The sequence below is a fragment of the Enhydra lutris genome, unplaced genomic scaffold (assembly GCF_002288905.1).
Source record: "Enhydra lutris kenyoni isolate GAN:26980312 unplaced genomic scaffold, ASM228890v2 scaffoldscaffold10, whole genome shotgun sequence".
In the NCBI taxonomy this organism is placed as follows: Eukaryota; Metazoa; Chordata; class Mammalia; order Carnivora; family Mustelidae; genus Enhydra; species Enhydra lutris.
The window spans coordinates 42,947,153-43,091,331 of NW_019154094.1; the positions used below are offsets into that span (position 1 = coordinate 42,947,153).

General features: G+C 39.9%; 1 protein-coding gene across 1 annotated transcript; it reads left to right on the plus strand.

The window, feature by feature from the left end:
* Positions 1 to 47,339: 47,339 nt before the first annotated feature.
* On the plus strand, positions 47,340 to 117,649 carry LOC111144031 (peroxisome proliferator activated receptor gamma). Its single transcript, XM_022498101.1, has 7 exons — positions 47,340 to 47,514; positions 69,286 to 69,513; positions 70,930 to 71,099; positions 80,585 to 80,723; positions 90,870 to 91,069; positions 100,251 to 100,701; positions 117,200 to 117,649. The coding sequence occupies exons 1-7, from the start codon at positions 47,433 to 47,435 to the stop codon at positions 117,445 to 117,447; spliced, it is 1,518 nt and encodes a 505-aa protein (XP_022353809.1). The 5' UTR covers positions 47,340 to 47,432; the 3' UTR covers positions 117,448 to 117,649.
* Positions 117,650 to 144,179: the final 26,530 nt, after the last annotated feature.

A 144,179-nucleotide genomic window follows, 5' to 3' on the forward strand; every position in this document is an offset into this window, starting at 1 on the left:
CTCTCTCTCTGCCTGCCTCTTTGCCTACTTATGATCTCTGTTTGTCAAATAAATAAATAAAATCTTGAAAAAAAAAAAAAAGAAAAGAAAGTCTTAAAAAGATAAAATAAAATGTTAATTTGTATTTTATTTAACATTTTTAATGATACATAATGATTTGAAATTAATGCCAGAAGAGATTTCCATTTTACTATTCTAAAGCAGGCAAAATGGGATATGAAAAGGGGGAAAAATGTTAATTATAGACTTCAGCATTCTATGTTGGATCTTTTAGTTGTTCTGGTCAGAAAAACAGGTTTTAAATGGCCTAAGGGCCAGAGCACTGTTTTACATTCCTGTTTGGAGGCTTCCAATGGCAACTGTAACAGATTGTATTTAGTACTACAACTGGAGAAAAGCTCATAATAATGTACAATAGAAAATGTCATTTAGACTTATTACTCAGGCATAAAATAAGCAGGTTCCTTTCCAGATATTTTGTGAAGTATTAGATTAAGCACCATCAAGTTTTGGCCTATTAATTTGTTTATAATATACAAAATAATTTAATCACTATTTCCTATATGAATCACAAGTACTATTGTCATCACTATTTAACAGTTAATCTCCTTTCACAAGGCAGATAGGGGTTTATGAGCAACTTTAAATCAAAATGCCAAAGAAACTGATTTACATATAAAAGAAAAGCAAATAGAGGAACCTTTTCTTATATGGCTTTGTGACATCTCTGCCCACCCCCTCTTCTCCGCAGTCCTTCATCTGTGGATGTAGAAGGAAGATAGGAGTCTCATAGCCAAAGATCAATGCAGGGAATTTGCACCCAATCCAGCTTTGGGCAGCCTGCCATTATCCTTCTGCAACCACACCTCTTCACCTCCCACTAGGGCAAAGAAGGGCCCTACAGACACAATACCAGAGAGAAGCAAAATGGTAGGGAGGGTAGAGCCTGATAAAATGAAAGATGAAGAACTGAAATGGGTTTGAAGCTTTCTCTCATTAACGACCCAAATTCAGTTTCCTCATTTTGTTATTCATTTGTATATGGCTGGACACAGAGGATTGCACACATGTTCAACTATGTTCTAGGCACAAAGGGAGACAGGAAGAAGGAGATTATAATCTACATGAATCAAAATTGGGTAAAATTCAAACATAGAATTTATATGATTAAGAGCTAGAAAATAAAATAAGTAAGACAGAAAACAAATGCAACAAAAATTCACAGAATGGTGGATCAGTGTGGAGTGGACGGTATACCCTGAAAAAACCATGTAGAGAAGGGAGGGTTTAAACTAGACTGGAGAAGTTAGGAGATTGAGAGTGTAACCTCATGGGGGGGAATAAACCTAAAAAATATACAGAAAAAGAAACAAGGGAACTAAAGTACGATTCCTTTAATATGAAATATCCAGAATAGGCAAATCCATAGAGAAAGAAAGCAGATTAGTGGTTGCCAGGGCCTGGGGGGAAGGGGGAAAGGGGAGGGACTGCTTAATGGGTACAGGATTTCCTTTTGAGGTGATTAAAATGTTTTGGAACTAGATAGAGGTGCTGGTTGCACAGCTTGAAGAATGTGCTTAATACCACTGAGTTGTGCACTTTAAAATAGTTAATTTTGTGTTCTGTGAATTTTGCCCCATAAAACAACAACAACAAAACAAAACGTTTAGGGTTTGAGGCAGCCTGAAAGGAGGGGAAAGGAATTTCCAGTGTAAGAAAACAAAGCCTGGAATAGTGCGTAAGCATGGATTGAGGGAAACTCTGCCGAGATCGACGCATTTGAAGTGAATGTAGCACGTGTATGTGAGTAGGAGAAATATGGCTGGAGACAGAGATTTTAGGTCAGATGAGAAAGGGTCTGGAATGCAGGCAAAGGAGTGTGGGTTTTATCTTATAAGGAGTGGTGAGATTCCAGGTCTTGAGAAAAAGAGTGAGATGATTTAATCAGGAGATTAATTTGGCAGTAGTGTGCAGGGAAAACAGGAGGCTATCGCAACATCTGGACATAAAATGAGGAGGGCCTGTAGGAACGAAGAGGTAGGGAAAATGAGACTGATCTGCTAAGAAACCCTCCGTTTCTGGCTTGGTACAAGGTAAGTGCAAATTGAAGGATACATATTAAAAATTTTATATTGTCATAACATGCAAACCCATCATTTTGCATTCTACTGAAGTAGCCACAATGGATTGAAAAGTTCCTTCACCTCCAAGTTACAGCACCACTGCCCTAAAGAACAAATGGACTGGACTTTGTGACTGAGTCCTATGAGGCAGTCCTCAGCCACGGACTCATTTTTATGGCATGTTTACTATGTGTCACACACTGTGCTAGCCACTGGGACTGTTGCAGTAAGCAAGACAGACAGGTCCCTTCCCTTATGGAGCTTCCTGCATCATAGACAGCTCTTTGTCACAGGATTGCTAGAAATTAAAGGGAGGCATGCTTCCGCTCAGCGTGAGGAAAGGATTCCAGTTGCTGCAGTTGGGAAGGCTGCCTTGTGAGGAAGCGGATACTTTGTCAGTAGAGACATTCATGTGGAATTTGAATGGCCGTCAGTCAAGGAGTCTTGTCTGATAGGACAAATGAACTAGATGTTTTATAGGAATACCATAGCAATTCCCTAGTTTGTAATATTAACTTCATAGACTTATTTCTTTTGCTATTGACCATATTGGAAAACCAGTGTCTGCTAAGTGTCTGGACATTTTCGTCAAGACCCGTAATTACATTTCCCTAAATTTGAATGCGCGTTCAATTTTAAGCATATCCATACGGTTAGTTCCATTGTTCTTTTTTTTTTTAAGATTTTATTTTTATTTATTTGACAGAGAGAGACACAGTGAGAGAGGGAACACAAGTAGGGGGAGTGGGAGAGGGAGAAGCAGGCTTCCGGATGAGCAGGGAGCCCAATGCAGGACTCCATTCTAGAACCCTGGGATCATGACCTGAGCTGAAGGCAGACACTTAACGACTGAGCAACCCAGGCACCCCCCCATAGTTCTTTTTAAAGAAAATATGGTTCTGATGGGTTCTCAGCCATCATTTAATTCCACCTGTAATATTTGTGGTAAGTTCCTCTTCCAAGTGATGTTTTTTACAAGTTAATGCAGTATCTACAGAAGCGAGTTATCTAAATCACAGTCACACTGCTGATCTTAAAATCATTTGTTCTTCCTCCTGTGATGTATTGCTGTGGTTGAACAAGACCAGCCCTGACTACCCATTTTGGTAATGTCTTCAGTATTCCATTTTGCTGTGGGTGAAAGTTCAAATAACTTTTATTATTCAATGTTTTTACTTAGTTATTACAGTCTTCCAACTGTTATTGTTAACATTTAGCAGCTGGAATTTTCACAGATTAATTGCACTTTGGAGGATCCAGAGGACTGACTCCCACAGGAGTGATAATTCTCACTGGATTTTGGGGAAAATTCTGGAGTGCTTTTAAGTAAGGGACGTTATAGTCATAAGGATTTTTTTAGTGGTTATGGTATTAGATGAAGAAAAAGTTTAGCTGCAGAAGAAGAAAAATCGTTTTTCTTCAAGTCTATTAGAATATTTTGTTAAAATAGCCCATTTTCACTAAAATATGTATAAAAATTTAAATTGTGTCTAGAACAGTATCTAATATGTTGTGGGTACTCAGTAAATATTTATTGAGTATTGTTCATTGAATGTGCAGTTATGGAGGACAAAACACTTCGAGTAGAAAAATTATATGAGCATAGGCACCAAAGTAGGGAAAATATGAGTTTAGATTAAAGCAGAGATAGTCTCCTTAAGGTAGAATTTTTATGTAATTATCAATGTAAAAACTTTGGTGGTTTCTTAATTTCTGTACAGTATGTAAAATACCAATGATGATGACTTCTGATGCTTATATCTAAAATGAATAGCTGAGCTTAAATGTAAAAAGTTATTACCCATGACTAATCTGGATTTTCGAGGTCTCCTGGCTGTACCCTCAGTTCCTGCTCTAGCTCTTCTTCTAACTTCCTCTTTCCCATTGCCCCTCTCCTCACCTCCCTCATTTTTGGTGTTTCTTACATTCTGTCTCTTTTTTTCTTCTTTTTTTTCTGTCTCTGTTTCTCTCCCTCGATGGCTGTTTTCTGTTTTTCTTTCTGTTTCCCAGTTCCTAGTATCTCTCTCTTTGGTTGGGTCTCTAATATGGAAATTAAATGTACTTTTATCTACTAGTCAAATGATGAAGTAGGGATGTTCTCTGAATTTAACATGAACAAAATGTTCATGTTTATGAACATGTTTATGTTGCTCTTTCTGAGGTGAAATGAAATTTGTTATCACTTATACATGGACTCCAATGGATTTTATAAAAGATTTTTGAATCACTAATCTTCACACTGGGAGAAGGGGTTCAATGGACCTTGATTTGTAAATCTAGTAAAACATAGTAGCTTGTTGAGGTAACTCCTATTTGTCTCTAACAACCTTAGTTTCATCTCTTTTTTCCAAATGGTAGATATACCAGATATATCACATGATCCTTCAGGATCTAGTTTATTTTAAGTTATTTTTATTAACATATAATGTATTATTAGCCCCAGGGGTACAGGTCTGTTAATATTCAGGCTTACACACTTCCCAGCACTCACCATAGCGCATACCCTCCCCAATGTCCATAACACAACCTCCTTCTCCCTACCTCCCAACCCCCCAGCAACACTCAGTTTGTTTCATGAGATTAAGAGTCTCTTATGGTTCATCTCCCTCCTGATCCCATCCTGTTTCATTTCTTCCCTCCCTGCCCCCCCACAGCCCCCTGCCCTGTCTCTCAGATTCCTCATATCAGAGAGATCATATGATTATTGTCTTTCTCTGATTGACTTATTTCACTCAGCGTAATACTCTCTAGTTCATCCACATTTGTTATGTCTTCATATATGCCATTACACAAGAGCTGGAACTTTTGTCTGTTTTGTTCATTCTTTATGCTTGGTGCCCAGAACACTGCTAACAAGTATCAGATGCTCAATGAATGATTGTCGTTTTTTTATTTCAAATCTACTGTCTCATTCTACTTCTAATCCTAAATAGCTATCATGACTTTTTGGAGTAATATTGCCACTAGGATAATTTAGTTTATATTTGATTTATGAATGTAACTATATGATTTCACGTTTAGAGAATGCTTTCTCTCTGTTCAGTATACCCTTTACTCCACAGCTTAAATCTTTCGCCAAAATGTCATTTAACTATCCTTCTAAAGGACTGTTCTTTAATTATCTCAAGCACCAAAAAAGTAATCTAGCTATTGATAATAATATTTAATATTTGTTGAGTACTTATTAGGCTCTATTTTAAGCATCGCCTACATTATCTCATTTTATTCTTCAAACAACCATAGAAAGTACACACTATTATCTCTCTTTTGCAGCACAGAGAGGCAAAAATAACCTTCCAGGTGATAAAATGAGGATTTGAACTCAGGCAGTTCGAATACAGCCACCCTGTCTTACACTCTTTAACAAAAGCCTAATTTTGCAGTATTTAACTTGCCAGAGAAAGAGATGTCTATACTCTACCAACACCGCTATCACCATTCCACACATAACAGTTAGATCTACAGAAGTATAACCATATTCAGGTGTAACCATGGATTAGATTTACACCTTAAGTTGTTCAGGTCCACTGCATCGGTTTATGTGTTTTGTAAGTGCTAAGAAACTGGAAGTACTTATTCTTGTTACTTGTGACAAGGTAAATCATGTCACCAAATCTTTAACTTACATTCAGTAATTCCACCATCACTTAAAACCACCACTGTTAAGAGATTGTTCAGTTCCATTTTTCTTTCCCTCTTAGATTCCTCTTAATCAAAATCAAGGCTCTTTTTTTTTTCTTTTTTTTTTTTTTTTTTTTTTTTTTTGGTCATCCCAGGATAGAGAGGTAAATTCAATAGCAAATTTTGTATGGCTAGTGTAAAAATCTAGGGAAGGATACAATTGGCCCTTCTTGAGACTGGCCTCTCATGGAATCCATCAGCTGTTTAGGGGGGAGGATAGTGAGAAATTTAGTTTAATGGGATTAAAAATTAGTCATTTGAGTGTGTTCATATACTTTCACTTTCCCCCAATCCACCAAAGAGAATCTTCTTTTGATAATACAACACCCTCTTCCCTTACCCTTAGAAAAGTTGATCTTACAAGGTCATTTCCTAGTTTTTGTGAGGAAGTGCTGGAGAATAAGCAGAAAGGGACTGAATGTGAAAAGCTGGAGGACATGATAAAGTGCTGAAAAGAGGAGGCAGAGGGAGAGATTATAAATTTATTGGGCTGGGAATAGAGAAAACGTTTAGTGAGGGGTTTGGGTGAAGGAGACATTTTGGAGATTGTGGTATATGAAAAAAATTGAAGGGATGTAGGGAAAAGGGATATGAGAAGGGTTGCTTGTTACTATGAACTGACTGTTCTATAACATGTTTTGAGGGACCTGAGTGGAGAATAGAATTCCTTTTGATCTTGCAAGGAATGAGGAGCAGCCCAATTATGTGTTGAGTTGTGTTTCTTTCCTTCTTTAGTTGGGGAAGATGGGTAGTCAGCTTGGGTGGTGTTGAGCTTGAGGTTCCCGAAGAACCTCAGGTAGGGGTGTCCGAAAAAAAGTTGGAAATGCAGAATTAGAACACTTGCGAGAATAGTTGTAGTTGCTGATAAAGATTTGTGAGCTATAAGCAAGCAGATTTTATGGGTAAGAGTGAACCAGGAAAGAACTTTCAGGACACATAAGAAAGAAGAGCTCAGAAAGAAGAGGTACCAAGAAGAGGCGCTGAAATCGTAGTCATGTGACAGGATAAGAACTAGGAGAAACTGGTCTCCAGGCAAATAAAGAAGGAGATCATTTCAGTGGTAAAGGATGGACAAAATACCAAACACTGCAGAAGACCAATGTGCTGAAGCCAGCTCAGACTGGCTTCTGAAAGTGAGCTGTTAAAATTTTCAGGGTTTCGGGGCACCTGGGTGGCTCAGTGGGTTAAGCCTCTGCCTTCGGCTCAGGTCACGATCCCAGGGTCCTGGGATCGAGCCCTGCATCGGGCTCTCTGCTCAGCAGGGAGCCTCCTTCCTCCTCTCTCTCTGCCAGCCTCTCTGCCTACTTGTGATCTCTGTCAAATAAATAAATAAAATCTTTAAAAAAAAAAATTTTCAGGGTTTCTGAGAGCCCATTATTACCCACAGCCATTATTTAAAATACAATGGTTAAAAAAATAATAAATAAATAAATAAAATAAAAAATAAAGTAAAATACAATGGTGTATACTTGCAATTAAACAAGTTATGTTTAAAAAAAAAAACAAAGGCAATAAACACACCTCAGACATCACTTCCTAATTGTTTTACATTGTTGTGTTCCTTTCGATTGTGTCTGAATGGTAGAAACGCAATGTGGCCTGAGCCCCTGCTCCAGCGCTGCCCACCCCAGCACTCTGTGACTTCACATCAGTAGCCTCTGCTCAATCCCCGGGGGGAATATTGACACCACAGAAAATGGCAAACACTGCAAATCGGGGCATTTTCACCTGTAAGGAGAACCACTTGTTAAACATTTATCAGCATAGCTTTGGATAAATAGAGTGAAAATCAAGAAAAGTCTAAAGAATTTAGCAAGAAGGAAACAGTGTATAAATTTTGCCTTAGTGTCAGTGGAAAGGTGGGCAAAAACCACAGTAAAGTGGGTTGAGGAGTGAAATAATAGGAAGTGAAGACACATTTTCAAATTGAGTTAAGGCAGATTTTTTTTTATTAGTTACCCTACAGTACATCGTTAGGTTTTGATGTAGTGTTCCACAATTCATTGTTTGCGTATAACACCCAGTGTTATTGTTGATTTTTGTTTTAGGTGTTGGGCCCACAGAGTATATACAATGTTTATGTACCTTATTAATCTCCAAAAAAGGAATAATGTGAGCAAATTTGCTTTATGGTGGAAACCTCTCTGTTGGAAAGTCTTAAGGAACTAGGTATCTACAAAACACATTTTGGGAAATGCTGCTGTAGTATTTAGCAAATAAGATGATATTGGTTGTAAGTTTGAGTGAGATAAATATTTCTGTTATTAAAGTTTCTTAGTGTTCTAAAGGAACAATGTCAAGAAGGGCTGTTGCATTTTGTTGAGTCTTTTTTTGCATTGTTTGCGATAATCATCTGGTTTCTTTTAAAACTTGACCTAGTACTCTGACACGTTATTTAATAAATATTCTGGAGGTAAATCTTTGCCTGAAGTAAATCCAACCTGATTGTGGTGGTTTGTTCTTTCAGTATATGATTGAATTTGTTCACTAGAATTTTATTTATAACTTTAAATCAATATTACTAAGTAGAACTGGTATTTTTCTCTTCATTTTCTGTTAGGTTTTAACATCAATATCATGCTACTTCTGAAAAAATTGGTCGCTGTATTTTTTTCTATTCATAAACAATTTTAACAAGAAAATTATCTCTTCCTTGAAAGTTAGAAAAAAATAATCGAGAAAATTATCTAGGCCCAGAGCTTTTTGGGGAAGTAATTCTTTGATAAGTTTTCAGTGGCTTTCATTGCTAATTATTTTTCTATTTCTTAAGGCAACTTTTGCCATTTCTACCATTTCAGACAAATTAGTTTGAGTAAATTGCCCCTTGGTCTGCATTATTATCTACTTAGATCTGAGAGACGATTTTTAGCAGAACGTAAAAAGTTGGATGAGTAGGTATGAACGGCCCCTGTCTCATGTGGGTTGTGTTGAAATGTCAGGGGTTCAGATTTGAAAGAAGCCAATTGGCGAATGGGAATGAGTAGAAGGATTCATAATCTAATGAATATAAACCAAGCTGTGTTTTACTGACCGGATGGAGAATGTGAAAGAATCCTTGGTATACATTACCCCCAGAACCGCTCTTGTTTCTTCTCTACTGTAGCTAATGTTTGGAAACTGCTCCTTCTATGTGTGGTACAGTGCAATTCTGAGCGGGTACAAAAAGGAGATTACTTATCTTAGTTATAGGAAGGGTTTGGGGAAAGATTATAGAATCCCGTCTGAAATAGAATCCCTCTGAAAGCTGCAGGAGCCAGCCCAGTTTTCTGTTCGATCTAACTCTTAGGACCACGAGCTAAGAATACTTATCTTTACTTTTTTCTTGTTTTTAATGAATGCATATGTATTTCAAAGGGAAATTGGGACCAGTGTCAAGGAAAGCTAGTATGATTTACTCTTAACTTGGAGTCAGCATTCTTTAATTTTTTTCAGATAGAGATTTTGTTCCCATTTTTCTTTATTAATATTCTTTCCTTTTTCCTCCCATATACTTAAGCCCTTTTTAGTTTAATTAAATGTAAAAAAAAAAACCCAAACCTCAAAGTGATAATTCATTAGAGATAAAAGTTGTTCCTCATGTGTTATACATATTATATGCAATGAATAGTTTTGGTGTGGATATTCCTTTCATTTTTGACTAACAAATGAAAGAGCATTTATGTAAATTGGTCTGATCAGGTTGGTAATCAGTCAGAAAACAAAACGTACCGGTCTAAAATACTGATGGGTCAGAGTTTTCTGTAGAAAAATATCCCGTTCTGAAAACAGATAATTACTTTATTATTAGTGTTCAGTCTGTGTTAAGAGAAGTACTAAATAATGCTAGAGAAACAACAAAAAAAAATTCATTGGCTATAGTTTATATTCTTTCATGTTAGAAATAACAAAATGGGAAAACATTTTTTTTTTTAAGATTTTATTTATTTGACAGAGAGAGATCACAAGTAGGCAGAGAGGCAGGCAGAGAGAGAGAGGAGGAAGCAGGCTCCCCACCAAGGAGAGAGCCCGAAGCGGGGCTCGATCCCAGGACCCTGAAGGCAGAGACTTTAACCCTCTGAGCCACCCAGGCGCCCCAATGGGAAAACATTTTATGCTCATAATCCACTAGTTTGACGTTATATATCAGGTAATAGGATAGTTTTTGCAAGTTCCAAGTTTGCAAAGCTGTAGAATTAAAAAAGAAAAAAATTGGAATTTTGTAGGTTAGATTGTGTAGTTCATTGGGTCTGGAAGTTAGGGCTATTAAGGCCCTGATGATAAGGCTTTTGGCACTAGATGCTGTTTTGTCTTTATGGAATGTACAGCTATTCTCAGATCCCTGAGACCTTCGTAAGAGCCAAGGATATGAATCCTGAGACCTTTGGCACATTTGCTTGAATACTTTGCTCTCTGGGTCTTCCTTTTAAAAATCTCCACATGGAATATGCTACGTCTACTGTCCCTAAATGGTTGTGATACATGACTATACTTTTACTGTAGGCTTAATAGCCATGTGCCATCTAGAATGAGGTTCTGTATTTTAATAATAGCATATTTGCTATGTATAACTTTTAGCAAACACCTGTCTTTTGAGATTATTAATCTTTTTAAGATCTAGTTTTTCTGAAGTCTGTCCAGTAATGTAGGTGTCATTATTAATTTGATGTAAAAGATGGATGAGATAAAGAACCTTAACTCATGATCAGTGACAGAGTAGGAAAGTAGGTAAAGTAAACCTAATACATGTCTCTTTAAGAAGATTCTGCAGCCCTGTGTGATTTACAGTTGGTAGTCTGTTGGTTACTTCTAGAGAATATTAAAATAAAGGAAAAACATTCCAAATGAAATCTAATAGAAAAAATAAATTTATTTCTTCCTTACATTTTGGCAGCCTAGTTGTCTAAAAATTTTGAGTATCTGTATATCAAATGTTTTGTTTTTAATTTTTTTTTTTTAATTGTTCAGATTTGAAAGAGGCCAACTCTAAGCCAGTATATAAGAAGGCCATTTTCTCAAACAAGAGTCGCCCTTTCACGGTAGGTAAATGCAGAATTTATTTACTAAATTGGTATTTTAAGGCATAGTTTTAAAAGAACATGCAAATTCTTCATAGTATTTTGTTGTAAAATTTCTTAGAGAGCTTATTTTGGCTATCATAATACTTTCTGCTGTGTAATTTACCAGTCAGTTGAAGGAGAACATAATAATGTATTTGTGTAAGACAAAACAAAGATAAGAGAGTGACCTAGAAGTTGAAAAACAACTTAGATCCTTAGAATTAAGTCTCAAGTACAAGTATATTATTTTAGGTTCCTGTGATACTTACAATTAAATTGAGATAAAAATAAAAATACCTTGCCTGGTTCCCTCTAAGCCATGCAGCCATGATCCTTGCTCACAAAGGAGAAAGTAGTTTCAATATCCAATACTAATACACATATTTTTTTTAATTTGGGGAGTTAAAATATGATACTACAGTTATTTATTTTATTGCTCACATTTTTCCTCTCCCAGTGGCCAAAGCTGAAAGAATTTGACAATAATATAAATGACTATAGTATTGGATTATAACTCCCCAAATAAAATATATATGCATTATTCCACACTGATATAGATAAATTACTGAATCAATAAATAAATGTGCAGTTAAATATATGCAGTTTTTGTATATTAATTACACCTCAGTAAAGCTGTTAAAAAAGAAAAAGACTGAGGAACTACCCTAGATTTGGAGGAGAATAAGAAGACATGGCAGCTAAACGCAATGTGGGATCCTGGATTGGATCCCAGAACTGAGAAAGGGCATTAGTGGAAAAACTGATGAAGTCCAAAGAAAGTAGTTTATAATATTGTGCCGATGTTAATTTATTAGTTTTGATCATTGTACTGTGGTTGTAATAGGTCAACAGCCAGAGAAGCCAAGTGAGGGGTACATGGGAGTGTTCTGTCTTTGCAACTTTTCTGTAACCCTCATATTATTTTGAAATAAAAAGTTCTTTAAAAGTCCCAGTGGAGTCCCTAAATAATCATTTTCATTAGATTTTCATTGATTTATAGGGCAAGTTTCTATTTGTCTGCACATCTTAAAACAGAGAGAAGCAGGGGCATTCTTTTCATCAAGGGTACTCTTTGAGTTGTGTTTTTTAATCCTAGCCATATACACTGCAGTCCCTACCTCCACAAGTTCAGTCTCCACTTAATATTTCAGACAGTTACTTCCAGTCCCCTAGAATACCTGTGTGTGGGAAATGCCATGAGGCTCTGCCTCCTCGGGAACCATCTCTTAGCAAGTTTTTAGTTGATGATGATCAGGGTCTGATTTGAATTTTCAAACCCAAACTGTGAGACTGTTCAGATCTCATTAATAATCTCTTGGCCCACCAATCTTCATTACCCAAGGCAACATCTGAACTTAGAATTAGGAGAAGTAGAAGTCTTACAGTTGAATGGTGAAAATGAGGGAAGATCATACTGTTTTTAGGTAAAATGTCTGGGAATTCAGTGAGTACAAGTACTACTAAGGGAACTTTGATTCTTAAAGAAAATCAACAGCAGCATTAAGTTTGCTTAGAAAATCAGTGTAACTTTAGAAAAACCCGAAGCCATTTCAAATCGAAAGACCAACTTCTTGATAGGCAAAGTAAGGGGCCGGTATATACTTTGGCATCCAAAAGTGAGTGTTTGGTCTGAATCCAAGCATTTGGGCATAAAAATGAAATGCTAAGTATTAGGAATTCCTCTATGAAGTTTTTTATTTTTTGCGGGCAACTCTGTGTGTTCAACCAGTTTCATGAACTACACTGTTTTACACAGTACAAGGGAAACAAGAAAAAACAAGTTTGTACCTAGAGCAGTGAAATTCCTAGAGACAGCAGGCAGCATGGTGGCTGGCAGGGGCTGGGAGGAGGGACAGGTGGGGAGCTAGTTTTTCATGGAGACTGGGTTTTACTTTGGAAAGATGAAAAAGTTCTGGAGATGGTGGATGGTGGTGCTAGTTGAACAATGTGTGAATGTAGTCAGTGCCACTGAACTGTACATTTAAAGGTGGTTAACATGGTAAATTTTTATGTTGTATATATTTTACCACAATTTTTCTGAAAAGCAAAAAAGAAATAATGGAAGTTTCCAGCAGTTAGCCTTCCACCTCTTTGCCAGGGTGTCCAGCTGTGAGGAGAATCTCTGCTCAAGAGCTTTTATCCTGAGGAATTTTTTATTTTGTTATTAATCTAGAGATGATTCCCTGGGCATCATTTAGCAACAGGCTGTTTAAATGGCCCCTCTCTCATCAATTGTGCATGTAAAAAGAAGTCTGGTACACAGGACACGGTAGAGCTGGGTCGTAGAGAGAGTTGGTTGTGGGGTTAATTTATAACTAAGACAAATGAATCTATAAAAAGAAGAAAAGCCCCATAAGAAATATGTTAACTGATGGTAAGGGGGAAAAAAAGGGCTTAGATAAAAGATATCTGAACTTGTTTGGTCCCCGTGATTTTATGGCTGAGGAATTCAATTAGAGGTGTACTGGGTGGAGCAAATCACAATTCTGTAAATTACTAATAGGACACAGCGATCTTTATCGTTTTCTGTATGTGCTCACATGCAAAGTTCAGTCCTGCCCTCTGTGAATGAACTCTCTGCCAAGCTATACTGCTGTGTACAAATGCAGGGCTTCAGGATTGGAACATAGATAATGTTTGGTTGTAAAACCTAAAAGGCGGTAGGTGGCCCATTTAGAAATAAAATGAGGAATGAGGACACATTACTTTTGCTTTGGGGGAGTTTTGGATATTGGGTTTGTTTCACTTTGCATGAAATTCTTTTAAGTCATTTGTGGTTTGAATATTTGAAGGGAAGGGTCGTTTTAGAATAACGATATAGAGAAAATTTTAAGAAACAAAATTACATGTTTAAAATGTATTACAGTGAACAGGAAAAAGATTAGGGGTGATTGTCTTTTCTTTCCTTTTTTTAAAGACTTTATTCATTTACTTGCCAGAGAGAGAGAACAAGTAGGCATAGTGGCAGGTGGGGAGAGGAAGAAGCAGGCTCTCCCCTGAGCAGGCAGCCCGATGCGCAGCTTGATGTGGGGCTTGATGCGGGGCTTGATCCCAGGACCCTGGAATCGTGACCTGAGCCAAAGGCAGATGCTTAACTGACTGAGCCACACAGGTGCCCCTTGTCTTCGCTTTTCATTCTAAACCTTCATTTGAGGGTTAAATGTCATAGTAACTGACATGAAGTAGAGATTGTAGGTTTTAACTGCAATACAGTTTACTGTATTTTTTATATCAAATAAGCAATGTAATAATAATGATACAGATCATTGAAAGAAAAAAATTGGGGCGCCTGGGTGGCTCAGTGGGTTAAGCCTCTGCCTTCGGCTCAGGTCATGATCCCGGGGTCCTGGGATCGAGCCCCACATCGGGCTCTCTGCTTGGCAGGGAGCCTGCTTCCCTTCCTCTCTCTCTGCCTGCCTCTCTGCCTACTTGTGATCTCTCTCTGTCAAATAAATAAATAAAAATCTTAAAAAAAAAAAAAAAAGAAAGGTTTAAAAAAAAAAGAAACAAAAAATTATCTATAATCTTAATATCATTTTTCAAACTATTCTACAAATTGTCTTCCAGTTCTTGATAAGCATACACACATATTTTTATATGTCTATGTAAAATTTGATACATTGTTATCCCTTGACCCTCAATGTCTATGCAATTAAGCGATTGTATTAAATGATTTCTAAATTCTGTTTCATTCAAAACAATGTTTTAGAACCTAGCTTTGTCCGAATTATACAATATTTTGTGAAAAAAGCATATGTCAACCACAGTGGGTACTATCTTTACTTAAAAATGTTAGGCACAGCTGTAAAATGTTGAGAGTTAAATTCTTAAAAATTAAGCCTGAAAGTAAAGCTTCTGTGGTATAGAGACTCTAAATTAAACTTAAGAATGCATCGTAGGTTTGATTATTTGAGATTCTTGAGTAATAAATCAAATGAAGCCCTGTTCTCAAGTAATTTTAATAAAACCTACTGCACAAATAGGTCTGATAACAGTATACAAAAGATTACTTTTGACAGTTACTTAATTCTCATTTATATCCTGCACTTTCATTCTCAAAAAATACTTTTTTTTTTAAGATTTTATTTATTTGGCAGAGATCACACGTAGGCAGAGAGGCAGGCAGAGAGAGAGAGATGGGAAGCAGGCTCCCTGCTGAGCAGGGAGCCCGATGCGGGGGCTCGATCCCAGGACCCTGGGATCATGACCTGAGCCAAAGGCAGAGGCTTTAACCCACTGAGCCACCCTCAAAAAATATTTTTAATCTTTTCATAGTTTCTTTATTTTAATATTTCCATCAACTAAGACCATATAAAATCATTGATTTTGGCACCTAGTTAGGAAAAAAAATACATGTCTTCATCATCTCCCCTTCCACAGTGTTTTTGCCTTTAAAAAAAAATTCTTGATTATCTGGATACTTTCAACAACTCATATGTTACAAATAATGTATATAAATTTTACCACAATATCATGTAAGAGTTCAGTAATTAGAAGCCATTATTATTCCATGAAACATAAAGTGAAGCAACTCGGTTACTCAAATTTTTTTCTTTATACTGATGAACTCCTTGTCCTTCAATCCAGATCCTGTGATATGAAATCATTTAAATTACTAAAAGTTTGATATTTTTAACCTTTTATACTCTCAGACAGGACATAGGAAATTTAGTGACGTAAACATCTTTAATAATCTTTAAAAGTCATAAGACTTGGTAGCTGGGACAAAAAACAATTAAGTATAAATTTCAGGGAAATACCATAATGACATGACTTTTGTTTTCTTTTGTCAGCAAGCCACATGGCTTTCCTCTCAAACTCAAGGAATACGCCGTGCAGGCTCCTTTTATGATTTTGGTTTCTTCTGCATCACAGAAATATATGTTTTCCTAAGTTTACTCACTATAATTTGTGATTGCTATTTTTCTTATCTGCGAAGGAAGTACAACAGCTCCCACTGGGGAAATACAATGTTAAGTCAATCCTAAAATAAGAAATCTAAGGGAAAGGTCACATCCTAATAACTTGTGCAAATCTAAATTCCCATGGAGCTTTAAAATTATTTTGTAGGAGTAGAGTATTAACAATGTGTTGTTGAACTTCTTCCAGATAGTGTCGTAAAATTGAGAGTACTTTTGTGTCCAGAAGTGACTATTGACGTATAAATATAATTGAGAAGAACTGATGTTTTTTAGCAATCTATTTTGAGTATCCAGAGAAATCTAGCGTAACTACGAGATCATGAAACTTTTTTTTTGTTGCTTTCACTGGAAATATAAGGTGTATCATTCAGCAAGTATTTTAATAATTACGTACATACAATGAAGATGATTTTTCCTACTGCTATAGAGAAGTTTAATACTCAACTTTTTACCAACACTGATCTCTGGTTATACTTTAGAAGAACCCTAACTGTGTCATTCCAGAGAATATCATTGTTTTGAGAGTCGGGACACCTGGGTTGTAATCTTTCCTCTTCTGTTAATTGGCAATTTCTTAAAAACTTGGGACCTCAATTTCCTTATCTATTAAGTGGGAGATGTTTATTGTGAGGATCAAGTAAGATCAGATATATAAAGGGCTTAGAAAATTCTTACAGAATTATATGTCTTTAAGGGATGACTATAATTCTTGCCTTTAATTTTTATCTTTTCCAAATGAAATCAAAATAGGCAGAGGACAGGTAACTTATTCCATCCCACTCAACCTAAGAGCTACCAGGACACCCTAATCAGCACCCCACTCACTGACCAAATCCAGATCATTTTTTTAAAAGGGTGGGATTTGAGTGCAAGTCACTCCCTTACTCTGTAATACTACACAAGAATTACATTTTGCCACCAGGATGATTGTTTCCTAGCACATACTAATTTTTTTTTTTTTTTTTGAAGATGTGTGGTTGGCGCACATCTTCATTCCTTAATCTGTACTTTCTTATTACCAGTTAAAAGTGGAACAGAATGTGGTTTTTGCCTTTTGACCTGCTGCTATTTCTTTCCTTAATGGTGATTATGTGTTTTCTGTAATTTAAGGATTTATAGGAACATACTTGGTTGTCCTCCCTGCTGGGGCCCATTCAGTAGCAGGAGCTATTTGTTGAAATTATTGAGATGTTTCTGCATTTAGTTATTTCAATTTCAGACCCCACAATAATATATTGCCACATAATAAGAAATAATAAAATAACTTTATTTTAAAGAGTAAATGCTTCTCTGTGTGATAGGAGTTTAAATAATTTCTGCAACTATTCAATATATTTTTAAAATACCTTTGTTCAAGAAAAACTTTAAGCCCCTTCATTGTTTTAGTTTGTTTTTTAAATTTTATTTTTAAGCACCAATATGAAAAGGGTGACACATAACAGATCTGTATTCTACCACATTTTACCAGAAAAAGTGCTTGCTAGAAGCAATCACACTTCTAAAAATGTAGTGCCTCTGTGTCTGACAAAATAGACTAACTGCCTTTAAGTTTACATCCTTTTAAAGAACAACTGACCTGGGATGTGTTGGTGGCGGGAGTGTGTTGGAGGGACTTGACTTTCAACCGTAAGCAAAACATGAAAGTTATAAAAAATGCTGCCAAGTTGTGTTCTCAATATATGTACTAACTATTTTTATCCAACCGAATTTGAAATAAAAGTAATAACAACAGCAAGTAAGTATCTAAGAAGAATGCTTTTTTTGTACACTTCTGCTCCCCAGTTGCAAATGTGGTGGGGGAAAAAATCTTCCTTTGTATAGATCTACTGATTGCTGCTACTCTAGTTTTGCTTTTCCAACCTTTTAATTTCCATTGATGTTGATTTAGTTCAGATTATCCTAATTTCTCACCTGAGTAATGGCAAGTTATCTGACTCAACATTTTACTGTTTGCATTTCACCCTCCCAAGTTGACAGTTATCTTTCTAATGCTGTTTGTTTACATTTCACCCTCTTTTCAAAGAGCATTAGAATCTTTGTGTTCAGCCTCAGCCTGCCCCCTTAGCATATCCTCTCCATTGGCTGCCGCAAGTATTAGAGTTCAGCCACACCAGACTGCTCAATGTTCTGGTTTGGTTCATGGCTGGAATATACCAATTACTGTATCATACTGTAATAGATTTTATAGTCCGTTTTAGGAGTGAGCTTCCTGAGAGCAGAGACCATCTTTGGGCTATCCCTAGTGCTTAATAAAATTCTTAGCAAATATTATGCAAGTAATGAAACGATAATGTAATTGAAATTAAATAATGCACATATACTTTTATTTCTGCTAATTAGACATAGTATTATTAGCAGTCTTGCCTAAATGTTATTTTAAAATTTACCAAATAGAGATGCAAAGCATGTACAAAACTGAATTACTTTAAAAGAATTTCTGTGACATGGACACCTGGGTGGCTCAGTGAGTTAAGCCTCTGCCTTCTGCTCAGGTCATGATCCCAGGGTCCTGGGATAGAGCCCCGAGCATCAGACTCTCTGCTCAGCGGGGAGCCTGTTTCCCCCTCTCTCTCTCTGCCTGCCTCTCTGCCTGCTTGTGATTTCTGTCAAATAAATAAATAAAAAGAATTTCTGTGACATGTATATGCATTTATGATTTTATAGATTTAACATTTACACAGCATTTTTCTTTTTGCACATGTTGTAAACCCATGCATAAAAGTGCATAAGTACCTCATCAGCTACCTTTTACCTGTATAATTCAATTCACAGACTAGTGATGGACTTTCAGTGTTCAGTTGCATCTGAAGCAGGGCTTCCAAGTCAGGTAAAGGGCTGGGACAGGTTTTTTGTTTGTTTGTTTGTTTTTTAGTAACATATAATGTATTTTTGTTTCAGGGGTGCAGGTCTGTGATCCAGCAGTCTTACATAATTCACAGCACTCACAATAGCATATGCCCTCCCCAGTGTAGGACAGTTATTTATCATGAGATTTATGTATGTATGCATTTTTTCTTAAGATTTTATTTATTTATTTGACAGAGGGAGACACTGCAAGAGAGGGAACAAAAGCAGGGGCAGAGGGAGAGGGAGAAGCAGGCTCCCTGCTGAGCAGGGAGCCCGATGTGGGGCTCTATCCCAGGACCCTGGGATCATGACCTGAGCCGAAGGCAGACGCTCAATGACTGAGCCACCCAGGGACCCCTTATTTATTTAGTTTTTGGAAGATTGTATTTACCTGTTTAAGAGAGAGAACACACACACAGGGGGAGGGGCAGAAGCAGAGAGAGAAGCAAACTCTCTGCTGAGCACGGAGCCCGACTCAGGGCTTGATCCCTAGACTCCAGGATCATGACTTGAGCTGAAAGCAGACACTTAACTGAGCCACCCAAGTGCCCTTATATGTATTATTTATTTAAACAAGTTATTTATTGAACTACTTTTATATACGCAGCACTCTTCTAGACAAAACAGAGATGAAATAGTCCTTGCTTACAGTCTTGTTTCAAAGACATTACCTACACATACCACATGAAAAAATTAAATAACAGAACCAGGCAATGTGTGATTGAGGAAAAACATGGAGTAAAAATCTGTGGAATAAAATATACATGCAAAGCTGGAATAGTGCATTGTTTTTTCCTAACAACTTACTTCCGCCTGGAAGTAAGAATATGGATACGTGAGAAGGAAGAAGCTAGAAATTGTAAACATGAGGAGCCTCATGGGGTAGGAAAGTCAAGATATTGGTGGGCATGCTGTACTGGAGAATCAGTGGGAAGTACACATCCGGAGCAAAGGGGCTATATTTGGCAGGGCACAAATGTTGGACTGAGGAAACTGGGCTTTGTCTAGGAGGCATTGGGAACTTGAAGATTTAGAAATAGGGAAGAAGTAAGACAGAAGTTCTCTGTGGAAGGGACAAGTGAAAGATATTTTGATAACTTCTAAGATTTGGTGACTAAATAAGAAATGAAGATGATGAAAGACAAAAGGGTCAAAGATGAACTTTTGGCTGATACACAGAGAGATAAAATTTTAAAAGAAATAGAGAAGAGGGACTCCTCTGGGGGAAGAAAGATGCACCTGCTTTTAGACTTGTTCAATTTGAAGTGAAGGTGGGATATCTAAGAAATGTCCCAGAGAGATGTGTGAAGATAGGGGATGAGCCTCGTTTTAGGCAGTGGAAGTAGTCTGTTGATTTGAGTGTCTTTGTCATAGAGGGAAGCTGAGGTCTGCAGAACCAACACAGAGGTTAAGTTTGAAAGATGAGAGAGGACAGACTGGGATCATCGATGCTAAATGAAGAGAGTTTCATGAAAAGGAAAGGAAAACAGCACTTAGTATCCCTTAGGTACCTGGCATTACTGTAATAAGTTGACATATATAATCTTACTTAGTCCTCAAAATTACTCAATAAAGTAGGAATTAGGATTATCCCTTTTTACAGGCATATAAAGTAAAGTTTAGCTGGCTCCATGACTTGGCTGAGAGCCAGCACAGGGTGAAATCTGTATTGAAATGGAGATCTTTCTGACTCCCAAGCTCACATTTTTTTTTTTTAACTGAAATAAAATGTAAAATGACAATGAAAAGTCAAGAAGAATGTAGAAAGGAATAATGCCATTAACAGTTACAAGGAGGAGACTGTCATTTAAGATTAGGGTTTAAGTCTAGCAGTAGGAAGGGGTATTTCAGTGAGCTGTGTGGGTTAGCAGGTGGTGTGTGAATGAAGGGAGTGATTTCAGACCCCTGGGAATTTGGCCAGCAAGTAGGACAGGTCTTCTGGAGCAGCTGAGTCAAGTAAAGTTAAGAAGAGAGCACACCAGCGGAGAAGAAGAGAAAAGTGCAGGGGTGAGGTCTCAAGATAGCCATTAAAGGGAAACAGACCCTGAGAGAAAAGACTGCTTCCACTAAATTTGGAAGAAAGGAGAATGAGCTTAAATGTGATCACTCACCCAGTAGGTAAAGAGAGGTATCAGTAAGCATAGGTTTATCAAAGCACTAGCTATGAAGATATTTCTGACATTATAGCTTACTTGGAAGAAAAGCTCGTTAAAATAAAGACATAGGAGCCAAGTGACCTCTTCCACCATCATATGTTAGACAAATTAGGTTAAGTTAGATCAGTTGATCTTTATAGGCCCTTCTAGTACTTAATTTTCTATGCATGTAGAATGGGGCAGCCTTGATCTATGCACAGATACAGCAGTCATATAGCTTTATAACAAAAAGAATTTGCAGGAACAACAAAAATAAAACAAAAGAAATTTTTAGAATTTTAGGTCTACAAGTCAAAATTTCTGGAAGTATCTTCCCCTCCCCTATTAAAAAGTATTAAAATGTCTGAGTGTATTGCTAACTGTAAACTCTTGAAGACAAGGAATGCATCCTGTTCTCTGATGTGTCCTTAGAGCACAAGGCCTGCAACACTCATAAGTATTGCTCAACCAATAGTTATTAAATGAATGAAAGCTGAATTACAAAATACAGTACAGGCTTCCTATAATACTCTTTCCATGTTTTTTCTTTTTGATTCTTATCAGTCACCCCCATGACAATTCGGAAACATAATATGTAAGACAGTCATGTACCTGCATTGTTTCTGTGTCATTTTATTTGTTTTTTTTTAATTGTCATTTAATTGTTTTTCTTTTGGTTACTCAGTTGATTTCTTGTTAAAAAGGAACTGTACTTGGGGAATTGACTGACAGTTAATGGAAATCTCAGGATTTTTCACAATTATCTTTTGTAGTAACTTAAAAATTAATTAGTATCCTAGTTTCCCATCTTTTGTTAACTTAAATTTTACCAAGAATGTTTCTTTTCTGAAAAAGGAAATTGTGTTTTATGTTATGAAGGAAAAGTGATTTAGGAAAAAACCAGAAATCCGTTTCTGAAAAATTTAGTGATGTTACTGTAATAAAAAGAAAGCCACAAGAAGTCATCCCAAATTAGTAATGCTTCCCGTCTTAAACACGTGATTTCAGTTGTCCCCAGGCTTGCTAAAGGTTATAAAATGTCACCAGAATACATTACTTCCTTATGAGTTCTTACTACCTCCTCACCATAGATAGAGCTGTATAAACCCCGAAGTATGACAATATAGTTATTACACTTTTAGTTATAAGTATTCTGCCAAAAGAAGCTAAGAAATAGGGGAAATGGATTTAAATTTACAGTAGTTCAGCAAAACAGCATATACTTTTTCCAGACCACTAGAACAGCAAACCCATTTGTAACTTTAATGCCTGGTATGGTGGAAAAGTTAACAGCTGTAACAAAATCAACAGAGACATCTTTGGTTAGTGTTCTTAAGTGAGAAAATTGACTGCAGGAATTTTTCCCCAAGTACATGTTTTTTACATATTTTATACTACTTTCTAGAATATCATCAATTTTACTTAGGCTATTTTGGGAGTCAGTGATTTGTCTTATCTTTCTGATGAAGAATTAGAGCCGGAATTGACATTTCCCTGTTAGTCAACTTCACTTCAGTGATCTGGTGATCTGGAGATGTACTTTTATCCCTTTCCTTACTTAGCAAGCTTCAAGTTTGTAGATTGCCCTTGGGCCTTCCTTACTCTGAGTTGGAGATTTATAGTATTTGTTTACATGGGTTGCATAAAAATGCAGACTTCAATAAATGACTTTTTGGTTCTTGGATAGAAACTGAAATGTTGGACAAGACAGCCAAGTATCCAAAAACTGAATGCTCAGCTGAAGCTGTAGTTAGTTATCCTGGGTTTGAGTCAAGATAGTAGTATAGCTTGTAGAATCAGCCATCCTGTGAAAATATGAACTTAAAGGAAAAGGATAATGGATTTTTAAAATTTCTTCCTTACATGTTTGTTCAGGGACCCCTGGGTGGCTCAGTCAGTTAAGTGTCTGCATTCAGCTCAGGTCATGATCCTGGGGTCCTGGGATTGAGCCCTGCATCGGGATCCCTGCTTAATGGGGAATCTGTTTCTCCCTCTCCCTCTTCCCTCCACCCTGCTTGTGCTCCCTCTCTCAAACTGTCTCAAATAAATAAACTTTTTAAAAATTTTTTTCAATTTTAAATATTTTTTTTTAAATTTTCTCAGTGTTCCAAGATTCATTGCCCATGCACCACACCCAGTGCTCCATGCAATACGTGCCCCCCTTATTACCCACCACCAGGCTCACCCCTCCCTCCACCCCTCTCCTCCCCTCCAAAATCCTTAGCTGTATTAATTTTTTTCAAAATACACAGTATTATTTTAAAAGAATCCAGTTTACTATGACACACATGTAAGTTACATCGAAAAGGTTACCATGTAATTTAGAATACAAGAGGTAGAGTGAAAAGTACTAGTGGTTAAAAAAAAAAAAAAAAGAAGGAAACTGGATGTTTTACCCCAATTTGTTTCTTCCTCTTTGGAGTGCTGTGGGTTTTATTTTAGCTGTTCTGCTTCCCTGACCACGGGCAGTGTCACCACGTCTATTAGAGTCTTCTGTACTTAAGAAAGTTAGAGCCACCTATAAATCAGCAGTCTGAGTGGAATCTTGGCAGATGAGTTCTCAGTCAGGAAACAAGCATTTTGTTTATATTTAGATAATTTGAGAGCCTGGCCTCTGGGCATTCTGTAAGAAGTCCAGAAAAGGGAAGCCTAAAGAACAGAATATTTATTGTGAATAGATGTTACCTTTCTCACTCAGGGGTTTAATTCCAAGCAGCTTGAGTAAAATGAAGGATGTTGTCTCTTTTGACTTACCTGGCAAGATTTTTCAAAGAGAGTGAGGTGTCCAAATCGGCAGAGCATGAAGACCATAGCAGAGAATGTAGGATGACAGCTGGCACAAAGGCCTTTTTGGCACTGTTGAGAAAAGCCTCTGACTTATAATCTGAAGAGGTAGCAAGGGTGATCATTTTGTTCCATAGTACAGCTGATACATTTGGGAAAGTCCTTTGAAACCTAGTCATGTCACAAAAGAGGTCCTAAAATACCAGGGTGTTTCAACTAAGAAGAGCAATTCTTTTAGAATCCCTTGTCAAGTTGTAAAATAAAGCAAACAAATTGAACAAATAAAATTAATTCTTTAGTATCTGAATGGCACTGGAGTTTGGTTTTCCCTTGCAAAGCATGTGTTGTATAAGGTAAAAATTGGGAGAAATAGGGGCTCCTGGTTGGCTCAGTCGTTCAGCGTCTGCCTTCGGCTCAGGTCATGATCCCAGGGTCCTGGGATCAAGCTCCGCATCAGGCTCCCTGCTCAGCGGGAAGCCTACTTCTCCCTCTCCCACTCTCCCTGCTTGTGTTTCCTCTCTCGCTGTCTCTCTCTGTCAAATAAATAAATAAAATCTTTAAAAAGAAATGATAAGAAATAGCATTTGGTTCTGCTCTCAGAACCTGCGTGCACAATGATTGTGATTTAACTTTTCTCTCCTGGATTCTGATAGTCATTTAATCACTACTAGTGATTGCTAGTAGGGAATACAAAGAGATCAGTGTACTTAGATTTTCAGTTTAGCTGTTCTTCAGTTACTCTTGAGTCTTCTTACATTCATCACTAAGGTTGATTAGTAATTAACTTGAGCCATAGAATTAGAATTTGTACTGCTTGATAGGTGTAAACTAGTTATGGGGACCTCCATAATTCTGAAATATGAGTAAGTGATGAGTCATACACTTACTACTGCTAATTCTTTTTTTTAATGATTTTATTTATTTATTTGAGAAAGAGCGCATGTGAGTAGGTACAAGCCTGGGGGGAGGGGTAGAGGGAAAGGGAGAAGCAGGCTTCACACTTAACAGGGAGCCCAGTGTGGGGCTCCATCTTGGAACCCTGAGATCATGCCCTGAGCTGAAAGCAGCTACTTAACCGACGGAGCCACCCAGGCACCTGAGTACTACTAATTCTTGAGCTCCTTGATAGTAGAACAAGTTTTTCTATTAAAACAATGTATTGCATATTTTATATCTCTATTAGATCATTAACCTTTTAGTTGTCCACCCAGTAAATAACAAGCTCTTCTTTCACTGTTTTTTATTGTGGTAAAATATATTAACATAAAATCTGCCATGTTCCATTAGTTTCAGGGGGTATAACATAGCAGTTCGACATCTCTATATGTTCTGCTGTGTTCACCACAACTCTGGCTACCATGTGTCACCATACAATGCTATTATGATGTCATTGACTATATTCTGTATGCTGTAACTTTTATTTCCATGACTGGAAGCTTGTATCTCCCACTCGTCTTCATCCATTTTTGCCCTTCCCTCTCCCTCTGTTCTTTGTGTTTATAGGTCTCATTCTATTTTTGTTTATTTTGTTTCATTTTTTAGATTTAACCTGAGTGAAATCATATGGTATTTGTCTTTGTCTGAATTATTTCACTTAACATAGTACTAGGTCCATCCATGTTGTCAGAAATGGCAAGATCTCATCCTTTTCTATGGCCATTGTGTGTGTGTGTGCACGTGTGTATGTATCACATATCTTCTTTATCCGTTCATTTAGTTGCTCCCATATCTTGGCTGTCATAAATAATGCTGCAATAAACATAGAGGGCATCTTTTTGAACTCATGTTTTCATTCTCTTTGAGTAAATACTAGTAGGATTATTGGGTCATATGGTATTTTTTTAAAAATTTTTGAGTAATCTCCATACTGTTTTCTGCAGTGGCTATACCAGTTTACATTCCCACCAACAATGCGCAAGTGTTCCTTTTTCTCTACATCCTTAACACTACTTGTAATTTCTTATGTTTTTTATTTTAGCCATTCTGACAGGTATAAGGTAATCTCATTGTGGTTTTGATTTGTATTTCCCTGATGATCATGATGTTGAGCATCTTGTCATATGTCTGTTGGCCCCATTTCAACCATTTTAAATATACAGTTCAATGACATTAGTTACATTCACAACATTGTGCAAATATCTGCCCTGTCTATATTCAAAACTTCTCATCATCCCAAACAGAAACTCTGTACCCATTAAACTATAACTCCCCATCACCTACCCACCCCTAGCTCAGGGTTATTTCTATCCTATTTTTTTCTCTATGAATTTGCCTATTCAGTTATTTCATATAAGTGGGCTCATACAATATTTGTCCTTTGGTGTATTGTTTATTTCACTTAGCATAATGTTTTCAAAGTTCATCCATGTTGTAGCATGTACCCAAACTCCCATTTCTTTTTTAGCAGAATAATACTCCATTGTATTATGTATGTATTGTACATACGACACTTTGCTTATCCATTCATTTGTTGTGGAACACTTGGGTTGATTCCACCTTTTAACTTGTATGAATAATGTTGCAATGAACCTTCAAGTGTTCAATTGTCTGTTTGAGTCCCTATTTTCAATTCTTTTAGGTAGATCCCTAGGAATAGAGTGGCTGGCTCCTATGATTATTCTGGGTTTACCTTTTTGAGGAGTCGCCAAACTGTTTTCCATAGCTACTGCACTATTTTACATTACCATCAGCAATGTGTGAGGGTCCCCGTTTTCACATCCTCCTGAACTCTTGTTTTCCTTATTTTTGATTAGAGCCATTCTTATAGGTGTAGGCTGTTATCTTATTGTGGTTTTGATTTGCATATCCCTAATGACTAATTCTGTTGAGTATCTGTTCATGTGCTTTTTTGGACATCTGTATGTCCTTGATCAAATGTCTATTCATGTCCTTTCCTCTTTTTTAAAATGGGGCTGATTGCCTTTTGCCTTTCTATTGTTCTCTCTCACTTTTTAACTCATGTTCTCACATACTTCTCTGTATAATCAAAAAGATAGTATAACTTGAGCTCAGGGAAATGCTTTTTTTTTTTTTTAAGATTTTATTTATTTATTTGATAGAAAGAGATCACAAGGAGGCAGAGAGGCAGGCAGAGAGAAAGGGGGAAGCAGGCTCCCTGCTAAGGAAAGAGCCTGATGCGGGGCTTGATCCCAGGACCCTGAGATCATGACCTGAGCCGAAGGCAGAGGCTTAACCCACTGAGCCACCTAGGTGCCCCGGAAATGCTTTCTTTTAGTCATTCATTGCCACACACATTTTTTAAAAAGATTTTATTTATTTATTTATTTATTTGAGAGAGAAAGAGAGAGAGAGAGAGGACATGAGAGGGGAGAAGGTCAGAGGGAGAAGCAGACTCCCCATGGACCTGGGAGCCCAATGCAGGACTTGATCCCGGGACTCCGGGATCATGACCTGAGCCGAAGGCAGTTGCCCAACCAACTGAGCCATGCAGGCACCCCATTGCCATGTACATTGACTTAAGGTCACATGCTTTTCATCCTGTTACCAAATCAGTACCCAAGAATCTCTTTTCAAATGAGACATTTTTTTTGCCTTGATGCTATGAAATTCCTTGTATTCTTTCCCAGATCTCCGTGTATTGAGCTCATGTGTGGAGGGGTTGGGGGATAAGCCCATGTGTAGAGTATGATTCATTATGAAGTACTCTAGAAAATAAACATCCATTTTCATTTCCTTCGAATGATGAAATTTTAAACCTGGAGGAGACCATCTGTGTCTCAAACTGGGATCTACAGATTCTTGGGGATCCACCAATATATTCTTGGGATCTGAAAGTTTTAGAATTTAAAAATATTATGTTTTTATATTAATAATCTAAAAAGTCATTATAAAGCCCAAATTTCACAATCCAAGGACATTTTAATAGTTTCATGTATTACATTTCTCACCTGGGGGTTACAGAACTTCTGGGGAATTTGAGGACACAATCTTGGCAGGTGTCTAAGATTTTTTTCTTCCTTTGAAAGGGACCCATACATTGAAGCTTAAGAAACTCTGATCAAAGCCAACACCTTTCCTTTTATGAAGTAGGCTTAGAGATGTTAAGTGACTTGCTAGAATACCACAGCAAGTTAATAAAACCAACCCGCACTAAAACCCAAGTCTTCTAAAGCTTTCTTCAGAGTTCTTTGTGTCACTGTGGGGATACTGCAGGGATCCTGTCATCACTGAGTTTAAAATGTAGGAAAGCAGATGAACAATTAATAACTAAAATGACAAGTGTGCGAAGGAGAAGGGTAATAGGAGTTGTATTGAGTGATAGAAGAGTAGTTTAACCTAGTCTGAGGGTTCAGACAAGAGATTTTTACTCTGACAGTCGAGAGAGCAGGAGTTAGCTGACGGGAGCTCTGAGAAGAGCACTGTTACAGAGGAAATAACTTGTGTGGGGGCTCTGAGGTGGGAAAAGGAGTGAAAAGAGGCTCCCAAGATAAACAGGGACCAGATTATTCCAGTATAGATTTTTTTTCTGTTTTTAGTTTCTTCTTCTTCTTCTTCTTTTTTAGATTTTATTTATTTATTAGAGAGAAAGAGAACATAAGCAGGGGGAGTGGCAGAGGGAAAGGGAGAAGTAGGGTCCCTGCTGAGCAGGAAGCCTGATGCAAGGCCTGATCCCAGGACTCTGGGACCATGACCTGAGCCGAGGCAGACACCCAACAGACTGAGCCACCCAGGCACCCCTCCAGCATAAATTTAAGACAATTAGAATTCAGTATAGAGTTTCAATAGGGACATGATGTAATCTGAGTTGCATCTTTAAAGGGGCACTCCAGCTGCAGATGCATAATTGATTGGAAAGGAGAGAAGGGCCAATAAAGATGTAGGGAGACCACGTAGGAAGCTACAGGAAAGATAGGGTTGAAAGAGAGGATTTAGTGTTGAAAGAGAGGACTGAGAGAAGTATTTAATGTATTTAATATGTAGAATCAAAAGGAAGTGGTGATTGATTAAATGCAGGTATTGTAGCAGTCAGTTATGACTCCCTTTTGGGGGGCCATGATCAGTTGGGAGATTGTTGGAGCTGTTTACTAAAGATAGGGCTCACTGAAGGAGATAAGTTTGGGGGAATAGATGATGAATGCCATTTTGGACCATTTGCAGTTGACTTGCCTATGAGCTGTTTCAATAGACAGCTCGAATAGATGTCCCTCTATAGAACTGGGGCACGGAAGAGGTGGCCAGTGCAGAGACACAGAGTTGGTTTCAACTTATCCATGATATTTGAAATGTTCTCTAATGGGCTTGCTTAGGGAAGAGCATATGGAATTAGAAGGGTTAAAGAGCCTAACACAAAGCCTTGAGGAAGGAGCAACACAACTGGTTAGGGTAATTGGTATCTCAGGAGCCAGGAAGAAGACAGAGTATTGGAAGAAAGGCCAGAATCCAGGGGTCTGCTCTCCAATAGGAAAGTCCAATGATTGGTTCCATAAAATGTCTGTGTACCTTACATACAGAGACAGATAGTTTTATGCTACTGATCATCAAATTAAACATTTTCCAATCCTTTTGCCAAAATCTAGTCGTGAGTTGTTGATAAACTGGGATGTACAATGTGTACATTGTTCTTGGTGAACTGAATTTCTGGTTAACTCAGCCAACTAAAAAACCCTTTCCATTTCTGGTCATATAAAATCTTTCTTAAACACAATAAGCCATTTTTCCATCTTGGTAGATATTCTGGGGTGAAATAAAATTTAAATTCAATTTAGATAACTGAATCGATGATTTGAGAACGTTTAATGTCTTAGTTTCATTTTGAATAGCAAAGACAGTTTTCTGAAGATACAGAAAATATTGAAGATGATCTCAGGAAATGCTCTGGAAGCTACTTTCAAAAACAAATCACTTTTTAACTGCCTTCCCCCTCCCTTAGCAATTGTCCATTTTTTCTAAAGGTATAGGAACAACTTTCAGTACATTAAGTGTGTTTAATAGTTAATGAGAGTTATATTGCAGTTTTTATTTAATATCTGGGTTTTTCTATAATTCTGTAGAATTTTCTATAATTCTCAGTAAAACCCAGTGTATCAGTATATTCCTCAGTACTGTTAATTTCATCAAAATGTGTACTCTTTGATCACTAACCTTATATATAATGCAGGAATTTTGGGGCGCCTGGGTGGCTCAGTGGGTTAAAGCCTCTGCCTTCAGCTCGGGTCATGATCCCAGGGTCCTGGGATCGAGCCCCACGTCGGGCTCTCTGCTCGACAGGGAGCCTGCTTCCTCCTCTTTCTGCCTGCCTCTCTGCCTACTTGTGATCTCTGTCTGTCCAATAAATAAATAAAATCTTTAAAAAAAAATAATGCAGGAATTTCAAATTATTTTACTGACATGACAGATACATATATGTGTGCAGTAAAGAGCCATCTGAAAAGTTACATCTAAATTAGTTTTGAGTAAATTAAGTCATGAGGCATCCGCCCAGGAGGTATTTCCAATGCTCGCAGTACCAAAGTGAATATTTTAATAAGGTAAATTACCCTTTAAAATGGGGCCTGGGGAGAAGGAAACTAACGTTTATATTTAATTCTGTGCCAAGCACTTTAGGTGTTTTACATACATGATTTCTGAGTTTTGAAGTGGTTCAATGGCTTGCCCTAAGTTATAGCCCAGGTACAGGGTGGCACTGGGATTCTAGCTTAAGTCTAATTTTAAAACTGGTATTCTTCCCATTTATGCCTCTTTCCTCACTGGAAGTCAGGAGACCTACATACTAGCTACTATTCTGTTCTTCCTAACACCTCTAACCTTGGATAAGCACAATAATTTTTTTGCGTTCACTAATCCCCCAGGCATATTTTACCCCTTCTCCGTCTAGAATGCTCCATATGTCTTATCCATGTATGTATTCATCCAGTTCTTAACCAGTTCATCAATCAACCAGACAATGGTCTTTAGTCATGCAGTAAGGTATTGAAGTTCTGTGACACACATATGAAAGTGGCATAGATACACGGTCTTTGTCTCTAAGGAGGTCATTCTCTTTTAGTACATACTGTGCTCACTATACAAGTCCTCGCTGAATCCCATTTCTTCCATGGAGCCTTTTCTATGAACCATCCCATTTTGACATGCTTTTCAGGAGTCCCTGTGAAACTTAGTCATTTTTCAATTATTTGGCAATTAACTAGGTGCTACCTTGTGACATCTCTTCTATCATTGGCTAGAATCTTACTCAAATCATGAATCATTATTACTTAACTTTTTACCTCTTTGCAGCTTGTTTTGCCAAGATATAAATTCCTTGAGGGCAGGCTTACCCTTCTCTGTATTTCCCACACTGTCTTGTAAATAGCAAAGTTTTTTTTGACTGAATTCATTCAGCAAATGTTTGTTAATTTGTGTTAAATTTTTGGGTTCAGAGTTACTTTCTGGTCTAATGATCTGGGTCATCACTTAGCTTCCCTGAGCCTCAGTTTTCAATAAAATGGAAATAATTCCTACTTCTTGAGGCTAAATAAATAATGTAATGTAAAAATGTTTTGTACACTTTAAAACTTTAGATTATACGAGTGTTATTGATCATTTTATATTTTGTGGTATAAGTAGCCATATCCTGAATTCTTCCAGTAGATACTTTGTGTCTCAACATTTACTTAACCTGTTCACTTGACCTATTTTCATCTCTATTATCCTACCGTATAGCTCTTTGCGGTTTAACTTATCTGCTCTAAGTTTATTTCTAATTCTCCCCTTTATTTTGCATATTTCCCAAGTCTTAGTCTCATTTATGTTTATGGACATGAATAGTATGAACTGTTACCAGAATAGCCTAATCTGATGGATCATAAGGTCCATCTAGTAATGGACCCATCACACTACAAACCTGAGAATACTAGAAATTATTGTTAATTTTCTTTCAAGGTAGCTAAATCCATTCACTTGTAGTTTCAGACTGATATAGTGGGTTTGTCCTTAGGAATGTTGAAATAAATGCCTTTTACTCTGTATTAGTGTTCTGTATACTCTCCAAAGAATGTATTAGGACTGGTACCATCAAAGCCTGTATTGTCTTAGGTCATCTGTATGGGATGAAATACAGTAATTTCAATAGCTCAGTCTTGTGATCGAGACTTCCTAGGTATTAAATTTGGGTCTTTGCTACTTTTGGGGGGGGGTCTTTGCTACTTTTGATGTTTTCGTTAATTTTATGCTTTTGGGGGGCACCTGGGTGGCTGCCAGTTAAGTGTCTGCCTTTGGCTCAGATCATGATCCCAGGTCCTGGGATTGAGCCCCGTATCAGCTCCCTGCTCAGCAAGGAGTCTCCTTCTCTCTGCCTCTGCCCCCCCCACCCCCGCTTGCGCACACATTCTCTCACTCAAATAAATAAAATCTTTAAAAAAAACTTTAAAAAATGTTACAGATATGATGCTTTGATTAGCCATCAAATAAAGTTTATTTTACTGTCATCATTGAAATAAGCTACTTTGGTCATTTAAAAATATTTGTAATAAGGTCTTTTTTTCCCTGATGTTTCTAGAGTATAATTCTTGTGTGGTTAAGGTCTCTCACTTCTTAGAATCCTTAAAATAAATATATTGACTATTACTGTTATTTATGTTGAAAGATATTAAAATGAGATTTGTAATCCAAATGGGCATTACTTACTTCACATCTGGTTGCTTGAAAAGTGGCCAGATGCAACAATTCTTAATGCAAGACAGCCTAGGGCAAAACCTTTGCAATTCACACCCTCCTTTACAAAACAGCTGCCCTGTGTGAACCTTTCACATTAAGAAAAGAAGAAGAAAAGAAAAGCAAACAAAGAAAATTTGCTTCACCACATTTAATTATAAATTTCCAATGAGAGTGTTCATAGGGGATTCCTCCATTCAAGAGCAAACAACCATTAGAATGGAAGGCAGTGTTCAATGAACAGTGGCAGACTTGACCTAGTTTCAAGGCCAGGACCAAAGACATCATGAAACTTCTTCTCTCTTTCATCTCCTCACTTTGCTGAAATTTTTTTTAAAGTAGGCTCCATGTCCAACATGGGTCTTGAATTCATGACCTCAAGATCAAGAGTGGCATGCTGAGCTGGCCAGGAGCCCCCCTCTGTGGAATTTTAGGGTGATTATATTCCTGGTTGCCTATGATAGCCTCAGTTGATGCCTGTTCCTTGAGTGTTGTTTTTAACATTGCCCCCTTTCACCTCTGAAAGTGTCCCAAGTTGGGTAAAAAAGTGTATGGTCATCTTACTTCATCCCTCAGGGGCACTAATCAGGAGAAGAACTCTGGGAATGATGAGAACATACTAAAGGGGAAGTGATATTGGGGTTGGGACGGTGCTGGAACCAAAAGGCTACTGATAAGAATTCTCAGTAAATAAGATGTGAGCTGAGCTGGAAAGTGATTTGTGAATGCATTCTGAGCATTGTAAGATCCATCAGATTAATGCTGGTTGCTCATGGGTAGTGGAGAGAGGCGGAGGACAAGAACCATGTCAGGAGTTTGTGGTATCTTTTATGCAATACTAACGTTAAGCTTCCTGTCTGAGGTTTTCCATGTTGTGAGTCTCTCACCTCTTGATACTCTTTGAGGACTGGTGATGCTGATATCTAGCAGAAACATTTCACAGAATAAAAAAAAAAAAAAAAGATGGAAGATAATAGTTCTTTAGAAAAATGGAAACATATTATTCTTGATAACCTTCCTCTTTGAAAAGCTTAGCTGAATCTCTCTGCCATTTACCTTAATAACCTACTCAGAAACTTAATGTTATTAACTATAAAAGACTTGCTTGATATTTTCTTTTAAAGAGTCCTCCAGATTTGACAGCTGTTATTTTTCATACTCATTTTTGTACAGAGTCTTTATTTTACTTAAAATAACTTTTTAAATTCTCAGAGTGATAGCTACTATTGAAAAATATGCCGAAAAATATAAAGCAAGAAACAATCATTCATGATCCCATCACCCAGAAATAACTAACAATAGCATAGCTCCTTTCAACCTTCTTACGTGTATGTATTTTTTAATGTGTATTCAATGGAGCCCTTAATTATAACCGTAAGGAAAATGCTTTTAGTGTTCAGGCAACAATAGGGAAATAATAGTATCTTATGTTTGCATAGAGCTTTAAAACATGTAAAATTTTTTCAGGCAGTAAAATATTTAATCCTCATACTATCCCATAAGGGAGGGTAGATGTCATTTTCCATTTTATATACACGGGGAAATTGAAGCCCAGACGTGCTCGGTGACTTGCCGAAAGGCATTTGTAAGCAGTAGAGTCTTGATTAGAACCCAGATTCTTTATGTGTACAACTCAAAGAATTAATTATGCTAGAATTTTCAAGCACCAAAACCTGAATCTGTTTTTGAAAAACAGATTCTTTAGATGGGAAAAGAAGGTAAGGAAGAGGAATGTTGTTTTGAATAATGGTCTTTAGATTTGTACAGGGGCAGTCTTTAAAGAAGAGTAACCATCTTTCTTAGACCCTCTTCTGAAAGTAAAACAAGAGGGCTGAGTTTCCTGTGGACATTTAAATCTGGAGTAGGATACTTTCCTGAAGGCCTTTGAAAAGACAGCATATTATTTGTTTGGAATTAACAGTCAGTTAAATCTTGAACATCTAGTGCTATTCTAAAAAGCGTAAGTAAAGTAAAGATCAGACCCTCTCATATTTCCAAAGGACTTGACAGTATACCTGGAGGAATAAAACAAACATCATGAAACAACTTAGCTGTAAATTGTGTGGTATTGACTCTAACGTAAATGAATTATTAGGAGTTAGAAATAATAAATTGAGGGGCCCCTGGGTGGCTCAGTGGGTTAAGCCTCTGCCTTCGGCTCAGGTCATGATCTCAGGGTCCTGGGATTGAGCCCCTGCTCAGCGGGAAGCCTGCTTCCCCTGCCTCTCTGCCTACCTGTGATCTCTGTCTGTCAAATAAATAAATAAAATCTTAAAAAAAAAAGAAATAATAAATTGATACCCAAAGAGTGTTTATTTTGTGCTAATCAAGAAAATATCCCTAAATGTTATAAATAAGATCAAGAAGCCAGAAACAAGTCCTGGTGGATGGCCGAAAATAAAAAGAGACCCATTCATTCACACATTAATTCATCCACTCCCCATTTGTTGAACATCTGCCGTCTGCCACAGGTACATAGGAGTGACTAGATATCTCCTTTTGAATATAACTTAAGTTACATGTTAGGAAATAGTGAGCAATAAGGTGGATGAGTGGGTGGCTGTGTAGGCAGATTATAACAATGTTATTAACCTATGCAGAGGTTAGGTGTGATTCTAACTAGGGACAAGAGTTTATAATAGATGTGACCTAAACACTTATAATTCACTGAATGGGAGAGCTAAAGGGAAATGTTAGAAGTCATCTACTCTATCCACCTTTCCTTATTCCCACTTCAAAAGTTGGGAATTAACGATTAGAGCCATTGTGACTTGCCTGAGTTTGTAAACAGAGTTAGTGGCAGAACTGAAGGTTGAACCCTGGTCTTTCACTTTCCAATTACATATGCCATTCTGCCTCTTGACTCTTGAGTTTAGCTAAAACATCTTTTCTTATTCCCCATGCCAGCTATGTGAATCCCAGACGTTAGACCCTCAATTAAAGGTTTGGATTACAATCATTATTTAGCCATTGGTAGAAAAATACGGTTTAGAAAATGAATCTGTTTCATGTCTCAATCTTAGTGAATATCTTATTTATAAAATGACTAAAGGCTTGATGAGATTAACAATATACAACTTAGAGCAAAGGTTTTATAGCAATGGCAGGGAAGAGTCTGTATTTTAGACCTAGCTCAATCACTGACTAGCTGTATCATTTTGTTAGGGTCATGCCATTTCTTTTTTCTTTATCTGTAAAATGAGAGGTTAGAAACACTTTAAAAGTCTTGTTCAGTTATTATAGCTACATCTTCTTAGTATTTGAGTAAAAGCACTGACTTAAATTTTTTTTGTGATTCTCAGCATTGACATAATTTTTATTATAACATAACTTCAGTATGTACAAAACTAGCTATAAACTTTTGATGCATATAGCTCTACATACAACCAACATGAATCAAATAACAAGTTATAAAATTCTTCACATTCCAGTTAATAATTCAAAATGGAAATGGCTGCTGGAACACCTGTTTTTGAGGTTTTACACCCTCTGCTATTCAGTGCCGTGTATCTGATTAAATTCTCCCTCAGCTTTCCTCTGGCCGAACTCTTCTGTGAAAGAGTCTTCCTGATGATATTACTGGGCTTCGTTGGGTTTTCACTTAACTCGAATGAATCATTGACATGTTAAAAGTTTCCGTGTGTCCTTCTGTCATGAATCCTGGAAAACTAAAGTAGTAATCCTGGGCACCATATTTGAGTTTATGAAATCATAAATACAAACTGGGGCATGGAACCTGCGTGTATTTGCTTACAACATCATCCAGGTATTACAGAGAGCCAGAGAATCTGAAATGCAACTTATTTCAGTCTTCTATCATTTAGAGTGAAAGGAAAATTGAAAATACAGAATTAAAAACTTTTTAGCAAAAATTGGAAGCAATTTCAATGTCCACCAATTAAATGGATAGCCAGAATATGGTATCCTCATATACTGCCTGACCTAGATGCATTGATAAAAAGGAACTCACTCCTGATAGATGCTACAACATGGATGAACCTCAAAACAATAATCCTAGGTGAAAAAAGCAAGAAGGGCTCCTGGCTGGCTTAGTCAATAGAGCATTTAATTGATTCTTGATCTCAAGGTTGTGAGTTCAAGCCCCACACTGGGCATGGAGCCTACTTAATTTGAAAAACAGAAACAAAACCAAAAACAAAAGCCAGACACAAGACCATATATTGCATTTATACGAAATGTCCAGTAAAAGCAAACCTAAAAGGCAGAAAAGTAGATATGTGGTTGCCTAGGATTGATTGTAGATCAGCATGAAAGTTCTTACTGGGTGATGAAAATATTCTAAGACTGATTTATGATGATGGTTGCAAAAATTGGTAAATTTACCAAATTTCATGGAATTGTACCCTTGAAATGAATTTTATGGTATATAAAATATACCTCAAAATAAAGCTTTTTATAAAGTTGTTTTTTTTTTTAAGGTAGAACTTCCTACAAGTATATATCTATAAATATCCCTCCCCCATGGTAAGGAGACCTTGTTAAAAAACACTATTTTAGTGGAACTGGAGTGAGCATTCAGTACTTAGGAGATCATGGATTCTATTCCAGCTTTGACTTTGGCATTAACTCTGTATTATCCAGGGCAAGGCCCCTAGGTGGTTTCCCCATCTGCAAATGAAGGGGTTAGATTATATGTTCTGTAAGACTTCCTGTGGATACGACAACCTCATCTTCACATTTCTGTTATCCTTTCTTAATCTCCTATTTATTGCCCCTCTCCCCAGTTGTTCTTTCCAAGGTCCTTTTAATCAGCTTGGCATATTGCTTGTCTCATTAACTCTTGTTCACTAAAACTTCCTGACCTTAATGCATAGGTCTTTTGAGTACACAGTCCCCCAGAATGTTTATCTGAAAGTTCCATACTAGACTGAATGCCGTATCATTCATTAATCTCCCAGAGGCTATGTTCTCATCCTCTATAACTCTTATGGATGCTATTCCACAGATAACAATACACTTCCCCTTCAGGCAGTACATGAAAGAAACAATGGACGATACAATGGAATCATCCTATAAAATTATACAGAATGAAAATCTGACCCATTGTTTTCTCCTGATGCCTAAGGAAGAAGTTGTACTCTTTGGATCCCCATAAAGATTTTGGCTTGTCTACCTCCTCGGATTCTCAAGTAACAATTAAGCAATCTGGCCTTCTTCCCACTTCTCATTTCAATGTGTAGGATCCTTGTCAACTTGCCCAGAATGACTTTAGGCCTTTTGAGCTATTCATCTGACTGTGTGCAATAAATAAAAACATAATTAGAAGGAGGATTGACTTAAGACTCAGTTTTGTTTTTATTTCTATTGAGGGGTGTGTGCTTGTTTTAGAATTGAAAAAGTCATTTCTTGTCTGTCTTCACCTTCTTTTTGTGTTCAGTAAGATGTTTTTAGATGTTTAAAATGAAAAATTTAAAAAAATTTTATTGCAATGGAGTTCATGTTTGTAAATACAGAAACACAGCATCTTACTTCCTAGAGCTTAGTGTATCTGAAGAAAAGCAAACTTGGGGTCTAAAGAACAAGCTTTGGTGGTTGGAATGTGGTTCACTTAGTCCATAAACCTGTCAGGAATCTCTGACTCTCTTTCTAAAGCTTTGCTGACACACAGTATAATTTTGGAAGAACCAGTGAAGTTTGTATTCTACTTATTCCCTGTAATTTAGGAGTAAACATTTGATAAAAACTAAAAGTGCCTTTTGATGGAAACTGTTAGGTAAAACTGAAGCATTACTTATTTCATTAGGGACTGATAAGTGGTTTTCTATATGCCATGAAAAGAAAAAGAGCCCGTAGATGGGTGTCCTGGTTGTAACTGTCAGGACCAGGGATAACAGAGAAAATTGAAGTTGAAATAAAATTCTTTAGAAATGATTGAAAAAAGAGAAACTTGGGTATATGAATGTTTTATGATAGGAACATTCAGTGAACAGAAGATACAGCTATGCCCAACCAAGAAAGTTTGGTGTTGAAGATATCTACCTTTCTAATGACAGAGAACAGATGAGCTGTTTATTCTTCCTTTGTAGGAGGAACTGTTTCAGGGTATCCACAGAGTTGTACTTCCCAAAGGAAAGCTCTGCCTCATCTAAAAAAAAAAGCAGCTAACAAATGCAGGAGTGATAGAATTAGAAAAGCTTCATTTTATAAACTCAAAATATTGAGTCAGGAGAAGATTATGAAATGTGTTAAAAACTTTAAATGAGCGATTGGTGATAAACTGAACTCCTTATATGCCAAAGTCACAGCACTACAGATTACTTTCTAGTTTCAAGGAGAAAAAAGGAACCTTACAATGGAAAGACCTGACTGTCATCATTCTAAATTAGTAGTTGATCTTAGCATCATCAATGGTCAGTCATATGCTGTCTCCTGATGTAACCGAATAGGAAGTCTAGAACATTACATGTGTTACATTCAAGTAAAAACTGTTTGACTTGAATTCATAGATCTTTAAATGTAACACCCAGTTTAAAAGTAACACAGGGATAGAGAAGCAAGCTAAACGATACCACAAGAAAGCAACCACACAAATCCAGAGGGTGAAACATTCTCCATGATAACTGGCCTGATCTCTTCAACTGGTCAGTGGCCTAAAAATTAAGAATAGTCTTTTAAAAAGACTTACGGGACATATAACCAGATACATTTCATCATCCTGGATTAGATTCAGGTTTGGAACAAACCAGCTGTAAAGGAACATTTTGGGTTAGCTGGGGAATTTTGAATATGGACTGGATATCATTGGAAATGAACATTTACAAAGTGAAAAGATGATTATTGACTTGAAGAAGCACATTGCCACTACAAAGTACCATATCTTATTTTTATTTTAAAAATACAAATACTGTATGTATGTACTTAAGAATTGTATAGATTGAGGATCATTCATGTGCTCAGGAAAAGAACCAGTGCGAGAAACACAGTTTAACATCGATGATCTCTGAGTAGTAGAAATCATGTAGTTTTTAAATTTTCAACAGTGAACATAGACTGGTTCTGTAATAATAAAAAGCTATTATACAACAACATGCAGAAAAGCAACAGTGTACTTTGTCCTTTAAGGAAAATAAATATATTTCCTTTGAGGAAAGAAGGTACAAAGACAAGAAGACAGTTTCTTATCTTTCAAAAACATCTGGTGAGAGTTTGTGGCTGTGAAGCTTTGCCTATTTGTCTTTACTCAGTGTGGTATTAAGAGTCCAACGGACCTGGCTTTGAGTTCAAACTCTGTCGATTACAAGCATTTTTACTTTTGACAAGTCACCTTATTTCTCTAAACCTCTCTTTTCGCATCTAAAAGAATAATTGTGAGAACTAAACACAATTGAAATCAGTCAGTGCCTGGAACAGAATAGGCTCCCCAAATTATAATTTTATGAATTCTTGCCATCAAAAATTTAAATCTTACCCATGACAACTTGATTAATAAAGTAATAAAAGGCAGTCACAAGCTGACATTGCTATTGCTTTTATTTTTTTTTAAAGTTTTTATTTTGGGATTATTTTAGATTTCCCATATAACCCTCACCCAATTTCTCCTATTGTTAGCATTTTATATTACCTGCTATTGCTTCTAAATATGTTCCATGAACATAAATATGTTTCATGAAGAAATGATACACAAGTAGAGTTTGGAATCTTCAAAAACAGGTATGAATTTTACAAGTTCACTTAGTAGTAGACCATTTTATTCATGATAGCATTTACAGAGTTGATAGAAAATAAAGTATAACTTTATAAATAAAAACTATTTATGTATCTATAAAGTATAGCTTTATAAGTAAAAAATAAAAATTTATGACCCAAACCCATTACCGGGTTCCATATTAAAGCCCTATTCGGTACTTGTTATTATTTTCTTGTTTTGCTTGGAATGACCGCCCAGTGGCATTGTGAATTTCAAATGAGATTAAAAACACCATACAGTTCTAATGTACCTTTTTAAAAAATTAAGCAACTGGTGTTATATGCAAACAATGAATCATGGAACACTACATCAAAAACTAATGATGTACTGTATGGTGACTAACATAATAAAAAAATGAGAATATTATTAGTGCAAAGTGGAAGCTTTCAAATAGCAATTTTATTATTTTCGAAAGAACAAGGAACTATGTCAGTAGAAAAGACAACTGTTTCTCCCTGAAGAACTCCAGCATGCAAGGATGACTCTTAAAAAAATATGAATGAGGCAAAAGGACATTTGTCAGCAAAATGAATTCCGGAATTGATTGCTCAAATGTTACTGAATTTTATTTACCAGGTTGTTATTGAGTACTTTGTAGAAAGCAAAGTCTTTAAACTCTGTGATGAACTATGGTATTCTCATTGGTGATTCATGCACATTAAGTGAATCATATCATTTTACAAATGCTTTCATGCTGATAGACTTCTAACATAATTGTTGGCATTAAGGATAATGGATCGGAACAGTTTATTTGAACATTTTATTGCATCATTTTCATGACAGAGTACAGTTTGGTGCTTTGGACTGGGAATGAAGAAACCTGATGTTTAGTTCAAACTCTGCTCCTGATTATCTGGGTATTACCTTTGGCAAAATCATTTCATTTTTCTAGAACTCATTTTCCTTATGTGAAAAATTAAGAGTTTGAATATATTAATCTCCCTGGTACTAAGTTTTATAATATATACTAATCTCCCTGGTACTAAGTTTGAATATATTAATCTCTCTAATACTATTGATCTCAATAATCCATATATTTCCTTTGGTACAGTTGCAGAACTGATAAATTATTTTACATAAACTGAACTTGTATATAGTGCTGTGGCTCTGAGCTTGCTTTAGGATGTTTGTGGAATTCTAGTGTAGTTCACCAGTGATAAAATAGGTTACCTAGGGAATCTCCATATAACTGATCTTGAAAAATTGTTAAGCTCTGAGCAGTGGGGGCGCTGGGTGGCTCAGTGGTTTAAAGCCTCTGCCTTCGGCTCAGGTCAGGATCTCAGAGTCCTGGGATCCAGTCCCACATTAGGCTCTCTGCTCAGCGGGGAGCCTGCTTTCCCCCTCTCTCTATGCCTGCCTCTCTGCCTACTTGTGATCTCTCTCTCTGTCAAATAAATAAAGTCTTTTTAAAAATTATTTTAAAAAAAATCTGAGCAGTGAAGGAGATATGTTTTAGAGGTTTGGGATTGTACACAGCATAAATCTGGGTCAGTTGGTAATACAACCCATGGTATTTTATCATGCTAGAAACCACATTACTGGAGAACTTCAGATATTATAAGCAAAGACAAGATAGTTTAGTTGATATGTCTTTGGTTCAAAGGTACAGTAATTTGAAAAGTGTTTATTTGATCCCTAGAAAGTAGTTAGACAGGTTAGGCTCTTTTTCAGGTATTACTAGCAAGTTAACTTTTGAAGGGGGAAAAGAAAAAGAAATTTTCAGTTGGTTTTTCTTTAAATCAAAATAGTATATTAGTTTGAAATATTAATCCTATATAGAAAATGTTAGTTTTTGAATATCTGAACCCAATTATGGTTTTTGATGAAAGAAAAGTAGACTTCACCTTAAAAAAAAAAAAAAGGAAAAAAGCACTGTTCAACAGCAGTTTCCCTTTGTCTCTTTACATGGGAGTACCGGGCTTGCTGTTAAGGGTCGCAGTGGAATTTACATTTTAGGATACAGGATTATTTGTTCCTCTATTTAGGCATGTGTCCCATTGGAACATCATTTCTTCCATGTTGTGTCCCCTGTGACTATGAAGAAATCCTGAATTGATGCAATCACAGCTTAGAAGATAGAGTTCCGAGCCAACTTTAACTGCAGTAGGAAAAGGCACCAGTTCTGGGTAGGGGGAGCAGTGAGCTTAGGTAGACATTCTGCTTGTTCTTTGGAGTACCATGGGGAAATGTCTTGTTGGAACAAGAAGAAAATTGATGTTTTTGTCAGTTCATTTGGTCTCTAAACTCTTCCTTGAATGGTCCATGTGAGACAGATGTGCAAGCAGCTGTTCTTTCATGATTCTCAACATCAACAAAAATAATAAACATGTGTGCCAACTAGAGACGCTGCTAGGCTCTAGAGATAAAAAGAGGTGTTCGATCTTGTTCTGCCAAAGATCTCCTAACCTTTAGGAGCCAGCATAAGTATTCATAGAGCTTGAAGCATTAAATGAAGCAGCTTTTGGGGCGCCTGGGTGGCTCAGTGGGTTGGGCCGCTGCCTTCGGCTCGGGTCATGATCTCGGGGTCCTGGGATCGAGCCCTGCATCGGGCTCTCTGCTCAGCAGGGAGCCTGCTTCCTCCTCTCTCTCTGCCTGCCTCTCTGCCTGCTTGTGATCTCTCTCTGTCAAATAAATAAATAAAATCTTTAAAAAAATAAAAAAAAATTAAAAAAAAATAAATGAAGCAGCTTTTAAAATGGAGTTATAACAAAAGAAAAAAATACTGTAAACACTTTTATACCAATACTAACATAGCCTCTTTTACATAAAAGAAAAAGAAAACAAAGCAGTTTTAAAAATTCAATTTTACTCTAGAGGCTAAAATCCAAATTTAACCTACAGCCAAAAAAAGCAAGGTTTTAATTAGCTTCCAAGAGTAACATAACACAAAAAATATTTAATATTCTATTTTATGGATATATTTTATATAAATTATTCCAAACACTGAATAATATTTTAAAAACCTTATATATATATATAATACTATGATTTTATTAACTATGGATTTTTAGACATTCTCTTTGTTACTGAATCACACACAGCTGTTATTAGTCCAGTTGCCTTCTCCTAATTGTACTAAAATTTTGGGAGTTTTTTGGCTGAATAATGTTCAGATTCTTTTGGCTAAAGACAGAAATCATAAATAATATTGAAGACAAAATACTGAAGCATAGCCTTCTCAAATACCAAACTACATTTTTTTTCAAGTGTCATAAACTAGGGCAGAATTAGTTTTTCAGCCTCCTCACTATATGACCATTCCAAATTATCTTCATTCTTATTCTTGCTCTTTATGTGTACTCTACCCACAGTCACATCCATACCCCATATGTCTCTAAAGTCCAAGAGGAGATGACCTTCTCAACTTCAACATCACACAAAGCACTGCATCCCTCAGTAGAAGCAACTGAGCTAGCTTTTGTGCAAGTACGTAAGGAAGGTGGTCTTCTACTATTCCTCCTCACTCTGCTGGATTAGCAAGGACTAGCCTTTGAAGGTTCTCCATGGGGTGGAAGGGAAACCATCCCATGGATACTTCTTCGTAGAAGTACCCTGCAGATTCAAAGTACTGCTATGCAGTTGGTATGCAAAAACATCTGGACATGTCTACAGCTCCAACATCTTATATTATAGTCCTATTTACCAGCATCCTCTTTTACACATCTTATAATATCCTCTCGATTTTGATATTATGAAGAATAGGACACTGGGGAATCTTAAGGCCTTGAAGATAGAAATATTCACATGCATGTCAAAACTCTCATAAATTTTCTGGTGATCATATACTGTCCAGTGATAGGAATGACTTTATTTAAGCAAATATACTTATTCTGGCATCAGTGCATGCTAATTGACTTTCAAAGTTAAGTGAGGTAAAAGATCACTCTTTTAGGTATATTCAGATAATTTAAATAAATATAGTTAAATATGAACTTATTGAGGATAGGAACTTGGATTATTAATGAATTTATCTCCTATACTTAGAATAATATCTGGCACTCAGAAGGTGTTTGATAAATATTTGAGGAATACACGGATGGATCACTGTGAAATAAGTCTCTTCAGTATCTCAAGGCAAAGCACATTCCTAATTAGATACAAATGGGATTGGCTCCGTTTACTTTTGTCCATTTTAATATACACATGAACAAGTTATTTCTCAAGTGACCTGGTGCTACAGCGTGATGCAAAATATTAAAATATTGTTAGTGGGGTACCTGGGTGGCTCAGTCAATGGAGCATTGGACTCTTGGTTTCAGCTCAGGTCATGATTTCAGGGTCCTGGGATTAAGCCCTGTGTGACTCTGCGCTCAACAGGGAGTCTGCTTGAGATTCTCCCCTTCTCCCTTTGCCCCCCCCCACTCACATATACTCTCTCTCTCAAATAAATAAATAAATCTTAAAAAATCAATAAATATTGTTACTAACATAAAAATGATGATTAATTGGGGCACCTGGGTGGCTCAGTGGGTCTTAATCCTCTGCCTTAGGCTCAGGTAATGATCCCAGGGTCCTGGGATTGAGCCCCTCATCGGGCTCTCTGCTCAGCAGAGAGCCTACTTCCCCCTCCCCCTCTGCCTGCCTCTCTGCCTACTTGTGATCTCTCTTTCTCTCTGCCAAATAAATAAATAAAATCTTTTTTAAAAAATGATGATTAAAAGTCCACATTGTATAAGCATTTTGTTAGTAACTTGGGGTGTTCTCTGTATTGCTTGATATGCTGTCAAGAGTTTAAGTGACATCTACTGAGCCTACAGTCCCCACGTTGATAAAAATTGTTGATAAAATTGTAGTTTTTGCTTATTGACTAGCTTTGAAATCCACAAGATAAGAATACATCCATCTTGTTCAGTAAGCCAGCCCCTAACTCAAGGCCTGCCAGTGTATTCTCATTTTTTGCCAATAAACATCTGTTGAACAAATAAAGGAGTGAAATACAGTGAATAGGACAGGTTGTTGCTCTCAAATAATATAGTGCAAGGGGAATAGATGCCATTAGATTCAGATGTTAAGGAATAATTAGCTGTTATAAATAATTCTATATTTGAATATCTAAAGTACAGTGTGAGTGAGAACAGTTAGGGGCTTGGAAGGGATAGCTACAATGGTAGACGGACAAGTTGAATGGTATCTGAGGGGAGAAAAAAAGAGAATAGAAGTAATAGTAGGTGAAGAATCCAGAAATTAGTCCCATTGATGATAGTTGGAAAGAATGGACCTGTGTATTGTCCAAAATAGCAGAAGAGACCACTAACCAACTGGAAGACCAGCTTAATTCTGTTGGCCTCAGAAGCTGAAAGTGATCTCCCCAGATAGAATTATGTGGCATGAATGACCTACATCATCATTGAAGAAATGTAAGAATAAGAGAGAAAAAGGCATTGAGAAGCTCCCCACACCAACTCCATATCCATGGGTATTGAAAAATTAATGACACAGTTATTGACTGAAATTCTGTGAAAGAGTTAACATATTATCCCCATAACACCCTATACTCTGTCCCTTTGGTGACTGATTTATTAAAAGACGTAATTTAGATGCTTGTGGGAGTGGAAGTTGGGGAAGACCGGTAGTTGGCTGGCCTGGGAATTAGACACCTAAAAAACCTAGATTCTAGTTCCACATCTGTCACTACCTACCTGTTTAACCTGGAGAATGTACTTGTCATTTGGGGGCCTTGTTTTCTCATCTTCTTAACAGAGTGTTAGACTTTTTTATAAAGAGCTTCACTCTAAGAATGGTATCCTTCTGCCTGTTTGTCCTTCTTATACTCTGGCATAATTTTTAACATTTTAATAAACTTGTTCATTTTCTTTTAAGTTGGGAAGACATTGGAATCTGAGACCTAGAATGAAGAGAGGATAGGGAATTGAGGGAGAAACTGCCATTTCATAAGAAGAAAGCTGAAATTTGCCTTCCAGATGCAAGCACATCTTGGGACATTATCTGTAAGCAGAATGGGCTTAAATTTTTGTTCTGTTTTATTAACAAGAAGAAAACTGTCCTTGACTTCTAGAATTGATTTTGTTCCATCCTTATATTTAACCAAAAATCTTAGACTAATCATACTTTTAACTATTATCATCGTGTCTGTAATAGGAGGAAATTTCCCAGCATTGAGAGGGAAGGAGAAACTCCTTTATTGATAGTTCAAGTTGAATATAGACAAAACTAATCCTACACACCTGTAATTACCTCTGAATTTTGGATTGCCAAGAAGTTTGCTTTAACTCAAACTACCTTAGTAAATGCTTTTTGGTTTTTAAGCAATACAAACACCCAACTCTCCACTTTATTCTGTGCTGTGAAGGCCCAAGTATGCATTTTCCCCACCAAATTGTTGCTCCATGATTAACAGGGAAACTTTTGCTAGTCCCCTTGCAGAATGACCAGTTACTCAATGTAGATGGAACAGATAGATACTTATGCCACTTGGGGGAACATTAGGATAAGTCTAAGGGAATTATTGCCATCTGATCCATCGCCCTATGTGGGGGCATCTTGATTAAATCCACAAGTCGCTGCAATTCTATCAGGGCACTTATGGGACAAGTGGAAACCTGCTTCCACACTGAAGTTTGGCACTGCTTGTGTTTCTCCTTGCCAAAAAGGGCAAAGGCCTTGAGCAAGAAGCCAGCTTTTTCCTGATTACAAAACTGACCACAGTTCCTTGTCAACCTATCAGTGTGAGCCTATTTTTTCTTTCTGCTAATGCATTATTCTTCTCAGAGAGAACTCCACTTTTGCTGTTATGACATGGCATTTATCATTGAAACATCAGCTATGCTCAGACCTTAGTGCAGTGTTACTGCCTCTGCTAGCGATGGCTAAACTTCATTATCGAGTTTTTAAAAAAGCAAACCCTGATAGATCAAATCTAAACTATATCTCTCAACTATTTAATCTTCTAGGATTTGTCAGTGTCACTTTGGCCTTTGTCAAGGGCTGGAACCAGTGCCTCAGAAAATAACATTTCAGTGGCATGCTGATGCCAGATTTTAAAATACAAGTACTTGTTTGAATTAAATAGTTTCCTTCAGGTAATAAGATTAGAGATTCAACCAGGGATGGGCAGCTAGAAAAAAACTTTGTCCTAGTAAGTTTATCTGGTATTTCATAACCCAGAGATGTAAAGTTTCCCATTTAGGGAGCAGTCGAACACTGAACAATCTCTTTGCTCTGATAGCTCTAAATACTGTACAACTCACGCCCCTCACAAGACAAAGAACATGTGGGTCACTGGCGAGACAGTGTGGCAATGTTTTCCTTGTAATGTACCAAGTCTTGCCAAAGCAGTGAGCAACATTATGACACCACATTTGTCACAGCTGGCTCTCTAACAGGACAGTGCCAGCCAATTCAGGCCTGGTCCTTTGTGGATTAATTCCCACCTCTCCGAAATATTTGGAAACTGATGTCTTAACTCATTGGTTATGCTCACAAGTTCTACTACTGCAAGTCCTTTTCTTTTAGTGGATTGGTCTTTTGCAAGAAATAGACAAAATATCAGTGTGAATTACAGCAAAGCCCTCTTCCATGCTATTATGGGTGAAACTCTGGGAGATTCTCTTATTGGCCCAGAAAGCGATTCCTTTGCTGATACACTGTCTGCAAGCACTTCACAAGGTAAAGTCAATTCCAGATATGGCTGTTGGGTTACTTTGGGTATTTATGGAATGATGAAATTGCTCTTGTAGATTGTTTTCCAGGTTATATTCTAGTATGAGATGTGTGTGGTCCAGTCTTTTAATGCCTAGTTTGCTGTTTTAGTGTTCAGTTGTAAGCATCAGAACTTTGAAGAAGAAACCTAAACTAATCCATGTATGTCTCCGTGTATGGCTCCTAGTTCCTGAATAGTAGGCATTAAAGGTATATTTATATTTTTTAAAATCCTATTCATTTTTATTTCCTTGGTTTATATGTGCTTCCCAAATATACTTGAGGATTTTTTTTAGAATACCCGAGGGGATCCCTTTTTCCCGTTTCGTAGTCTTATATGGTATGTATCTCTCAGGCAGTTTTTATTCCACCTATAGCATTTTTATTCCTCTTAAAGCTCTCTCAGCATGCTTAGTTCTATTTTGAAATCTAGATATTTGTACATTTTATCTCTCCCAAAGAATTGTATGCTTCCAGAGTGTAGGACCAACTTATATTCTTCTCTGTATTTCTAGCATGGTGCCTAATGCATTGTAGAATAGATTGTGGGGCCTTGGAGAATGTCTATTCCAAGCATTTCATTTTACACATAAAGGAAGCAATGTCCCTAAATGCCTATTGCATACCAAGTAACTGATTAGCTATTGCTTGTACTCAGATATATAAGATTCAAGCAGATACCTCATTTTTCAAAATTCCTTTCTTGGCCATTGCAAAATGTAAGTTCTTCATTTCTACAGCTCCTTCTACTGGAGTTTCTTAGCACAGCTTCTTCTGTTTTGTACTGTTTCATATTTATTTCTCTATTTCTACGTATTTTTTTCTCATAGATACTGCATAAAAATAGAACCTGTTAACTAGTGTGATTGGTGTTTTAGAATACAAGTGCTAAAGAGTTACAGTTAAGACACTTTGTTGTTAAAATGAATGGCTTTACATTTTAATGTTTTAATTTTTCTGGAAGTCTGAAGTTTGAACATATTAGTCACAGTTTTTTTTTGTTAAAACATCAGGCTGTTTAAAAAATAAGAAAAAATATTTCCTGAAATACTGTTTCATTCTATTACGGTGATTTGATTCAATATATTTATCTGTCATCTGTGCCTCTTAAATAGGAGTTTTGTTTCATTATATTATATAAAATCTGCTTTCTATTTTTTTAAAAGCCATAAAAATTATTGCTGTCTTTCTCCAGTTACTAACTTAGCTTGCGTCAGGGCAGAAGGTCCTAGCTATAGTGTGAAATAGTTCTTGAGTCAAAAGTTGGTAGTTAAGTCTGTTTGCAAGGAATATGTCCAGAATTTAGTACAACAAATATTTTAGGTTAACTGAGGAAAAATTCTTTGTATGGTAAGAGATAGTTTTGTGATTCAAGTTAGTTTCTATTCTATACTAATCTCTATATGTTTATGATTTGTATTTGCCAGAGTTTAATTGTCTTGAGTCTCAAATCCCCTCCAAGACTAATACAGTACTTTACTTCTTAATTAACATGGTACAGAATTATTAGCAGTTTAAAAATTATATATTGTACAAATAATTTAACTTTTGTTTATATGGTATCTGATTACTTCTTATTTCTAAGTGGTGTTCTGCTGAAAATATTATTCCTAAAGGCCAAAGACCTATGGTTGTTAACTTCAGTTGCATTGTGTAGATGACCACTATTTACTCCACCCTTGCCAAAACAAACAAACAAACAAACTTGAAATTGAGGCCATCAGAGATGAAACACGGTAGAGTTTAGGATTTGGCTTTAATATGGTAATTAACTTTGGTGCTCCTTCCTGCTCACTGTAGGCAAGGTGGTCTTGGGGGTTGTTGCAAGTAGCTTGGTGCTACTTTGAAGAAAAAGTGTCTTGATGAATGTGAATGTCCAAGCTATATTGGTCATATCATGAGATTAAAAAATGTATGTAGCCACTCTACCCAAATAGGAGTTCTGTGCTTTTTCCTGGGCTCCATTATCACTGTTGAGCCCCCCTTTATCTTATTTCCCCGTTTTCATCATGAGCTCCTCAAGTAACCCCAAGTAACCCTATGCTGGCTCTGAAACCATCTCTCCTAGTAAAAATTGGCAAGATTGAAGGGAAGCTTCCACAAATTCAAGCTGAATATGCCTCCTACTTTTCATGCCAGACTTAGTCCTGTGTGAATTCTATAATTTTAAAGTGTTGCACCAGAGCATTGAAAGATGATGACACGCTTGTCCTTTGGAGCTGATTGAGCAATGGAAATATGCCTTGGAGGCATGATAAATGCTGCAATAGACAATCCTTTGAAACAAGCGCCTCTCCTGAGATAGGAGTGAGTGATTGCCCGCCATTTTTATGGGGGGGGGGTACTTAAACTGTGCCTCTGCAAGACTCCAGGCAACTGTATATTTGGAAGCATTAAATAATTGACCAAAGTTTTCACCTTTCTAGAGGTTTAAAGGGACCCAGGTAGTATCAGGGAATGCAACTACAAGTCTTGTCCTGGCCATGTATGTTCCGTGTGAATTTGAGTAAGCCATTTATCCTCTCTTCCCTCCGTTTCCACATATAACAATAGAAATACAGAGTTATTACAAGGATTAAATGACACAATATTTGCAAAAGCCCATCTGAAGTCCTATATAGAGTTTATTGTTTTGGTCTTCTAGTATTAATCACTTATGGATGGAACAGAAAACATACAATATCTTAATTTAGAAGCATTTTAGGGAATATGTGGGGGAAAACTGCAGAATTCTTTGTGTATCAAAATAATGGCAGTTTGGGGCGCCTGGGTGGCTCAGTGGGTTAAAGCCTCTGCCTTCAGCTCAGGTCATGATCCCAGGGTCCTGGGATAGAGCCCCACATTGGGCTCTCTGCTCCGCAGGGAACCTGCTTCCCCCTCTCTCTCTGCCTGCCTCTCTGCCTACTTGTGATCTCTGTCAAATAAATAAATAAAATCTTTAAAAAAAAAATAATGGCAGTTTTTTACTGAGATGAGGCTTCTCCCATGACCTCACCTGAATATTTTGATAAGGAAATAATCATACTTAGAGAGTGTCTTTCTGTCAGACTTTTTTTTTTTTTTTAATGGGGCAGTTACCTCCCACTTTTGTTAATGTTTGTTTCAGAAAAGATTGGATTTCCAAAAACTGAAATCATTCTTGGGCCATAAATGAAAATAGTGATTAAACGTTTTCTTCTCCGAGACACTGAAAAACTATCTTAGATTATAATATTCTTTATGATGAAGATTTAGGTAATTGACACAGCTGTAAATTTCATAATCTCACATTAATAATGATTCAGGGCCTTTTTCTAGAATGTTACTATTGTTCATATTAATTTTTTTTTAGTGTGGCTCTATTTTATCATTTATTTCTCTGATTTAGCTGTTCATATCTCTTTTCTGATCACCAGGACATAGTAGATTTGGTAGATTTCAAGACTCTCAGAATCTCCTTACTGTGTTTCCAAAAACTGTCATTTCTCTTGTACTTCCCCCCAAATTATGAGTTATAGGAAACACCAGAAACAAATGTCATGTATATTAGAGTCTTGCAAGAAAACAGCATTTAAAAATTTTTAAAATTTATTTTCCCCTGGCATCCCTAAGGAGTACAACTTGTTTTGAAAGTTACCTGACAGCAGTTAGTTATCCATTTAAACTCTTCATTGCTGTATAAAAGAGGTTGTCAAATGGAAAATAATTTTTATAGCTCTGATAGTTTGTCATAGGTTACTATCTTTGTCAACATTCTCACCTGTAACTTGAATAAGGTAACCCATAGGAAATTCTAAAATCATCATAGCTCCTTATACAGCATATATTCTTTGCATCAGTGGAAATCTGAGCCAAGTAAATGTCTTCATTGTATTAGAGCAACAGAACTGACATGGGTTCTGTTATTTTAGCTTCCTTTGGACAGCCTTAAATTAGGCATAAGAAAGTTGTCCCAGCAAATGCCTCATGTCCATCTACTAGTGTTGAATATTTGCAAAAATAAATGTGATATGAATGAATGATTCAGACTCATTTAGATGGAACTAAGTTTCTGTAAACCTCTACTAGATTACCTTTTTTTTGGTAGATACAGTTTTGTACCTGTAACTAATTTAGAGACACAGTAATTACATTTACATCTGATAGCAACTGCTGTCCAACTCCAGTAACCTCAGAATTAAGATCGTATGGCTAGCTGAGCACACAGTGTTTAGACCCATGTAATTTTTATCAGGTAAGAGATTTGCCAACACAAGATTGAAGTTCCTACAAGTGGTGAATGGTTTGCATTATAAAGTAAATTTAAAACAGTCAACTGTCAGTTACCATAAGGAATATCATTTCTTATGACCACACACTGGGATTCATGTACAGCCTTTTAGCTGACTTTCTAAATGAGAGACGTTCAGCCATCCAGTCTAATCTGCAAGATAAGTGGTCCTCAAAGCCTATCAGACTTCCAGTATGTATTGAGCACTTACTGTATACAAGTAGTGCCCCATAGTGAATTTTGTGAAGTCTAAACACTTCCACCTAGCTTTGAAAGCTTTGTATAATCCATTTCCACTTTGTGTATTTTATTTCCCTCCACACCCCAGAGAATGATCTGCCTTTTTCTACTTGGACTAATCACATTGTCCCAAGAATAAGCCAGACTCACCCTTGCCTCTAAGCCCACCACATCCTGGAATGCCTTTCCTAATTCTTCTACTTTTCAAATCCCCCGTCCTTCAACATCGGGTTCAAGTAACCACCACGACACAAGACCTCCTGTTAATACGTTACTGTTAATTGTTCCTCTAAACTGAAAATATGTTTAGAATATATTACCTCTCCCCACTTCACTGTCAGTACTCTCATCCAAGCCATTGTCTCTTGCCTGGATTGCTATCCCACTCTTTGACGAGTTGTCCTGCCTCTGTCCTCACCTCCTGACTGCTTAGTGTCAGCCTTCATGCAGAGGGATCACGTTAAAATGTAAGTCAGCTCTGTTACTCAGCTCACAACCCTACAGCAGCAGCTCCTCACTTCACTTAAGTCACTTTCCCTCCTCCTGCTCCATGGTTTCATTTCTAAGTATTCACCATCTTCTAACATACTGTATAATTTACTCATCTGTTGTACTTATTGTCCACTTTTTCACACTAGCATATCAACCCCATAAAGGCAGGGATCTTTGTCTAGTTTGCTCATTCACGTATATCCCAAATGCCTGGGACATTGGTAAATGGCCAGTTGATTAATACTTGTTAAAATAAAATAATAAAATCCCCTCTTCTGCGTTGGTCTGTATCACACTGTTTAGTCCTTAATTGGAGACTGCCTGATAATATTTTCTGTTTTATATATTCCCTTAATCCAAGTTATATAGTTGTTGAGGACAAGACCCATGTTTTATTCTCTTCTTTATTCCACAAGTATCTAACATATAATAGGTACATAATAAGCTCTTATCGTTGTCTTATTAATTCCAAGCTGACCTGCTGCTGTACCTCACCACCTCCTGAGGTCAGGCACTAGAATATGTTCGATAAGTAAAAACAAAAGTTTAGTGTACATGCTATTGTATTGTTCTAAAACCCATGCTGGTATAAAAACAAACCAACAACATGATCTATCTTAAAAACCAGATACAAATCTATTTTGAATTGCCTATTATACAGTTATTTGAATCATATCCCTCCATTGGTTTGGATTATCATTATTTGAGTATTATTTGAATATTAATTTGAATATCACAGTTTTTGACTTATCCAAATGCCTGGCTTCTTTTGCAAATCTGCCTACCTTTTTTTTTTTTTTTTAAGATTTTATTTATTTATTCAACATAGAGAGACATCACAAGTAGGGGGAGAGGCAGGCAGAGAAAGAGGGGGAAACAGGCTCTCTGCTGAGCAGAGAGCCAAATGCGGGGCTTGATCCCAGGACCCTGAGATCATGACCTGAGCTGAAGGCAGAGGCTTAACTCACTGAGTCACTCAGGCACCCCTCTGCCTACCTTTTGATACTTCCAGTATTCATTTGAAATTTTAGGGGACTTATTTGCTAGCAGTGCTAAGGAAACAACTTACTTGATTAACCAATACCGAATCTGTGAAGAAGCACTTAGCACAGGACCTGATATGTAACAGGTGTCCAGCAAATGTTAGTTTTGTCTTGTCTTCCATGAAATGGAAGTTACAACTTTGGGATAATACAGATTTTCAGTGTCCATGCTATCAAAGTTTTCTGTTACTATAGTTAATTAAGTCACACTTAGTTCTTACTTGCTTACAATCTTTTCCTTAGCATTTTTTTCCCAGAATATTTAGATATTATCTGATAGATACATATTATTAATCACAGTTCCAGAAGAAAGAAACCTCGGTTCAATTTCTTGTTTTGGCAAAGAACCAGTGACAAAACTCAGAGACAGAATAGCAGTTCTAATATTCTTTGTTGGTGCTAGACATGTGAGCACCATGGTTCACTTTACTTCATTGAATTAAGTCACCTCTTTTGGAAAAAGTAAAACATTCATTAGTTGGCATTATCAATTGAATATTTTAAATGTGAGATGGTAGGATATTACTTTACTGTTGTCTTCCACTTCACCTAAAATCCTGCCATTAGTTTTAAAAATTTAGACCTATTATGTAGACTGTCTGGGCAAGTTTGCTTAATTGGCAAAATATGATGCTGAAAAGAACTAAATGTGTCTGTCTGATATAAGAATAGCCAGATATACATAGAAATCTCTGCCATTTACAAAGAAATCTCTTTACTACTGATACAACCACATCTCTAGCCAATTACAAGATACAAACAAATGACCCAAACAGATGACCCAATTGGCCAAGAAATCGGTCCAGTTTGCAAGTAATGTCCTTTTTTTTAACCCCAAATTTAATCATTTTGATACCATATTCATTTCAGTCTCAGGAAACTCAGGTAATATAAGGGTCATGCTGGATAGTAGAGACAAATATCTTTTACTTGGAATACGTTTATCAACAATAATCCAAATCCTAATCATCCCACATGATCCTCACAATTCAAAACCCATTTCTACCATGTAGTTATCCTGGATTATTTCAGTACATGTTGGTCTTTTTCTCCTCTACACTTCTAGAGCACTCATTGTCTCTCTCACTAGTTTGGTCTGTATTCTGCCTGCTATTATTAAACATCTTTCACCTTGGTAAGCTTCTCAAGGTCAAGAACTATGTTATAATGTATTTCTTGTGAGGCCTGAAAAATACCTTGCACATAGTATTAGGTAATTGGTTATCTTGATTTGAGATTGTTTGGGTTTTATATTACTGATCAAGCTTGTACTGAGATTAAGATACTGAGAAAGTAAAATACCAAAGAAAAGTAAAACAAGGAGAGGCTTCGGGAAGAGAAATACTGTAGTAAAATATGATGATAACTCTTCTAAAACAAAAAGTTGATGAAATAGATTGTTGATACAAACAAATTAAATATTCATCATGAAATTGGTAGTTTGCACTAAGCCACAGACTTCATTTCATTTAAATGGAATGTTTTAAAAGACAACTGATCCAAACATGTTAACTTCACAAACACAGGACTCCTGTTGTAGGTATTAGTATTTGGGAAAAGATTTTAAAAGAAATATAGGGTTCTTGTAAAGCAGAAGAGGCGGTACATATAAGTCAAGCATACCTAAAGCAAAAATGTAACTTTTAATACTCCTTAGGATAAAAAGTTGCACCCTTTGAATTTTTTCCTGCCCTGTTGATGCTGACTTGACCATCTTAATCGAAGATGTATTTAGCCTTTATTATACAATGAAGGCAGTTAGAAATATAGGTAGTTTATTGAGACTGATTTTAATACCACTTGGTAACTTCTGAATAGAAAAATTCTTAAATAAATACATTAGAAATTCTGTAACAAATCTTTTTAACAGAAATAAAAGAGTTTTTGTTGGCTTATATGTTTGGTTTGCATGTTTTCTCCTTCTATCAACTCCCACTCCGACCCATCCCTCCTGTTGAAGTTTTTTATTGAAACATAAAATACCTAGGGAGAATTATGTAAATCATTTTCACAAATGAGTGAAATGTGTAATTCACATTCAGATAAGGAAACAGAACAATACCAGCCCTCTGGAATCCCGCTGACTCTTCTAATTTCTAACCCATGGTTTAGTTTGCCCATTTTGGAATTTTATATGAATAGAACTTAACATTGTTTACTCTTTTGTATATGAATTCTTTTGCTCAGCATTTGTTTGTTAATCACATTGAGTATAATTGTACTTCATTCTTATTACTTTATTTCATTTTGTGAATATATCACAATATATCTGTCTTACTGTTGATGGGCATTCAGGTATTTTTCATTACTGCAAATAGTACAACTAGGAACATTCTCATATAGGTCTTTCAGCGAACAAGGGTACACATTTCTGTTAGCCATATACATGGTCCATAGGGTGTGGTCAGCTTTAAGAGACCCTACCAGATGGTTTTGATCATGGCTGTACCATTTATACCCAGCAGTGTTGGAGTGTTCCACTTGGTCCACATCTTTACATATTTTCTTTTTCTTTTTCATTTTAGCCATGCTAATGGGTTTATGGTAGTATCACATTGTAATTTTGTTTTTCTTTCTCTAATATAAAAAGTTAAGCACTTTAAAAAACATTTATTACCTTTTTGGCTCTTCTTTATTGTGAAGTGCCTGTTCAAGTGTTTTGCCCATTTTTATACTGGGTACTTTAGATATGAGTTTAAAGCATACTTTGTTAAATAAATAAAAATAAAGCATACTTTGTCAAATGTATATATTGCAGATATCTTCTCCCACACTGTGTATTGCTTTTTCATTTACTTACTAATCAGTTTTAATCTTAAATATTGTCCAGGTTATCTAATCAGTGCTTTTTATTAAGTGTTTATGAAGAAATCTTGGCCAACTCCAAGGTTGATGTAGTGTTCTTTTTTTTTTTTTTTTAAGATTTACTTATTTATTTGTCAGAGAGAAAGAGAGAGGAAAAAGAGAGAGCACACAAGCAGGTAGAGTGGCAGGCAGAGGCAGAGAGAGAAACGGGCTCCCTGCTGAGCAAGGAGCCTGATGTGGGACTCAATCCCTGGACCCTGGGATCATGACCTGAGCCGAAGGCAGCAGCTTAACTGACTGATCCACTCAGGTGTCCCTGATGAAGTGTTACCTTAATTTTTATTTTAAAAACTCTTCTGTTTCATATTTCACATTTAGATCTTTAGTCCACATGGAACTGATTTTTGTGTATGTTTTAATGTAGAGGTTGATTCACTTTTTTCCATGTGGATGTGTAATTGACCTACTTCATTTATTGACAAAGTGATCCTTTCCCCACTATACTATGGGGACATTTTGGTCATAAACCAGGTGACCATATTCTTGTGGGGTTGATTCTGGACTTGCTCTCCTGTTGCATTGGTCTGTTTTTCTTCTTGCACTGATTGACTTATTAATTACTGTAGTTTTATAATTGGGTTTAATATCTGGTAGTAAAAATCCTCCAGTGCTGTTCTTCTCTTCAAGATTGTCTTGGTTATTCTTGGCTCTTTGAATTTCCATATAAATTTTAGACTCATCATGTCTCTTTACACACAAAAATGCTGGTATTTTGATTATAATTTTCCTGAATCTATAGATAAATATGGAGAGAATTGACAGTTTTAAATATTGAGTATTCCAGTTCATGAACACAGTGTATCCCTTCATCTATTTAAATACTTTTTAAAAAATAATATTTTTGAATTTTCAGTATAGCAGTCTTACACATATTTTGCTAGGATTTTTTCCCCCTAGGTATTTATTTGATGTTTTTGACACTACGGTAAAAATCATTTTAAGATGTTATTTTCTGTTTGTTGCTGGCTTATAAAAATATAGTTCATTTTTTGAATATTGATTGATCTTATATCCAGCAACTTTGCTAAATTCTTTTGTTAATTGTAATGGGTTTTAAAGATTTTATTTATTTATTTGACAGAGACAGAGATCACAAGTAGTCAGAGAAGCAGGCAGAGAAAGAGGGGGAAGCAGGCTCCCTGCTGAGCAGAGAGCCCAATGTGGGGCTCGATTCCAGGACCCTGAGATCATGACCTGAGCTGAAGGCAGAGGCTTAACCCACTGAGCCACCCAGGTGCCCATGGGTTTTATTTCTATATATATATATATACATACACACACACACACACACACACACACACACATATATTCATGTCATCTGTGAGTAATGTTAGTTTTATTTTTTCTTTTCTAATCATTTCTTTCTTCTTATTTCACTGGATAGGATTTCTAGTACACTTTTGACTAGAAGCAGTGATAGCTAGTATGCTTATCTCATTCCTGATCTCAAAGGAAAGCTTTAAATATTTCACCATCAAGTATGATGGCTCCTTTAGGTTTTTGTTTGTTTGTTTTTTTATGGATATGCTTTATCAGATTATTGAAGTTCCCTTTTCTTCCTAGTTAAGAGATTTTTTTTTTTAATAATAAATGTTTTGAATTGTGTCAAATGTCTTTATACAGAATATTTTGATAATGCTATAATAGCTCAGGAAGAGTATTTAAACATGAAAAATGTTTACTATGAATATTTTAAATACTACATTGTAGTATTTAATTGTAATATTTTTGAGATAATATATGGGATAGCTAGTGAAAATATGCAAATCAGCCCATAACCACTGGCAATCTGGCTACAGCTGTTTTGACACTTTTGTTCTCATATTTGTTTAGCTTAAGACCATTGTCTTCTCATTAAGAGTGTTTGGCACAGTAAATTAAAAACAAGAGTACATAGGACCATAGTGTATCACATCATTTTGCCAGAACTATTCTGAGTAAGACAATCGCTTTCCACTCTGTGATAGTTTCAAGCTATTCAAGGTGCTTCAGTAATAAAGCATTACTTAAAACCACTACCACTCTTATGTTTTCCTGGTTGCAAGGATGTCAAGCCCTTGACAATGTTTGAGAGGTGGACAAAGCAAAGAGAAACAGTACTCTCGCATCTCTTTGGTGGTCCCTCCTTCTGAATAGTTACAAAGTCCTGGACCATACCCTTTATTTTTTTCCTTTCCACTCAGTCTTCTGTCTCCCATTTTCATTAGCCTCTTACTGCAAAGCCAAAACCAAAATGTGCAGAAAGAGCTAGCTGGAGAGGACACCCCAGTTTCTTTTTTCTGACTTCCACACCATTCTTCGCTTGCTGCCAGTATATGCTCAGTAAAGTAGGAATTTCAATCAAACCAGAGTAACTAGCCGTTCCACAGACTTAGGTTTAGTGTTGATTCAATTACTAGTACGTCTCCCTTTAGAAACACATGACGGTAGTTTTAGCAAAAAAACCAAGCTTGAGCGGGTTTGACCATGGTGAAACTGCTTCTCAGGAAACAGCAGAAATGATGACTGTGGATGAGGGCATGATCCTGTAATCTTTCCTGTCTCCTGATACTAGACTGGATTAAGCAAGCTATCTAAACAAGATGTGACCCATATAAGAGAAAATGAACTTTTGAAAAACATAAGTGTACATGGCCTTCTCCAAAACCAGATGATAGGCCCTTTGTTGATCTGAATTTGAGAATTTGTTATGAGATCTTCTGACTCATTATAAGGAGAAGTGTATATACAGTTACATATTGGAATCCTTCAGCCTCTGCCAGAGTTATCAGTGGGAGTATCAGTGGGGAACCAAACCACAGAAGCATTGGATTTGAGTTTTAATATAGTCTAAGTAGACGGCAGAATGAAAATGTATTTTTTTCACATTGAAGAAACAAATGACACAGCAAAGAATCCTTTTCTAATCCTTTTCTTAATTCATGGTGTCCAAAATAAGAGGTTCTCTATTTTGAGAAATCACACAAGATTCAAATCCAACCTATTACCTATGTGACATCAGGCAAGGCACTTAACCTTTTTTTTTTTTTTAAGATTTTATTTATTTGAGAAAGTATGAGCAAAAGGGGAGAAAGAAGGTTAAACAGACTATGGGCTGAGTACAGAGCTCAAGGTGGGGCTTAATCCCAAGACCCTAAAATCAGGACCTGGGCTGAAACCAGGAGTCAGATGCTTAACCAAACGAGCCACCCAGGCTCCCTGCACTTAACCTCTTTATGTCTAATGTTTTCAGTCCACTGGGGGTAATAACAATTGTATATAAACCATAGGACTATTCATAGATGTGAATTATATGTATGTATACATTTATAAATTACACATATATACATTAATTAATTATAAATTACATGTTTAATAATTTTAAGGTACAATGTCTGTCATGTAAGTACTTCAAAATTGTTACCTATTATTAAGTTATACTTCTGCTAATGGGATCCAGAGTCTTTTTCCCACTTTTCTGACCATAATCCATGATACCAGGAAAGGAAAAGAAAAGGATGGATAGATTTTTTTTAAATGTTTGAGCCAAAAGAACTGCCAACTGTTGATCAAGCATTAAAAATATTTTCTTATTTTCCTTTATTTTACTTGAAACTGCATTAAAATTTTCCCTACTTTTCCAGGGTTTTTTTGCATGGTAATTCCTTTTAAGAGGACTGAGAAACATGCAAGGAATATATTTATTCCCTTTTTTCAGTGAAATCATGGGAAGACATTATAATGAAAAGATATTTAGCTTAATTTTTACTTCTACGAAAGTAAGACTTGTACCTAGTTTTTAAAGTCAGGATAAAGCTTTTCATGAAGAACAGCAACCCTCAGTCCCCAGTTCCTATTCCTTAGAAACAGTCATTTTTAATTATTTTAAACATTTCTCCTGGAATTTACCTCTATGTCTTTAAAATAACATCTGGTATGCTGCTATTTCAAAAGCTGTATCCATTCCCCCATGGACTTCCTAGAGTGGAAGATAGAAGTTAGCTCTTCCCCACCACACCCCTTTTCCCAAAACACATACTTGTCCTTCCCGACATCTTCACGATGTATTTATAATTTGCAATGTTTATGTCCTATCAGCTCTGAAAGTCCTGCTCCAGTTGCACTAGGCAGTATACTACAGTTCTGTTTCCCATCCTGAAGACCTGTTCTTTTTTCTGGAGTTATTATTTTTTTTTTAAACTGACAAATTGTTCATTTTTATTTAGAAAGGATTATCACTAGTTCTTTCTCCAACTCTCTGACCATAATAAAAACTGTCTCTAAGAGGTCATATATATCAGGCACTTTGATTTCTTGGGTAATCTCCTACGGCCTTCTTCACCTTCCTGTTCCGTTCTATCCAGGCTGCATGGGATCTGTCGTCCTCGATCTTCCTTTTACCCTCCTCTTTTCCAGTTCTTTGTTTCCGGATCCCATGTTTTTCTTTTGTTCTGGTGTGGAAATCTCAGAAATAGTACCTGTGGGGTGACTTTTTTTTTTTTTTTTTTTGAGGTTCTCTATTTCTGAAAATGTATTTCTGCTTGTACAGTTGAGTGAAGGTTTGTTTGGCTGAGTCTGAAATGCCAAGTTGGAAATAACAACTTTTTCTTTGAATTTTGAAGACCTTGCTGTATTGATTTTCTGGCTTCCAGGTTTGCTGTTGAGCCATTCACAGTCATTCTGGTTCTGATCCTTTATGTGGACTTTCCTTTTTTTTTTTTCCCCTCCCTGTGTCTGGAGGCTTTTCAGATCGTCTCTATAAAAACAGCGTTAGTCTTTATAGTGATTCTTTTCTACATGGTTTAAGAAATCCTTTCCCTCTTGGGTCTTGTTGTTTTAAGAGTCACTCTAAAATTAAAGAAAACCTGAGGGACAGCTTAATAACACTTTTCACGTACAAGCGGTAATGGGCAAATGTGCAGAAGATGGTAGCTATGTATGTTTAGAAAAATGGGGGAGAAGTTGTAAACTCCAGTATAGGATAGACCATCACTTCCCCAACTATTCCGTCAAATGTGAAACTCTGTAAATGTTGCACACTGTGCCTTCCCTCTCCTTTGTACGTTCTCATGAATTATTAGCATATGAGCCTTAAGAAGTTCTGCATAAACCTATTTAACCTTGCTTGACCTAGCATTTCCGAAATTTATTTGCTCACCGGATTTTTTTCTTTTTAATTATTTTAAAAGGAACATCATTAACATATGTATAACTCAGTTGGAGACAAGCCAGATAAGACCTAGACTTTCCTGGCTACAGAAGAGCCATTAAACATTGGAATGAGTAACCAGGAGAAGCTGTGGACTCCTTTTCCAGAGGTCTTTAAAACAGGACATCTGTTGAAGGCGTAGTCCTGTTTGAACAATAGGACTTTGCTGGTGTTTCTTCCTCTTCCTGTCCCCTAGTGGTAGCACTGGAGGCTGTTAGCCCACCTTTTACACGATTCTAATAGTCTGGTTAAGTATAAGAATTACTGCTGCTGCCAATAATTGTATTTATTGAGAACTTACTAAGTGTCTGGACCTGTTAGGTGTTTTGGATATATTATCTAATTTAATCTTCACAACACCTTTGTGAGGTAGGCAATATTATTTTACAGATGGGCTAGTTAGGTATAAAAAGATCACAAAACTGGCAAGCAGTAGGTCAGTATTCAAACCCAGGGTATCTGACATGGTAACTGGCTCATGTACCTTCACTGTGAATGTTCAGAACAGCAACCCACAAAAAATAAGCAAATAAAATATGTATGCCTGTATTTATTATGTAAAAACTGGGACTGATCTGTGCTCATTTTATTAGACTATTCCCCAAACCTTTTGATGAATTCAGATTTTATTAATTTTTGTTAGAAACAAATTCTGTTACGGGGAATCATATACTAATTTAGCATCCAGTAAATGAGTACTTGCATGAGATTTCTTTCCTTCATAAATTTGATGTCATTCCTATATATCAAGACCCCCAAAAATCTGGATCTATGAAAATTGGCATAGGTTAAAAGTCCCATTTTCAACATATTTACATACAGTAATGTCTTCATGATGGGGTGTAGAGAATGCTAGGATAGGAGACAGGAAACCTGGATTCTCATTTGGTAAGCCCCTGACTATGTGTTCAGGGGCAAATCATTTCTCTCATTTCCTTCATCTGTCAAATAAGGGACTTAGAGTATCTCAAAAAGACCTTTGCCACTCTACTATTTCAGGATGATTTTTGTCTCTGTATATCAGCTGTCCTCATGGGAGAGGACTTCAGTTAGAAAATACCCAAGTCAATTTACACTGCAAAATGATTTGATGAATCAGTAGGAGGGGCTGGTTAAATAAGCTTGAACCGTATTGATGAGTACTGTGATGTTAAACTGAAACAAATTAGAAGAGATTGAAAAAAATCAGTGATTAAGTGTCTCTTTAAGGCCACTTCAACGAAGCTACTAAGTTTTAGAGAATCCATGAAAGGCTTTTTTCTGGCACCTCCTCCTGTTGCCCAGCTTAACATCTTTCTAATGAAGCTTTTATGTGATAATTACCCAGTCTTCATAGTATATTCCCAACTCCTGGACCTGGTACATCCTCTTGTTCACTGAAGGCTTGTTGAAATTAATTGTTCTTGAGGATAGAAGTGGAAGATCAGGAAGAGATTTGTCTTTTCTAACCAGCTTAGAAAGTTAAGTGTGCTGGCTATGCAGTTTTCAACCACCTGGGTTCACAACCCAGCTCTAGTCCTTAGTAGCTGTGTGTTCTTAGGCAAGTTACCTACTTCCATGTTTGTGCCTCAGTTTCCTCTTCTCTAAGAATACTTATGAATACACCGACCTCATAGTATTGTTGTGAGGTTTAAATGAAATGGTCTAAGTGTTGTTTTTGGCACAATACTTAGTAAAGATTTAGGGTTCTATTAATATTAGTTAATGTAACTAGATAATAATGTAGTGAGGAAATGCAGCATTTCCTCAGAAATTCTAGTAGAAGTTTCCTTTTCTTAAGGAGCAGCAGTTATATTGGACCAATATATCAGACCCCAAAGGTAAACAATGTAGTTCTGGGACATTACATTACATTACCATCTTTTCTGGCCCACTTCCATATTCCCAAATAATGATGCATTTCCAGTTAGAGAGGTTACTTTATTTTGGCATGGTACTGCTTATATTTTTATTTGAAATACATTATACTTTGGAGTATTATTCAGAGTCTGCTCATTGAAAATAATACAGTGTAAAGCCATATTTGAAGGTCTAAGATAAATGGCACAAATTCACCTCCTTGTTCAGTGTCTGCCCAAAGACTTTTGCTTGGAACCTTAAGGTTGTGAAATTGATGGATAAATCCTGATGCAACCCACTCCTGTCACCCAGCTGGAAAGTTAAGACACTGTTACTTATCCCTCAGAAGGACTGTTGTTCATGCAAATATTTTGTTCACTTGTTCTTTCATGGGTAATTACATGGAGTAAAAAAAACACCTACTCGACTTACAGCTTGGCAGAAACAGTAGCTTATGTTTTCTAGAGACGAAATTAGAAACAGGCTCCCTGGACCCATCTCTAAGTCAAAATAAAATAAAATGTTTAGGGAGCCACTGTGCCTCCCAGTAACTATGGTCCATGGAGTAATATTGTTTAGGTCAAGATGTCCCAGAATAAAAAGGACAGGGAGAAGGGAAAAGAAAATGTGTATTTGAGTAATATGTTTTCTTAGAGATGAATAGGCAAGTTGTTTTTCTTTCTCACATTGTCTTTTCTATGTAGGGAGAAACTTCATAGGACCCTAATCTTGCTTCTCAAATTATCAAAAGAAAAACTGAATATACTTTGTTGAAGGGAGAAGTTACGGTTTAAATTGTGTTTTATTTGTAATACTGACGATCATCATCTTTTCTAAGGGAAGATAAGTCTTAGCAAAACTAAACTATTAAGGGGCGCCTGGGTGACTCAGTGGGTTAAAGCCTCTGCCTTCGGCTCAGGTCAGGGTTCCAGGGTCCTGGAATGGAGCCCCGCATCAGGTTCCCTGCTCAGCAGGGAGCCTGCTTCCCTTCCTCCCTCTCTGCCTGCCTCTTTGCCTACTTGTGATCTCTGTCAAATAAACAAATAAAATATAAAAAAAAAAAAACTAAACTAAACTATTGAGAAAGTATCTTCATTTTTTTTCCTTTTATTTTTATAAATGTTTTTCTGCATGTTTCTTTTCTTATTTAATTTTTTAAAAAGACTTATTTATTTATTTTAGAAAGTGAGCATGAGTGGGGAAGGGCAGAGAGAGAGGGAAGGAGAAGAGAGAGATTCTTGAGCAGACTCCACGCCCAGCACAGATCTCAACTCTGGAGTCTATCCCATGACCCCGAGATCATGACCTGAGCTGAGACCAAGAGTCAGACACTTAACCAGCTGAGCCACCAGGCACCCCTGTTTTAATTTTTATTTACTTTTAAAGTAATCTCTACACCCAATGTGGATCTTGAACCCACAATCCTGAAATCAAGAGTCACACACTCCACCAACTGAGCCAGCCAGGCGCCCCTATTTTTTTTTTTTTATATTTTCACATAAAAATGAATGATCATTCAGTTGATAAACATTTAGTAAATGACCAGCTGTGCATGAGGACTAAAGGGAAAACAGAATACTAAGTCACCATCCATTTAGAGCTTGAAATCTGATAACAGAGATATTTATCCAAATAATTCTATCAGAGTTAAAAGAGAGGTACAAAGAGCTGTGGGGATATCCCGCAAAGAATGGGGAGAGTATTTTTAAGTTGGAGACTTCACAGAAGGTTTCCTGGAGAAAGTAGCATTTGGAAACAGTGGGATTTCCCACTGTGGGAAAGACAGAGGGATTGTGACATATAGTGATGCGGGAGGTGGGAAGAGGGAGGAGATAGAGCAGCCTTGGCATGAATAAAGATAAGCAGACTAGAAAATGCAGAGCATGTTTAACCTGGGCAAATAGTATGATATGCCTAACCACAGGGCATGCTAAGAATGAGATTGGGGTCTGCGATCACTAGTGGAAAATAAGACTGAGAAAGTAAGTTAGGACTGTGTCAGGGAGGGCCCTGAAAGCCAAGGTAAGACATTTCATGTGTGTGTGTGTGTGTGTGTGTGTGTGTGTGTGTGTAATATATAAAGGTCAAGGTTTCTCCTGCTTTTCTTTTTTTTTAAAAGATTTTATTTATTTATTTGACAGAGATCACAAGGAGGCAGAGAGGCAGGCAGAGAGAGAGGGGGGAAGCAGACTCCCTGCTGAGTAGAGAGCCTAATGCGGGGCTTGAGCCCAGGACCCTGAGATCATGACCTGAGCGGAAGGCAGAGGATCAACCCACTGAGCCACCCAGGCGCCCCTCCTGCTTTTCAACTAATATGCCCTTAATAGAAGAGGACGGCATTCTGGGGCCGGGGGCGGGGGTTGGGATGGGGAAGAGGGAGGGATGAATAGGTAGAGCACAGGGGATGTTTAGAGCAGTGAAGTTTTTCTGCATGATTTTGTAATGGTGGATACATGACATTATGCATTTGTCAATACCATAGAATGTACAACACAGAGAATGAACTGGAATGCAAATTATGGATAATAATTATGTATCAATATTGGTTCACAATTTTGTAACAAGCATAACAGGCTAATGCAAGTGTTAATAATAGGAGAAATGCAAGTTAATAATAGGGGAAATTGTGTGTGTTTCAGGGGTCAGGGAAAGGAAGGAGAGGAAAAGGATAAATGGGAACTCTGTACTTCTGCTCAATTTTTATGTAAACCTAAAACTGCTTTTAGAAATAAAGTCTAGGGGGCGCCTGGGTAGCTCAGTTGGTTAAGCATTGACTCTTGATCTCAGCTCCCATCTTGATCTCACTGTTGTGAATTCAAGTTCCATGCTGGGCTCCATGCTGGGTGTGGAGCCTACTTTTAAAAAGTAAAATAAAAATGAGGTATAGGGATACCTAGCTGTCTCAGTCAGTAGAGCTGGAAAGAACTCTTGATCTCAGAGTTATAAGTTTGATCCCCACACTGGTGTACAGATTACTTTAAAAACATAAAATCTTTAAAAACAAATAAATGAAAATAAATTATTTTTTTAAATAGCATTCTTTTAGCTATGAAATGTACCACAGGTACCAATTTTTTAGGGAGTTCCATATTATATCTTTAAAATCACATGATTTTTTATTCTGTTCATTTACACACAGATGGCTATTTTAACACTAAAATTTTCTTCCAAAACTTTGTAGTCAAGTAGATGACCCCTCGGGGTGATTCCTGTAAGAAGCATGGGCTTTGGTCGACAGGGAGTCATTGAAGTCGTATATTAAAAGTGAAACAAAACAAAATTAAAACAGCAAAATGATGAGCAACCAGTTTTTCTTGCAACACAGATATTTTTTTGCATTCTCATTTTCATTTCCCAGTATTCATTCGGTGGCTTGTCCACTACCTTTAACTCAGACAAGCTTTATTTTGCTTACAGATGAACTTTGCAACAGGAATAATGAGAAATAGTTGATAAGCCCAGTTTTGTGGAAATTGCAGTCAAGACAAAAGAGATTATTTTGATACGCTGGTAATTTATACCGAGCAGAGTAGATAAAGAAATGTAAAATAAGCATGCTGAGGAGGTGGGCAGAGTAAGTGGAGGGACCTGGGTGAGTTAGGTTTAGAAGAATTGTGAAGCGAAGGGCATAGTTTGATGGGTTCCCCATCACTAAAGGCACAGATGTTTTTCTGGGTGTCATTGAGACCCAGCATGATCTTTAAGCTATCACCAGTACACATTCCTCTTCTTGTGTGTTGTGTTTATACTGTGACTCAGATAACTTAAGTTTGTTTGGGTACTTATTCGTGTAGATATTCAGACATGTGAACCCAAACGGTGCCTTAATGAGTCCCCTCGGAACCCCTGAAGCACATTCATAGGACAGTCTCCTTATTTGTGTTTTCACTTTGTTTTCCTTATGAAGACCACAACTGGAATTTTTAACCTCATGCCTTTGAGAATAAATTCCTTAGCTCTCTGCTTGCTGGGAAAAAACAAGAGGCCCACTGACAGATACCCCTAGGAGAGTAGCCCTTTCTCCATAAAACAGTTTCATCAGCGAGAATAAAGAGAATATATGCACAATGAATAGGGTCCTGGGTCAATCTTGAGTTTGAATTCTCTGTTTACCAGCTATTGGACACTGGGCAAGTCACTTAACCTCTCTGGTCCTGGCTTATCTATAAAGTGGAGATAAGATCTTGGGTTCTATGGAATAAGAGAATGTGTCTTGTGTTGGGGGGTACTTCAGTAAATACTAATTTGCTTCCCCTCTTCCTGCCTGTTCTGCTAAACTTTCAGAGCTGCCTCATCAACTCATTCGGTATTTCATATGAGCACCTACTGTGAGCCAAGCCCATTGCTAGGTGATAGCGAAATAACTAGGAATAAGATAAATCAGCCTATGATTTCAGGAGCTTCTGGAGTTTTATGAGTGTTTCATTTCTTTGTCTCCAATATTAGCAGTCCTGAATTCACACAGCCCTTTGCTCATGTTTTTGACCCAAGAGTTACCACTTAAAATACTCAGTGACTGCTCTTTTCATACCACTTTGAAGAATGAATTGGTTTCAGGAGAACCAGGGACCCGTGAGGCACCGTGTGTGTTCACATGTCTGAATATCTACATCAGTAAGTACCCATGTAGGTTCCTGGGGCACGAAGGTTTAATGTCCACAGCCTCTGGTGGCTCACACATCCACATTAAATAGTTAGAACTAAAATTCCTCAGGGTTCTATTTCACTTACTGTGACCACAAATCATATACTGAAAAACACACATGGCATGTGTCATCCTAAGCAGGCAATGCATGAAACAAGTTATTTTGTGGCCTTAGAATCCATGTGTTTTTACCTTTGTCTTTTTTTTTTTCATTTTATTTTATTTTATTTCTTTTCAGTGCTCCAAAATTCATTGTTTATGCACTACACCCAGTGCTCCATGCTCTATGTGCCCTCCATAATATCCATCACCAGGCTCACCCAACCCCCTAACCCCCTCCCCTTGTCTTTTATACGTTTTCTTGTTTCCATTTTTGTTTCATTGTGGTCTTGGTGTGAGGGTGGTTTAATTAATGCTGTGCGGATTGTCATTTTGACTTTCTCTCATTCATGATCAGATATGTTTCCACTATCTCTAACCTTTCTGTTCTCAAGATGGAGAACACATTCTCCTTTTTAAGGAAAACTGTATGCAGAGAAAAGGTATATATTTGAGCAAGTTTTCATAGAGGGATCGTCCCTTCTTAAAAAAGATTCATTTTTGTGTTACTTTAAGAATAAAATTATCCTTATAATGCAGTTAAAGAATACATTTTTACCTAAATTTAATATGCCAAATTTTCTGTCCCATAAAACCATTATAAATACAAATAGGGGAGCAAAATTTTTATCCTAAAGAGAAAAATATTTAGCATCTCTAATTCCAAGGAAGCAAAATTGTCCCAGAACTTTATGCTCTTTAAAAATTATCTAACTAAAGAAATTAGTTAATTGGTTAATTGATTAATTTTAAAAACCGTTAACAGACCTGATATAATGATCTTCTTTAGGAGATCATGAGAACAGGGCTGTTTGCAGGACATTCCCTTGGGTACACTGACCACATGGATACTATTACAAGGTTCTCTGCCATGCTATCCAGGTAAGGGGTGGCTTCCTTCCTTTAGTAAAATAGCCTGGGCAGCACTCAGGAGGTGGTTGTGTTTTTCTCTCTCATTGTGATAATCCAGATGAGAGCACAGCACCAAAGACCCTTTCAGTTCCCTCCTTGTGTATTGTTAGAAGATCGTTCTCTTTCCAGAATGAACTCCACAGCTTTTCTTTTTTTTCCATTTCAGAAATTACCATGGTTGACACCGAGATGCCATTTTGGCCCACCAACTTTGGAATCAGCTCCGTGGATCTCTCTGTTATGGATGACCACTCCCATTCTTTTGACATCAAACCTTTCACCACTGTGGATTTCTCCAGCATTTCCACTCCACACTACGAAGACATTCCATTTGCAAGAGCAGACCCAATGGTTGCTGATTATAAGTATGACCTGAAGCTCCAAGAGTACCAAAGTACGATAGTTATTTTCATTTGTCACACTGCTAAGACTAGAATCGGACTAACCTCTCGATAGCACTGGAATAATGCTCCAGAGACTAAAACTCTATAAAAAAGATACTTACCATTCATTTACTCATCCATTTACCTATGAAACATTGTGTATTTATGATATACCAAAAAGGATATTAGTGTATAAATACCCCAAATCATTCTTTCTTTTTTTCTCCCTCATTTTCTTTCCTCTTCCTTTTCCTATTTCTTGTTTCTTTCCTTCTTAGGAGCATTTCCCAGCATGGCTGCATTGCCAGGTTTATCGTGTGTGTGTGTGTGTGTGTGTGTGTGTGTGTGTGTGTGTGTGTGTATAAACTCTTATTCTTTTGGTCACTTTTAAGTTAATAAGTAATAATTTGCTACCTTACATAACTTCTCATCACCAAATTGCAAATTTGGTTCATTTTCCCTAATTCTGCTATTTGAGCAGCTTATACTGAAACCTATTCTTCTGCACAAATTTAAATTTTACCATTGTAGTCTATTGATAAATCTTCCTGCCATTAAGTAAATTCACATCAAAACATCAAAGTCAAGATAAACCAAAACGGTACTTTTCAAGATAAAATAAATTTCTATGATGCTATTTCCTTGATTTTTATCTTTGTGTGCTGATATGCTGGTTTTCCAAAGCCACCACCATGTAATTGGCAACCATTACTTGACAATAAGTAAGAACTTCCTGTATTTCTAGTTTTTGTTTTTTTTTTTTTGAGATAAATAATATACTTGGTTATATTTGTGTGGTTTTCAGTTAGAGCCTAATATGGAAATTTAATAGGCCTGATCCTAACCAGCAGAAGGGGAGTACTTACTCTCCATGGGTTCTCTCACTCTCTCTCTCAAAGATTATTTTACAAACCACCTTTTCTGCCTCAACACTGCTGAAAACCTGGTCTCTTGTTTCTCATGTACCTTCAAGCTGGGCATGACATTACCTTTTCATAGTGGTGTTCCTTCTGTGTTTCTTTTCCAAGAGTGGTTTAAGAATACTTCTAAAATGCGATATTTAAATATAAATATATAAGCTAATATTGTGATGAATGCCAAATACAGCACGTTGTGTAGCAAAATAACCTTAATTGTCTCAGATACTGTGGGGTGTCATTCTGAGCTTTGGTTCTGAAGGGTCACAGACCACAGACTTAATTCCCTTCCCCCTTTCATTTTTACAGGTGAGGCTCAGAGGTGTTGTGACTTGCCTGTAGTTACAAAGCCTACTTTCTCCTGTGTTGTTGTTGTTTTTCATGTTCCATAATGCTTCTACACTTACATAATAAATCTATGGCAGTAAGGTGTACTATGGCGACTTGCCATAGAGCTTTTTCAGCAGTTTTTCATGTGATAATTATCTGCTCACATTTCTCTGCACACAGGTGCAATCAAAGTGGAGCCTGCATCCCCACCTTATTATTCTGAAAAGACTCAGCTGTACAATAAGCCTCATGAAGAGCCTTCCAATTCCCTCATGGCAATTGAATGCCGAGTCTGTGGAGATAAAGCTTCTGGGTTCCACTATGGAGTTCATGCTTGTGAAGGATGCAAGGTAAAAAAAAAAAAAAAAAAGAAGAAGAAGAAAAACTGAGAGAGAGATTTTTTTCAAAAAATCTGCTGAAAATTTACCTGTTCTTTCATTTCTTGTTGTGAACACATAGCAAGGAATTGAGATAAAACTTTTTTGTTTTGTTTTAGTAAAATCCATTCAAATGATTTCTTTGAAAACCTAAGAAAATCGGTAAAAAGAGAGTTGTTTTGCTTCACTTCCCTTTCTCCAGATTGGTCCTTGAGCCACTGATCTAGTTCATTGCTTGCATTTTGCAGGTAAAAAAGAAAAAAGAAAGAAAAAAAAAGTGACTTGAATACAAGTGTGTCATAGCAAGACAGTGATGATCTGGCCCAGAACCCATATTTTCGGAATCCTCCAGTTTTGTTTCTGTTTGTTTGGGTTTTTTTTCCCCTCCCTATTCCATGTGTTGTTTTGTTTTTATAAGGCTTGACAGATGAGATAAATAGATACTTTCATTTGAGGCCTGTAACAGCCCTGTGAGGTGGTGAAAAGCTTCTTGTAACCATGGTCATTCATTAATAAGTGGCAGAACTAGGACCAGAACATGTATCTTATGATTCCCAACCCAGTGCTCTGTCTTTTCTTACTTCAGCATCAGTTTGAGACATGTATTATGGACAGGCAAAGTGATAGAACAATTTTGGAGGGGAGATACTATTTTTCCTCCATTCTTTGTGAAAAGTGTATTTTGGAAAGCTCAAACATTCAGTAATATTCTGCCCAATTATTAAGAATTTTCTAATCCACTCATATTTTAGTAAGTAGTCTTTTAAAATAATTAACTTTAATATACTTAGTGAATCAGTTGTATTTATTATATACTCCAGGGCTCAGAATAAATTGTTCATAAATACTTACCTTATAAAATAAGCACTACTGGTGTGCCTGGGTGGCTCAGTGGGTTAAAGCCTCTGCCTTTGGCTCAGGTCATGATCTCGGGGTCCTGGGATTGAGCACCATGTCAGACTTTCTGCATAGCGGAAAGCCTGCTTCCTCCTCTCTCTCTGTCTGCCTCTCTGCCTACTTGTGATCTCTTTCTCTCTCTCTCTCTGTCGAATAAATAAATAAAATCTTTAAAATAAAATAAAATAAAATAAGCACTGCTTATATAAGATCAGATTTGATCCTCAGTTGGGCTTTTTATTCCAAATAGATATACAACACCAGGTAGGTAGGTGTTGGAACATCTAGGGTCTGAAATTTATAGTTATTGAATTTCTACTGTGTACCATATATTGTGCAAGATGCTTTAGCATATATCATTTTTAAACTATATCCCGCCTAAGTTTTTGCATCTATAAAATGATGGGGTTGAATTCGATCATCTCTAGAATCTCTTCAATTCAAATAGTTTATTACTAAAGGCAATCTCCTAAAGTGAAGGAGACAAGCTAGTAGTCACCTAGCCACTTGCCCAGAGTTACTAGCCAGTCACATAAACAATTCAGCTCTCTGTCACCTCATTCGTAAAACAACTTGGTTGGATTAGCAGCTATCCAAGGTCTTACTTATTTTTAAGGTCTAAAATTCCAAAATGAGTTTTCGAAATACCATTGGCAAGAGACACTTTCATTTAAAACACTAAAACCTATTCAATGTGTGATTAAAACCGACCTAAAATACCTGTGATCTCTGAAATCATTACGTGTAATCAGTTATTTAAGATTCCAATAAGTAGTGAAAACATGTTGTTTTATTGTGTTAGATTTATATAATTTTTTAGTAAGTTGTTGCTAAATTCTGAGAAATACCTGAAGAAACCATTCTGTTTGGTCATCTTGGCAATTTATGTTGATAAGCAAAGCAGTGCGATGGTTAAATTTCCACAATACATTATTGTTTTTTTATAGGCTGGTCAAACACTTAGAAAACTAGAACATTTAAGCAAATAGTTCTACCATGATTCTTTTAGTCAGATATTTGTGGGGAGTTAACATTACTGATAACAGTTAAAAATTGAAAAGATAGTAGCTGATTATAGTAATAAAAGCTAAGTTCTGAGGGCACAAAAACTTGGAAAATCAAACCGAGCAAAGAAGAAAAATAGCAAGAAGGAGAAGAGAAGAGGAAGGACAAAATCCAAATGCCATCAACTGAGAAACAGATAGGGTCCTGAGGCAGAGATGGAGAGTGAATATTTAATCAGATCTGAAGAATACCCTGGATTACAGACTCCCAGGCCTAAAAAGCAAGGAAGGTTATACTAACCTTAAAAGGTAAAATAGACATCTACTCATTTTAAAGATAAAGAGAAATGTTAGTGGAATAATATAATTTGGCTTCTCTAAGTATAAGTCAGCAGTTCTCAAAATGTGGTCTAGAAGCCTCTAGGGGTCCCTAAGACCTTTCCAAGGCCCCCGTGATGTTGAAACTATTTTTATAATAATATTTGGTTCTTATTTACCATTTTCACTCTCATTCTCTCAGAAGTGTATGTGGATTGTTCCAGAAACTACATGACAAAGAATGGTAACATAGCTCTGGTGGCTAATGGAATGTTCGCCTGTTAGGTCCTTATACATAACAAATTTTCAGTTTTTATTTCTAGTCTGATATGTATCAGTAGATACAGCTCACATAAACCAAAGCTCATGGGGTTCTCAGTAATCCTTAAAAAGGGTCCTGAGACCAGAAAGTTTGAGAACTGCTGTTAAAAAAGATTAAGGGATGGCTACTTTGGAAATAAACCAAATTGTCTCCGCAGTCTGAATGCAGCTAATTTAGACCAGTGGCTACCAGCAATCAAAGATACCCTCTTAGCTTATCGACAGTACTCAATAAAAAGCCAGGAAAGTGAAATTAACAAGTGTTTGATTCATATGTATTTCCTAAAGGGTACTTTGGACCTTTAACGTTTGCCATTTCAGAAGAATGTAGGATATGCCCATAATTAAAATACAGGTAACCAGGGGCGCCTGGGTGGCTCAGTGGGTTAAAGCCTCTGCCTTCGGCTCAGGTCATGATCCCAGAGTCCTGGGATCGAGCCCCGCATCGGGCTGTCTGCTCAGCAGAGAGCCTGCTTCCCTTCCTCTCTCTCTGTCTGTCTCTCTGCCTACTTGTGATCTCTGTCAAATAAATAAATAAATAAATAAAATTAAAAAAAAAAATACAGGTAACCATCAACCTGCAGACTAATTGATGGATTGAAAAGAATAGTTACAGTATTGCTTATCATAGCTGTTAGTAGGTCTTCTGAAATGGTTTTACAGTGCCTATGGAACAGGTTTATGTTAGCGATCCTTGCCAAAATTCAAACAGGAATAAAAAGATCAGGCTTGGATTAAAGTGGAATAGTGACAGATTCTTGGGTTATTAATATCGTAGACTTAGGTAAAACATAACATTTCGCTACTGAATAATACATACACCTTAGAGCTTGCAAAGCTGTCACTTACCACTTACAAATTAGACACTCATTTTCTAGTGGGTTTCATCATGTTTTTGTGTTTTTAGTAAAAGATCATTTTAGAACCATAGACTTACCTAAAGATATAAGTAAGTACAATCTACTATATATAATAATACAATGTAATCTGTTTTTCTATTTTAATGCAGGGCCCTAAATCAGGAAGGATTTTTAGTATATTCTTACCTGCCATGGGAGCCCATGGGTTGAGCTTCTCTGGGCCACACAGCTTCACAGGAAAGCCAAACACAGGGCTTTTTTTTTTTTTTTAAAGATTTTATTTATTTATTTGACAGACAGAGATCACAAGTAGGCAGAGAGGCAGGCAAAGAGAGAGAGGGGGAAGCAGGCTGTCTGATGAGCAGCGAGCCCGATGCGGGGCTTGATCCCAGGACCGAGATCATGACCCGAGCCGAAGGCAGAGGTTCAACCCACTGAGCCACCCAAGCGCCCCAGCACAGGGCTTTTAATCTCACAGTAAAATTAACTTAGGTCTCATTGTATCTAAGTTAAAATTTTTGTTAAAAGCAGTTAAGGAGAAGTTGGAGAAAAGGTTTTATAAGGCAAAAGAAAAAAGCCATCACCTTCTCACAGACAAGTATGAAGACTTTGGAATAAATCTATATCACAAAAAAAAACCAAAACGATTTTCTGCAGTGGGGATTCGTGCATTTCTATCATACCAGTTCACAGACTTTGTGGTAATCAGAAGAGAAAACTGTTGAAGTTGCACACAGTACAGTAATAAGAGTGTTGTTAAAGAGTGTTTTCTTTTTCTTTCTTTTTTTTTTTTTTAAGATTTATTTATTTATTTGACAGAGAGAGATCACAAGTAGGCAGAGAGGCAGGCAGAGAGAGGGGGAAGCAGGCTCCCCGCTGAGCAGAGAGCCCGATGTGGGGCTTGATCCCAGGACCCTGAGACTATGACCTGAGCTGAAGGCAGAGGCTTAACCCACTGAGCCACCCAGGTGCCCCTAAAGAGTGTTTTCTTGATCGGCAATATGAAGAAACCTCAGGGAAGCCTGTTTCGTTCTTCAGATCAATAATTATCTGTACAGAAAAGCACTCCAGTGCTTTTCTTCCTCACTAGGTTACTTGAAATAATCAAAGGATAAGAATACAGTTGACTATCATAAACTAGGTGTTTTGAAAAAGAAAAGTAAAAGCAACTTCTAAGCTGTGTGCCCAAGTGTGTATATATTCAGTTTATGATTTTATGTACATACACAGTACATAAATAATATCCAGAATTATTTTCCTTTAACATTGAAAGACCCTGAATCACCATAAAAAATAATGTGAAACACTTTGAAAGATACTCTATGAGTCAAAAAACAACTTTGCATTATAAGGGTTAAATTTAAATAACATAATTCTGTCATCAAAAAATCTTCCAGCCATGCCAAATAACACTACTCTGGGACCTGCCCCATTCTCAGCTAGCCAAGCAGCATTTTCCACCATGGAGATCAGTTTTTAGAAGGGAAAATTTTAAAACACAGTTAAGGAATATCATAAAGCACATATGATCACAATGGCAAAAATCCAAACAAAATTTCCCACCAATATTTATCAGTTAGACTAGTTCTGTACATTAACCTTCTATTAGTAAGTGAAAAAAAAATACCTTTTTAATATTGAGGTCCTCAGAACACTTTGAGAATTAAGGAGGCTTCAACTTCCAGCAAGTCCTCTGTAGGACCTAATCTTTGAGATACTGCTGATCTCACAAGGGTAGGGAAAACTTCTACCAAACAACCAACAATAGCAACACAAACGAACAAAAGCTCTAGGTCTTGACCTGTGGGCTGCAGACACACTGAGGCGCAGGGTTTCTCATGGTAGATGCCCATCGTAGTATGGAGGTGTGGCATTTCCCCCGAGAAAGATGCCTACAACAGAATCCAGAGCCATCAGTGAGGGGGAGCTGAGTCTAGGGCTTTTGAATGGAGCCAGCTTTCTTAAGGGAATTTGAAATAGTCACAAGTCAGTGGCACATCTGTCTTCCAACAGAAGCATCTGCAAATTCTTTTTGGAGGCACGAATTCCCAGTTTAGACCCTGTAGGATTCCCACAATTTAAGGTCAATATACGAGTTTAAAATAAAATATCAGTCAATAAGCACATTAAGAAGTCAGTCACTTGAGGGGTACCTTGGTGGCTCAGTGGGTTAAAGCCTCTGCCTTTGGCTCAGGTCGTGATCCCAGGGTCCTGGAATCGAGCCCCGCATCGGGCTCTCTGCTCAACAGGGAACCTGCTTCCTCCTCTCTCTGCCTGTCTCTCTGCCTACTTGTGATCTTTGTCTGTCAAATAAGTAAATAAAATCTTAAAAAAAAAAAAAAAATCAGTCACTTGAATGACATTTATCAAAAATAAATGAAAACAGGGAGCCTGGGTGGCTCAGTGGGTTAAGCCTCTGCCTTCGGCTCAGGTCATGATCTCAGGGTCCTGGGATCAAGCCCCACATCAGGCTCTCTGCTCAACAGGGAGCCTGCTTCCCCTCCTCTCTCTGCCTGCCTCTCTGCCTCCTTGTGATCTCTCTCTGTCAAATAAATAAATAAAAATCTTTTAAAAAAATAAAAAATAAACAAAAACAGATTTAGACCCCCCTACCCCATCCCATACAAGGAGAACAGATAATTGGGATTGCCTGATAGAGAATATAGAATAGCTGTGTATGAACTGTTTCAAGAAAGAGGGCAGAATCACAGCTGTGAACAAGCAACAATAGACTATCAGGAAAGACCAGGCATATTGTAAAATAAATCAATTTATTTAAGAAAGTGAAACTTAAACAGTGAAATATATAATTATTGAAATAAAAATTCAGTGAAAGGGTTAGTTACCAGACATAGCAGAAGAAAGGACTACTGAACTGGAAGGTAAATGTCAAGAAATTACTGAGATCGAGAATCACAGTGCCTTAAGAATATGTCCATCCAGAATCTGCTAGGATTTGAAGCCTCTCGGTTCTTGAAGGATTCATAGGGTGTTTGAATATTAGAAAAGTTTGTCTTCTTCACTAATCAGTAGAAGAATAATGTACAGAACTGTTCTTACTGATGAACTTTGGTGAGGAATGTTTCCTTTTTTTCTCATTGTAATGATGTGTCTTTTGGGATCTTATTTAACTCTTGTTCCAATGTTTACTTTTGTATTCAATGTTATTGAGTAATTGGTGACAAAAAGATGGAAAATGTAAAGGAGAAGTTTAGAAATATTGAAGGCTAGAATAAGGTCTAACACTTCTCTAATTCGTGTCCGAACTGATAAACAAGTGAGACCATGATGCAGAAAACACGCCCAAGAGAATAAATGATAAATCCATTCCAAGGCACACTGCAGTGAAACTGCAGGATACTGAAAACTAAGAGAGTGTATAAAAGCAACCAAAGAGAAAAGAAAAAAAAAAAAACACTTCAAAGTCAATTGACAGTAGCCTCTCCACAGCAACAGTGGAAGCACAAAGATCATGGGATCTGAAGCGAGATGGAAGATAACGAAGTTCTCTGTAATCTTTCAGCAGTGAGAGAGAGAAATGAAACTGTTTACAGGTTCAAAAAAAAACTGAGAAACTAAAGTAATAAATTTCAAGGATAGTGAACCATAGAGAGCAGAAGATGTTTGCAATACCTGGAACAGACAGCAGATTAGTATCTAGAGTATATAAAGAATTTCTAAAATTCAGTTTTAAGGAAGAGCCTGGTGGAAATTAGGGAATGAAAAATCAGGAAAATACAAATTAAGATCACACTTAGATTCTGTTTGACACATACTACATTGTCAAGAATTAAGAAGTCTGACAATACCAATTGTTAGAGGGAATGGAAATTGATTAAAAATCACTCTGAAAACAGTTTGGTGTGATCTTGTAAAATTTCACATTCACTTATTGCACAATCCAAAAAACCCCGCTCCTAGGTAACTCTTGTACACGTGCATCATAAAACATTTACAAAAATATTTATCAAAGCACTGTTTGTAATAACAGAATACTGGCAACAATTTTAACATCCATCAACATGAGAAGATATCAATAAATTGTGGGATAGTCATACAATAGAATATTACGAAATTGTGAAAATGAATAAATCCTAGCTTTTCACAGAAAAGTTTTAGTTTTAGTTTTAGAAACCTAATACTAAATTTAAAAAAATGAAAATCCCAAAGTACTATATGAAGCATCATACCATTTAATAAAGCCCCCAATAAGCATAACTGATCAATCTATTACTCAATTTTTACATATGGTGTGACAAAACTGTATTTTCTTTAAGGTCAAGAAAACAATAAACACAAAATTGAGAATAATGATTACTTTGTCGAGAGGACACGAAGGGCAGGAGTTGAATAGGGCAAGAATTTCCGGTCATGATTTTAAATCTCAGCAGTGGGCTCATGTGTGATAATATCTTGTTATGTTTTATAATTACATGTATTTTCTACATGTTTGTAATTCATACTACATTTAATAAGGTAACAAAAAAGGAATTGCCTTGTGATATCTCAGTCATGGCTTAGGATAGAGAAATATCAGAGATGGCCCAGAAAGGAACTTAAGGGACATACATCTTCAAAGAGTCAACAGATTTTAATTGAAAACTACTGTTGGCATTTGGGTCATCTCCATTGGCTCCTCATGGAGCTCACAATTTTAATTGGGCTTTGAGGTAGGGACAGAAAATAAACACTTAGATATAATAAGTAAATTATATGGTATGTTAGAAAGTCCTAAGTGCTATTAGGGAAAAAAAAAAAAAAGAAATACAAACCTAGAGTAGAGTGAAAGAGACCAGGAGCTCCAGACAAGAGGCAGGGGCAAGGACAGGCCACAGTATTAAATAGGGTGTGTAAGCCTCATTGAGAAGTTGAGATGTTGGCAAGACTTGAAGGCAGTGAAGAGAATAGGCAGGTGTATATTTAGAGGAAGAGCTTTCCACGTGAGAGAGAGAAGTTAGGAGTGACTTCAAAGAGGTTGGCTTGGGAAAAAAAAGAGTTTGGCTTGAGAGATTCAGAGGGTGATTGTACCACCGGAGACTGTGAAAGCTGCTGGTAAAGTGAGCTCACAGGGAACGGTCCAGAGTTTCAATGTTGGACGTGCTGGGTTTGCTAGCTGTTGGACTTCCAAGTGACATGTCAAGTCAGCAGTAGAAATAATTGTCTAGAATTCAAGACACAAATCTGGAGAAAGTGAAAATGCATGTCAGTGGCGGGCCAATACCAGTTCAGGGATTTTGTACCAAACAGGGCCAGATACGTTTGAAAAAGTTAAGAATTGAGTTTCATGGAGATGAGCACAGTGGAAATGAATAAGAACACTGTGAGAACAACAACAAAAAAATGGAGTTAGCAAACATTTCCAATTAAAATTTCTTTCAGGTCTGTCAATAAAGTACAAATACAACAGAATTCAATTAGCCCAAATCAATCTATTTGCTGTTTTGAGATGGCAGTCCATTGTCTGAGGATCTGCATATTACTTCTCCTGTTCTTTCCTATTATTATTTTTTTTGTAGGCTATGACAGTTATGAAGCACTCTTTCAACTACATAAGTAAATGAAACCAATTCTGTAGGAAATTATGCAACATAGAGAATTCTAAAAAATTATCCACATGTGGATTTTTATTGGCCCTGATCATGTTTTAGAATGAAGTGATTATAACTTGGCCAAATGGCTTAGCACAATAATAAAGGCTGGGGCATGCTGCTGGAATGATTTGCAGAGAGACTGAACTGATTACATGGTGTTTTATTTGCATTACATTAAATCCAGAGCACTTCTTAGAGCATGCTGAGGTCCGCATGTAGAGCCAAGATACATTGAATGACATCAGTTGGATGTGGTCACTGTTTCAGAGCTAAAGAAGGACACTGTGATCTTCTGGTTCTGTATCTTATAGGAAAGAAAACCGGCAGTTAAGTGACTTGTCTGAAGTCACCAGTGACAGAGCCTGCCTTTTCTGATACCTAGGCCAGTGTGCCTTTTGCCAGATGTTGCTGCTTCCATGTGTTATAAAGACCTAAGATTTGCTTCTTTTCTCCATATCCTTTTGCAGGGTTTCTTCCGGAGGACAATCAGATTGAAGCTCATTTACGATAGGTGTGACCTTAACTGTCGGATCCACAAAAAAAGTAGAAATAAATGTCAGTACTGTCGGTTTCAGAAATGCCTCGCTGTGGGGATGTCTCACAATGGTAAGTGAACACTTAGCACGAATGCTTTACTGTTCTCATTATGGCTGCCAGAGCAGGAGCCTCTAGGGCCATTGCTGAAAATGTATACAGTTTCCCACAAAATGCCAGATTACAGAACAGTATATGCTGATAAAGCATTTCTCATTTCCGTCAAAGTCTAGGCTTTTAGTGTAGAATCCTTCTCTCTGTGGTGGGGCATCCGCCATGATGGGAAAGAAGACATGAAAATATGAGAAATGGAAGAAATAACTAGTATTTTAAAATGAATGTAATGATTGTGATTAGTTTTTTATGTTGCTTTAATAGCATTAAAAACAGAATTATGCTTGTATGTCTCAGTAGTTTCTTTCCACTTTAAATGTAAGAAAATTCTGCAGGTTTCTGGATATGGAACTTTAAGTGGCATATCAGAATTTAGAACATATTCCTTTTTTCGCCTCTTTACTGTGCAAAGATGATTGTAGGCACAGCAGTATCCTCATCTTCAAGGAGCATGCAGACTTGTGGATAAAGGAAAGAATTTTAAGGTTCCACAAAACTTCACTGTCCATAGAAACATAATAAAACTTTGTTTTTCAAACCCATATCGAAAATCAAAGCATGTCAACTTAAGAGAAAGAATGCAGACGACCTGAGAAGACCCTTGTTTTCATGAATTATAGAACTAACTCAGTAAAATCATGGAACATAGGCCTGTTTGAAGAAATAGTTCTTGATTTCCATTTAGCTCGGATTGGTGTTAACAAAGTCACAAAACAAATTGGATAGTAACCTGATAATATTGTATTTGTCAAATATTAGTTCTTTGAAAACTCATTAGGGGCTCAAGAAATATAAAATGCCAAAGGGATCAAATAAAATCCAAAGTCTCAGTTCACTGGATATTCTGCTTTTTTCTTTCTTTTGCCTTCACCTGTGTCCAAACTGATCTGGTGAAAAAATGTTTGAAGTCAGTCTTCATAGGTTAGGACTCCAAAGCATCTGTGAAAATTAAAGTTATATTCCTTCATGCAGATGTTTGGTTTTCTCAGTGGACATCTTCAAAATATTTGAGAATCACTCATTGGTTGATATCCAACTCTTTAAAAATAGCTCACAAAATTATAGTTTTATAATTAATGTGGGTTATTTCCTCTAAAGGCAAGAATGTATTATGAAGAGATCTATCAGCTATCTTGGACAGGAGGGAGATTTGGTCTGACTTTCTTCACAGTTGATTACATCTGCTATGTAGCAGTAGACAACTGCAGGCATTGATTGCAAAATAATTTACTGGTTTGATTCCATCAATTTCCTTTCTATTTCAGACTCCATAAAACATAAGGGCACATTTTCAAGTCAAGGGTTACGTTTTAGATGATGTAATCAAGTTGCAGTAAATTTGTTTTATCTTTATGAAGAAATCTTTGACTTTGAAATCATTATTACCAAGACTGCCTAGAAAAGCATCCCATGTCTTCTTTTAGTGGTATTTATTTTTTGCTCTTTAAAAATCTGTCACTTCAAAAAAAAATTTGTCACTTCACATATATTTCCTGTTGCTTGCACACATTCATGTAAAATACGTCTCCTTTTGCTTATCGTTTATGGGCAAATAATATTTAAAGCCCAACAATCTATGTAGTATGGATGGTATAATTTTCTCTTCCCAGGAAAGTCAAAAAAAGCCCATAAACTTAATAATACAGTCATCATTTGATTTCAAATGACAATTAATTTATTCTATTTAGAGAGAAGAGCAGTCTTGATAGGGAGTGTTCAGTTCTTTTTGGAAAGACAAAAAAAAGGAATTAAATGTTCTGGCATCAAAGACTTACGAAGTTCAAGATTTACAAGATTGCAACTGTGACTAAGAAAATCCCTTCTAAGAGGTTTTTATGGGAATGTGTTTGCTGCACAGAAAATATCCATTTGATCTGTGCACAAGAAGGGAAACTCAACAGCGAGGTTTTGAGTAGTTTTGCCTGTTATCCTGAGAAAGGAAACATTTCCAAATACAAAGTTTTCTAGGAGGTTGTAACTATTTAAAATTATTTTGTTAATTTATTAATGTTTTATGTGAGTGGACCTCACTGTAATAACCCAACTAACTCGTCAAGAGCCTTCTAGTGTTATACCAGTGTTATACCTTCTAGTGTTATACTTCCAGTGTTAAATCAGGACCTCAGTACTTTCAGTACACACAAGAAGATAGATGAACACCCTCCCAAAGTAAACTGTTTCTGCTCTTTGGTTTCTGTTTTATCCTTTTGATGCATGTAGCTTGTGCATTAGCCACCCACGTCCAGCCTTAAAGGAGGCTTCTGAAGTAACCTTCAAGGAATCCTCAGGGCCCTAAGGAACACCGTTGAAAAGTCACTGAAACAATGATTGCTAAATCCTTTCAACTTTGAATGTTCTGTGATTCTACATAATTAAAACAAGCTACCTCCCTGAATTTTTCACTTTTCAACAAACTGGACCATATTTTATAGACATTGTCACCATTTTCTCAAGTATGTAGGTATCTGGCATCTGTCGACTACCTGAATTTAAAAGTTTCTACCTGTATGTTTCGGTGCCATAAAAATATAATTCGTATGCCGGAATCAGGTCTTCTGGATGTTCTGAAAAATTGCTCAGCAATTTAAGGCAGTACATTTGATGGTCACATAATGATGTAGCCTGAGAGTACAAATCCAAAGTAGTCAAGGCTAAGGAAAGATTTTCTCTATGCCACTGAGATTTGAATGAAAATGATGCTTTTCATAAATATAAAAATTAGCGAAACCTTAACTTTACTGACCAGGACATTCTATTATATAAATTGGGGGGGGGGGTCTGTTATTTTTTTTTAAAAAGCTGACAACTTGAAAAATAATTTCTCAGGAGCTTCATAAAAATCCAGAAAAAAAATGGTTTTACAGATATTTGCGGTACTTAGCATTTTTTAAGGCAGTTCTCTCCTTCCTTGTGAAAAAGAAAAGCATGAATGGCAAATAAGTTTACTTCAGTGTGTTAGGTTTTTTTCTTTAGTCTTCTTTGTAATATAAAAGAAAATTACCCAAATGTTGATTTTCAGAAAATATCACCAAGTAAAAAGTCCCCACACATGGCAGCTGTGTGCTCAGACTGGCTAGGCTTTCATGGTTGCCTACACACTAGCTTCCACCTCCCTTTCCCACTGCTGCCCTTTTCAACTTACACTTGAGGTAAACTGTGTACTTTGCCGTTCCTGCACAGTGCTCTATGGTGGGATACCTCTGGGTCTCCATTTATTATGTCGTTTGGTTCCCTGTCACAGTTCTACCTGGCATTCAAGACCCAGTTGAAATGCTGTCTTCCATGAGACTTTCTAATTCCCCCTCTTCCTCTTCTGTGTGTTTTATACCTTTCCCGAGAAACCACACTCTGCTTTAAAAAGCAAGGGAGTGATCAGATCGATATTACCAAAAACTAAACTACTGACAGCTGTAAAAAAGATAGACAAATACAGAAATTCATCAGAGGATAAATGCAATTTTATGCATTAAGACAATGGGAAGAGTGAGTGAGGAGAAATGAAATTGAGAAAAATGTCAGAGCATGACCAATGAATACAAGTGTCTGAGGGAAAGAGAGATTGTCAGAAATTGTTCAGGGTGTCTAGTTGGGTGATAGGATGAATTAACCAAGAAAGGGAAACGGGAAGAAGAGACAATTTAGAGGAGAAAATCAGAAGTTCATTTTTAAAATTGCATTTGAGGGTCTTATGGGATAACTAGCATCCGTGTATAAAGAAATACAGGAACAAGAGAAAACGCAGGGTCCAAATCACAGGAAAGAGAGGGCAGCAGTCATTAGCACATTTTGTTAGTCAGAGAGGAGATTGAACTAGGAACAGCAGAATGGAAGGGAAGGAAGAGGGGCCATCAAAAAGGTCTGGAAAATAGGCAGAAAGATAGGAGAACCAGAAAAGCTGAAACCGCGATGAGAACAAATTTCAAGTAAGAGGGTGGAGAAGGTCAACAGTAGCAAAAGCTGGGAGAATGCTGGAGAGCTCAAGCAGAAACGAGAACTCCGGAGAGGCCCCTAGATCTGGCTGTCAGAAAGAACAAGGGGAACTTTTAAGAACAAAGTTTTGGAAATTTAAATGAGGCATAGGAAGATCACTGTAGGTGGTTGGGATGTAAATGGCGACAAGCACAGGCAGATAAGGAAGACTCCTCTTTCAGTAACCTCAGTGGTAGAGGAAAGATAGCCCAAGGAAGAGGTTATAACTAGGGTCAGAATCTGCTCTGGTGGAAGGGAAGGGTGCATGAGAAAGTGCATGCGTGAAGAGGGGTGCATGAGAGAAAATAATCCATATATATGTAGGTTCTCCCCAACTAGACACAGCCTTTCATCCTGTGTCCCCAGTCCAGTCTGTCTAGCTCATATCTTGCATCAAACATGGGTTCAATGAATGAATTAAATGATACCAGGCAAGACTTCAGGGAACTGGAGATAGAGTCATGTGAGGCAAAGGTGTTTTGCCCATCTCTACCTTGGAAAGAAACCTAGACAAATGTTTAAATGTCCTCTGCAAATAGTTTGAAGATGTTACCCCTGAATAATATGGTGCTAAGGCTGCTCCTTGTTTTACGTAGAGGAGCTAGAAAACCATAGTTATTAGATTCCCAAGTCCTGCAAAACCTCAAAATGTACAAGTTTTTTTCTCAAGAAAGAGAGGTGGAAAAACATAACTGATTGGCAACAGTCATATTAAAACCAATAGTGTTATATGTCTTATTTAGATGATAAGGCTTTTGGATAATAAACGTGTTAAAATTGACCATGAGACATAGTCTTACCAATTGTCAAAAGTCTAATATGATTGCAAAGTCACCCTTTGTATGTTGAAAGCCAAAGGTACTTTTAGTAAGACTCAATTCATTCTTTTGTTTTCTATTAATTTATAATTTTGAAAATTGGTTTAATTCATCTTTTAACTAAGTACCATTTTGTCTTTAAATGCTCCTACAATTAGGTATTTAAAAAACACATTATTGTCATTAAGAAGTATTGTTTCTTAGCACTGTACCAAGATCCAAAGAACAGGATATCTAAATCTGCATGTGCAGATTTTATGTGGAGTTTGTGTGTCCAGTAAATCATACTAAATACACAATATTGAATACGTCATAAGCTAGTAGTGAATTGCATTCAGTTCAGTAAAACTGTATTAAATAAAGGTTAACTAATATATTTTCACCAGAAATTAAGTCTCTGCCAAACCTGTTCTTCCTGAAGGCTTCATACTGATTCTGATACTGACAATTTTTTTCAAACCAAGATACATGAATTCTCTATAGGTGATTAACTATCCCATATATGACACTGAATGCCAGTGTTCTGGAAGTTGCTCTATATGTCAGATGATAGATCTATAGAACAGACAGAATGTGTCTTTCTCCCCACCCCCCATCCAGGGGCTCAAAGACAGGACAAATATTGCTTTAAAAAAAAAAAAAGGAGGTGCTGGGGCATGGGGTGTGGGGAGAGGGTGGTTGGGTTATGGACACTGGGGAGGGTATGTGCTATAGTGAGCGCTGTGAAATGTGTAACCTGATGATTCACAGACCTGTACCCCTGGGGCAAATAATACATTATATGTTAATAAAAATAATTTTTTAAAAAATATATGGGGATTAAAAAAAAAAGAGGGAGTGTAGGGTGTTCTGCAGTACTGTGTGTCATTGAGATTTGTAGAATTTTATAGCTAAATTTAAAGTTAAAAGAAGGAAGCTTTAGAGGTCTTTTCCAAGTCCCTCATTTTATAGATAAAGGAGTTAAAGACCAGAGAAGTCAAGCCACTTTTAGCCAGTTTTTCACTGAGCTAAAACTAGAAAGTAGACTTCCTGACCAGTTGAAGTGCAGTGTTAATTTCATTGCCTTCCAGAGAGGCCAGAAGTTCTCCCTCTGTGACTCATAATAACACATGGAGCACGTTCCTCTGTCTTTTAAGCAGGAGTAGAAGATGTGGGAAAATATTCTTGCATACATATGGGCATACTCAGCCTTTATACTTCTGGTCCCCAATCTAGAACTTCCGTCTTCTTTTCTAAGCTCTTAACTTCAGTCTTAAAGCAAACAGCAATCCAACGGGAGAAATAAATACTTCCTCTGTTGGTCCTCAGATTCTTCCACCCAATGGATGGAAACTGGGGTTCAAGAATTAGTACACCATTCCTTAAACAAGTTAAAGACAGAGAGAGATTTACAGAGATAGACAGATTAGGTTTTCAGGATTTGTTCTTTATCTATGGGAATGAATTTAGGTCTTTGTGCCATGGTTACCCTCCTGGTCTGTAGTCCACGGGAACCATGGTACCATGGTTGTCCTAGACCACTTCATCCACAAGTAATAAAAGCTATATTTATTAAGCATTACCATGTGCAAGGCACTGTGCTGAGCACTTTTTGTGCCTTATCTCATCATTTCACATACAGTTGATAGGTATTATTACATGGGACTCAAAAGCAACAAAATAAAATAGACATTTTCTCTCTTAAAAAATGCATACAAATAAAAAATGGCATTTTCTCTACAACTTCAGATTTCTGTATGTGTTAGGCAAATTTCGTTTCACCAAATGGGGAGTATTTTTTAAATTCCTTTGTTGAAAATGCTAAAATCACCAAATAATTAGTTGCACTGATAGTTCATTGAATCTAATGTACAGCATGAACATTTAATGATACAGAAAATTTGTTCATAAGATTTAAACTTTCAGGGGAACTTCGACTTATAAAAATTCACATTTTATTTAGATTATAGCAGAAGGCTTTCACATTAATATGTCCTAATTCTAAAATGATTTTTAGAAGTCATTTTGAATTATTTTTTAGTAGGTTACAGAAAAGCAAGACTAGCAAATGTAGTAAGTGTCTATGTTTGGCTGGGTTTTTTCCTAACAGAAATTTTATTATTCTTCTAATTGAAATATTGTTGACACACAATGTTACATTAGTTTCAGGTGCACAACATAGTGATTCAGTGTCTCTATATGTCACATGCTATGTTACACTTACCTGTGTGTACATATGCTACACTTACCACAGTGTAACGACACTCTGTTACCATGTACCATTAGCTATATTCCCTATGCTGTACCTTTCATCCCTGTGACTTACTCCTTCCATAACTAGAAGTCTGTACCTCGCACTCCTCTTTGGCTGTCTGTTTATTTTAAATTAACTTTTTTGATTATCTTTTAGGAAAGAAGTGCTTTCCTAGGCATGTAAACTTGAGTGTATATTTATACTTTATTACCTATAAAAAATGTAACCAGAGCCTAGAGCAACGTTAGGTACACAATAGACATTCAAATAATGACTCATTGAGTGAAAAGAGGGTACTGTGCACTTTGTACAGATTGTTGGTGATTCTAGCCACTCTATTTTGGTATAGAACATTGGTGGTCTCCAGTCTTTACACCAAAATTTCTTCTCCTTTCAATATGCCATAATTCTTACTGGGTGCTGCTTTCTTTTATGATCACTTTCCCAGACTTCCCTGGGTACATACTGTCTCATTTTCTGTTTTTAAACTTGATGCTTTAAATTCATCAAGCATTTGTTGCACCAGGAGCAAAAATGAGAAAACCTGGTACTCATAGATTCTAGTAGAATAACCAATATAGGAGCACAGTCCTGGTTTGCTACCTGAGCTAATAGATGCATGCAACAGGAGCCCATCATTTAGGTAGGTTTTCTAAACTGTCCCAAACTGCAAGTTTTTGATACACTCCTCACTGGGAGTAGGGCTGACCTATCAGCATCTCCTAGGGAAGATACATAATTTTTGAAGTTATCAAGTGATTCTAATATGCCCTGCCTCCCCTCTCCGCTGAGACTGCTGATGTGCAGGGAATAAACATAGTACAGGGAAACAAATGACTGGACAAGCTTCCAGAGAAGGATTTCTAAAGGGATCTGCTATCTGGTTCTCGGGTTGTTGTTGTTTTTCTGTTTTATTTCGACATCTATTCTACAAAGATTTAATATGTGCTGGACATTATACTAAATGCTAAGGATATGGTAATGAGCAAGATTCCTGCCTTCGTGCAGATTACATAAGGGAAGCAAGAAAACACTGTCAATTACTCGGATCAGTGCTCCGAAAGAGAATACAATGAGTAATGAGATCATATCCTGAGGGGCCTAAACAAATCTGGGTCAGAGGGGTGGGGGACTGAGATAAGAACGTGAGCAACCATTCGTTGCCTAGGCCTTAGAGAATGGGTAAGAGTGAGTAGAGAGACAAGATATTTGACCAAAAAATGGCAATTGTTTAAAGATTTCCATTTGAAGAGGTCATAGGCAGAGGATATATTTATCAAATGGATATAAGCTAATTTAATTTAAAAGCATCCTAACTAAGAGGTAAGATTCTCTTCCCCTCTAACTCAGAGGTCCCTAAGGAGGCCCCCATAAACACAGTAGTTGTACTATTTAGTGATAACGCTTATTTGGGGCCACATGAAATGTATTTATGAATTTGAGACTTGGGGGTGTGTGCAGTCTCTCCTCCAGCCAATTGAAAATGGAATTCACCAAGTATTCAGATGGAAATGTGTTTATGTGCTTTAGTGTCTTAGGGTAGAATGCTACCTTTAGCATTATAACGTATAGCAGGAAACCATCCATTTATTCATTCCTGCATTCAGCAACCATTGAGGGAGCACCACTAAGTGCTAGAGATATAAATGAGCATGACGAACACCGCCCTCAAGGAGCTACAGTGTGGTGAAGGAGATGGTCATAAAAACACACCTCTGTGCTACCACCTAGGGAGGGTAAAGAGGAGAGCTGTGCAGAGGGCAGTATTGACTGTGATATCCACATGTCCTTATGGGAAAATACAGAGAGTCCAAAGCACAACCCAGAAGTAGTAGTATTCAAAATAATAATTTGCACGCCTGGGTGGCGCAGTCGGCTAAGTGTCCTACTCTTGGTTTCAGCTCAGATTGTGATCTCAGGGTGGTGAAATGGAAGCCCACATGGGGTTCTGCACTCAGTGGGGAGTCGGCTTAGTTTCCCCTCTCTCCTTCTCTGTCCCTCCCCCCCTGCACTCGCACTCACAAGTGCTCAGGGTCTCTCTCTCTCTCAAATATATGAATAAATCTTAAAAAAAAAAAAAAAAAAAAAAGAATATTTTGCAGATTGCATTGGTACAGGGTGAAGAGGGGAAGAAAAACCAACTTAGTCAAAAAAGGTACAGATGATTTTTTCCCCCAACCTAGGCCTTACTAACCTCTGGTAAATGTTCCACTTTGCCTTTCTTTCTTTAGTTTTCTTCTTCTTTACACTTCCTCACCCCACAGGAAGCCAAATTTTAAGTAAGGAAATGGTCTTTTTGACAAACATCATTAAGTGGTAATCCTGGAGAGTCAAGGGAATGATTATGGCTTCTCTTTACTAAATGTAAAAGTACTCTCTGGTTTAATAACATGAAAGAAAGCACCATCCATATTTCTTTATAACAGGGACAAAATAGATCATACAGACTCTTGGAGAACAAAGCCGGTCTGTACAACTTTGAATTCAGCACAGTTCTTCCCTTCAGTTTGTGAAACGTGTTGATCTTTTTAGGGTCTGACTTTATGTCAGGTGGTGGGGATGAAAAAATGAGTAAGACATTATCCCTGGCTTTCAGGATATTGTTCTGTAATGAGATTAATAAACATGTAAAATAAAAAGTACAGTTTGAAAATGCTGTCATTGAAGAAATTACCTAGGGCTGTTGGAGTACAGGCAATAATAAATTCTGCTTGAAGAAGTCAAGGAAAGCCTCACAAATAAGGTAACATTTGACTTGGGTTTTGAGGGATGAATAGGAGCTGACCCTCACCTATTTTATGTGTAAGTAAATACACTTTTCTTTCTTTGCTGAGCTCTTAGATTCTTTCACCTTCTCAGCAAGATCATGCATTAATATTTTTCAGTTAAAAAAGTGAATAGTGTAATTTTTACTGATAGCCTGTGCTATTGCCGTGAAATAAAAACCTGAGCGAAGCTGGAGTAGAAAAACCAGACCTTGAGCTTGGTGGAGGGGAGGGGGGGCTTTTACTGTGTGGGTGCTAGGACTGGGGGAGAGCAGCAGTGATTCAGTGATACATCCCTGTCATTTCTCTCCCTCTCTAGCCATCAGGTTCGGGCGGATGCCGCAGGCTGAGAAGGAGAAGCTGTTGGCGGAGATCTCCAGTGATATCGACCAGCTGAACCCAGAGTCGGCTGATCTCCGGGCCCTGGCAAAGCATTTGTATGACTCATACATAAAGTCCTTCCCGCTGACCAAAGCAAAGGCGAGGGCAATCTTGACAGGAAAGACAACAGACAAATCAGTTAGTTCTCTTCTGCTGTCTTCATTTGGGGGTGGCTGGGTTTGTGGCGGTGGTTGTTGTCTTGTCTTTGAGAAGATCATTCACCCTGTTACACACACATGTGGGTTGTGTTCAGCTGTTGGCTATTAGATATCAAAGACTGAAACACAGGAAAGGAAATGTTTTCAGATAGGATAAGTAAACCTTATTTTGAAAAGGGAAAAAGTCCTTCAAGTTCTCATAATAAATTCTGTGAGAAAAGTATAAACCCCACCCTCCTTCCTGCTGCCCTCCTTCAGGACCCATCTCTTTTCTCAACATCAGAATAACTGGCCACAACTGCATCCATTCCAGGAGCCCCGCTTGTCTCTGGGAGTGGCCTAACCTCGGTTTGGAAAAGGTGTTTAGCCCCGTTATTTTACAGTTCAGGAGAACAGCTAGAGTTACTTAGGAAGTTCCATGTGGAGCATAAAAATACATGTAGACATTATACTACCTTTCTTTCCTCATAGCTCTACCGATGGGTCCTGGGCAATGGGAGGCTCTATGCTTTGATTACGTATGTGAATTTTATCTTCCGTGAGGCTCTGAGCTGCCTGGGTTGCTCCTCCCATAGATTCTCAAATATCTGCAGGCTTCTTGATTACAGTTTAGAAAACCCGGAAATTATAATTGTTACTAAGTCAGATGTTCCAAAGCAGAAGTCTTTCTGAATAGGAAGCTGAGAAAGCAACATGAAATCTGATTAAAACAAGACACAACACCTGAATTTGAGTTTCAGTTATGCCGTCAGCTTGCACTGTGACGTGTGTCACATCTCTGTCCCTGTTTTCACAGGCAAGGGTCTGACTTTGATGGTGCTGTCTGCAGCAGGTTCCTAGGGTTATAAGAAGCGCAGAACACATTCAGAAGACAAGATCCCAGCCCTTGAAAATCCTTTTGTGCTTTTATTTATTTTCAGATGAACACCTCCAGGAGATGCATACAATTGTGTAACTTTGTCCCCCCTCCATTATATTTGGGGGGAAATATCAGCCTTCAATGTATTTTGAAGACGATCTCAAGATGTGATTTTTTTTTTCCTTTTAGCTATAAACCATTAGAGTAGTGTCAGCTAATAGTAAAAGAAAACCGTGGGATATTGCTGTGTAAAGAGCCAAATGCGAAGGAGGACAATGAGTTTTCTGACTGCAAGAGAGGTCACAAACCTGAACAGTATTATATGTGTATCCGATTCTTCACAATTTCAAAATATCTTACACATTCATTATGTTCAAGACACACAGCCATCTGACAGCTGCCGTTATTATCCTGTTTTTAAAGATGAGGAGACTAACGTCCTAAGAGGTTAAACATTTTGCCCTGAAATCACACAGCATGCAGAAGAACCCTGTGATGCGGGATTACTAACTTCTACCTCAGTGCATTCCGAGCAGGGTACGCCCTCCCGGAAGCTCGTCTTCCCGTTGGCTGGCAATGAGCCGTGTGGAGAGAGACACTAGGAAAGCTTCACCTTGGGAAAACAACCTGCGTTATGATTTATTTTTAGCAGTTTTTAGAACAGCATGAATCTTCTACCTTGCTCTGCTGTGCTGATATAGTCACAACCAGGAAATTCCTGGTTTTTGCTCTTTTGTTCTTCCCAAATTTTAGCGTCTAGGACAGCTATCTTCCATAGGGGTAGGACTACAGACTCTAGGCCCTAGACAAGCTGAGTCCATGTCTCCGTTAAATGCCCCCCGAAAAATCAGGGAGCAGCAAAACTAAAGCAAGCAAAGACCTCTATGTCACTGATGTGACTATAGAAAATCAACCCTGTTTATTTGAAGGGAAAGAAAGAGAAGGAAAACTGGTGGCCTGACTAAAAGGGGTTAAGAGCTGAAGGCAGATTGTCGCTGCTTGCTGAGATCCTGTGTTGGGTAGGGACCTGGAGGCTGGGAGGCCCAGAGCTGGGAAGGGAGCACTGACAGGGAAAGAGTCCGAATGCACACTGTTTACTCCACAGTTTTGCCTCGGGCCATTTAGTTTCCAGGAACTGCTTTCCTACCTTCTCTTTATCTCCTAGTCCAGACCTGCAATCCATGCTGGAAATCCTATCAATTTAGTCGTACCTGAAAGATTGGAGGAAGGCATTAAAAAAACATTTTTTCCTCTAGTAGTCAAGAATTTAGATGTACACTACTGGTGACCTGCATAGTCTCTTATGTGTCACTGAAGGGCAGACAGCCCAGTCCACTGTAAATCACTTTAAAACCTCATGCCAATTGGCAATTTGGCTCAAAATCTTTGAGTTAAAAATAAGATAATTGTAGGCTCCTTATGGGATAAATAGGTATTATGGTATTTTTAAGAGAAAGGGCTGCAAAATGCTTGATTATAGGCTTTGCAAGTTCAGAGGCCAAATGTTTGTCTTGTTTTCCCCTACAGTAACTAAGACTGTGCTTTTGCCCATAATAGTTACTCAGAATGTATTTGTTTAATTGAATTAAAAACTGTTGCCTATGCCCCTTTGAAATTCTGGACTTTGAACAGAGAGCCTCTAACTAGCCCAATATTTGCTGACCAACCTGGACATCATTAATGGTCTGGATCGAGGCAGAATTGCCTCTTGTTAGGCTCTGGAAAGGAAAGCAAGACTGGGCCAAATTAAAATAATCCACTCCCTGATTACACAAAACCTGAAATAGAATTGTTTGGCTCTCTCTTTTCTCCTTATCTTGCAAAATCAAATTAAGCACTAGTGGAAAGAAATAGTTCAGAGAGAATATGGGAGAGGGGAAAAAAAAATCCAAAATGTGATTTCCAATGAGACTAGAGATTTGTTCTTTATCTGACGTGGTCATGTTATTTATTTGATAGCATCTCTCTCAGGGGTGTTATGTTATCTCTTGGCCAAGACTTATGAAAGTTAAGATTTGCATTGATAGGATAGGTCGTGCGGAAGTATGGACTCTCGAGAGGGTGGGGGATATGGAAAAGTGGCCATGGCTGGTGCAGTAGGACAGCACGGGTCTCATTATAGACCCTGCTTGAGATTGATGTCATTCGTGTTGGTTAGGCCAAGCCTGGGGGGAGGCTGCTCAGCATAAAGGATGGCCAGTTACCCAGAGTCTTTGGAAGAGGAAACGACTCTGCTGAAGTGGCCATTCTGTAAATTTATCCTACTGCTCCATTTAACCATTGCCTGTTCTGTCTTATTTGGGGATATACCTGCTAATCTCTCCTCTCGGAACCTCTACCAGCATTTGCCTCCAGACCGAACAGGGCTTCCTGCTTCTCAACTAAACTTCCATCTCCTGTATCTTATTTCCCAGTGCCCCTCACACCTTTCAAAACAGATAAATGAGCAGATATATGCTTCTGCTTCCCTCCTGTCTTTTTAACTTTGACATTGTGTCTTCAGGGTATGATACCCCTACTTTTCATTGCCTTGCCTGAAAGAATGATGCTTGGGAGTTTTAGGCTCAGGGCTAGATGAATATGGAATTGCTGGATACAGCTAACCCGAGAAGAAAGTTTACTAACAGGAAGCCTTTTAGCCACCCTGTAGTGGCACTGACTCTCCATCAGTCTCTTTCACTTTCAGTGGCTTGTAGCGGCCAGCAGCTTCTTTAAGAGATCCCACTGAACTCTGAAAACCATGACTCTAGAACCAGGGTGCTGTGTTTCATGATGGCAATTTGAGAACCGAATGGACTTTGGAAGTTCCCAGTGTTTGAATATTACCCCGATGCGATGAACACACTGGGTGTATCATTGTCACATGATCCCATGTTTGTTGGTAAAAATAAACAAAGAGTGGTTTTCAAAAGCCATTTTCAGTGCCATGGTTTGTCATAAAACAATAAATAGAAAAACTTTGGTGCGCCTGCCAACTTTTCATGCCATATCTGAGAGATGGTGAGGCCCTTGCTGCACTCTATCTGCCAATAAGGAATAAAACTCGTTATTTGTACTATATTGGACTTTGGGTCCCAAAGCATCACATTGCTTCTGATGGGTACATGCAGAGTCACTGTTTTTATAATTACGAGAGCAAACTGGTGCCATCGTAAAACTGGTTTTTCTAAATAGTGTGTGAAATATGAAACAACTGAATAATAAAACCAGTTTGGAAATGTAAACTTCGGTGAAAACCATTCTGTACCCATTCAGATGTTCCCATTCTAAAATTTACAGTGGCTGTCAAACCCAGTAACTCTCAGAGCTATTGAAAAGATATCTGTTCTTTTCTGTCCTACACTTAGAGCTGAACAAAGGTGGTTTCTTTCCCCTTCGTCTGTGGAAAAACCTGAGTGAGTCGGAATTTGCTCTCCTGAGAGGAAAGATACCAGACAAACCATCAAAGAGACACTTAGGGGCCCCAATATAAATAAAGAGCAGGCTAGTAGTGCTGACTTGTTTGGGTGGCTAATGAAGAAATGGGGTTCCTGGGATCCTTAATCCAGATATTAATATGAATAAAATAAATTCCTTTATTGCCAGGACCATCAAGATTAGCCAAAGATATAACAGATCTGAACCAATAGTGTTCTTTCAGACAATAAATTAAAAAGATTGAAGAAAAGCATGGGTTTTTTTTTGTTTTGTTTTTTGTTTTTTTTTTTGGTAACGATTAGTTTGCCAGCTGAGTAATACTTTGGCTGGCAATGGATGGTTTTTTAAGAGCCGTGGTTATATGCTAGTTCATTGGAGTGTGAATAATTCTTCCCATTAAGCTTTTATTTGTCTTAAGTCTCTAAACCATGCAGGAAAACAGAATTACATTTGAGAGATTGTTCAGATTTCCCTCTGTCATGTCCAGCACTTAACTAGCCCTTCTAGGAAATAATTGCTCAGAGGCACTGCCTCCAAGACCCCACCATGGAAGAGGTTGGGTTTAAAAGCTGAAATTTCTCCCAGGATAGTCATTTTATTTAAAGAAGGAATAGTGGGGAAGTCATGTAGAAAGCAAGAGAAAGGGAAAAGAACTAGTCATGAGTCAGGAGATCTAGTTGCAGTTCACGGTTTGCTGTAAATAGTTATTTGACTTTGGATCGTCTCTTGACTTCATTCAGTGTATTTGTACCTCGTCAGAGAATGATGATGTGGGTGATTTCTGAAGACCCCTTTGGTTCTGTAAATCCCATGGTTCTCAACAGGAGGAAAATAGAAATGGTCAAAACCAGAAGTTAAAAAAACCTAACCAATGCATTTTGATGAACAGTCACCCACTATAGCTAATCCAGGGGAACCAAATCTCTTAAAGGATGAAAGCCAGTCAGAAGTATAAAAAAGGAAGAAGGAAACAAAATGAAGAAGATAGGCTCTAAGAATTCAGTTTCTCTTCCTTGAGCCTTTGCTCTAATCTGTCATGAAAACTAAGGATATCAAAAGAGCTCCTTGAGAGAGGGCAAAAATTTTTCCAGGCCAGTTTTAACTCTGACATGGTTACCAAGGGATGGTCTGTGAGAGGGTAGAGTTGTCTGTTATACTCATTCCAGTCTCCCAAATTGAAGCAATCATCAGGACAATCTGTGCTTTATTAGTTGACTTTCTCGTTTATCTCCTTTACCTTGTTATTTAATTATTCAGAAAGAGCTGTAAACTTAAAGCATTCATGCATAAGCCCTTTCATAACTTGTATATTAAAATGCTGATGTTATGGATTACTAAGGAACACTATTGTTTTATTTCTCCAGTCAAAAAAGCCAACTTTTATTACTGTACTGTATTTTCATTATTAAGCCAGCTTCCCTCACGATCATTGTGTTATACAATAGAGGCATGCAAGAGGCCAGTAACTAAACTTAATAATCTGTATAAAACAGTACCTTTAATCCCATCCTGGCTTTGATATGCGGAGCCATTTTTGAAAATGAAAATATATCAAAATTAATTACATTTGATGTATCTCTCCAAAGAAATGTAATTTCCTCTTACAGAGACTGTTTTTGCTTCCCAAGAAAAACATCATGTTGAAGTACAATTTTCTTCATGTCAGTCTCACCTTTTTCTGGTCTGTCCAGCATAGGAGAAGTACAAGTATCGTAATGGCCAGAGGCTGACTCACTGGGAAATGAATGAAGCTTAAGTGTCAGGGCTTGGCCTCAGCGGAAACCTCTTCCAATGCTGCCAGAAGGGTCTGAGTAGTTTTGCTTTTTATTGAACCCAACAATTGTCTAGATGTGCCCAATGATTGTGTGCATTTCCGGCCCCACAAAACCTGGATCTATCCCCATAGTGTCCCAGATGTTCGTAAACGTTCTTTCCTGTGAAGAAGAAATGCTTATCTTGCCCTTTGATACAGTGTCTGAAGATAAATACATCGTTAGCTCCAAACTAGAAGTATAAAATCATTAAGACCAAATTTGAGGATGATGTAATGGCAGATCATCAGATGATACCATACAAGCTAATAGAACATGGAAGGCTTCCTTTTGATTTGTAGAAAATAAATAAGGAAGTGAAATTCATTTTCTATAGAATATTTTACCAGAAGTGTAATATTAAGTTAATGATCCAAGATAAATTGTGCAGGTCAAATTCCACTTGATTTTAAGTGGTCAGCTTTCTGTAAATCAGGCAGCTCTCTATCTTTTCCCTGTTTCGGGCGTGGGAGGTCCCAACATGAAATGTGTGAGTTAAGTGTTGGCAATCTAAGAATAGGTGAGTTGGTGGCAAAGATAGGCAGATCTCCAGTCACCTCATGTTTGGTGATCACTTTTGCAGTTTGAGAGATTTACACAGAGGCTGAAAGTACCTATGCAGACTTCAGAAACTCAAGGAAAACAGCAAAATCTTAGAAAAACAAAAAAATCCACTTGGCATTCATTTGCATGTGAATACCCAGAATTCTTTACCGGTTCACCACTTCTTCAAAAATGCTGAAGGGATTTAAAAAAAAAAAACTGGAATGGTTTGGCATGATGGTGGGGGCTGCTGATTCTTTTCTCTGTCCTTGAGTGTTTACTGCCAGGAAATCCTGACCAACATCGATTGCCAAGGGGTTAAAGTCACATTGTTGTTAAATTGGGAGAGAAAATTAGCAGGATTTTGTGCCCTATGTTCAACTATCACAGAGTTTCAAAAACAGGAACCCGGGGCTTTATATGAGGGGACAGGGGAAGTCAAGGGGAAGAGTCACAGGGTGACTTATCAGGGCATAGTTCCAGATAAATTGCTTACATGGAGGTGGAAGAATTTCATGCATACATTCTGTGCCAAGAAACCAAATGGTTGAGCAGAAGCTCGTCCGGGAGTTCAAGTGGGCAGCTCTGGGTACAGTCTTTCCATATGTGAAGAGGGGATGATTTATATTCATGTTATTTTGTTATTAGGTCTGTATGGTATCGATACCATCAGATTCTCATGGCAGTAAAGAAAGCCAGTATATCATTGATAGAAATTATAATGTGCTGCAGAACTCCTAGAGGACAGAAACCACATTTTCTGTAGGTTCTATAAAAGCAAGTCTTTCTCATGATTAGAATCTGACCTTCTGGGGAAACAGTACATTTTAACTGATATGACTGATTAGCTGCTCTTTTTTTCCCTCTCTCATTAATAATATCAATCCTGAAGTAGAAAAAAAAAGAAAAAAGAAAGCAAGCAGAATGTCCAAAAACATAGTAAGCATTATTTGTTCCTAATTTACTTGAAGAATTAGAGACACCAAGCAGACTTACTCTTGGGTTCCTGCATCTGCCATCCTTTGGGGTTGACTAAATGATACCATTGAAGTGAATTTTTTGGTTAAAAAAGGTAAGAATTTCTGGAATAATTCCAGTGAATGGTGTTGAAATAAAATGCAGGCTTGGAAGTCTACTCAACATCTAAGGGTCCTTAGCGTTAGTGTTATTTCTTCAGTGTAGACTAGACTTTATAGGTTGGTGAAAATCATAGACTTGTATAGAGATTCGTAGTTAGAATCTCCAAACCAGTGGGTCTTAAAGGTGCTTACTGCTGCCACTCATTATACAGCTTCCTCTTGCCCATCAGGAGGGAATTCTCAGCATCTCTGCCTGAAGAAACTCTAGTACATCTGAGACTTCATGTTCAGTGTACATGCATGTTCATGTTCACGCATATCCACATGTACACACACACACACACAGAGCTTCTGAGAAAGGCAACTAGAAAATCTTCAAGGGAAGAGATGGAAACATCCAATGTAATCTGTTCCCCTCAGTTGAGAAATTTGAGCCTAGGAAAGATAAATGACTTTCCTAAAGTCACATACTTAACCATAGAGCCAAAGCTAGAGTGCAAATACCCTAACTCTTATTCCAGTGCTTTTGGGTAGACACTTACTTGAATGGGAGTGGGGGTTTAACTTCTATAGTTCAGTGTTTCCAATGTGTATAAAATGCTGCCCCTTTTCAATCAGAGTAGCCTGGAGAATCAATTTCACAATGACCACATCCCTTTGGTCAGTTCTATACAAGGAAATGAAAGCGATCACTTAATGACTGACAACTTACTTTTGAAGGCAGCCTATTGCAGACTTGAGTAACTGATGCATGTGTTTTATTGATTATTTGACCCTTACGGACAGATATTTTGAAAAATAACTTCAAAACCCTTTTTTAATTTTGCGACTTTATGCAGTGCTTACCCACAGGCTTTAAACATCTGGCTCTTTCTGAAACAGATTGCTTCCAGAACATTAAGAAAAGAACTAGACATATTCTTGGCTCAATATTCCTCATCTGCTTTCAAACTGATTTTTTATAGTTAAGTATATTTTACATGCACGCTGCGTTTCATTTGAGATCTGAGTAGATTTAATCTAAAACTGCAAGATTACTTTATGTTCAAGTGGGTGTGTTCAACCCTGAGTTGCCGAAATGTTTCTTTTTCATTGAAAGAAGTTTAAAAACACATTCTCTTGAAAGCCAAGATAAACAACAGATTTTGTATGATTTTACAAGTCAGCAACAAAGACTCTCCAAACAACCAAAACTGGAACTATTAGCCAGTCACAGGTAAAAGTGTTGCACTATAAGTTGAAAGAAAAGAAGAACAAGCTTGGTCAAATATGTTTGGTCCCAGAAGACAATTAAGAGGAATAATCGGGAGGTGAAAATATTTTCTCATTAAGTATTTTCTACCTTAAAGATTTCAGTTAACAAAGCAAATGTGTATAAAGAAACTAGAACGGTATTCACACTGAATTGGAAATCTCCAACTCAGCCTCTCCCCCCCCCCCTCTTTTTTGCAGCCATTTGTTATCTATGACATGAATTCCTTAATGATGGGAGAAGATAAAATCAAGTTCAAACACATCACCCCCTTGCAGGAGCAGAGCAAAGAGGTGGCCATTCGCATCTTTCAGGGATGTCAGTTCCGCTCAGTGGAAGCTGTTCAGGAGATCACAGAGTATGCCAAAAATATCCCTGGTTTTGTAAACCTTGACTTAAATGACCAAGTAACTCTCCTAAAATATGGTGTCCATGAGATCATTTACACGATGCTGGCCTCCTTGATGAATAAAGATGGGGTTCTCATATCGGAGGGCCAAGGATTCATGACAAGGGAGTTTCTAAAGAGCCTGAGAAAGCCCTTTGGTGACTTTATGGAACCCAAGTTTGAGTTTGCTGTGAAGTTCAACGCACTGGAATTAGATGACAGCGACTTGGCGATATTTATAGCCGTCATTATTCTCAGTGGAGGTAAGATTCATCTTTCAGTCTGCTGTGAGAGAGGGTGGGACGGTGGTGGGATGGCTGGAAGAATTTTGACTTTCCTTAGCATTTGTCCTTTTCTCTGTACTTACTGCACTTTCTGACAGAAAATGCCAGTGGCATGATGCCAGGAGAGCATCACTACACAGGTAAAATACCAGGAGAGAAGATCATAGATTTGTTGTTGGAAGGCTGTGGACAACCCAGGTTTTTCTTCTTTTATCCTTCATAATATTTTTTCAGCCAAATCCAAATGTGAAAAACAAATGCCTTCTTCTCCTTTTTTTTTTTTCTTTTCTCTATCTTTTCCATTCTTTTCTCTATTTTCCCCTTCTCTTCCCATCAGGCCAGTCTGTTCTTCAAGTCATTTAAGTAATGACATGTACAACTTTGCTGGAGTCAGTGCTCACTTGACATAGAGAAAGTTCCTGCCCTACCATCAGGAAGATACTACTTTGAATTGCTTTCCTAATATCAGGAATCAAGGGATATTTATCTACTGACTTCTACCTCTTCTCTCAGGTAGATTTCTCTGATGGCTTCCCTTAGAGTACCTTTGGGAGGTAATTCGCTATGATTAAGAATATAATCTGAACCAAAGAGCACAGAGCAGAGAAATAAATTGAGTGATTTAGCAATTCATTGTATTTTTGGCCTTGCAAGTACATGATCTAACTAACCAACTCCAAAAGCCAGGTTTTATACTAAATGCTACTTTCATTGGCTTCTCCACACATTTCCAACTTATGTAGAAGAAAGTTTTACTGTCATCTCCCTTTATAAAAGTTGTTTTTAAGCAGTGAATTTTCATTACTGAAATGGGCTTCAGGCAAGCTTTCTGTGTGTCCTCGGCAGAATATCATCTGTTGGCAAAAGCCGACGTGGGGAGGGATGGTGGTCCTCTAGAGGTAAACTGTGCCTAACTATATAAGATATTGTAAAGAACACACTGCACTCTGTCCTCCTTTGTTGTCCAGTTACTTGAAAGCAGAATGCTTCTGAAATCAGGTGCAGCAAAGCTGTGTTAAGTGCCTGCCGTGCCCTAGGTGGTATTCTAAGCACGTAGTACACGTTCACTTAATTCCCCAGTCCAGCAAGGTAGGTATCATTTTGCAGACAAGAAAATCAGAGGACTGAACGTTTTAGTCACTTGCCTGGGGCTACCCAGCAAACAGGAGATGGGGAGCCAGGCTGATGAGCTCGGGCAGTCTGGGTCCAGGGTCTACAGTAATCCCGCCCTTTACGTGGCTTGGGTGCAGCTAGATGTCAGTAGGGCACACAGGCTAACTCTGTGGCCTCTGGTGCTGCATCAAGTTGTAACTCATATAAAAGCGACGTTTGGGGGAGTTATGTTTAATGTAACAAAAATTACTCTCCAGCACATTTTAATATCTTGGCTGAATCTCCTTAAACAGATCAACACTTGATCCTCTGGGATCCATGATTAATTCAGCAAAGAAGAGTGAGATTCTAGTTTATTTGAGGTTCGTTAGGAGAAGAAGCTTAAATTTTGAAAAACCAGATGAGAAAATGAGTCGTTATGGCTTAGCTAATATTTTGAGGCACATTTTGTTTTTAATGAAGAATAGAAATAGGATTATTAACATTTGATGTATTTCTAAGATTTTTCCCAGGCATGCTCTGGAGTCCATGTTTTATATTCCTTTTCTCACTTAATCATTTTCCCCCTGTCATTACATACTCTGTTCATATTTTTCATTAATTTTTGAAAACAAAAGTAATACTTGGTCATTTTCATAATTCAAAGAATACAGAAAAATTGAAGTAGAAATTAAAGTTCTCTGGCCTCAGAATAAAATGAGATTAACGAAGTCCTATTTCTCCTCCTGAAAAGTTTCTATGCACGTGCTAGCATATCTATGTATACACACTAACATTTTAATGACTGTAAAGTATTCATTTTTTAAAGGGCCATTACATACTTAATTATCTCCTTATTTATGGTTGGTAACTTATTTCAAAAAACCTGTAGAGAGGAATATAGAAATATTTTTTTAGAAAATTATTAAAAGTGTGCCCTAAATTTGTGTTTCAGTGAGCATTTTTAAGTGTAAATTTCTGTTCAAATTCCAAATTATTTTCTCATTCTAAATCACCAGAAGTGGAATTGCTGGGTAGATGGCTATAAATATTTTTAAGTCTTTTGTTACATCATTGCCAGATTGTGCTCTGCAACATTTATATCAGTTAATATTCCCACCATAGATATACTAAGGGAGGCGTTTGAAAAAAGCTATTCAAACATGATTAATCACTAGTCAGGGAAGGTTTACACAAGAAATAGTCATGATAATTCTGGACTTTTCTGAGCTCGAGCAATGTTGGTTTTTTGTTTTTTGGGTTTTTTTTTTTTTTTTTAAGATGTATTTATTTTAGAGAGCATGTGCAAACGGGGAAGAGCAGAGGGAGAGGGAGACTCCTCAAATAGACTCCCCACTAAGCACGGAGGCTGATGTGGGGCTCTGTCCCAGGACCCTGAGATCATGACCTGAGCTGAAATCAGGAGTTGGCCCCTCAACCAACTGAGCCACCCAGGCGCCTCCAGTGAGCAATGTTGTTTTTTGGGCACGTGCGACAACAGGGTGTTTTCATCTAGGAAAAAAAGCCATTACTGCCTATAACTCACAAGCAAGGTTATTTAAAAACCAACAATTCATTGGCTTTAAACTTCTCATTAATCAGTCAAAAAATAACAGTGCATAGTTTGATTCAATTTAACAGGTATTGCAGGTTTTGGTTTTTAATTATGAAAATTTAAAATGGTACATTTTAAATGTAGATGCCATGTAAGTGAGTTCCTTTAAGTCTCATACAGACTACTGTAACGGTAGCCAATATCCAGATCTTATTGGGTCCTCACAACAATGAAAGAAATGTGAACGTAGCAGCCAGCTGTAGATTATTATACCTGTGGTTATAATGAGAAGAAAACCCTGTGAATAATTTTAGACTTCCTTAAAGAAATAGAATTAACTGTTGACTAGTTCCCATATCACAAAAGGCAAATCCTTCCCCAATCAAAGTTTACTACCTACAGGCAGTAGATAAGAATGAATAAACTGGACCCCATGTTTGCTCAACACACAGAAATTTGATTCTCTTCTTTACTCAGAGAAGCCAGTTGGGTATAGGCCAGAGAAAGAACTATTTGAGTCTTTTCCAGTCCAAAGACTGGATTCCAGTAAGATCAGAATCCCAGTCATCTGTAGATGGTGAGGTCAGTATCCCAGACTGTGGCTTATTAGAGTACAATACATAATTTCTCAATGAGTTTTAATTTTTTTCCCATCCTGGGTTTTCCAGAAAGGGAAAACATTCATGTAAGCAAGAGGCTTTGATCCAGTAAACAAATTTCTGATCCTATGTAATCTTGATAAAGAGTGGATCATTGTCTTTTGTGCATTTTACGTTGAAGTCTATAGATAGCTTTAGTGATTTCAGAAAAAGAGCTTTTGGCAGGGATCCCATTGACCTCATTCTGAGCTAGCCTTCGAATCACAGAAGAGCTTCATTCTGGTGGAGGGACTATGAACCTAGACTGAAGGAGGGATGGGGAGATGGACCCCTTGTAAGAGAGGGGTGGTAAGAAATTGGGAAGATTAAGGGCAAGGTGTGCCCAGAAGACCTAAAGGAGATTTTTTTTTTTTTTTGGATGAAAGTACCTGATTTGACCCAACTAAGTATTTGCTGAGGAAACTGGAGTTGCTATAGTAAGATCACTGTCATTCAACTTCAACCCTAGAAACTGCTGATATGGTGAGATTTGGTTCTTAGATTGGCCTGGTGCTTAGCATCTTTGCTGTTTACTCAGCTCTCAAACCAAGCTAGCTGAGAAAGATGACCTAGTTCTTCTCAAGTTTTTCTCCTCTCTCTCTTTCTCCTCTGAGCTCAAGGCAAGAAAAAAAAAAAAAATGGGACTACAAAGAACAACAGTCCAGAACCAGACAGCAGACAGCACTTGGTATGGTTTTAAGAGGACTCCATACATGTTCTCTTATTAGATCCTGACAGTTCCCCTACATTTTTATTCTCATCTCATAGAAGGGAAAGACTTGAGCAATTTGTCTGAGACCTAACAACTAGTGAGCAATGGAACTGGGGCTGAAACCCAGGGATCCTGTCACCTCAGAGTACCCTCTCTGCCTCACACCCTGTCCCCTGCCACCTGGCTAATGGTTCGCAGTCACCCTCCTCACACTTGTGTTGGTGGCCACAACCTGTGCTCCCTTCACCAGACCCCCTAAGGTGCGGGCCCCTAATTTGGAGGTAGTGCTTCCTCAGTAGTCCTGATAAGTAATAGCTAACTTGGTCCCTCTAGGATGGGTGGCGTCAAGAGTAATTAACACCGCCTCCAGCAAGGGCAGGTTTGCAGCTGGCGCCACAGCCTCATGCCAGCCACACTAGCAAACTCCCAGAACTACCCAGCAACCAAAGCCAAGTGTAAAGCTCAGTAAAACTGACAAGCCCCAGGACACTCCACTGGACTCTTTGCCCCCTTGAGCATTTGCTGTTCAGTGAAGAAAAGCATAGGAAGTTTCCAGCTGGAACTGTGCAACAGGAAAAAAGCTCTTTTTGTTAATTCAAAACAGTTTGGAATCCATTACAGTTCTCCCCAAACTTCCAATATATGGGGGAGGAAATTCACCGGGTTTTACAATGTATTTTTGGAGGCAGATTGCCATCGCCATCTTAATGACAGAGAAGCTGTAAATATTGATACAATGGCCACAGATGGCAAGTGACCAGCCTCCTCATTTACCCTGTTGAGTCTGGCTTGGTTATGCAAACCACCTCTATGGCAGCTCCTTCATTTTCCAGCCATCCCAGCCATGTTCTTTCTCTCTGAAGCAACTTTGGACAGCTGTCCTTGGAGTGATCATGTGTGCTTCTTCTGTTGAGTGGGCAGGGGGCAGGGAAGGTAGGCACAAGAAAGGGGAATTGTTCTCATAGCTGTACATTAGCAGACCCAGGAAGAGTTGATGCTCTTTTTTTTTTTTTTTTTTTAAGATTTTATGTATTTATTTGACAGAAATCACAAGTAGGCAGACAGGCAGGTAGAGAGAGAGGAGGAAGCAGGCTCCCTGCTGAGCAGAGAGCCTAATGCAGGGCTCGATCCCAGGACCCTGAGACCATGACCTAAGCCGAAGGCAGAGGCTTAACCCACTGAGCCACCCGGGCACCCCAAGAGTTGATGCTCTTAAGATAGTCTCAGGTCACCTGGGGCTTCTGTTTCCTACCTTTGGTTATAACTCTGTGGATGTAGGTACAGATTGTAGAGAACAGAATCAAAGCACAGCATCCAGTCCAGAATATATACCTAATAAATGCCTATTGGATGCATAATAGTCAAATACTAATAATAATACTAGTAATACTAATACTACTACTACTAATAATAATAATACTAGCAACCATTTATCGAATACCTCACTATATACCAGAATATATACGTGAGCACTTTACAGACGTCCATAATCTTTGTTTAACCTTTCCTGCAGCTCTGCAAAGTCTTTCGTTATCCTCCATTTTACAAATGGAGAAAATGGAAGTTTAGAGCTCTAAGATTAAGCAACTTGCCCCAGGTCCCAGAGCCACTAATTGGCGAGGGCACGGTTCAGACCCAGGTCTCTCTGACCTTCACACTGATGCCCTACTGTGTATTGGGATGTGGAAGCATCCCAGTTAATTACCTTGGTCCTGGAGTTCTTTGTTAATTATCAAAAACTACCTATTTCATTTTGCCTCCAAATATTTCAGTCAAGAATTTTCAGGTTGTAGTCTCAATATCATTTACCACTATCCAAAGGCCTTCTCGAGACACGGTTTTAAACCTAACAAAATGACACACTAGGTTTGAAAATTGCTGTGGGAAGGAAAGAACGGAGCCCAGGATAACACTGAAGACTGGTGCCATGTTATTAAACTTGTTCAGGTAGCATGGCCCTCAGAAACGATGGCACTTGAGTGTGGCACTCACCACAAAAATTGACGGCTCTAAGTAACTAAGTGAATACATTCATACTTCATCAGATACCATCTTACACCAGGTTCTAACAGAGATAAGTGGTTGCAGAAGAAGTCTATGAGAAAAATTTAAAATTGTTAAAATGTCCTCCAGTAACTTCAGCTCTTCCTGCCTGTCAGAAACAGTGCTTGTTCTGCTCAAACACTGTAGTGGCAAACACTACACACCAGCTCTCAGGCAGGGTTTGAGGACTCCGAGCTTGAGTATTCCATCTCTTTTCCCCGTCCCTTAAGGCCCTTCACAATCTTGAGGATATGTCCAGCTCATGCGTTGTCCTTCCATTGTCTGTAGAACCATGTCCACCAGTTAGAATGGACAGCATAGCACTTCTCTAGAACAGAAGACAGAGCATAGGTCCCTGAGTGGCCTATGCTTTTCCTGAGGAAACCCCAGCTTCAGGAGGCCTCTGATTCTGTAGGTCCCAGTGACCCCCCACATCTTCTCTGTCTGTTAGCATCAGCCTTACTCATTGACTGGGAGGAGACACAACCCAGAATAATTGAAAACCTAGGTATTAAAAACACTGTGAACACCAATAGGCCTACTTTCTTCTAACTCACCTTTGTGAGTGAAATACGCAGCTCTCTTATCCATACAGGTTTGTTTGTTTTTGTTTGTTTGTTTGTTTGTTTGTTTTAACAAGACTCAGGCTGGTGCCTATGTGGTAAAAGTTGTTTTTCTAACTTCTTTCTCATGATACTGAGAATAAACAAGGACCTCTGATTTCTTGTCTGACTAAGCTCTGAGCAGGACAGTGAAAGAGTGTTATTACATGGTTTCTGTCTCCCATGTGGGCCATGATGGAATCAGAGAGTAATAGCGTTCATTTATTAACTGAAAAATCTGTAATGGGCACCTACACTGTGTCTACATAGCGTATGACACTCTTCTCCTCTGCTCTTCCCGCCATGCTGCCGCCACCAGTGGGAAAACCCTTGTCAGGTGGCCAGGATGGCTTTGAATAATGACTCAATTAGTGTTATCTAGAAATGCCCCATTAGTTCACTCTTCTCATAACTTTGTGGACTTGTTTTAGAGAAAGGTGAAGTCTATCAATGAGTTCTCAACTGGCACGCAAATTCTAAAAACCAGGTGGCAGGAGGGTAAGGGAGAAGATGAAACATACTAGAATCATCTGAGAAACTTAAAAATACACATACATGCAGACACACACAGAAGAGACACACACACACACAGGCTTTTGTTATTTGTAGAACATAGAAGCATCTTTTTCTGTGACTGCTTCAGAAGTAAAATCTCTTCCTCACCCTGAGCCTGGTAGGCTGGGATCATGTCAGTGAGGGAGCGCAAGGCTGTGTTTGACCTCAGAGACAGACATGGGATTGAAAGCCAAACTGCTGAGTCATTCCTATCACCACACCAGCAGTCTTGGAAAAGGTTCAGTCAGTCAGTCAGTGGGCCGCTTTTTGGAGCAGTTTATCATTCTGGGTTCTCACAATGTGTGTTTAAACTCTGGGTAACCCCAGGCAGCCTTCCAGACTGGCACAATCCACCAAGACGTTCAGACAGATCATCTACGGGTGAGGAAGAATGAAACTCAGGAGGGGTTCTAGTCACTCGTCACAGAAAGGCCAATGCAGGTTGTAAAGGAGCCATGCACTCCCAGGGAAAGCACCTTTCAAGGCTCTTGCCAGATTCACAAAGAAGAAAACCAGAAGAGGTGGGCTGGGGGCATTGGAAAACTTTGGAATCCCAGGGACAGCCCAGGAGTTCAGACCCCACGCCCCACCACCACTTACTAGATGTGTGATTTCACTCAATTATTTACCTCCCTGGGCCCTAATTTCTTTATCAGTGTCGTAAGTAAATGAAATAACATTATGTTTAGCCTCTGGCACAATGCCTGGGACATGTTAAGCACACAATAAGTGCTAATTTTCCCTTTTCCCCTGTATGATGGAATGCGAGGTAGCTCTGTGCAATCTTGCCAGTCCGATTGCTTGCACTTCCACCAATGGGGATTCTTGAAATCAATATAAATACCCCTAGGGAGATATCAGCTAATCCCTTTATCAGCTCTCACTTTAAGGGGATTAGTTGTGGATTGAGGGGGAAAAAACCCTAAGGGAAAGAGATACTGGAGGAAGAGGGAGAGGCCTGACAGGCTAAGGGGAGAACTCAGAGCCTCCTGGCCCCTTCAAGGAGACAGAGAATAGCAGGAGTGTGGTAAGTTTCCACACTCCCAAGGTTCTGATAAAGTTTTGGGACATTATATGTTGAGAGGTCATGTTTGGAGATTAAAGATCACACCTATGTTTTGAGATCACAAGTTTTTCTCAAAGACACTGGAAAGGAAGATGGAGAATTGCAGGGAACAAATACTTGGCTATGTTTTATGTTCAGTTATTGTCATTTCTAGAGGATGAGGAAGCAATGAAGTGTAATTGGGTTAGGGGGAGGAGTGTGTCAGCCTTGATGAGGAAGAAAAAATCATTCTCTTTTTTCTCTAGCCTTCTCCACCCCCCACCCCAAACCCATTTCCAGCTGCTCAGAGCCAGTGTTGGACATAGAAGGAGCAGAAATTAATCTGTATCCCTCAGCTAAAGGGAAGAACACGCTGCTGTCCTGGGCTGACACAGAGAACCCTCAGCAAACCACATGGCTGAGCTTCCATTGAGCAGCCTTTAGGGGGACCTTAACCCCCCACTGGGGTGAACGGAGACAGGAAAGACAAGGACTTCCCAAGGGCAGGATGGAGAGCTCCAGTAAAATTTCCATTCTGCGAGACCTGGAAATAAAACAGCCCAAGCTCATTTTACTCCATTGAGGTAGCATTGAGCAATGCAAAGAGCTTTAAAGACAGAAAAGAAGAAAGCACTACTCACCTCATTATAATATCTTTGTGTCTACCGTTGTAGTTGGGGAGGTGGATTTTGGCGGTGGCATTTGGGTGTGTGAGATGAGGGAAGCTGGTGTGTAGAATGGTTTTCTCGATGGGCAGATAAAAGAAAATACTAACTGGGTTGGTTTCATTGTGGTAGTCAGCCCCTTTCCCCATCCTGACCACATCCCATGTGTTATTGTTGTAAGGAGGGGTTATCATTTGGACATAGACAGAAAAAGCATTCGTAAGGGAAATGTTAGAATATTAACCCACTCCACAATGAAGGACTGGCGACATGTGGGTTCACAGCAGAACAGCTCCTACAGAAGATCTTTATCTGTTTGATAACATGTTTACAAGACCTCCTGGTTGTGTTGTCCCCTTGCCCAGAGAGCCATCATCAACTGCATTTCTCCTAAAATCATCCATTATGCAAACTTCTGATCAATTTAGACTTGCCCTGCTAGGATTCCTAATACCAAACCTCCAGCATAGTGCAGGTCCCACAACGGAAAGGGAGGGATGAGTGGAGAGATGGCCGAGAAGAAAGGAGCAATTAAGGAAGAGAGAACAGAAAAGATAGAGGACCCAGAAAAAAATCAGAGAAATGAGAGAAGAAAGGTAGGAAGGAAAAAGAGGCGAGTGATATTAGAAATAGCTACCTTACTATGTGTCAGACACTGCTCTGGCACTTGCCATCTATTAACTCATTTAATCCTCCCACCAACACTATGAGTCACATTACTCGTATGTCTCCATTTTTTAAGTGAGGAAACCAAGGCACAGAAAGGCTAAGGAACTTTCTCAAGGCTACCCAGCAAGTAAGCTTTAAGGCTGGGAATCCAGCTGCTTCCCACTAAGCCAGTAGTGCTTACTGCTTAGTGCCACTAAGCCAGTGCTTACTCTTGGCTGTTCACTAGAATGATCCAGGAGCTTTTAAAAACCTTGGAGGTCATACCCCAGACCAAGTCAGTAGGAATCTCTGGAGATGGCACCCAGGTATTCGTTTGCGGGGTTTTAATCTCCCCACGTGATTTCAGTGTGCAGCCAAAGTTGAGAATCCCTGCACTCCATCCAGCTCCAATTGAAATTTAACTATGAGAAGAACAGCACTTATGAAACCTTCTTACATTATTTTTTTCCCCAAAGGTAGGAATGTAGAAGGGAATTGCTACAGGCCCTACCATAGTTTACCAGAGATAAAGCTGGCTGAATTCACAGTTTTGCCTAATGCTCACCATGATTCTGCTTGATCAGAAAAGTACTGCAGAAGCCTGAACACCATCAGTTCAAGAAAGAAGTGACTTGAGGCCCCATGCCTTCCTTGTTTTATTATTGCTCTTAGACTGTCTTGCGTTTATGCAGCCACAAGAATGAGAACCTGCTCAAACCCCTCAAACATGAGCCTGCATCAGGAATTATTTTTTTGTGCTCCTGAGTCTGTGATCTTACCAGAATCAGTTTAGGAACCTTCCGCTTCCCCACTGTGTATTTGCCAACCCACCCCAGCTTACACTCCTGACCCCATCCCGGTGGAAACTACCTTTATTTGGATAAACCGAGAGAATAGTAACATCTTACAGTGTCCCTATACCTAGCTCATTCTCACCACAACCTTATAAAAGAAGTACCATCAACTTAAAATATTAAACCAAAACCCAGAAAGATTAGAGGATTGGTCCAGAGTCACAAAGAAACTAAGTGGAAGAGACAGGACTCAAGTCTTCAGTTTCCAAATCCATTGCTCTTTTTAACACGTCTGTGAACTTAGAATGGAATAAAGGAAATTGGAGAGGAAGTGTAAAAAGAAGCCCTACTTCTCCTTTGGTTTTCATCAGGCACCTGAACTAAGGTCTTTCATTGTCTGTGGATCAATTTACAGCTCCCTAGCTATCGGACTTTTTTTTCCCCCTAAATCCCCTAGATACAGTCCTTTTCAGATTGGCCTGTATCAGAAAGCCAATAGACAAAGATCGGAAAAGCCCTAACAGCAGCTCCTAGAATAGAGACAAACACTTGGGGTTTTCTGGCTCTCCTTCAGGAGACTCCACTGAGGCCCTCTGGTTCCCCCAGACACCTCCTGAGAAAATCTGTGCTCAGGAAATGCCTGGCCCAGGTGGACAGATCCCAGGAGGGTCAAGAGAATTGAAATCTTCAGATAGCTCTCCCCATGACGGAGCCAGATCTGGACATGGTGGGGGTTTTGTAGGTTTCCTCATAATCAGCAGCCCTCTGTAATCAGTTCCAGCGCTGTCTGAGTGGGGACCGGAAAGGTTGCTTTCCCAATTCTTTGCAGCCTGGAAGTTAAAAACCAGTAATTGACTCCAGCTTCCTCGAGCGTTGTGTCCTGGAGTGTGTGTGAGTCAACACTCACTTTCCCAAAAGGGCCTTCTAGGCAGCCTAGGCCAGTAAATAGTGTCCTTTGACCCTGATGCAATTGCAAACCTTGACTCTGACACTCAGCAAGGTGCAGGAAGAACATCTCAGACGGGCCTTCTAAAAACAGTATCTTAGCAGTCACTGGGGAGTGGAGAGGGAAGGGTGAGGACCCAGGAGGGCTCTGGGTACTTCCATAGACTGCCATGGCATATTAGTGGTGTCCAGCTTAGCTCAGCAAGGGTTTGAATATGTGTGGAAATAAAGTGTGGAAGGAGAAAGAGGAGAGGGGGAGGGAAGTCCTTCCAACGGGATAGAAGGTGGGAAACAACCTTGACAAATCCCTTTTGCCTTTGATTCTAGGGAATGCTTTAAGACCAAGGGAAGCTAGCTTTTTACTTTTTTAAAGAAGCCAAATGTTTTAAATTTAAGTGTAAGCCTGTTAATGTACTTTTATAATCACATTTTGAGTGTATTTCCCCAGTTTAATTATGTGAATTACATATTTACAGAATAGAAAATCGAGGTGCAATGATCTTGATCAGTTTGCCCAGGTCACAGAGCTGTTAAAGTGTACTACTTTTTCCATTCAGTGGTGCTCCATTTTGCCTTGACTGAGGCTCAGTAAAGGGGACAGGGACAGATCTGTAAATGATCTAACTCGTCACTGGAGAAAATATAAATCAGTGGTCACACAATTTCAGCCATTCAGCCAAACTTCATCTGTCACATAATAAAAAAAATAATTTGCCAAAGAGGGATTTGAAAATCCAAACCAGATCCTTCTCCACTCCTAAAGGAGCCAGTTCCATTATACTGCACTGAAGCCAAGAGTTTCCAGCAAGCCTGATCAGCTGCACTTTAGGGTTTGGTTGTTTGAGCTGTCATGATAAATGAAACCTACTAGATTAATGTAATCTCTTCAGCAGAAGTTTTGACTGATGCTGCCCAAGAGGAAGGAAGAAGGAGATAGGGTTCTAAGGAACCAGTGCCCAGTGAGCAGAGGTTCAACACAAGGGTGTGGGGTCCCAGCCCTTGGAGGAGCCACATTCAACACCTGCCTTCACACAAAATGCTGTCATTTCAGATGCACGTGCATTTGCATAGCTGAGAGCCTTTGAAATCTGGAACATTCGTCAGAAAGAGGATCAGCAGTCATTAAACCAAAGGCACCAGTCCAGGATCCGTGAAAGGCTAAAGCATCAGGGTTTTCATGATTGCGTGGCAATTGTGAGAAAGGCGCAGGTCCCCCAGGGGCATGATTCTCTAAGCCAGGACTACATCATTTGTTTCATTCTTAGAATCTGAGATTTTTGCTGATGGTTCCAAAGTTAAATGTTGGTTGGGGGTCGGGGGAGAGGTGATATGGGGAGGATACTTATTCCAGTCAATGGAATAAGAAGTTAGAAAAAAAAATCAACCCAAAGTTTCCTTCTTTAAATAAAAAGGAAAAAAAAAAGAATGAAAATAAACTTAATTTAAGAGAACCTTTAGAGTTCTGAAAATCCCACTGTGAGACCAGCTAACATTTCTCTCCTGTACCTCACCTCAGTGGATAAAGGTTACTAGAGTTTATTAGATACAGGAAAACACTTTACAGGAGACTTCTTCATTGTGTAGTGATCCTGCCTTTAGGCTTGTTCACCAACCAGGAGAATCGTACTTTTCAATCCAGGATTCTTAGCCAGAACAACCTTCTCGCTCATTAACTCAGCCAACTAAGTACTTCCTGTGTTTCCACCAGAGGCTCAGAGATGATCAAGACATAGTGTGCCCTCTGATACCTCATGACCTCATAGGGGACATAAAGAGAAAAATCAGTGCTTATTATACAATTTATAAATACTATATACTTATAATACAGCATTTGAAATTAAACTTAGATTTGAATTTCAGCTTCACCATTTATTAGGAAGTGGCAGACCTTGGGCAAGCCTTTCTCTAAATCTTAATTCTTCTCTCCATAGAACATGGGCCTCATGGAGATACTGTGAAGATCAAATGATCTAATGTGTATAAAGCCTTTAGCACTTTCTTTGGAAAATGATAACCATTCAATAAATGTAATCTACTAGTATGGTGGAGATTGAAGTGTTTATAGGGTGCTACAGGGTCCAGAGGAAGGGGGTTGGGAGAACAGGGGAGAGGAAGAGCTAAAGTCAAATAGTGTTCCCAGAACAGAGTAACACTGGCTGTATTTTGAGGAACAGGTTGAAGTCAGTAAGTTGGGTGAAGGGAAAAGAAGTCTGTTTCAGGAGGGAGGAACAGACTCTGCCTAAGCACAGTCATGACAGAAAATAGGATGTTTGAGGGACTTAGTATGGTAATACCTTAATATGGCTGGAACAAAAGGATGGTTTCAGAAAGTGACACTAGAGGATGAAAGGTATTAAAAGATAAACTAGGGGTACCTGGCTGACTTTGTCAGTAGAGCTTGCCACTCTTAATCTCAGGGTCATGAGTTCAAGCCCCATATGAGGGTGTAGAGATCACTTAAAATCATGAAAAAAAATTTTAGGGGCATCTGGGTGGCTCAGTCAGTTAAGCATCTACCTTCAGCTCAGGTCATGATCCCGGAGTCTTGGGATGGAGCCACACTACAGGGAGCCCGCTTATCCTTCTCCCTCTGCCACTCCCCCTACTTGTGTACATGCACACTCTCAAATAAATAAATACAATCTTTAAAAATTTTTTAAATAAAAGGCAAGTAAAAGCCCTTATACAGTGCTTTAGTTTACAGGGAAGGGGAGAAGATAAAATTAGAAAACAAGGGTGAATAGCCTTCAAGAGCTAAAATTTGGAATCAGCACAAGGTATCAGGTGAGTGTCCTGAATGGTATACAAAAACCCTGCATCCCTTTGGTGAACTTTAATGAGGAAACCTTATATTCTTTTTTTTTTTTTTTAAGATTTTATTTATTTATTTGACAGAGATCACAAGTAGGCAGAGAGGCAGGCAGAGCGAGAGGGGGGAAGCAGGCTCGCCACTGAGCAGAGAGCCCGATGTGGGGCTCGATCCCAGGACCCTGGATCATGACCTGAGCTGAAGGCAGAGGCTTTAATCCACTGAGCCACCCAGGTGCCCCAAAACCTTATATTCTAATCTCAGGTGCAACAAACAGAAATTAGAAAATAAAACTTAGTGGTTAGAAAACAAAAACACCCAGACTTTCCACTTGGAAATTAAAACTCTCAGATTAAAAATGAAATCAAAAGAGTAAGACAGACTATTTAGGAAAGAGCTGTGAACATACTATTTACCCAAGCCTGCACAGTGAAACCAAAGTGACAGAGGAAATTTTAAAGTTTTAGGTGCATCTATCAGAAAACAAGAAATACTAAAACTAAATGAATTAAGCATTCAACTCAAGAAACTAGAAAAAGAGGGAAAAATAGACCTAAAGGAAGTCAAAAGAATAAATTAGTTAAATTGAAAACAAAATAGAATTTTTAAAAAGAGTGATGAATAATAACTCTTTTAAAAGAGTGATGAATTTTTTTTTTAAAGAAAAAAAAGCCTTTAGCAAATCAGATTTTTTAATGAGATAATATACAAAATAAAAACATTCAGTTCTAAATAAAAATAAGGGATTTCAGATTTTGAGAGAATATTATATACAATATTATTCTAATATGAATTACAAAATTTTACTTTTATAAAGAGTAAACAGTCTTCACTAAATCTTGACTAAGCTCTTTACTAAAACGATTAAAAAGCTATAGGAGAAAAATTAAAAGTAGCCAAAGATTTACCATCAGGATCAGATGGTTCTGCCAGTGAACTCCAAGAAGCCATTAGGGAACAGATCATTACTACATAGAAACAGAAGGAAAATTCCTCAACTCGGTCTAGAAGGCTAGTTAATATTTATTACCAAAAAAATAGACAAAGGATGGCACAAAAAAGACAACTCTGGACCAATCTCACAAATTTTAAAACCCTGAATAAAATAAGAGCAAATGAGTACAGACATATAAAGAAATCTATTAATATAATTTACTAGATTAAGATAAAACCATTTGGTCATCTCTTTAGAGAGAAAAAGTTTAAAGAATTTGAGGGGATGCCACAACATTCCTGACTAAATTAATTAAAAAACTTTATAGCTCTTGGAAAGCCAGGGGTAAAATGTATCCACCATGATCTATAGTAAACATTCTTATAGTAAGCCATTAGAAGTATTTTTGTCATGGTTAGGAATAAAACAAGAATACATCCTACCACTATGACTATTTAATACCATATTTAGAGGTATTGGCCAATACACTATGGCAAGAAAAAGAAATGAGAAGTGTAAACACTGGAAAAGAAGAAATAAATGAAACTATCATTATTTGAAGATGTAATAGTCTATCCAAAATAGGAAAATAAATCCATGATAAAAATTACTTGAATTGACAAAAGCTTAGGAAATTGGAATATATTCAGTATACCAAAATGAATAAATTTTTTGTAACCACCAGCAGGGCTAGATTAGAAAAGAAAATGAATACTATAGAATACTATAAAGCAAAAAAATAAAGAATTAAAAGACACTATAATTAGGGATGCATCTTACAAGATCTGCATGAAGAAAAACATAAAAAGCTTAAAGGTAATTTAAGTTCACCATTTAAAAGTTCAGATAAGGAGAATATAAAGAAGAAAGTGAAAATTGCCTCACCACTCAGAAGAAACCCTTTTTAAAATTTAGAGGCTCTATCCTTCCAAACTGTACCAGTATTTAAAAACTATGTCTTGTCTCATTGAGAATGTATATGCCACGTTAAGGGAAAAAGAAGACAATGCTGGTTTTAAAAGCATATCAACAGCTGTGATGAGAAAGTAAGTAGTAAGGTTATAAAACACACTCATGAAGAAGAGGCAGCAGCTGAAAATGAGATTTCTGAGTGACAGAAACATCCTGGCAGAAGAGTCCTCAGTCTGGGGAGAGGATTGCATTGCCATTGTGTTATGTCAACTGATCAGGCAGAGTTAACCCCAGCCAGGAAACCATGCCCCTGGAAAGACCAGTGATAGTCTTGGTTTCAGTCCATCCTCCCTCCCATATGCACTTCTTGCACACTGTCTACTTACCCTCCCTCCCCCACTTACTCTAGAACCAGAACAAAACAAGCCAACAAAAAGTTGGGTAATTTAGTTGGGCTGAAGATGCCTCCGATGTAGGGGCCAGAGGAGTCTGTTACTGAACCTCCTGTTCTTCTCCCCCCCCCCCCAGACCGCCCAGGTTTGCTGAACGTGAAGCCCATTGAGGACATCCAGGACAACCTGCTGCAAGCCTTGGAGCTCCAGCTCAAGATGAACCATCCTGAGTCTTCCCAGCTCTTTGCCAAGCTGCTCCAGAAAATGACAGACCTCAGACAGATTGTAACAGAACATGTGCAGCTATTGCAAGTCATAAAGAAAACAGAGACAGACATGAGTCTTCACCCGCTCCTACAGGAAATATACAAGGACTTGTATTAGTAGAGAAGTCCGAGTTCGCTGACCATGTGTTCCTTCTTCCAATTGCACTATTATTTTGAGGGGAAATCTGACACCTAAAAAATTTACTGTGAAAAAGCATTTTAAAAAGAAAAGGTTTTAGAATCTATTTTATGCATATTGTTTATAAAGATACATTTACAGTTTACTTTTAATATTAAAAATTACCACATGATGAAATTGCTGGTTGTATTTGAGACCTGAGTCTTACACATCCCCTACTTTACCCCCGCCACAAGGCTTATTTCCTTTTAAGTCCGTTCTTTCTTCCTTCCCTTCTTCCTTCCTTCACTTTTCTTTTTCTTCTTCTTCTTTTAAGATTTATTTATTTGAGAGAGAGCATGAGTGGGGGGAGGAGCAGACTGAAAGGGAGAGAACAGACACTGTGCCTCAACCAACCGAGCCACCCAGGCACCCCATTTTCTTTCTTACACATTTTTAAAAATGTGAATGGCACTGCTGATCAACTTTCATTCTCAGTAGATTAACTTTTCACTCCATTCACAACGTTTTTGAACCCTCCCATCTGCCTTAACAATTACAATTAAGAAAAGAAGGGAAACAGCACCAAAAACTTTTAAGAGCATGTGTTTCTTAACCCTGGATGTGCACGTCTGGGGCACAGCTCTAGCCTACCAAGAATCCAGTCTTCTTCCCCTAACCCCAGTCAGGATTTTCACTCACCATGAGCAGCCTGCTGATGGGATACTGACGCATACCCCATATACCAGGGTAGGCACTGCTAGAACCTGTGGGTAACAGAGATGTTGGAAGATTTGGTAACTACCGAAAAGTTGGAGTTGAACTGAAGGGAAAAGATTGCTCTTTCTTAAAAACAGATTATAATACTCCGTATAATCATGTGCCCAGACATGGCTCCAAGTGTGGTAAGGGCATGAAGGAAGTAAGGATTGATGAAGATTGGAATAGTTAAGTGTGACTCTAAATTCATTAAAGTGGGCCCAGAGGATGTGTTGGGTTTGGGATAGGTATAGAGTAGGAGAAGAGACATTCCAGGAAAGCAAAACAGGAGCAACAGCAACAGGAGAAACCAAAATCAAACATGAATAAGGGAGAAGAGCCACATTCTGGTTCTGATACACATGGACCAGTTGTTTTGTTGTTGTTGTTGTTTTAAGATTTTATTTATTTATTTGACAGAGAGAGATCACAAGTAAGCAGAGGTGGGGGGGGCGGGAAGCAGGCTCCCTGCCGAACAGAGAGCCCAATGCGGGGCTCGATCCCACAAACTCTGAGATCAGGATCTGAGCTGAAGGCAGAGTCTTAACCCACTGAGCCACCCAGGTGCCCCCGGACCAGTTTTGTTAAAATTATTCCTGTGGTCTTCCTTGGGACCACCTTGCCCAGAGATCTACTTTTCTAACCTCAAAAGCTAATTATCTGTATCATTCAGGTGACCCATGGCTCCCCAGCATGCAGATGGTATGTTCCCTAAAAGTGGGACCTTCTTGGCACATTAATAAGCTCATTGATCGGAGCCACCGAATTCACTAGCATTGTTTCCCTGTGAACTCTTGATACTGTGAGTTTGAAGGGTACCTTGTAAACAAACTCTCCTGTGCTCTTTCTCCCCAGGATGGTTATGTCCACTGACTTTAAGTATTTCCCTGCCGCTTCTCCCTTAGTTTATCTTTCTTTATAAATAACCAACGGATACTTGGGAGAACCTAACTTCACATCTGAGGCTTTCAGGCCAAAATATCAGGCAAGATCTTTTCATCCATTACCCCAAAATAAACATCTCCAAACAGGCAATTACAGAAGGGAGTCCTGACCACAGCCCTAAAAATGTAAGACCCCTAACCCTTTTGGAGCCATGACTTCCTAGCTCAAAACTTTCGCTACAACCTCAGCACTTGGGGACCAGTGACTAAAGTCATTGTTGAAGTGTTATCAAAACACCGGGAAGAAGAGTAACAAACTCAGTCCGTCACATGGCTCTTTTTACCTTGATGCCAAACATCAGGATATTCCAAAACATCCCCATGACTGACCAGAGGCTCCACTACTGTTCCATGTGGAGAGTTTATCATCCGGCAGATCTTGAAGAAAAAAGAAAAGAACGTGTGAGCAGTAGACGAGGTGAGGATACCACCTCAGAGGAGATCCCTTGTTTACAAGCTTTCTCAAACAAAAAGTCTTTCAGCACGCTGCCTGCTCTCTGTTCCCACCAGCACCGTGCAGCCAGTCCAAACCCTTTCCACATTCTCGGAGCAGTGGCTGCCAATGGGGGGAGGAAGGGAGACGCTCTCAGCTCTTTGGCATGGATGGTTAGCATTAAATAGCTTTTAAACCCTGGCAGCTTGCGAGTTCCCATCTCCCTGACTTCTTCCCTGTGGTTTGGACTATCATTTGCTAAATATTTTACGACACATCTTCTGCAAGTCTCCAAAGCTCCTGCTCCTTTCTCCAGTCTCCTTTCCCCCCCAGGATGACTCACAAGTTAATCAACAAGTGTATCATCAGTTATTCATAGTACTTTCTCCGGACATAAACACACTTAGGGATTTGTGTTAATAAAAATAGGAAGAAAAGTAACTTTGGTCAAGAAGGGAGGGAAGGGGGTTTCAAGGTTCCCAAAAGAGCCCTAGCCCCAGCACTGCCCTTGAATCTGGCCTGGCTTACCACACCAGCTCCCTGCCACCCCAGCTCTTGCTGTCCGTGGAGCACAGGAACAGCGGAGTACCCATGGGAGAAACCATATCTGCACACCCAGTTGTTCTTTAGCCACCATCAAAAACTGGGCTGATCTGAGTTTTCTTTCAAAATTTGGGTGAGGAGTAAGAGGATGGGGGTCTTGAGTGGGAACTCAAAGAGTTGGGAAGCTCTAGCTGAAGCCACACTTCAAATTCTGGTTGATAACCCAGGGGGCAGAAACCGGGGGGGCAGCTATATCAATGCCACTGAAGAGAAAAAGGGATGCGGGGGAACTAGGCTTCTGTGGTAGGCCTGCTTACTTGCTACTGGATTCCAGTGACTTTTCCTCATTTCCCCGGAGGTTACCGAAGGCAAACGCTTTTTGTGGGTGGGCCCTACTTGCTGAATTATCTGTTACTAACTGTTGCTGATACAATGGGCCAAGGATGAGAGGGGGGTGGAAATTGGCCTCCAGATACCTATTCCCTTAAAAATACCCACTGGGGAGCAGGGGTGGAGGCTTCTAAAGAAAGCCAATTTCAGTTCTAAATCCCAAAAGAACCAAAATTCATTGCCAGCAGGATCATCCATCCCCATTGCTTTCTCTTTCCTCTTTCCCACCCACTCATTGGACTAGTTTGGGGCCATGAGACAGACCAAGGCTGTCTTCACTAGGTAGCCACCTCCCTATTTTTCTCTCTCCTCTCCACATCCTCGTTCCTAGCCCCGGCTCCCGTTGTCTCTGTTCACGTGATTAGTACTGTTACTATCTGTGTATCAAACCCTTACAGTGTGATTGTACATGGTAGACCCACCATTTTGACGCTTATTGAAATGAACTAAAATAGCAGGATCTTAGCACGGAGCCTGTCAGATGTCATCTAATCCCACCTCATTCATTAGTCTGTACACAGCTCATACTCCAGTCCCCATCCCACCATATGAACAGGAGTGTGACGAGGCCCTGTCCTCAAGGGGCTCATGATCTGTTGACAAAGTTGATGCATAATTATAGCTCAGCCAAAGGGATGAGTCGGCTAGAGGTGTGAAGGAGGATTCAAGGGGGATATGGGTGGATTCAGAAGTGTAAACATGTCATGTGTTCAGAAAACAGCAAGAAGTTAGGCATGGCTACCATAACCGAGATAGTGAGAAGTGAATGTGGCCAAGTCAGCATCAGATTGTAACAAGCTTCACCCACATGGTAAGGAGATACCTTGGACTGTATTCATAAGCAACTGGGATCCAGTGGATGGGACAAGGAGAAGAGGGACATGATCAAGTCTACACGTTGAGAAGTCTGCTCTCTACAGGTCAGCTCCCCTCTACCGGGCTTCTGCTGTCCAACCCCCAAACAACTACCTGAAGGGATGGGGAACTCTCTCCCTTCCAAGCCCCTTGGTGATTTCCATCTGGTAGGACAAGCTCTGCTCCCAAGGTCACACATAGGACCACATGCTTGTTCCCGCACCGGAGAGGTTCTGACTCACTGTGTCCTCTTTAGTCAGGTGACAGTCTTTTGGCTCAGTCTTCTGGCTAGCTGAAGGACCCTGCCCCCTCCCTCCTTGATGTCCATTCCCTACTGCTCCTAGGAGCTGGGACCTCATATCCCCCTAACCCACAACGTTCCTCTGCCTTAATGGCAGAGTAACATCTACCCCCATGTAACAAAACCTTCATGCCCTACACTTATTTCCAGACAAGCCCAGCATTTGTCATAGAATTCTAGTAAATTCGAGCTCAAAGGAGCTAGCCCATTCAAATGACAGATGAGAAGGCTGAGGATCAAAGAAGTTAAGTAATATGCCCAAGGCCCTAGGCCTCTACTAGAATCAATTTATTCAAAGGTGTTAAATTTCACACGTACTCTTACCAACCTGGCACAGCCCCTAGTGGGATCAGCAGCCCAACAAGAGAATCTCAAAGGGCATGACAAACTCGAAGTTAGTGCATGTCTCTGCACTGAGGAACAAGGAAAAAGATGGGGCAAAATTCTTAGAGGGATTATTGTGATGGTCAAAAGGTTATTATGTGAGTCATTCAGGACTGTGTCTGGCACATAGTATGTAGACCTGTAACAAAGACATTACCCTAGAACTTCAGAGCTACACAGCTTTGGGTTAAAATTCTAACTCTACCACTACTTTTCCTATAGCCATATGACTTTGGGTCAATCTCTTAACCTCTCTAGGCCTTAATTGCCCTCAAATATAAAATGGGACAATAATATCCATCTTATAAGTAATCTTGAGGATTAAACGTAAGACTGGCTATAAAATACTTCATATAGCACCTTGGCACATCTTTACTGTCAGTCTGTGTTGGTTACAGATAACATTACGGCTGTTGTTATTATTAAGGTGCCCTTCATTCAAGAAGGCATCCTGGGCTCATAGAACAGGCTCTTCCTGTTCAAGTATTCTAGGTCTTACCTGAATCAATTGAAAGCCAGGTAAAAGGGATTGGATTTCAACATTTCACAGTACAGTAAAAAATACGTTCTCTCCAAAGCATTTTGCTTCCAGTCCATACGCACTAGGAGAAAATAATTATTTGAAAGACAACTGCCGTGTTCTGGTTTAGAAAAAATGCCAGGATGAGGCTAAGAAAATATTTTATCCAAAGGAGTGGGACTTTTCTCTTGTGACTTATGCTCCTAATTTTAGACCAATATTACATAGTTTGCATTTCCAGAGAGGTTATAAAGAATAAGAAAATTGCTAATTTGGGTCTGTAGGGAGTGGGTTGGGATATTTCCATCCCCTCTAGAGTTTTGTAAATATGTTCCAGGCCAAAAGTTCCCAGGAGAATAGCATTCCTGGGATCTATTTAGTGCCATGGGCTGTGCTCAAGGAGAATCCAAGTGGCTTTCTGCAAGAGTTAGAAAACCGTGATCCTGTGGCCACTTTTGCATAATCCTGGAGGCCATGAAGTGTATGTTAGAGTATCCACTGTCAGCTTGAGGCTTGGCTCTGCCACTTTCTAGATGTGTGACCTCAAGCAATCACCTCCCCTCTGGGGACAAAGAACCTGGCCTATCAAAAGAAGTCCTTCAGCAAATTTCATCTCATGTATTCAACACAAATAGAGGAATGGGTCTCAGTTTCCCTATCTGTCAAGTGGGAATAATACACCCACCCTGCAGGTATTCTAGAATATCACATGAAGGAAGCAGGGCAGGCCGGCTCACCATTATTCATGGATAAGAAAATGAGCCCCAGTGAGGTATAGAAGCTAGCCCAGATTTACACAAATAAAAGGAAGAGGCAAAGCTGAGGCTAGAGCTCTGGCTTGCTGAGGCCCACCCTACCTAGGGTTCTTTTCTATTACACGCTGCTAGATGCAAAGACAGTGTTGCCTTGTTGGCAGAGCACCCTCAGCATATGGCATGAAAGACATCAGTCTGAATCCTGACTCGGCCACCTACTGGCTGTGCAACCTCAGGCAAGCTGCTTCCTGTCTCTGGGTCTCAGATTCATCTAGTTTGCAATGATCTCAATTCCTACCTTCTAGGATTGTTGTGAGGATGAGAGGTCACATGAAGGGGACATGCTGAGAGCCCCCCAGTAACTAAAATCTTCTAAAGACCACCTCAGACAATCTGCTAGGCCCTTGTTCTGCCCTGGAACCTTTGGTAATCAGTGTCCTCAACCACAGAGGAAACCATGAGACTCCAGCCTGTGAGGAATTGTCCAGTGTTGGCCTGGGTTCTGAAGCGGTTTGGGGGGCCTTGGGGAAATGGCTTTTGTTGGGGGGGCCCTCAGTGTCCTCATCTGCAGTGCTGTCCTGTCAGGGGCTCTGTCCTGTCCTTCCAGCTCTGACACTCCAGGTCCTTGGGAGCCTCTGCGGGAGAGGCTGGAAGGGAGACAGAGTTCTCTGGCTGACCAACAGTGTTCTCTGTTGCCTGAGCGTGTTCTCCCTGAGCGAGGCGGGGGCCTGGACAAGACAACAGCCAGCACTCATTAGAGGCCTGGAGCTGCTCCAGCCAGAGGGGGTGCTGCCTCCAAGGGGCGGGGAGGGGCCGCCGGATGGCTGGTTGGTTCCCACCCAAGCCGAGCTGCTGAGAGAGGGGCGTTGTGCTGAGTCAGCGAGCTGGCAGCTCCGAGCTGGGGCTCCCGGGCCGCCAGAGCCTGCCAGATGATATGCGGCCAGGAGGGCCTCCCAGGAGCCCAGCGTGTTACCGATGATGCTGCCGCGGCTGTCCCAGCAGCAGGAACCATGCCCTGAAAAAGCCTGTCCCTGGCCAGGCCTCCCGGGGCTCCAGGATAGGGAACGGCTCTTGGTGAAGGGAGACGTTTTTAGGAGCTGCCTCCTCCTGCCAAGATTCTACCCACGGCCTGCTCTCCCCTCCCCAGTCTCCCCAGTGGGTCCCCAATGACAGCCATTATTCCTCTCGAACACCAAGTACAACCTTTACTTATAAACCACTTCGCAGCCATTTCTTCAATCCTCCCCAAACCCCAAACCTAGTGAGGTGGTTTATGGGTCAGGGTCCCACAGAAAACAATGGTACACTCAGAAGGCACCCGTGGGGAGAGCTCGGTTTGGTGGGGGGGCTATTTACAAACCTTGGAAGAGTTAAAGGAAACCATTACAGAGTGGCAAGACACCTCCCCCCCACCCCCCTGCCCCAATCCCAGGCTAGCCAGGGCCCTGAAGTCAGGGGAGGGAAGGCTTTTGGAACCTAAGAGAGCTATAGCCACAGGAGAGGGCTAAGTGGCAAGAGCTGTGGCCCAAGGAAGTGAGGAACATTCTCACTGCTGTCCTCCAGATGGCAGAGAGCAAACTAGGGAATAAATACCTTTCCCCTCTCTCTTCCCATCTTGCAGCCTGAGTCTCCCATTGGCCAAATCCTACCAGTAGCCAGGGAACAAAAGACCCAGTTGATACCATCGGTAAGATTCAGGCTTCTAGCACAGACAGCAGGGTAGGGATGGCTGGAGGGCAAATCTGCAGGGCAAACAGTATATCCAGCATGGGTAGGTGGTATCATTAAGCCCACGATACTGAAAGGAAACAGAGAACTTTAAGTCTGAGCTCCCACTCTAGGATTCAAAGTCGGGTCTGTCTAGCTCCAGAGACATAGTTTCTTCCATTGTATTAAACCAGTTGTAGGAGAAGACCCAAGGGACCAGGGCAGGAAGAAGGGAGGGTTGATACAATCAGCATCTCTTTATACCCCTAGCCAGGGTGGGCCCTGGTAGCTGGGAACCTACACAATTTTATGGGGTACTTCCCACATCTTTCCACCATATTCCCTGGAGACCTAAGGCATGTAACCTAAACCAGCCCACGTAAGTTTTACCCTAAAAGTTAACATAAACTTTGTAGTTTGTGCCAAAAATTTTTCTTATTTTGAATAAATGTCTAAAATAGTGCTTGGAAGTTAAATGACTTAAATTTATTTCTACTTACCTGAAAAATTAAAGGAGAAAAAAACTCTCCACGGAAGGGTGCAATATGTGTTCCATGGCTTTAGCTGTCCCTAAGAATGATCCATGTACCCTAGTCAGAGGAGAACAGACCCCAGTATCCTTTAGGGAAAGAATGTACTTGCCCAACATCTCGTGGCTAATAATCAAACTTGGTCGCATGACCCTGCTCCCTGCATGGTTGAGAAAAAGGAAATCTGGCCAAAATAGAGCCTGAAAAGGAAAAAAGGTCACTAATGGTCAGCCTGGGAGGGGTAAGGAGGAAGGGGTTTGAGCTCAGTGTCAGCAAATGTTCACTAACATTCTCTGTCCACAGCTCTGGGGACACAGATATGCCTGGTATGACCCGGGTCATCAAGGAGCTCACTCTCTCCTGGAGAGAGGCATCTAAGCTGCCAAGGCCAACATTATCTAATAACTGGAAGGAAGAAGAAGGTTCGGAGGCAGGCAGGTGGGTTCAAAGCCCTTTCTCTGCCACTTCTTGGGGGTATGACCTTGGGCAAATATGACCTTGGACTAGAAAGCTTTTCCAGTTCCTCTTTTATAACTGGGTAAGGTCATACTTACATCATAAAGTTGCTGTGAAGGAAAGAGAGATGAAGTTTGAAAGCATGCAGCACTGTGACTTAGCAAATGTGAATTCATCCTCTTCGTACTGTGATAAACACTAGGATAGGGGACTGGGCATGCCAGGGCTCTCTGGGACAGCCATGCTCTTCTAACCAAAAATTGTACTCGCAATCCAACGTCAAAATAGGTTATCATAAATTTCCCAGAGAATCTGAGGTCTATGGTTTCTGTTGTTGTAGAAACGCAGGGGAGGTTTAACTCTGGATGGGGGTAAGGGAAGGCTTCATGGAGGAGGTGATATGTGAGATGGACTGGGAAGATTTATAAGGGTTGACCAGGCAGGGAAGCGTCCGGACAAGGGGCTCATGGGCAAAGGTACAAGGCATGTTAGGCAGGATGATTATTTTGTTGTGGCTGGAACAGAAGGGTGTAGGAGGGTGGGGGGAGAAATGGTGGAGCAGAATGGAATCAAATTAGGCTGGGGCTTATACTAATGGACCAAGGGGCCTGGACTTCATCCTTGGGGGAGCCATAGAAGAGAGCCATGGAAGATTTTAAGCAGGGAAGTGGCAAATCAGATATATTCAGTCTGTCAGCCAGCAAGGAAATGGAGACTGGGGGGGACCTGTGGAGATGCTGGTTGTCATGTGGACAAGAGGTGAAGTTGGCATGAGCAAGGGAAAGGCATCAGCAATGGGGACGGAGGAGGTGGACAGTGTTGAGGAATATTCCAGGGCCTGCTTAATGCGGGGGTGGGGAGAGGGGAGCACTACAGGGTGATTCTCAGGGTTTGATCTGGGTGACATAGCAGGATGGGGACATGCTCTTTATTGAGATGGGGGCTTATGTGAGGGAAGGATAACAGGTTGTGTTTAAGAAATACTAAGGTTGGGAACCCAGTAGACATTCAGGCGGGGGTCTGGTTAGCTGTTAGAGATGGGTGGCTGGAGCTGAGAGGTGAGGTGGGCTGGAGGGGAGAGTGTGGCAGTGCAAGAGCAGTGAGGACAGTCATAGGACAGTGACAGTCAAGGAGAAGACCAACAAATATTCCAAAAATTTGCAGTGACTTTCTAAGCCCTGTTTTCCCACCAAGATCAAAAGGAGGTTTTCACTGTCTCTGTTTTCTTTTTATCCACTGGCTCCCTAAATGTCCAGGAGTGTCTTCAACATGCTAGGGGCTGTTGGAGAACTAGGATTCCATTAAACTCCCAGTGCTTAAGAGCCTCCCACAGGCAAGGACATATGTCATCTCATTTCTCCTACACAGTGACCATGAGAGATGAATACTATTCTCTCCATTGCATGATCACCCCCAAGAACATAGGCTTAAAGACCTGCATAAATGGGGCCCCAGTGGGTGTTTCAGTCCCATCTCTACACACACAGACACACATACCATTGAAGACGTGTGTCTTGTTCTGGCTCCTTTGTAGGACTTTATTCTCTCCCATAACTCAGCAGAAAACTCCCCGGAGCTTCTGTCTCTACTTTTAGAGAGTTTTATTATCAGGAAGCAGTGGCCCAGACAGATGGCAGGGCCCGAGGCCAGAGTTCTTTCACTCTTAGACTCTTTTCTTCCGGTAGGTGCCTGCCCCCCCCCCCCCCCCCCCCGGCTCCCAGCCTAGGAAATACCCTCCCCTCCCTTTGCCTCACCCCAACCCATGTCCGTGGGCCACATCCAGAGCCAAAAGCTAGACTTGCTGTCATTGAAATTCAGTCCCGTCTGACTCCCTGGATATTCTTCCTTTTCACTTCCATATTTTTCAGGCCTGAAACCTTGGCACCTCAGTTTTCTCAACAATAAAGTAGGGGTTATAACCATTTTTACAGACACAGCAAGGCTGTTTGGAGGATAGATGAGGCCGTGGGAGGAGAAAGTGCTTCGCAAACACTATGAACTAGAAATTCACAGGGGCCACAGAGTTATTGCAACCTTAACAGAGCTGTTGTCCGCACCTGCCTCCGTGAGTCAGGCCTCAGAGCAGGTAGTCCCAAGACTGAAGCCAGACGCTCCAGTCCCAGACTCGGAAGATAAGCCCAGCGCACTGCAGTCCCACCCTAGGGAATCAGCTTTTCTCCCTGCAGCCTTTGGAGGTTCCTGAGCCAGCTCTCTGCCCAAGTTTTATGAGCCCAGAAGGTTTACACTATGACTAATATCCCATCCTCTCACTCCCTGGGTTGCCACTACCTGCTGGGCAGGAAGTCCACAGGACTCAGCCCCCCTTAATCACCGCCACCTCCCCATGACCCGCCTCAATCAGGTCTCTTTACAGTCGGGCAGAGCCGGCTGGGCCTCCTCAAACTTCCATATCTTTGCTGGGAGATCGCTGATAGAGCTAATGGCGTTTGCTTGCCTCCACGCCCTGGGCCCAGCATTCCCGGAGTCACGCAACCCCACAGGCCCAGGGCGGAAATGGATGCCCACAGCATTAAGGCCTGAGCCTGGGGACCCTCCCTGCCCCATAAAATACATGAAATGAGCCTTTCTTCATGGCCACCTGGCCGGCCAGCCTCAAAGCTGTGGAGCAGTCTTCCTCCTTCCCAGGGACTGGCCTCCTCCATTCTTCCCGAACCCATCCCCATTCTCTCTGGTTCCCAGGGACCTCCAGACCCCTCATTTCTTTCACCGTGGAGGAAGAAAGTTGCTAACCTGAGAGCCACTGTTTTCAATCACTCACTTATTCGTTCATTCACTCAGTCCTCACCAAGCATCTTCTCAGAGTCGGGCACTGTTGCCGAAAGCTGGGGACCGAAAGATGAATGGGATGGTCACTACCCTCAAGCAGTGTGTAGTCCTTGGATTGGAAGGGGGATTGTGAAGCTTGCAGAATACAAGGGTAGGAGTCCATGCATCCCCCTCGCCCATCCCACTTGAGTGCAAGAGGCTGACTCCAGCTGCCCACCTCTGCACTGCTTCATGCCTGATTGGATTTGCCACAGTCTTAATGCTCTCCAAGGGCAGCCCCCAGTCCAGGGCTGATAGGAGTGGGGGACAAATACCCCAGCTCCCTCATTCCCAGATCAGATACAGTCTATACTGCCAGAGATAGCCAGTGGGATTAGGATCTAGCTTATAAACACACTTCATTTGGTTGACTTCTCTTCCAGGTTCCTGGTGACATTCTCCTCACCTCCCCAGTAAACAGCTTACACTCAGAACGTTGCCTAGGATCTGCTTATGGGGAAGCCCAAACTAAGACACCTGGTTAGTAATGACAGTAGCCATTTAGGACAGTGGCATTTACCACTGAAAATAAAGTAAGATAAAAACAGAGAAGGAGACAAACCATAATAGACTCTTCACTACAGGGAACAAACAAGGTTGCTGGAGGGGAGGGGGATAGGGGGATGGGGTAGCCATACAGCCAGTGAAAACACCCTGAGCACCTACTATATACTAGAACCTGAGCGCTGAGGATGCTGAGAGTGACCTAGTGGTGGGCCACACATCCAAGAAACTATGTAGCGAGGGAGGCAGACATCAGAGTGATACAGGCAATGACAGAATATGGTCCAGGATACCACGGGGAACAGAGCAGAGAGTCCCTAACTCAGTGTGAAGGATGGAGGAGGCAACTACTAAGCTGAATCTTAAAAGTCCAAAGTAGTCCATCAGGTGGAGAAAGTGTGGACATGTTCCAGGAAAAGGCAAGGTAGCGGTAAAGGTACACAGACGCAATAGAGCCTGGCCTGATTCTGGAAACACTAAGTCACTCACTGGGGATTGGACATAGCCCCTAGGAAAGAAGAGTGGGAAATAAGGCAGACTCCAGATCCTAAAGACCTTTTCTTTTTCCGGCATTTGCATTTTTTAATGGGAAATCTGCACAAGCAGTGTTTAATCCCAAGCAATGCAGCTCTGAGGTTTGGACTCCAGAGGAATAGCTGTGCTAAGCGAGGTCCTTCACCTCTCCTTGTCCTGCTTCCCTGACGTTCCAGGCCTGGCTATGACCAGATGGTTGTTTGCATAGGGTGCTGGGGCATCTCTGCTGCAAGGACTCACACGCTTTGGAGTACAAATTAGACCAGAAGGACAGCAGCGGGCAGCACGGAGCTCCCCATCTCCGGCCAGCAAAAGCCAGCCGTTAAAGCTGCTTCCTGGTGGGATGCCTCCCAGGACCCAGCTTCCTCTCATCTCAGAGATCTCCGTCTATTGGCAATATGGGAGAATCGGGTTTGGGTTATAATTTATGTGGGTACGGGGGAGAGGTACGGGGGAGGGGTGATTCAGACATTCCTGGGCACATCAAGTGAGCCAGTGGAAGGGAGTCAAAGAAAGCCATCCCTGTGAGCAAGAGAAGCCTGTGAATTGGTGTGGAGAAGCCTGATTGGGTAACAAAGTCTCCAGTGGGGGAAGGGGTGATTCGGAGCACAGCAGCAAGCTGTCACTTAAAGCTCTCCAGCTCCATTGACCTATCCCAGGAAAGAAGTCCTAGAAAGAAGAAGTCTCTGAGTAAAGCCTAAAAGCTGCTTTAATAAAATCTCTGTTCCAAGTTCTTTTCATGATTTTTTTTCGGTTTTCTTTAAATTCAAGTTAGTTAACATACAGCGTATTATTAATTTCAGGGTAGAATTTAGTGATTCATCAGTTGTATATAACAACCAGTGCTCATTCCACCATGTGCCCTCCTTAATGCCCATCATCCAGCTACCCCATCCCCCTACCGCCCTCCCCTCCAGCAACTTTGTTTGTTCCCTGTAGTGAAGAGTCTGTTATGGTTTGTCCCCGTCTCTGTTTTTATCTTACTTTATTTTCATGAGTCTCTGGTTTGGTCTTAAAAGAATCCACTCAGGCACTTGTTAAATTCCCATGCCCCCTTTTAAGAGGCAACTGAAGCACAGAACTGCTAAGTAATTTGCCCAAGAGCACACAGTTTTTAAGCTGGCTGAGAAAGGAAGGAGCCCATTTCCCACACTGCCCCTCTGCCCAAGGCGAAGCTCTAGACACCTGCAGAAGTCCAGGGCAATCAGGCAGCCCCCAGGTCAGGAACTGCTGTCTTTTCGGGGAGCGCCCACCAGCACTTCAGCCTGATTGGACCAGCCCAAGTCACATGACATACCACCTAACCAATCACTGTGTCCAGGGGGATGCAAGAAGCCAATGAGCTAATCCCTGTGTCCCGCTCAGCCCAGAAGTAGCTGGGAGGTGAGAACTTTCCCAAACAAAGGTCAGGAGAAAGGAAATGGACTTTAGAGGAGCAAACACCTTGCAACCATCACAGTTCCGTGAGGGAAACGTGATTTATTCCACCACAACAAGGCGTGGTGCATAACAGAATTGCGTCAGGATCCCACCAGGAAATAGCAGGCACACTCAGATTGGGTAATTTGAAGAGAGTTTAATAAAGGGATTATTTACACAGGAGTAGACAGACTGGAAAGAAACCACAGGGCTAGTGCAGAATCTGGGGCTAGGCACAGTGACAAAGTGCAATCACCAGAACCTGGAGAGAGAGCAAGCTGTGGGAAGAAGACAGTCTGAGAGAAGCAGCGACCTTGGTCGAAAGAGATAGCCAATTCAGGGGGACCCTACAGGGAGGGAACTGGGGAATAAGCCCCAAATCCCTCTCCCTTTCCCCTCTGGGCTCCTGTGTGTGTCCCCTTGACAGACGCCAGCCAGGAACCAGAGAGTAAGGCTGCCTGTTGAGGTAGGGTGCAACGTATCCAGGACAAAGGTGGGCGTGGACATGGAGAGGCTGATGGAAGGTGTCTGGCACATCTGACTGTCGGCAACTCTTGGAAGCAGAGCACTTGGTCCCTACACTGGGAAACTCTTACTTCAAACTGCATTCTCAACGTGAAGGTGCTTGAGAATCACCCAGGGAACTTTCATAAATGCAGTTGCCTGGGCCCCTCTTTACAGACTCTGATTCAGTATGTCTTAAAATGGGCTCATCTGAGCCCAAGACAGGACTGTGGGTGCAGGCAGTCTGGGGAGGTGAGTGCAGGAAGCAGTAGTGAGAGAATGAGGAGAACAAGACAGGGAGGAAGGAAAGTTAATATAGGTGTGCATTGCTGAGGTCACTGCTCTCTCAGTAAATAAATACTCCAAGAATATGTGCCAGAGGGACAGTTCCCACCCCCATTGGTCAAGGATTTCCCCTGGAGGCATCCTGACTGTGTTTATATGTGGGATCCCACAACTTGGAGAAAGTCTTGGGCAAGATGTGAAAAGATGTGCTGCACGTACCAGGCATGGGACACTTGACAGCTCAAGGTGAGACTGAGCATGCACAAAACATTCACCATACACCTGCAGGTGACATCAGGGCACTAGAGGCTTGTGCTTCTGCCAGATAGGCCTTGTGTGAAGCAATCTGCACAATAAACAAACATCCCGGGTATTTATGAAAGAGTTGGTCAGTAAACCACAGTTGGAAAAACTTCTAGGCAGGACAACACACCACGTTTTAGGCACTAGGGGATGTGGGTAAGTCAGAGTCCCCCAGAAGAGGGAATGAGTGCTTGATTATACCAATATATCATTTTATATTCTTGAATGTATCAGTTATCTACTGCTGTATAACAAATTATCCCAAAAATCTTATGGCCCAAAACAATGATAATCATTGATTATCTCACACAGTGTCTGTGGGTCAGAAATTTGGAGGCCACTTAGCTGGAAGGTTTTGGCTCAGAGTGTCCCATGAAGTTGCATCAGATGTTAGCTGGGGCCACCTCATCCGAAGGCTTGATTGGAGCTGTGGGATCTACTTCCAAGATGGCCTACTCGTATGATATTGGCAGGAAATCTCAATTCCTTGCCAAGTAACTCCGCCAGCCCCCACTTGCGTGTCCTCACGACAAGATGGCTGGTTCCTCCAGAGTGAAATGTGGAATCCACACTGCCCTTTTATGATTTAGGCTTGGAAGTCAATTTTTTCATTTCTACCAGACTCGATTGGTCATACAACTCAGCTCTATTCACTATAGGAAGGGACTACACAAAGTTGTGGACACTGAGAGGCTGGAATCTTTGGGGGGATCTTGGAGGCTGGTTACCACCCCATGTTAGCACAGAGCCTGACACATACAGGTAACTCAGTTAGTGACTGGTGAACGTTGACTGTTGAATGTTGACCCTAGCCCTGTGTAAGGCCTGCGCCTTCCCTGAAAAGATTATATTCTTTTTAGAAAGTTAAAATAGAGATTGAATAAGGAGAGGCCAGCACAAGCTAATGCTCAAGAGAACAATAAACTGAATTGGCTCAGAAGGCTAAGAGTAGCCCAGGGAAGTATCCAGACACCTTAATGGCAGGCAGAGAGCCAGCCGAGTCCCTATTCTGACCCTGCAAAGGAAGTTCCTTGTGGCTTGGAAGTTTGGGGCAGGAAGCTCCCACTCTCTGCAGCTTGCCCTGAGCCTCTAGCTGAATAGCTGAGTGACATTAGGCTATTTGTTTCCTGCCTGATGGCTAACACCATCTATGACTCTTGTTCCAGTCGGGGACAAGCCTGAAGATTGTGAGAACTAGAAAGGCCCCAAGAGGCCATCAGGTCCTCCTGAGGTCTGATGTGAAGAAACTGAAGTCCCGAGAGAAAAGAGGGTTATCTAAGGTCACCGGCAGACATACTCAACACCCATTTGGGGCCAGGCCTTCTGCTGGGACATTGACACCCATCACATCCTTTAATCTTTACGACAATCCTGAACCATAGGAATGATGAATCCCATTTTACACACGGAGTCCAGGAAGGAAAGTGTGCTGTAGACAGTCACATAGCAAAGAAGCGGTGGAGCCTACATGTGAACCCCAGTCTCTCTAACCTTCAGGGTCGTGGTCTTGCAGGGTAGAAGGTGGGAAAACGGAAGAGATGGTGGAGTTGGACATCTGGGCCCCTACCAGCAGTGGGCTCTCGGGACCATGTCTATCTCCTGCCCCCTCCAGCCCTGGCATGGGCTCCCTAAGTGGTGCTAGGGACACAGGGCCATGTTTAGCAATCCCCAAGCAGAGCGTCCTGCTTCGGGATGGAGCCCACAGTGGTGACACCACTGGGCTTTTGGCTGCCTCCACACTCATTGCAGGAAAGGGTGGCCGCCCTGTGAGACAGTTATTGCCACACACACGGGGCTCTGCATCTTAGGATAAGGCCATGGGGACTCAGGGGATCTGAGCTCTGGTGCAAAGGCTCATATGATCAGGACCAGTGTTGTGCAATGGTTTGGGTCAAAGGTTTGCCAGTCAGAAGCCCCGATAAACAATTCTGGGCTCCATAGATACAAATACAACAAGCTTTTTGTGGGTATCTATTGAGTGGCAGCCACAGGCCAGGACACTGGGTATACATTATTTCATATTTTCACAGCATTCCTGGGCTGGGGGCGACATCACTGCTCCCTCTTCTAGATCAGGAAACTGAAGCCCAGATAGGGAAAACGGCACCAAAGTCGCAGAGTTATTAAGTGCCCGCATCAGAATTTGAACCCAGGGCTGTGACTCTCTGACCCCCCAGTCCCGTCTGCCACCTCCGTTCTCTGTGCCGAGGCTCAGGGCCGGTGGGGGAGGCCATTCCTGTGTGTTCACCACAAGATCCCTGTTGCAGCAAGCATTTGGATTGGCAGGGTCGCCCCGGGGTTTAAGCTGGAGCTTTAGGTGCCTGACCAGACCTGCATCCAAACCCTGGCCTGCCACTTTCAGGTTCTGTGGCTACGGGGCAAATCCCTTGGTCCGACTGAGTCTCTATTTTCTGGAGCCTAGGATGGAGTAGAAACCTCTTGCGTTGCAAGTTGCTTGGGTCAAGGAGCTAACACCTCTGGAGTGCCTTGGAAACCCTCAGGAAATACTCGGCAACCCACTGCATGATTTTTAATCAACTGGGGCCACTGTCCTGAAAGGCAGACAGAGCATCAGAGACCCCCTAGCCAAGACCTTGAGTTCCGCATGAGCCTGGGAACCCCATTAAGGGACAGCCCCCTTCAGGGGAGGTCGCATTAGCCTTATCCTTACAGAGAAAGACTCTGAGCTGAAGCTCAGAGCCAGTAAAGAACTTGCTGAAGGCTGCACAGCCACGGAGGTGGGACTGGGACTTGGAGCTCATGCTCCTTCCACCAAATCTATCACATTCATCTCGGCCTCCCAGGGTCCAGCACGACTGGGACCTGACAAATGCCTGCATTCAGGAGGGGGGCATACTTTGTAGGAGTACATAAGGGCACTTTTACCCAAATCTGATGCAAATGCTACTGTGGGCACTGACAAGGGTTTGATGGGCAGCCTTCAGAACCCAGTCCTTCCCTCCATCCCTGCCCAGCCCAGCCTCATCGCTCAACACAGGCTCCCATGGGAACTGGCTACTCAGCCTCAGCCACCTCCATATCACACCACCCCGCCTCAGTGTCCTTCTTATTTGTCCTGGGGGGGCGGGGGGGCAGGACTCCCTACCTCCCCTTTAGAAAATATTTCATTACCTTCTCTTTACTATACAGTTCATTTTATTACAGGAAAAACAGTCAATAGAGAATGAAATTCTCTATCATTTCAAATATTCATTTCAAAATGAAAAACGAGAAGCTAAGAATCAGCTGCAGCCCAACCACTGAGAGACAAGTGGACAAGAGCCATTACAATCTCCCGAGCTTCTGGTCTAAGTAGACACACACGTATGGACATTTACATAAGTTTTTTTTTTTAACTGAAATGCTGTTTGGAAACCTGCTTCATTGTCTTAAAAACAGTGTGATGACAAAAATAATTCCTGTTCATCACGGACAAAGTACAAACTGTGAATGGCACAAAGACAAAAGTGAACATGACCCCCCATGGTCCATATTTGGGGGTGATTTCCTCTCAGTCGATTTTTCGGTGCCTGTAGGATGAGGTATGAAATTGTTCCAGGGCATTCGAGTATGAAATTTAATATATTTTCTTTCTAAATCGAAGGAATGTGTTTTCAGGATGGGGCAATCTGGAAAGTCGAGGAAGGGCCTCTCGTCCTCAGTCTCTCATGGGCTGCCCCTGCAGTCCTCCCTGGCCTCTCAGAGGTCAAGCCAGGGTGCCCGGAGTCACAGCTCCAGTACGTGCCCCCGTGGCCTCTGTGCCAGCACACCCATCAGTGGCTCAGCTACCTCCAGGCCACCCCCAGGCCCCCCACCCAAGTCTCGGTGGACACACTTTCCACCTTTTTCCACCTTCCCTTTCCACCCACTTCTGTTCCCTCTGACCCTTGAACCCCTCTCCATGCAGAACCATCCAACGCCATCAGTTCTGGGAGCACTGGCTTTAGCAGGGGAAAGGCTGGTAAATTCTCGGCAAGAAAGCTGTTGTGGAGGGAAGGAGATGCTACCTCTCTTTCTTCCTTGAGTCTCTTACATTTGCAAGGGCAAGTCAGAAATTAATGTGCCAACAAGTTATCCTGCCCAAAACATCCACCTACAGTAAACAAGAATGTAGGTTTTTGTCATCTTTCCTGTTCCCTCTCTTCATCTTATTTTCTCTGCTACTCAAGCTCTTCTCTTTCTCCTTCCCAGTTCCTTTTCCTGTTCATCCCAGTGCTCAGTGGCCTAGCCCTCTTTTGAACTCCTAAGCCTTCAGGTTAATGGATCGTCACCCTGGATGGGGTGACTCGGGCCACTGCTATGAGGTAGACATGGCTGGTCTTTGAGCACCGCAAGATCAGGGTCTGTATGGCTCTTGGGGGTACCCTGGAGGAAGTGGCTGGGGGCCAAGCAGGAGTGCAGATGTGGCTCTTGACTGAGAGTTATGAAATCAGACAGAGGACATCTGTCCCCAAACCTTCTCTCCACCAGTGCAACATAGAGGCTCCTCCTGGGATGGGTTCATAGAGTCAGAGTGGCAAGTGTCAGCCCAAGCTTAGGGATAAACCTGGTATTTGTGGCCACCATGGAAAAAGTGGGAAACCCAGCAGAAGCCTCGGCATCATCTGGAGTATAGGGAAGCCCAAGGCTGGAGGCCACTTTCCTGGTTCATGGCTAAACATCTGTGCAAGGTGGCCCAAGACCAGGCATAAACAGGAGGGGGTTCTTGGAGTGTCTGGAAATAAAAGTGGGTGATGGGTGGATGGAGGATGGCTAACCCATGACCCTAGTGGCAAAAGAGTGGTCTTCATTGCCCTAGCCACCCCCGCCCCCGGGGCTTCCATCATTTGGTCTGGCTTAGCTGGAGCATGGTTCAGGCTATCCCGGATAGCCAAGGAGAACCCAGAGGAAAGAAATGTTTTGGTCGCCTTATTTTGTGCGTGTGCTCATCCTTATTTATTTATGGTTGTGATAAAATGAGCAATTCCCTGCTTTGGCAAACAGGGTGTCCGGACCATTGGTGACTTGTTCTCACTGCCGGTGTCATCATTACGAATGCCAACAGAGCAGCTGTTGGGGAGATATTTGCCCCTAAACAAATGGCCCAACTGGTGAGCTCCACTGTTTCCCAGACTGTTCTGTGGTACTTCGTCCTCTGCTGGGGGCTGGCACCTCTCATTAACGTCAGGTTTCAGCAATGCTCCCCGCTCACCAAAGTATCACCTGCTCTCTGGTGGCTCAATCACTACCTTGTTAAAGTGGTCCATATATTTAAGTCATTTCTAAATTCAACAGGTGCCTTACACATAGCAGGTAGTCAGTCTTCACACTCTCATTCAGTCCGGGAGCCCAGGGAAGGGCCCCAAAGGAGAGCTCTTTTCCTGTCAACCCTAGTGCAACCCTAGTGCAGCTGCCAGCAGATCAGGGTCCCTGGTCAGGTTATGCCCTTGCTCAAACACCTTCAGTGGCTCCCTATGACCTACATGATAAAGTTTAAAATCCTCACCGCTCAAGATCCGGGTCTGAATTCAGCGGGATTTTCCAGCCTCCCCTTCTATGCACCCTTCCCACATCCTGAATTCCAGCCTTCTCCAGCTATCACCAGTCCCTTCACCATTCAAAGCCAGAACCCTTCCTAGCTCCATTCTCAGTTTCTGCCATTGCCCTTTTATTCTAATCTTAATCAAAATGGAACTTTGGTGGGCACCTGGGTGGCTCAGTCAGTTAAGCATCCAACTCTTTGTTTCAACTCGGGTTGTGATCGCAGGGTCCTGAGATCCAGCCCTGCCTCCCACTTGGTGCACAGTCTGGGTTGAGATTCTTTCCCCCTCCTTCGCCCTCCCGTCCCCTGCTTGCACTCGTTCTCTCTCTAAAATGAGTAAATAAATAAAATCTTCAAAAAAAAAAAAAAAAAAAGTAGAGTACCATAGAATTTTGTCTCCTGTCACATACATTGGAACTTCTTAGGGTTGGGGATGTTGTTTAGCAATATGTCCCTCACGCCCTGACCTCAGGAGCAGTTCAGTAAATCATGCTTGGTGCTTTTTACAGTCAGGCTCTCTAATCACCATGACAACCTAGCAAACTAGGCAGTGTTTTCCGCCAAATGAAGTCTCAGGTTAAGCAACTCGACCGAAGTCAGATATGCTTAGTCTCAAAGGCAGAACTCTTCTCACGGTGTCTAAAGCAGGTTTAATGTGTGTGTGCTAAAAACAAAAACAAGACAAAAAGCAAAACAAAACGAAGACCCCAATCTGCTTCATAGAAGCAGCGTTACCGGGACCTAATCCCACCTCTCATGGGAGGGCGTGTTTTCCGGGAGCTCCCTACCTGGGCGGACGCCCACCCCCACCCCCTTCTCTGAAGTTCGGTTTCCTCAGCCGTCATGGGGTAAGATATTAGTAGCTTCCTTCTTCGGCTGACAGAGATAACACACACGAAGCACGCAGCGCCGTGCTAAGCTAAGTCCCCTTCCTTCCAGGGTGCCCTGGCCCGTCTCCTCCTCCGTGGCTGAGGCGCGGCGGCCTGGGCAGGGCGGGGCAGGGGGCGGAGCCTGGCCCCTCCTGACCCACTGCCAGAATCCCACATCTGGCCCCTCAGGGTGGGAGTGGGAAGGGAGCCAGGCTCCCTGGATGCTGATGAAATGTGTCTGTTGTGGGCCTGTTGGGCAATGCTGAAACTGGGGAGGAAGGAACAGCAACCGCCGCGTCTCCCGGCTGGGTCCCCGGCAGCTTGAGCAACGCCCCAGGCACTTGCTCCATCCGCCAAGCAAGGGCTATGATGCCCTAGGGTAGGGTGTTGCACCACGTTCTTAGAAAGCTGCCTCTGTACATGCAGTGCCATTTAGGGTCTCGACTGGTTTTGTTTCATCACTGTCTTTTTCACTTCCAAATTTCTGAGGGGAAATTGGGAGACAGTGATGTGGTGAAATGATCATTATTAGCCAACTTTCCCCGAGAACTTACTCCGTGTCCTGCCCTGTGCTAAGTGCCTTCCTATATGTGGTCTCTGGGAATCCACACGCCAACCCTCTCAGATAGGTACTGTTCTGCACGCGAGCCAGCGAAGAAACTGAGGCCCCGAGTGGTTGAGTAGCTTGCCCATGGTCACACAGCGGATAAACGGGGGAGCCAGGATTTGAGCTCGAACTGCATGGTTCTGGGACCCTTAACCACAACTGTCACTGCCTCCCGTGAGTGAAAAGAAGCCAGCTTTGCAGTCAGGCTGCTCTGGCCTCGAATTAGCAATGCTGCTGGCTCGTTACATGTCCTCAGCAGGGCCCTTTCTTTTCTCTGGATCTCAGCTTCCCCATCGGCAGAGAAAGTGGGTTAGAACAGATGGCTGGTTCTCAATTTTTCTTTTAGCTTTTTTAAAAAATAGAATGCTTCAAGCAGGGATCAACCGCAGACAGGGGCGAGAGAACCTCACAGGGTGACGGGAACATTCTAAACCTGGATTGTGGTGATGGTTGCACAACATCATAGATTCTCTAAAAAGCCTTGAATCGTACACTTCCAATGGGTGAATTTTATGGTATGTAAATTACACCTCAATAAAGCTGTAAAAAACTAGAGTATTTTATGAAGCCACAGTACTCAGTCCCCAGTACCCCACAGGATTGTTCAAAAATCAGTAGAACTGTGTGGATTCTGGATAGCCTCAGACTCTGACCTTCTAGAACCCCGAGTTCATTTTTAGCCCCTTTCTTGTGCAGATTGCTGTGCTGAGGTGTGGACAAAGATTCCATCCTCTACCTTGTCAGCCCACCCCAGCAGAGCACCTGGCCCGCGGGAGATGCCCAACAAGCATTATTCTATGAGTGACAGACTGAGGAGTAACTTGAACATTTTCCCAAGGGTGGACCAGACTTCAGACTGCTTGGAGGCAAGTACTGTGTTTTCCGTTCCAAACACCCAATTGCCCAAACAGACCAGTACAAGTAGGGATTTGGTTGTGGTTTGTTGAATGAATAAACAACTCAGCCCCTGCTCATGAGACAAATTGAGAAGGCAAGGTATCAATGTATATATACAGTAGTTCCCCCCTTATCTGTGGTTTCCTTTTCCGCGATTTCAGTTACCCACAGTCAAGAGTGCTCCTGAAGCAGACGATGCCCCTTCCAACATTATTATCAGATCAGAGGTGTCCCAGCCCTAGGTCACAGTGCCGACGTCACTCCCCTGACTTTGTCTCATCACGTGGGCATTTTATCATCTCACATCATCACAAGAACAAGGGTGAGTACAGTACACTAAGGTATTTTGAGAGACACCATCATATAACTTTAATTACATTTGATCGTTACAATTCTTGTATTTTTATTATTGTTGTTGCTAATCTCTTACTGTGCCTAATTTATAAATTAAACTTTCTCATCGGTACATATGTTTAGGAAAAAACACAGCCCGTGTAGGGTTTGATGCCGTCTGCAGTTTCAGGCATCTGCAGAGTGTTTTGGAACGTGTCCTCCATGGATAAGGGAGCTACTGTATGCAGACTGTGCACTACTGAGGTTGTGTCCATTGTAAGTTACAACTGTAAATTTAAGGCAAACAAAATGGACTGGGAAGGTATGGGGATGAGAGCCTGCAGATCACACCACGGAAAGGGTAGGTACAAAGCAGTTCTGTGGGTCCACGAAGCAGCAGACCCGGCTCATCTGTTTAGGAAACCTCTATGGGAGAAAGCAGCTGGACCTACCTTCAGTCCCTGTGTTATCCTCCCTTGACATTCAGATCCCAGGAGAAGGACGTCTGATTAGTTTGGCTGGGATCACATGCCCTCCTTTAGCCAAAAATAGTTGTATCGACAGTCTATAAAGACCGTGTTTAGTGCGGGTTGGGGGTGGGGCTCAAAACCAAACCTGGGTTCTGATTCTAGGAGAAGAAGAGGTAAATGTTGGGCAGATCAAAACACCCAGTCTCGGGAGCACCTGGCTGGCTCAGTAGGTAGAACGTGTGGACTCTTGATCTTGAGCTTGTGGGTTCAAGCCCCATGTTAGGTGTAGAGATTACTTAAAAATAAAATCTTTAGAAAAAAGGTGTCCACCAGAAAGTCCCGTAACAGCAAACGATGGAAATGAGAATTGAAAGAATTAATAGATATTCCACCAAGGCAGGTAAGCACAGAACCACCATGTAGGGCTGCCCCCAAATGCCATGGCAGGCAGGCGTCAGAGAAGCCAGCAGGCAGTGGGCTAAGATGTCAAGGAGAGCTGGGACAACTTATAGTTTCTTCTTTTTTCTTCTAGTCAGACTCTTGGCTAAGCTACTCACTACTACTGATAGCCATCTCGTAGCAGCAGGGCCATTTCCTGTCTGTTCTGGAAAGCTCCGGAATCCAGTGGCTTTGACTAAGTGGTCTGAGGAGAACTGTTGTGAGCAAGGCGCCTTGACACCCCCTTGGTGCTTCCCCGGAGGCATCTGCTGTGTGGCCCTTGCTAAGGCCATGAGCTCCGGCCAGTGTTTCAGAGGAAATAAGGAAAGAAAGACCAAAAGACTGCTCTCCAAACTCCTTCTGAGGCACCTGCTCTATATCTATTCTCTGATTTAATGCTGGCAGCTGGTCAGCAAGCTGAGCATGATTAACACCATCTGTCAGTCGAAGCGACTGAGATTGATGAAGTGACCTGCCCGGTGACAAGTGGGAGAGCTGGGATTTGAACCTAGGACCAGTGAGCTCCAAAGACCCTGCTTGACTGCTGTACTGGGGCCCTCCCCAGGGGTCAGTTCAGCTTAGACACATCACGTAACTTCCCTGGGTTTCTCCCACCTGCAAGCCAAGGAGCTGAAAGCTAAGTGAGAGGGTCGTCTCCTGCCCTCATTCAGAAGCGTCCCAGACAGCGACGGGTGGGTGCAGCCGGTGAGGCCCAGGCCACATTGAGTGTCAAGAAGAGATGACTGATTGAAGTGGCTTTCAGCAGAGAAGCCAGCCCACCACAGGCTGGAGGCAAGACCTAAGCATGTGAGTCACCCCCACCTCTCCCTGCCACCAGAGGGGATGGAGACAACCCGTGTCTGGTCTCCTCGGGCCCCTACCCCCACCCTCAAGGGTGTCTCAGAACCAAGGCACAGACTCCACCAAGATTAGGACTACGTGCTCAGACACACACACAGACTTTGCAAACAATGCAGGGAAATAAAGTTCTCACAGGAAACATTATCATATTGACTCACGACAGACCCATCCATAAAACAAACTCCTGGTACCTGGGGCCGCCTCAGAGAGCAGTGGCCCGGGAGATAGGCCCACTCTCTCCTGGGCCCCGGAGGAAGTGGGTGCCGCCGGGGGGGAGGGGCAGCTTCCCCTGCCCGCTCTGACGCCTGCCTGGGATCTGAATTATTTGTCAGAGGGAGAAAAATGATTATTTTTAAAAAGAAGCACAAGTCCCAGAGCATCACGGCCTCTTTGCCTTGTCACAAGAGCTCTGTTGCAAAAAACCTCTCTTGATGTCGTGGTATTTTGCAAGTCATTTGCCATGCCAGTGCAGAAAACATTATGGTCCCCAGAGGCCTGTGTCTTCACCAGTCCTTGCCTTGCAAAGCAGGCTTGACTGTTGCCAGTGTGGAAAGACGTTTTGATCCAAGTCTGTTTTCAGATCGGAGAAGGCAGGTCCGTGCATCATGGAGACATCCAATGGACAGCTGTTACTTGTTAGGAGCCTCAGCACCTCATCTGCAAAATGGGAACAGTCATCAGAAAAGAAAGTAAGAAAATGTATGTTTATCACAGGGCGCAGTGTTCAAAACTGTGAGACGCAGCCAGGAAAAGGGCCTTGGGAATCTGAAGACCCTCATCCAAGTCTTGACCCTACCGACCCCTTCTTAATCCTGGGAGCCTTGGCAAGCTGGGCCTCATCCGTACCTCAGTTTCCAACTCTGGAAAAGCAAAGGCTTTGACCAGTCCTGACATGTCCAGCCCCCAGGGTGCGACGTAGCTTCGAGGCGAGCTGGGTTATCAGCCAGGTTTAGGATTTTGGGTCATGAGGGGCTTGAGTACCAAGGAGATGGAGTGTTCCGGCTGTTCCAGTCTCCGCTGAGCCCTGGCCATTTCCCCATCCTAGAATAAGAATGACAGGGCGCCTGGGTGGCTCAGTGGGTTAAGCCTCTGCCTTCGGCTTAGGTCATGATCTCGGGGTTCTGGGATCGAGCCCCGCATCAGGCTCTCTGCTTGGCAGGGAGCCTGCTTCCTCCTCTCTCTCTCTGCCTGCCTCTCTGCCTGCTTGTGATCTCTATGTGTCAAATAAATAAATAAAATCTTAAAAAAAAAAAAAAAAAAGAATGACACATGGTGTCCAGGATCTGCCCTGAGGGGGAGGAGGGTTGACACCTCCCTCTGGTTGTGGAGAATGAGTTGGGTGACCACTGGGAAGGATTTGTGCCCTCCTTCAGGCCCTGGCCAACCCCAGCCTCCCCTGGGAGTGCTGCCAGCTGACTTCCAATCCCAGGTACACAGCATGGTTTTGGTAAATCACATGTCCGTGGGCCACAACTGGCACTGAGGCCCTGGTGAAATCACGCCTAGCCCTGCTCTCTCCATCCATTCCCCCTCGTGGTAACCAGGCTGGTCTCTCAAGAACATATTCTGACCAAAACCCTACAGTGGCTATGGCTCAAGCTCCTTATTTTGGCCGTCAAGTTTCTCTGGGATCTCGCCTCCGTGGAGCTCAGCAGCTTCACTCCTACCATTTCTCTTACCCACCGTATGCTCTAGACTCACTTAAGGACCCACAGTTTCCTGAACCTGCGTGGTGTCACATCTCAGTGCCTTATGCGTGCTCTCCACACTGGTAGGTTGTTCCT

Bases quoted from the DNA above. Each gene is read 5' to 3' on its own strand.
- LOC111144031 (XM_022498101.1), top strand. From the start codon at position 47,433: ATGGGTGAAACTCTGGGAGATTCTCTTATTGGCCCAGAAAGCGATTCC. The intron at 47,515-69,285 runs GTAAAGTCAATT...TTTCCATTTCAG, and splicing joins GTCTGCAAGCACTTCACAAG to AAATTACCATGGTTGACACC. The intron at 80,724-90,869 runs GTAAGTGAACAC...CTCCCTCTCTAG, and splicing joins TGTGGGGATGTCTCACAATG to CCATCAGGTTCGGGCGGATG.